Source organism: Saccoglossus kowalevskii, chromosome 12 (genome assembly GCF_978046115.1).
Source record: "Saccoglossus kowalevskii chromosome 12, keSacKowa6.1, whole genome shotgun sequence".
NCBI classification, from domain to species: domain Eukaryota; kingdom Metazoa; phylum Hemichordata; class Enteropneusta; family Harrimaniidae; genus Saccoglossus; species Saccoglossus kowalevskii.
This window is the reverse complement of record NC_140652.1, coordinates 873,950-1,018,128: the sequence shown is the minus strand read 5'-3', so window position 1 is coordinate 1,018,128 and position 144,179 is coordinate 873,950. Positions and strand designations below refer to the sequence as shown.

The window sequence follows — 144,179 nt, the reverse complement described above, 5'->3', positions numbered from 1 at the left end:
GGAAGGTACATATATTGTGTGTGGAAGGTACATATATTTTGTGTGGACGGTACATATAATGTGTGTGGAAGGTACATATATTTTGTGTGGATGGTACATAAATTTTGTATGGGTGGTACATATGTTTTGTGTGGACGGTACATATATTGTGGACGGTACATATAATTTGTGTGGACGGTACATATACTGTGTGTGGATGGTACATATATTTTGTGTGGATGGTACATATATTTTGTGTGGATGGTACATATATTTTGTGTGGATGGTACATATATTGTGTGTGGAAGGTACATATATTTTGTGTGGACGGTACATATATTGTGGATGGTACATATATTTTGTGTGGACGGTACATATATTTTGTATGGGTGGTACATATGTTTTGTGTGGACGGTACATATATTGTGGACGGTACATATAATTTGTGTGGACGGTACATATACTGTGTGTGGATGGTACATATATTTTGTGTGGATGGTACATAAATTTTGTGTGGACAGTACATATATTTTGTGTGGACGGTACATATATTTTGTGTGGACGGTACATATACTTTGTGTGGATGGTACATAAATTTTGTGTGGACAGTACATATATTTTGTGTGAACAGTACATATATTTTGTGTGGATGGTACATATATTTTGTATGGATGGTACATATACTTTGTGTGGACGGTACATATATTTTGTGTGGAAGGTACATATATTTTGTGTGGACGGTACATATATTTTGTGTGGATGGTACATATATTTTGTGTGGAAGGTACATATATTTTGTGTGGATGGTACATATACTTTGTGTGGACGGTACATATATTTTGTGTGGAAGGTACATATATTTTGTGTGGACGGTACATATATTTTGTGTGGACGGTACATATATTTTGTGTGGAAGGTACATATACTTTGTGTGGACGGTACATATATTTTGTGTGGAAGGTACATATATTTTGTGTGTACGGTACATATATTTTGTGTGGACGGTACATATATTTTGTGTGGACGGTACATATATTTTGTGTGGACGGTACATATATTTTGTGTGGATGGTACATATACTTTGTGTGGACGGTACATATAATGTGTGTGGAAGGTACATATATTTTGTGGGGACGGTACATATATTTTGTGTAGACGGTACATATATTTTGTGTGGACGGTACATATACTTTGTGTGGACGGTACATATATTTTGTGTGGACGATACATATATTTTGTGTGGACGGTACATATACTTTGTGTGGACGGTACATATACTTTGTGTGGACGGTACATATACTTTGTGTGGACGGTACATATATTTTGTGTGGACGATGCATATATTTTGTGTGGAAGGTACATATATTTTGTGTGGAAGGTACATATATTTTGTGTGGACGGTACATATATTGTGTGTGGACAGTACATATATTTTGTGTGGACGGTACATATATTGTGGACGGTACATATATTTTGTGTGGATGGTACATATATTTTGTGTGGATGGTACGGTATATATATTTTGTGTGGACAGTACATGTATTGTGTGGACGGTACATATATTTTGTGTGGACGGTACATTTATTTTGTGTGGAAGGTACATATATTGTGTGTGGAAGGTACATATATTTTGTGTGGATGGTACATATATTGTGTGTAGAAGGTACATATATTGTGTGTGGAAGGTACATAAATTTTGTGTGGACAGTACATATATTTTGTGTTGACAGTACATATATTTTGTGTGAACAGTACATATATTTTGTGTGGATGCTACATATATTTTTTGTGGACGGTACATTTATTTTGTGTGGAAGGTACATATATTTTGTGTGGATGATACATATATTGTGTGTGGAAGGTACATATATTATGTGTGGATGGTACATATATTGTGTGTGGAAGGTACATTTATTTTGTGTGGAAGGTACATATATTGTGTGTGGAAGGTACATATATTTTGTGTGGACAGTACATGTATTGTGTATGGATGGTACATATATTTTGTGTTGACAGTACATATATTTTGTGTGGACGGTACATTTATTTTGTGTGGAAGGTACATATATTTTGTGTGGATGGTACATATATTGTGTGTGGAAGGTACATTTATTTTGTGTGGAAGGTACATATATTGTGTGTGGAAGGTACATATATTGTGTGTGGAAGGTACATATATTGTGTGTGGAAGGTATATTTATTTTGTGTGGAAGGTACATATATTGTGTGTGGAAGGTATATTTATTTTGTGTGGATGGTACATATATTTTGTGTGGATGGTACATATATTTTGTGTGGATGGTACATATATTTTGTATGGATGGTACATATACTTTGTGTGGACGGTACATATATTGTGTGTGGAAGGTACATATATTGTGTGTGGAAGGTACATATATTGTGTGTGGAAGGTACATATATTTTGTGTGGATGGTACATATATTGTGTGTGGAAGGTACATTTATTTTGTGTGGAAGGTACATTTATTTTGTGTGGAAGGTACATATATTTTGTGTGGAAGGTACATATATTTTGTGTGGATGGTACATATATTTTGTGTGGATGGTACATATATTGTGTGTGGAAGGTACATATATTTTGTGTGGATGGTACATATAATGTGTGTGGAAGGTACATATATTTTGTGTGGACGGTACATATATTTTGTGTGGATGGTACATATATTTTGTGGGGACGGTACATACATTTTGTGTGGACGGTACATATATTTTGTGTGGACGGTACATATACTTTGTGTGGACAGTACATATATTTTGTGTGGACGATACATATATTTTGTGTGGACGGTACACATATTTTGTGTGGACGGTACATATACTTTGTGTGGACGGTACATATACTTTGTGTGGACGATGCATATATTTTGTGTGGACGGTACATATATTTTGTGTGGACGGTACATATATTTTGTGTGGACGGTACATATATTGTGTGTGGACGGTACATATATTTTGTGTGGACGGTACATATATTGTGGACGGTACATATATTTTGTGTGGATGGTACATATATTTTGTGTGGATGGTACGGTATATATATTTTGTGTGGACAGTACATGTATTGTGTATGGATGGTACATATATTTTGTGTTGACAGTACATATATTTTGTGTGGACGGTACATTTATTTTGTGTGGAAGGTACATATATTTTGTGTGGAAGGTACATATATTTTGTGTGGATGGTACATATATTTTGTGTGGATGGTACATATATTTTGTGTGGAAGGTACATTTATTTTGTGTGGAAGGTACATTTATTTTGTGTGGAAGGTACATATATTTTGTGTGGAAGGTACATATATTTTGTGTGGATGGTACATAAATTTTGTGTGGACAGTACATATATTTTGTGTTGACAGTACATATATTTTGTGTGAACAGTACATATATTTTGTGTGGATGCTACATATATTTTTTGTGGACGGTACATTTATTTTGTGTGGAAGGTACATATATTGTGTGTGGAAGGTACATATATTTTGTGTGGATGGTACATATATTGTGTGTGGAAGGTACATATATTTTGTGTGGATGGTACATATATTGTGTGTGGAAGGTACATTTATTTTGTGTGGAAGGTACATATATTGTGTGTGGAAGGTACATATATTGTTTGTGGAAGGTACATATATTGTGTGTGGAAGGTACATATATTGTGTGTGGAAGATACATATATTGTGTGTGGAAGGTACATATATTTTGTGTGGATGGTACATATATTGTGTGTGGAAGGTACATATATTTTGTGTGGATGGTACATATATTGTGTGTGAATGGTACATATATTGTGTGTGGAAGGTACATATATTTTGTGTGGAAGGTACATTTATTTTGTGTGGAAGGTACATTTATTTTGTGTGGAAGGTACATATATTGTGTGTGGAAGGTACATATATTTTGTGTGGATGGTACATATATTTTGTGTGGATGGTACATATATTGTGTGTGGAAGGTACATATATCTTGTGTGGATGGTACATATATTGTGTGTGGAAGGTACATATATTTTGTGTTGACAGTACATATATTTTGTGTGAACAGTACATATATTTTGTGTGGATGCTACATATATTTTGTGTGGACGGTACATTTATTTTGTGTGGAAGGTACATATATTTTGTGTGGACGGTACATATATTTTGCTTGGACAGTACATATATTGTCTGTGGAAGGTACATATATTTTGTGTGGACAGAAATATTTTGTGTGGACAGTACATATATTTTGTGTGGATGGTACATATATTTTGTGTGGATGCTACATATATTTTGTGTGGACTGTATATGTGTATTTTGTGTGGAAGGTTCATATATTTTGTGTGGATGGTACATATATTTTGTGTGGACTGTATATGTGTATTTTGTGTGGAAGGTACATATATTTTGTGCCAATAATACATATATAATTTGTGTGGACAGTACATATATTTTGTGTTGATGGTATATGTGTATTTTGTGTGGACGGTACATATAGTTTTGTGCCGATAATACATATATATTGTGTGTGGATGGTACATATATTTTGTGTGGAAGGTACATATATTTTGTGTGGATGGTACATATATTTTGTGTGGATGGTACATATATTTTGTGTGGATGGTACATATATTTTGTGCCGATTATACACATATATTGTGTGTGGATGGTACATATATTGTGTGTGGACGGTACATATACTTTGTGTGGACGATGCATATATTTTGTGTGGACGGTACATATATTTTGTGTGGACGGTACATATATTTTGTGTGGACGGTACATATATTGTGTGTGGACGGTACATATATTTTGTGTGGACGGTACATATATTGTGGACGGTACATATATTTTGTGTGGATGGTACATATATTTTGTGTGGATGGTACGGTATATATATTTTGTGTGGACAGTACATGTATTGTGTATGGATGGTACATATATTTTGTGTTGACAGTACATATATTTTGTGTGGACGGTACATTTATTTTGTGTGGAAGGTACATATATTTTGTGTGGATGGTACATATATTGTGTGTGGAAGGTACATATATTTTGTGTGGATGGTACATATATTGTGTGTGGAAGGTACATTTATTTTGTGTGGAAGGTACATTTATTTTGTGTGGAAGGTACATATATTTTGTGTGGAAGGTACATATATTTTGTGTGGATGGTACATAAATTTTGTGTGGACAGTACATATATTTTGTGTTGACAGTACATATATTTTGTGTGAACAGTACATATATTTTGTGTGGATGCTACATATATTTTTTGTGGACGGTACATTTATTTTGTGTGGAAGGTACATATATTGTGTGTGGAAGGTACATATATTTTGTGTGGATGGTACATATATTGTGTGTGGAAGGTACATATATTTTGTGTGGATGGTACATATATTGTGTGTGGAAGGTACATTTATTTTGTGTGGAAGGTACATATATTGTGTGTGGAAGGTACATATATTGTTTGTGGAAGGTACATATATTGTGTGTGGAAGGTACATATATTGTGTGTGGAAGATACATATATTGTGTGTGGAAGGTACATATATTTTGTGTGGATGGTACATATATTGTGTGTGGAAGGTACATATATTTTGTGTGGATGGTACATATATTGTGTGTGAATGGTACATATATTGTGTGTGGAAGGTACATATATTTTGTGTGGAAGGTACATTTATTTTGTGTGGAAGGTACATTTATTTTGTGTGGAAGGTACATATATTGTGTGTGGAAGGTACATATATTTTGTGTGGATGGTACATATATTTTGTGTGGATGGTACATATATTGTGTGTGGAAGGTACATATATCTTGTGTGGATGGTACATATATTGTGTGTGGAAGGTACATATATTTTGTGTTGACAGTACATATATTTTGTGTGAACAGTACATATATTTTGTGTGGATGCTACATATATTTTGTGTGGACGGTACATTTATTTTGTGTGGAAGGTACATATATTTTGTGTGGACGGTACATATATTTTGCTTGGACAGTACATATATTGTCTGTGGAAGGTACATATATTTTGTGTGGACAGAAATATTTTGTGTGGACAGTACATATATTTTGTGTGGATGGTACATATATTTTGTGTGGATGCTACATATATTTTGTGTGGACTGTATATGTGTATTTTGTGTGGAAGGTTCATATATTTTGTGTGGATGGTACATATATTTTGTGTGGACTGTATATGTGTATTTTGTGTGGAAGGTACATATATTTTGTGCCAATAATACATATATAATTTGTGTGGACAGTACATATATTTTGTGTTGATGGTATATGTGTATTTTGTGTGGACGGTACATATAGTTTTGTGCCGATAATACATATATATTGTGTGTGGATGGTACATATATTTTGTGTGGAAGGTACATATATTTTGTGTGGATGGTACATATATTTTGTGTGGATGGTACATATATTTTGTGTGGATGGTACATATATTTTGTGCCGATAATACACATATATTGTGTGTGGATGGTACATATATTGTGTGTGGACGGTACATATATTGTGTGTGGAAGGTACATATATTTTGTGTGGATGGTACATATATTTTGTGTGGATGGTACATACACACATGTATATTGTGTGTGGAATGTACATATATTTTGTGTGGATGGTACATATATTTTGTGTGGATGGTACATATATTGTGTGTGGATGGTACATATATTGTGTGTGGATGGTACATATATTGTGTGTGGAAGGTACATATATTGTGTGTGGAAGGTACATATATTTTGTGTGGAAGGTACATATATTTTGTGTGGATGGTACATATATTTTGTGTGGATGGTACATATATTTTGTGTGGATGGTACATATATTTTGTGTGGATGGTACATATATTTTGTGTGGATGGTACATATATTGTGTGTGGAAGGTACATATATTGTGTGTGGATGGTACATATATTTTGTGTGGATGGTACATATATTGTGTGTGGAAGGTACATATATTGTGTGTGGAAGGTACATATATTTTGTGTGGAAGGTACATATATTGTGTGTGGAAGGTACATATATTGTGTGTGGAAGGTACATATATTGTGTGTGGAAGGTACATATATTGTGTGTGGAAGGTACATATATTGTGTGTGGATGGTACATATATTTTGTGTGGATGGTACATATATTTTGTGCCGATAATACACATATATTGTGTGTGGATGGTACATATATTGTGTGTGGACGGTACATATATTGTGTGTGGAAGGTACATATATTTTGTGTGGATGGTACATATATTTTGTGTGGATGGTACATACACACATGTATATTGTGTGTGGAATGTACATATATTTTGTGTGGATGGTACATATATTGTGTGTGGATGGTACATATATTGTGTGTGGAAGGTACATATATTGTGTGTGGAAGGTACATATATTTTGTGTGGAAGGTACATATATTTTGTGTGGATGGTACATATATTTTGTGTGGATGGTACATATATTTTGTGTGGATGGTACATATATTGTGTGTGGAAGGTACATATATTGTGTGTGGAAGGTACATATATTGTGTGTGGATGGTACATATATTTTGTGTGGATGGTACATATATTGTGTGTGGAAGGTACATATATTGTGTGTGGAAGGTACATATATTTTGTGTGGAAGGTACATATATTGTGTGTGGAAGGTACATATATTGTGTGTGGAAGGTACATATATTGTGTGTGGAAGGTACATATATTGTGTGTGGAAGGTACATATATTGTGTGTGGATGGTACATATATTTTGTGTGGATGGTACATATATTGTGTGTGGATGGTACATATATTGTGTGTGGAAGGTACATATATTGTGTGTGGAAGGTACATATATTGTGTGTGGAAGGTACATATATTGTGTGTGGATGGTACATATATTTTGTGTGGATGGTACATATATTGTGTGTGGAAGGTACATATATTGTGTGTGGATGGTACATATATTGTGTGTGGAAGGTACATATATTGTGTGTGGATGGTACACATATTGTGTGTGGATGGTATATATGTTGTGTGTGGATGGTACATATATTTTGTGTGGATTGTACATATATTTTGTGTGGATGGTATATTGTGTATTTTGTGTGGAAGGTATATGTGTATTTTGTGTGGAAGGTATATGTGTATTTTGTGTGGAAGGTACATATATTTTGTGCCGATAATACATATATATTTTTTGTGGATGGTACATACATTTTTTTTACATTCAACACAGAACCGTTATATCTGATTTAAAATGCCTGACTGCCTGCCATCTTGTTTCAAAGAACATTGTACCATTGAGTCACGTGACATACATTACATTAAGTTCTGATTCATGATGACTTACATGCAGCAAGATGGATGGGTTGCAAAACTAAGAAATTTTCCAGAGTTATAAATATTCTGTCTTGCATTTTTCAATGAATGCATTCAAGTACGTATTATGGGACTGACGCTTGTTTACCAGAATTATTGGGTGTCCTACATTTTAGTGTCATCATGTACAATTGTATAATATCCATTAATAGAGTCGCATGCAAGGGGGCCTGGGATTTGACGTGTATGAGCCATAGGCCATCATTGGGTTTTACTGAAACTATTTGGTACATAGATGATTTGGGACAATCTGCAGCTTTTGTTTGAAATATGTGTTTATTAATTACTTAATTTCCTTCCTAGTTTTTTTTCATCAATGTGAATCCATATGCACATGTCATTTTCTTGTTTTAAACAAACTGCTTTATTTATCATTTTCAGTATATAACCCACATGAGCAGATACAGCCCAAGTTACGTTGAATATCGCCTGACACAAATATTACGAGGTAAAAGTCTTAATAGCTTTTCACAAACTTTTTTTTTGCCTATATCTGTGTGCTACCTTTTTAGTAATTTTAGAATAAATTTTGTGCTTTTGTTGATTCATATTCAGCATCATTGTTAATATCTGCAGTGACATAGATAATACCTGCAGTGATATAGTTAATAAATCTGCCTTGATTTATTGAATGTCAATAACAAATGCAGCAACATTGGCAGCAGAATGGGAACTGGTAGATTACCATTGTTATCAATTATTCAGTACAGAGCAATCAACTACTATCAAAACCTGATTCATAATGCATATGATGCTATAATAGAACTAAAACAAAATTGTTTCAAAAACCCATGGCTACATTATCTAAATATAATCAAAAACAACTACAATGTAGACATTGACAATATTAAAAAAAAATGAAATTCTACAACATATCAAGAGAACAATATACAAAGATCTGGAATGAGACCAACAATAGAAAGAACTATAAACTATGCACATACAAACTTTTAAATAATACAATTAAATGTGCACCCTACTTAAACATTATGAAAAAATATCAAGATATTAAAACACTAGCCAAACTAAGACTAAGCTGCCATAGCCTAGAAATTGAAGTTGGGAGACATACACGTACTAAAACACCAGCTGATGAAAGAATCTGCAAAATATAGGTAATATCTGTAGTGATATAGGTTATATCTGTAGTGATATAGGTAATATCTGCAGTGATATAGGTAATATCTGCAGTGATATAGGTAATATCTGTAGTGATATAGGTAATATCTGTAGTGACATAGGTAATGTCTGCAGTGATATAGTTAATATCTCTGCTGTGACATAGGTAAAATCTGTAGTGATATAAGTTGTATCTCTGCTGTGATATAGTTAATATCTCTGCTGTGACATAGGTAATATCTGTAGTGACATAGGTAATATCTGCTGTGATATAATTAATATCTCTGCTGTGACATAGGTAAAATCTGTAGTCATATAAGTTATATCTCTGCTGTGATATAGGTAATATCTGCAGTGATAAAGTTAATATCTCTGCTGTGACATAGGTAATGTCTGCAGTGATATAGGTAATATCTCTGCTGTGACATAGGTGTAATATCTGCAGTGATATAGGTAATATCTGCAGTGATATAGGTAAAATCTGTAGTGATATAAGTTATATCTCTGCTGTGATATAGTTAATATCTCTGTTGTGATATAGGTGATATCTGTAGTGACATAGGTAATATCTGTAGTGACATAGGTAATATCTGTAGTGACATAGGTAATATCTGTAGTGACATAGGTAATATCTGTAGTGACATAGGTAATATCTGTAGTGATATAGTTAATATATCTCTGCTGTGATATAGTTAATATCTCTGCTGTGACATAGGCAATATCTGTATTGACATAGGTAATATCTGTAGTGACATAGGTAATGTCTGCAGTGACATAGTTAATATCTCTGCTGTGACATAGGTGTAATGTCTGCAGTGATATAGGTAATATCTGTAGTGACATAGGTAATGTCTGCAGTGATATAGGTAATATATCTCTGCTGTGATATAGTTAATATCTCTGCTGTGACAGGCAATATCTGTAGTGACATAGGTAATATCTGTAGTGACATAGGTAATATCTGTAGTGACATAGGTAATATCTGTAGTGACATTGGTAATGTCTGCAGTGATATAGTTAATATCTGTAGTGACAGGTAATATCTGCAGTGACATAGGTAATATCTGTAGTGACATAGGTAATGTCTGCAGTGATATAGTTAATATCTGTAGTGACAGGTAATATCTGCAGTGACATAGGTAATGTCTGCAGTGATATAGGTAATATCTGTAGTGACATAGGTAATATCTGTAGTGACATAGGTAATATCTGTAGTGACATAGGTAATATCTGTAGTGACATAGGTAATGTCTGTAGTGATATAGTTAATATCTCTGTTGTGATATAGGTAATATCTGCAGTGATATAGATAAAATCTGTAGTGATATAGGTAATGTCTGTAGTGATATAGTTAATATCTCTGTTGTGATATAGGTAATATCTGTAGTGACATAGGTAATATCTGTAGTGACATAGGTAATATCTGTAGTGATATAGGTAATATCTGTTGTGATATAGGTGATACCTGTAGTGACATAGGTGATACCTGTAGTGACATAGGTAATATCTGTAGTGACATAGGTAATATCTGTAGTGACATAGGTAATATCTGTAGTGATATAGTTAATATATCTCTGCTGTGATATAGTTAATATCTCTGCTGTGACATAGGCAATATCTGTATTGACATAGGTAATATCTGTAGTGACATAGGTAATGTCTGCAGTGACATAGGTAATATCTGTAGTGACATAGGTAATATCTGTAGTGACATAGGTAATATCTGTAGTGACATAGGTAATATCTGTAGTGACATAGGTAATATCTGTAGTGATATAGTTAATATATCTCTGCTGTGATATAGTTAATATCTCTGCTGTGACATAGGCAATATCTGTATTGACATAGGTAATATCTGTAGTGACATAGGTAATGTCTGCAGTGACATAGTTAATATCTCTGCTGTGACATAGGTGTAATGTCTGCAGTGATATAGGTAATATCTGTAGTGACATAGGTAATGTCTGCAGTGATATAGGTAATATATCTCTGCTGTGATATAGTTAATATCTCTGCTGTGACAGGCAATATCTGTAGTGACATAGGTAATATCTGTAGTGACATAGGTAATATCTGTAGTGACATAGGTAATATCTGTAGTGACATTGGTAATGTCTGCAGTGATATAGTTAATATCTGTAGTGACAGGTAATATCTGCAGTGACATAGGTAATATCTGTAGTGACATAGGTAATGTCTGCAGTGATATAGGTAATGTCTGCAGTGATATAGTTAATATCTGTAGTGACAGGTAATATCTGCAGTGACATAGGTAATGTCTGCAGTGATATAGGTAATATCTGTAGTGACATAGGTAATATCTGTAGTGACATAGGTAATATCTGTAGTGACATAGGTAATATCTGTAGTGACATAGGTAATGTCTGTAGTGATATAGTTAATATCTCTGTTGTGATATAGGTAATATCTGCAGTGATATAGGTAAAATCTGTAGTGATATAGGTAATGTCTGTAGTGATATAGTTAATATCTCTGTTGTGATATAGGTAATATCTGTAGTGACATAGGTAATATCTGTAGTGACATAGGTAATATCTGTAGTGATATAGGTAATATCTGTTGTGATATAGGTGATACCTGTAGTGACATAGGTAATATCTGTAGTGACATAGGTAATATCTGTAGTGACATAGGTAATATCTGTAGTGACATAGGTAATATCTGTAGTGATATAGTTAATATATCTCTGCTGTGATATAGTTAATATCTCTGCTGTGACATAGGCAATATCTGTATTGACATAGGTAATATCTGTAGTGACATAGGTAATGTCTGCAGTGACATAGGTAATATCTGTAGTGACATAGGTAATATCTGTAGTGACATAGGTAATATCTGTAGTGACATAGGTAATATCTGTAGTGACATAGGTAATATCTGTAGTGATATAGTTAATATATCTCTGCTGTGATATAGTTAATATCTCTGCTGTGACATAGGCAATATCTGTATTGACATAGGTAATATCTGTAGTGACATAGGTAATGTCTGCAGTGACATAGTTAATATCTCTGCTGTGACATAGGTGTAATGTCTGCAGTGATATAGGTAATATCTGTAGTGACATAGGTAATGTCTGCAGTGATATAGGTAATATATCTCTGCTGTGATATAGTTAATATCTCTGCTGTGACAGGCAATATCTGTAGTGACATAGGTAATATCTGTAGTGACATAGGTAATATCTGTAGTGACATAGGTAATATCTGTAGTGACATTGGTAATGTCTGTAGTGACATAGGTAATGTCTGCAGTGATATAGTTAATATCTGTAGTGACAGGTAATATCTGCAGTGACATAGGTAATATCTGTAGTGACATAGGTAATGTCTGCAGTGATATAGTTAATATCTGTAGTGACAGGTAATATCTGCAGTGACATAGGTAATGTCTGCAGTGATATAGGTAATATCTGTAGTGACATAGGTAATATCTGTAGTGACATAGGTAATATCTGTAGTGACATAGGTAATATCTGTAGTGACATAGGTAATGTCTGTAGTGACATAGGTAATGTCTGCAGTGATATAGGTAATATCTGCAGTGACATAGGTAAAATCTGTAGTGACATAGGTAATATCTGTAGTGACATAGGTAATGTCTGCAGTGATATAGTTAATATCTCTGCTGTGACATAGGTGTAATGTCTGCAGTGATATAGGTAAAATCTGTAGTGATATAGGTAATATCTGTAGTGACATAGGTAATGTCTGCAGTGATATAGATAATATCTCTGCTGTGACATAGGTGTAATGTCTGCAGTGATATAGGTAATATCTGTAGTGACATAGGTAATATCTGTAGTGATATAGGTAATATCTGTAGTGACATAGGTAATGTCTGCAGTGATATAGGTAATATCTGTAGTGACATAGGTAATGTCTGCAGTGACATAGTTAATATCTCTGCTGTGACATAGGTGTAATGTCTGCTGTGACATAGGTAATATCTGCAGTGACATAGGTAATGTCTGCAGTGACATAGTTAATATCTCTGCTGTGACATAGGTGTAATGTCTGCAGTGATATAGGTAATATCTGTAGTGACATAGGTAATATCTGTAGTGATATAGGTAATATCTGTAGTGACATAGGTAATGTCTGCAGTGATATAGGTAATATCTGTAGTGACATAGGTAATGTCTGCAGTGACATAGTTAATATCTCTGCTGTGACATAGGTGTAATGTCTGCAGTGATATAGGTAATATCTGTAGTGACATAGGTAATGTCTGCAGTGATATAGGTAATATATCTCTGCTGTGATATAGTTAATATCTCTGCTGTGACAGGCAATATCTGTAGTGACATAGGTAATATCTGTAGTGACATAGGTAATATCTGTAGTGACATAGGTAATATCTGTAGTGACATTGGTAATGTCTGCAGTGATATAGTTAATATCTGTAGTGACAGGTAATATCTGCAGTGACATAGGTAATATCTGTAGTGACATAGGTAATGTCTGCAGTGATATAGGTAATGTCTGCAGTGATATAGTTAATATCTGTAGTGACAGGTAATATCTGCAGTGACATAGGTAATGTCTGCAGTGATATAGGTAATATCTGTAGTGACATAGGTAATATCTGTAGTGACATAGGTAATATCTGTAGTGACATAGGTAATATCTGTAGTGACATAGGTAATGTCTGTAGTGATATAGTTAATATCTCTGTTGTGATATAGGTAATATCTGCAGTGATATAGGTAAAATCTGTAGTGATATAGGTAATGTCTGTAGTGATATAGTTAATATCTCTGTTGTGATATAGGTAATATCTGTAGTGACATAGGTAATATCTGTAGTGACATAGGTAATATCTGTAGTGATATAGGTAATATCTGTTGTGATATAGGTGATACCTGTAGTGACATAGGTAATATCTGTAGTGACATAGGTAATATCTGTAGTGACATAGGTAATATCTGTAGTGACATAGGTAATATCTGTAGTGATATAGTTAATATATCTCTGCTGTGATATAGTTAATATCTCTGCTGTGACATAGGCAATATCTGTATTGACATAGGTAATATCTGTAGTGACATAGGTAATGTCTGCAGTGACATAGGTAATATCTGTAGTGACATAGGTAATATCTGTAGTGACATAGGTAATATCTGTAGTGACATAGGTAATATCTGTAGTGACATAGGTAATATCTGTAGTGATATAGTTAATATATCTCTGCTGTGATATAGTTAATATCTCTGCTGTGACATAGGCAATATCTGTATTGACATAGGTAATATCTGTAGTGACATAGGTAATGTCTGCAGTGACATAGTTAATATCTCTGCTGTGACATAGGTGTAATGTCTGCAGTGATATAGGTAATATCTGTAGTGACATAGGTAATGTCTGCAGTGATATAGGTAATATATCTCTGCTGTGATATAGTTAATATCTCTGCTGTGACAGGCAATATCTGTAGTGACATAGGTAATATCTGTAGTGACATAGGTAATATCTGTAGTGACATTGGTAATGTCTGCAGTGATATAGTTAATATCTCTGCTGTGACATAGGTGTAATGTCTGCAGTGATATAGGTAATATCTGCAGTGACATAGGTAATGTCTGCAGTGATATAGTTAATATCTGTAGTGACAGGTAATATCTGCAGTGACATAGGTAATATCTGTAGTGACATAGGTAATGTCTGCAGTGATATAGTTAATATCTGTAGTGACAGGTAATATCTGCAGTGACATAAGTAATGTCTGCAGTGATATAGGTAATATCTGTAGTGACATAGGTAATATCTGTAGTGACATAGGTAATATCTGTAGTGACATAGGTAATATCTGTAGTGACATAGGTAATATCTGTAGTGATATAGTTAATATATCTCTGCTGTGATATAGTTAATATCTCTGCTGTGACATAGGCAATATCTGTATTGACATAGGTAATATCTGTAGTGACATAGGTAATGTCTGCAGTGACATAGTTAATATCTCTGCTGTGACATAGGTGTAATGTCTGCAGTGATATAGGTAATATCTGTAGTGACATAGGTAATGTCTGCAGTGATATAGGTAATATATCTCTGCTGTGATATAGTTAATATCTCTGCTGTGACAGGCAATATCTGTAGTGACATAGGTAATATCTGTAGTGACATAGGTAATATCTGTAGTGACATAGGTAATATCTGTAGTGACATAGGTAATATCTGTAGTGACATAGGTAATGTCTGCAGTGATATAGTTAATATCTGTAGTGACTGGTAATATCTGCAGTGACATAGGTAATATCTGTAGTGACATAGGTAATGTCTGCAGTGATATAGTTAATATCTGTAGTGACAGGTAATATCTGCAGTGACATAGGTAATGTCTGCAGTGATATAGGTAATATCTGTAGTGACATAGGTAATATCTGTAGTGACATAGGTAATATCTGTAGTGACATAGGTAATATCTGTAGTGACATAGGTAATATCTGTAGTGACATAGGTAATGTCTGTAGTGACATAGGTAATGTCTGTAGTGACATAGGTAATGTCTGCAGTGATATAGGTAATATCTGCAGTGATATAGGTAAAATCTGTAGTGACATAGGTAATATCTGTAGTGACATAGGTAATGTCTGCAGTGATATAGTTAATATCTCTGCTGTGACATAGGTGTAATGTCTGCAGTGATATAGGTAAAATCTGTAGTGATATAGGTAATATCTGTAGTGACATAGGTAATGTCTGTAGTGACATAGGTAATGTCTGCAGTGATATAGGTAATATCTGCAGTGACATAGGTAAAATCTGTAGTGACATAGGTAATATCTGTAGTGACATAGGTAATGTCTGCAGTGATATAGTTAATATCTCTGCTGTGACATAGGTGTAATGTCTGCAGTGATATAGGTAAAATCTGTAGTGATATAGGTAATATCTGTAGTGACATAGGTAATGTCTGCAGTGATATAGATAATATCTCTGCTGTGACATAGGTGTAATGTCTGCAGTGATATAGGTAATATCTGTAGTGACATAGGTAATATCTGTAGTGATATAGGTAATATCTGTAGTGACATAGGTAATGTCTGCAGTGATATAGGTAATATCTGTAGTGACATAGGTAATGTCTGCAGTGACATAGTTAATATCTCTGCTGTGACATAGGTGTAATGTCTGCTGTGACATAGGTAATATCTGCAGTGACATAGGTAATGTCTGCAGTGATATAGGTAATATCTGTAGTCACATAGGTAATATCTGTAGTGACATAGGTAATGTCTGCAGTGATATAGTTAATATCTCTGCTGTGACATAGGTGTAATGTCTGCAGTGATATAGGTAATATCTCTGCTGTGACATAGGTGTAATGTCTGCAGTGATATAGTTAATATCTCTGCTGTGACATAGGTGTAATGTCTGCAGTGATATAGTTAATATCTCTGCTGTGACATAGGTGTAATGTCTGCAGTGATATAGTTAATATCTCTGCTGTGACATAGGTGTAATATCTGTAGTGACATAGGTAATGTCTGTAGTGACATAGGTAATGTCTGCAGTGATATAGGTAATATCTGCAGTGACATAGGTAAAATCTGTAGTGACATAGGTAATGTCTGCAGTGACATAGTTAATATCTCTGCTGTGACATAGGTGTAATGTCTGCTGTGACATAGGTAATATCTGTAGTGATATAGGTAATATCTGCAGTGACATAGGTAATGTCTGCAGTGATATAGGTAATATCTGTAGTCACATAGGTAATATCTGTAGTGACATAGGTAATGTCTGCAGTGATATAGTTAATATCTCTGCTGTGACATAGGTGTAATGTCTGCAGTGATATAGATATAATATCTGTAGTGACATAGGTAATGTCTGTAGTGACATAGGTAATGTCTGCAGTGATATAGGTAATATCTGCAGTGACATAGGTAAAATCTGTAGTGACATAGGTAATATCTGTAGTGACATAGGTAAAATCTGTAGTGACATAGGTAATCTCTGCAGTGATATAGTTAATATCTCTGCTGTGACATAGGTGTAATGTCTGCAGTGATGTAGGTAAAATCTGTAGTGATATAGGTAATATCTGTAGTGACATAGGTAATGTCTGCAGTGATATAGGTAATATCTCTGCTGTGACATAGGTGTAATGTCTGCAGTGATATAGGTAATATATGTAGTGACATAGGTAATATCTGTAGTGACATAGGTAATATCTGTAGTGATATAGGTAATATCTGTAGTGACATAGGTAATGTCTGCAGTGATATAGGTAATATCTGTAGTGACATAGGTAATGTCTGCAGTGATATAGTAATATCTCTGCTGTGACATAGGTGTAATGTCTGCAGTGATATAGGTAATGTCTGCAGTGATATAGGTAATATCTGTAGTGACATAGGTAATATCTGTAGTGACATAGGTAATGTCTGTAGTGACATAGGTAATGTCTGCAGTGATATAGTTAATATCTGTAGTGACATAGGTAATTTCTGTAGTGACATAGGTGTAATGTCTGCAGTGATATAGGTAATATCTGTAGTGACATAGGTAATATCTGTAGTGACATAGGTAATGTCTGTAGTGACATAGGTAATGTCTGCAGTGATATAGTTAATATCTGCTGTGACATAGGTAATATCTGTAGTGATATAGGTAATATCTGTAGTGATATAGGTAATATCTGCAGTGATATAGGTAATGTCTGCAGTGATATAGGTGTAATGTCTGCTGTGACATAGGTAATACCTGCAGTGATATAGTTAATATCTCTGTTGTGATATAGGTAATATCTGTAGTGACATAGGTAATATCTGTAATGACATAGGTAATATCTGTAGTGACATAGGTAATGTCTGCAGTGATATAGGTAATATCTGTAGTGACATAGGTAATACCTGCAGTGATATAGTTAATACCTGCAGTGACATAGGTAATGTCTGCAGTGATATAGTTAATATCTGTGGTGACATAGGTAATATCTGTAGTGACATAGGTAATGTCTGCAGTGATATACATTGTAGTTAATATCTCTGCTGTGACATAGGTGTAATGTCTGCAGTGATATAGGTAATATCTGTAGTGACATAGGTAATATCTGTAGTGACATAGGTAATGTCTGCAGTGATATAGGTAATATCTGTCGTGACATCGGTAATGTCTGCAGTGATATAGGTAATATCTGTAGTGACATCGGTAATGTCTGCAGTGATGTAGTTAATATCTCTGCTGTGATATAGGTAATATCTGTAATGACATAGGTAATATCTGTAGTGATATAGTTAATATCTCTGCAGTGATATAGGTAATATCTGCAGTGATATAGTTAATAGTTTGAACTGTAGGCATTAATCTGCGATTCAGCCAATAACGGAGAGAGAAATCTAGGTCAGGGGAAGCCCTGTTCGCGTGTTCAGTTCGGGGGCCTTGTGGGCGTGAGTAGTAGATTGCTAGCATGGACGGGAAGTCCTCCCAATTGTCTTCCGGTACCTCAGGTACTGCGTCAAGGAGTGGGAGGCCCAACAGCGGTGGACCCGAGGACCCCCCCTGATCGGCAAGGCGGTGCCCCTGGAGCTTGTTTCTCTTATGGGGCCTGTTGCAGGTCTTTCTGTGGATTCCCCCTCACAGGGTGCCGGGTTTGCCTCCGAGATTCAGGCTTTGGTTGAGGGCCTGTCAGGACAGATTGCGTCCCTTGCAGGTTGGGTAGACTAACTGCAGGTGAAGCGAGTTGCCTCCACTGCAGTTGTCCCTTGCTCAGTAAGCCGGAAGAAGCACAGCAAGCGATATTCATGTTCAAGGGATGCTTTCTCCCTGGATCTCCTCGATCCCAACCCGAACTCCCCATCATTTTCAGAAGCAGGTGGGGCACAGATTGGTGGTACCGGGTCTCCGCGAAGACCTAGTCAACAGGCAGTCGATAGGGGGGCTGGTGGTCAGGAGTAGATTTCGAAGGGGACGAAGCAGCGCAGGACATTCGTTTTGTACACCTGAGTCCTGTCTTTGTTACGGGTCACTCCCCCTTCGAGAACCTGTAGACGTTCCCAGAGGGGAACAACCCGGCCATCAGAGGTGTCTCGACACGCCCTTACTCACTTTTTAGCTCCGCTGTGAACTTTGACGAGCGGAGCTTATCATATAAGTGATTGTCCGTCGTTGTTCAAGTCAACTTTTTCGACTTCTTCTTGAAAACTACAAGCCTGAATGTTTTGATACTTGGTGTAAATACCTTGATAAAGTGAAAAGGATGGAATAGTTGAATTCCTTGAACTGTGCCATCAAATGTCGGGTTGACGGATCAGTGAATGTACCTTGGGTAGACCTCCCTTAGATTTGTTCATTTCATGATGATATCTTTAATTCTCTAATTTTAATAAATATTTTTGTCTTTTTTGGTAAAAAGTGATATTTTCGACTTCTTGTTAAAAATCGTACATACCCCCACCCTCGATCCTGAAGCAGTCACGCCTGGGATCCAGTCGGCTGGATCCAAAGCAACACCGATTGCATGGCTCCCCTGGTCTGTCCGAGTGCTGTATGTAGCGGTGGACGCACAGTCGGTGTTGATGCGCGGTCGTTTTGGAGGCCTGTGGAAGAGAGGCCTAAGTCCCCAGGGTGGGGCAATCTCATGCCTAACCCTTTCTGCTGGACCTAGCGCTACCCGATCAGTGTGATGTCTGATACCGGAGCCAAATCTCCCGCCCGACCGGATCCCTCGGTTCCTTTCCCCGACCTCAGTACCACGAATTTTGGCTACGTGGGACGGGTAAAGGGGGATGGCCGCGTTCCAATGGAATAATCAGTAGCTTGAGTGCTTTAATTTGTTAATATCGAGTCAATATATAAATTTTGTAATTAGTCCCCGTTCGGACGAAGTCCGAAAACGGGGACTTATAATTCGGTCTCCGTCCATCTGTGCGTCTGTGCGTCCGTGCGTCTGTCCGGAGTCATATCTCAGAATCCTTTGGGCCGATTCTGTTCATTCTTTGCATGTGCCTAGTACTTTATGCGGGACATAAAGCGATTCGATTCAAAATGGCCGACTGGCAGCCATCTTGTTTTTTGAAAATGTTGTATTTTGGACATGCTTTGTCAGTTTTCATTCAAACTTGGTACATAGATTATACATGTTAGGATACATGTCCATAACGCACAGCAAATGTGATATCCCAGAGTTCAATGCGTTTTGTACCATCCGATATACACTTCAAATTGAAAGAAAAACGAGCATACACGCTATCAGCATTCTATGACCTCAATTGACCCACCAGCTTCATTCCCAACTTGATACTGGAATTCTCATTTTTTTAATGTATTTGAAGTTTTTTACCCGGATCGTTTTAACCATTTCAATAAATAGTTATAGATCATAATTGACTATGTGAAATTACTGCATTTTTGGTGGTTTTTGGCCTACTCCTCTCACTGTTATGTTAGAATTACCGCGAAAGTGCCTCCTATAGATTTTCAACATGGCGGCTCACAATGTTACGTTCGGTAAGTCCTTTTTTTTTTTACGTTTTACACGAAAAAAAAGCAATTTTTAGAAAATAACGTTCGATTTCTTCAATTGTTGGCGGTTTTTTTGTTGCAAAAATGCTGGTCGTGAAAATGAAAAACGTAATTTTGTTGGGGATTTTAGAGAGTTTACAACAATATGTAGATCGACCATATACACGTTATGTCTCTCATAGGAGTAGTGAATAAAGTGTCATAATGTATTTTGTCATTAATTTGCATACCATATATACACTATTGAGATAATATATACACTATTGAGATACTATAGGTATAGGGATAAAATGAACATTTTCCATGTATCTGTGTTTGATACCAATGCATTTCATTCGTTTCTCTCAATATTATTTTCTGACATATTATTCATAATAAATTATGTAATATTAAAGTGAGAATATACTAAATATAGTTAATAACAAATGATTTTCAAAAAAAATGTGCCACACCCCCTCCACTTGCCCCATTTCTCCAGTAAACGGTGACACACATTGATGTGTTTGAAGTTGAAGAATTAATACCTAGAAAATAGTGTCATTACAAATTTGACAATTTAGGCTGACTTTAGAATAGTTTTACCAAGTGTAAATAATAATTTATTATTATGACAAATTTTTGATATTAAATATTGAGATTAGTTCAATAACAAATGATTTTCAAAGAAAATGTGCCAGGCCCCCTCCACATGCCCCATTTTTTACAGTCAAAGACTTCATAGAAAATAGTGTCATTACAAATTTGACAATTTAGGCTGACTTTGGAATAGTTTTACCAAGTGTAAATAATAATTTATTATTATGACAGATTTTTGATATTAAATATTGAGATTAGTAATGCATCTTGTGTTTTGTTTCAGATCTTTTGTGCTGAACTTACCATGGACAGTTTGCATGTGACGAGTGATACCCGGCTTGATTTTATATACAACATGGAGATGTGATGCACATAGTCTGCATTTGTATTCCTTGTGTGTGCCAAATAAAATTTCAAAATGTGATTCAGCAGAATCCAACAAATTCACTTCAATGTGTTCAGTGTATTTAATTTCAAATGCTAGTGAAGCTGCTTCAAGTTTTTTATCAAGTTTGTTAAGATCATCCTTTTTGACTCCCATGTGCGAAGCACAAAATGGGAGTCTTTGCAGTTAGTGTGTCTGTATGTGTGTGTGTATGTGTGTATGTGTGTATGTGTGTATGTGTGTATGTGTGTATGTGTGTGTGTGTGTATGTGTGTCCGACTGTTCCACTGCTATCTCAAGAACCATACATCGGTTTTTGATGAAACTTGGTGCATGAATGCTCTGGGCCAATGCGCAGATTTGATTAGGTTTTGGTAAAAATCCATGCTCGTTAATTACCTAATTTGCATGATAATTAGCTAATTTTTAGCTGTTCTATGACTGTTCCACTGATATCTAAAGAACCACTCATTGGATTTTGATGAAACTTGGTACATAGATGCTCTGAACATATGCGCAGATTTGATTAATTTTTGGTAAAAATCCGTGCATATTAATTACCTAATTTGCATGATAATTAGCTATTTTTTAGTGGTTCCATGACTGTTCCACTGATATCTAAACAACCACTCATTGGATTTTGATGAAACTTGGTACATAGATGCTCTGAACTCATGCTAGGTTTTGATTAGTTTTTGGTAATAATCCGTGGATACTAATTACCTAATTTGCATAATGATTAGTCAATTTTCGGTTTTTCCACTGATATCTCAAGTACTAATCATCACATTTCAATGAAACTTGGTACATAGATGTCATACGACACTGCACAGACCTGATAGTTTTTATGGTAATATCAGTACATATTAATTACCTAATTTGCATAATTAATTAATTTTCAGCATTTGATATAAGTAGTTAGCATTACATTTCAATGAAACTTGGTACTTACATACTCAAGGACTATGCAGAGATTGATTGTTTTCGATAAATATTTGTGCATATTAATCACCTAATTTGCATAATTAGTTAATTTTCAGCTTTTCCACGGGTATCTCAAGTACTAATCATCGCATTTCAATGAAACTTGGTACATAGATCCTTTAGGACTATGCAGAGACCTGATTAGTTTTAGGGTAAATAATTGTGCATATTAATTACCTAATTTGCATAATTAATTTTCAGCTTTTCTACTGATATCTAAAGTACTAATCATCACATTTCAATGAATCTAGAATTATGCAGACCCAATTAGTTTCCGGTAAATATTTGTGCATATTAATCACCTAATTTGCATAATTAACCAACTTTCACACTGATATCTCAGGTACTATACATCACATATCAATGAATGTACATGGATGCTGTAGGACAATAGACAGACCTGAATAATTGTGGGTTAAAATCTGTACATATTAATTACCTAATTTGCATAATTAACCAATTTTAAGCTTTCACACTGATATCTAAAGTACCGTAAAAACTCCAAAATTTCGACCGGTTTTAAATAATTGGTGTTTGATATGTGACGTGTTTTTAGAGTCAAAATTAAGGTGCATTTTCGGACGGTCGAATTTTTCAGAATAGAAATCAGCAAATGAAAACATGGGGATGATAGACAGTGTGCTTCATTAGTTTTTAAAAAATGCAATGTCCGTCAATTGACGTAAACTTCCTCATGTTTCACGGTAAAAGCAAAGGTCGTGGCCGAGTTGTAACTCAAAATCTAAACAAAGTCATCAATCAGTGAGTATTATGACAAGCAAAACAAAACATCAAGACGCGGAGAAGAGGTCAGCACAAAACTAATAGGTCAAAAGACAAAGCTGTCTCGCACTACCTAGAAAAACTTGCGAATGTTCGAAGTACAGGTACCCATTGGACAAAAGATGCATGGAAGTTTAGCAAACTATCTCCCCGACCCAGTGCAATGTATCCGGTTAGAATCAAAGCTCACGTGTCCGTTATTTGAGGGACCAAATTCTGCCGTAAATTCGCCCTTGGATTAAAAAATAAAATGGGATTTAAGAAAATAAAATGGGACTTTTAAGGTGTATTTTGGCGTCATTTTTCGGACATTTCAATCAATCCTGCCGGCTAAAATAGTCTAAGTTTTACCGTAGTCATTGACGTTTGTCTATTCAAGAGTACACGTGTATGATTTTTATCGTGACTAGCGTCAGCGGGTAAGCTTCCTTTCGAGAATGAGCTGTTATCACTGTGAACAATGTTAAATTATTCTTCAGATGACCAGTTTATTTTTTAAAAACAACTAATTTTTTTATTTAAAAAAAATCATGCCGTTTTCGCATCAAAATCCAAGCCAAAATATCGTACTACAACATCAATCTATTTAAATAAGCTATGGTACTTTGAACACGTTGGCATCATCCAGCTTTTTGATTGGTTAATTAGCGATTTGACCTATTTGACCTAAGAGAACATGGCGGATATCCTACAGCATCAAACGTTTATACGAGACCGGAATCATTCGCTTACGATGAAACTAAGTTCACTTTTATTTGTATTTCATAACCATTCAACAAATTTATTTTGTGTACATTATTATAATCACTACTGAGTACAGTAATAATCAACAATTCAGAAACGCAGCATGCCGAGATTTTTGTGTTCGTTTTTATTTGAAACTTCGTTTATTTAGAATATATTTTCGTTACCAATAAAATAAAAATCTCTCAGTCAATCAGAAACCCGGATTCATGCCTTCGAGGAAGGTCCCGTTTGAACGCTCACATCGTTTTTTTTTCGTTTGGGGGAAAACTGAAACTGGTCGCAATTTTCGAATAAGAATGAGTCGGCAATTTTGAGTGGAGTCGAAAATTTGGAGGTAAATAAAACACCGAAACCCGGCAAATAAATAGGCGGTCGAATTTTTAGAGGGGTCGAAATTTTGGAGTTTTCACGGTAATAATTATTCCATTTCAATGAAACTTAGTACAAAGATGCTCTAGGACAATGTACAAACCTAATTAGTTTGGGGTAAAAATCTGTTCATATTAATTCCCTAATAAGCATAATAATTCATAATTTTTTGGTTTTTTGGTTCTAATCACATTTCAATTAAACTTGGAGACATAGATTTTCTGTTACATTGCGCAGACCTCATTAGTTTTACACTCAAATCTGGTCATATTAATTTTCTGATTTGCATAATTAGTTTTCAGCTAAGTAATTTCAAATTATATTTAATGTGTCTCCAATACTCTCAGCACATGGGAGTTCTTTCTAAGCTTTCTTTGATTAGTAACTGACTTTGCTGAATGATTTGCTTCATTAATTTCAACCTTGGCATCAAATTGGTCGACCAGTTTTGATTCATATTGCTTCACATCATGTTTTTGATCTTCAGATAACTTTGCAAACTTTTGTATAAATTCCAGTTGTTGGTCGATCTTTTGAGCCTCGTTGAAGAGCTCGTCAATTAGTTTACCCATGTTTCTCAATTTAGCATGAAGGTGATCCATAGTGTATTCATTTATGGGGTCATACTTTATAAGAGGATGATTCCTCTGACCATTACTTTTTTCTTCTGCCCATGAATTCATATCCGCAAGAGTGATAGACATATCCCATTCATGATTTGGATTGTGACATTTATGAACTGTAGCCAAACATAAATTGCAGAAAAAACTGGTACTCTTTCTCTGCAAGACCAAACTTTTATACTTTTCATCTCCTTCCAGTTTTCTACAGTATTTCATCCCCTTTATACAATGTTGGGCAAATTTTTCAGTGCATGCCAGAACAGGAAGAATATCAACTTCTATCAGTGCATCACTCTCTGGGGCAATTATAATGACAAATGGAATGCGGCTTGCATCAGACTGTGGATTTGGATCTCTCCATACTTCATTACCATTATATTTTATCAGACGTATAGCACCACTGATGGCAAATACTTTGAAATTTTGGGACACTCCCTTGGAATCTTGGAAAGTGTCGCCACCCTCACCTACAACTATTTCTAACTTCTGTCTCTCATTTTCATCATCAAGGTCATAATCCAATTTGTTTTCAGTCAATATGTTGAGGACACTTCTCCAAACCAAGCCTTCAATATCATGAACAAACCAGCCCTTTTTATTTTGAGAGGCAGTTTCTGACACCATATTGTGGAACCGTTTCAAATTATTTCTCAAAGTGGTTAATCTGGGAATTCGTGAAACATTTTCTTGTGTTCTCAGAGATTTCTCTAAACCATCATAGTCAGTTTCAGATAGACCGCCCCCTAGATGGATAAATATGTGTTCTGCTTCAGAATCATTCCATAATTTAGTGTCATCTGTAGTCTGATCTAATTTCTAGGAAGATGGTGCTGCTAATAAAGCCAATTTAACAGGAGGCAGAATATCTGATGTAATGGCTTCCTTGAAAAATGATACATATATTACTGATTTAGCAAATGCTTTATCTTTATTTAATCGTAATTGCCAAAGGGCACTCTCATCAAATCTAGACAACTTTTCACCTACTGCCTGGTGCTGATTTAAGATTTTACTGATGTTGGCTCGACTCCCAGTGGCTTTCTTAGAAATTGCTGATCTTTTCGTGCTAAATAGAACTGCAAGAGAGACTTCCAAATATTTCTTTGAATCATCCCATTCGTGACCCTTTAAATTTTCCAGCAAATTTCTCACCACTTGTCTTACTTGAGATGGCCCTTTTTGAATGATCAAATCGGAAAGTTGCCCTATTTCACTAGCAACGAGCGATCTCGCCTTCATCAGCTTAAATCAGTGAAAAGCACGGCTGGCAGTAGAGCTTGTCGTCATTCCCATAACGAACAAATCATTTGACGCGATAGTATAAAATCGCCTACAAACCATTCGAAGTGAGCACATCGTTTTAACTTTTCTCAAACTGTGAACTATCGTCATCACTGTCATTAAAAAAGCAACAAAACCCGAATATTCGAGTCAAAATCTCGGAAGAAAGATCGGAAAGCGAACAATCTTGTGTGCTGACGACAACATCGGCGATTGACTGAGCAGTTGAAGCCGATTTCCCACGTAATTTTGCGGCTAAACTTGCCTACTTGACTCTTTTGGATGCTCTTGGCATGATTGTGTAGGAATACGTCCAGAAAATGTGATATTGGTACAATAAATCGCATGATAAGCACATGGAAGGCGAACCCGGAAACAACTCACAAGCTAAAAACTGTTTTTGCGCAGAACGATGCCAGAATTTTCAGTTCTGCACATAGCAATATGCGTTGGTACAGAATGTGTTGAATTCTGGGTAAAACCTTGTACCGTGTGACGATTTATTTCATAATTGGATCAAAGATGGCCGACTGGCAGACATCTTGTTTTTTGAAAATGTTGTATTTTGGACATGCTTTGTCAGTTTTTTTTTCAAATTTAATACATAGATCATACATGTTAGAATACATGTCCCGTTCGTGAGTTCCTGAGTCTGTCCGTCCGTCCGCCCGTCCGTGTGTCCGTACGTCAGTCTGTCCAGAGTCATATTTCAGAATCCTGTGGACCGATTCCGTTCATTCTTTGCATGTGCCTAGTACCTTATGTGGGACATATGCACATGCAGTGGTTTAGAGATTCGATTCAAAATGGCCGACTGGCAGCCATCTTGTTTTTTGTAAAATGTTGTAATTTGGACATGCTTTGTCAGTTGTCATTCAAACTTGGTACATAGATTATTCATGTTAGGATACATGTCCATGACGATTTATTTTGCAATTGGATCAAAGATTTTATGCGATATCTTGTCAGTTTTCATTCAAATTTGGCACATACATGTACTTTATACATGTTAGGATGCATGTCCATGACAATTTGTTTCAAAATCTAGTAAAGGATGGCCGATTGACAGCCATCTGACTTTTTGGCCTTACTACTATATTTCCACAATTTATGTACCATTTTCATTCACGAAACACGTGTTTTGATGTAAATAAACAATCTGTTGTATACGGCACTTGGAACTCAAGTTTCAAGGACACGCTCGCGACAACCCCTTCGCTTTAATATGACGAGCACAAATTGAACTTTCAAACATTTAACGGGGACTGTGTCATTTTCAATGACTTGTTTTGGGTAATTTTTGGTCTGAAGTGATATTTTGGACTCAGATTGGTTACAAATTTTGTTTTTTTTATTTTTTGGGTTGTTCTTTCTCAGAATTATTCATTTCATGTCAATAATGTTGAAAACATTTTCATAAATATTTGGGTGAATATTGGTCAAAACTGATATTTTTCAACCAGGTCCAACTATCAATGTGTACAATGTATTTCCTATCCTGATTTTATGAATTTGTTTTGTTTAACAGAAAGAGTACTGGAAGAAATGTCATTTCTTCAGATCAGCAATATAGGGTTAATTGAAGACAAGGTTCCAGATGAAGAAGCTATGGAAACTGACAATGATGTAGCTACACCTAACGTGCCTTCACAACGTGATTCTTACTTGGACTCCACTAGTAAACATGATGGCTCTGATGTTTCTATGCAAAACACTTCACCCAATGTTGACAATGCAGAGCCAATTACAGATGAGAATACTCCAAAGCCAAGGTCATCTAACAAAAGTGGTGACATATCACAAACAAGGTCAAGTACATTTGAAGAAAGTGATGACATAACACAGGCAAAGACATCGGTATTACAAGAAAGTGATGAAATATCGCTAGCGCAACCAAGTGCATCTAAAGAAAGTGATGACACATCAGAAGCGAAGTCAATGGTATTAATGGAAAGTGATGAAATATCGCAAGTGAAACCAAGTACATCTAAAGATAGTGATGAAATATCGCAAGTGAAACCAAGTATATCTAAAGATAGTGATGAAATATCGCAAGTGAAACCAAATACATCTAAAGATAGTGATGAAATATCGCAAGTGAAACCAAATACATCTAAAGATAGTGATGAAACATCGCAAGTGAAACCAAATACATCTAAAGATAGTGATGAAATATCGCAAGTAAAACCAAATACATCTAAAGATAGTGATGAAATATCGCAAGTGAAACCAAGTACATCTAAAGATAGTGATGAAATATCGCAAGTGAAACCAAATACATCTAAAGATAGTGATGAAATATTGCAAGTAAAACCAAATACATCTAAAGATAGTGATGAAATATCACAAGTGAAACCAAATACATCTAAAGATAGTGATGAAACATCGCAAGTAAAACCAAATACATCTAAAGATAGTGATGAAATATCGCAAGTGAAACCAAGTACATCTAAAGATAGTGATGAAATATCGCAAGTGAAACCAAATACATCTAAAGATAGTGATGAAATATCGCAAGTAAAACCAAATACATCTAAAGATAGTGATGAAATATCACAAGTGAAACCAAGTACATCAAAAGAAAGTGATGACATATCACAAGAGAAACCAAGTAAATCACACAAAAGTAATAAAGCAAATCAGAAAAGTGTGGATTCTTCCTGTGCTAAGTCAACAAACAGTGATTCAGATAGTGACTCATCTATGATGTCAGACTTTTCACCTAGACCCCCACCTGGAAGATATGACAACACACCTCTCTCTGAAACATTTGACATGAAAACTACAGATGGTGAAAAGGTGAAAAGTCCATATCTTTTTAATGATAAGAAGCATGCATTAAATCTAGTGGAAGGTTTACATGGGTTACAAAAAGAAGGCAAATTAACAGACACCATTGTATCCATAGACGGTAAAGAATTCAGGTGCCATGCTGTAATTCTACTAGCATCAGCTGAGTCATGGAAAATAAGACTCTCTTCTGCATCAGGTAATCCATTTCATTCATAACTTTTGCAAAGTTAAAGTCCTTCACAAAAAATCATGGTAGAATTATTGATGTGTGGCTATTCATATTCAGACTTTTTGCTAAAGTGTCAACTGTCTAGTAAATACCAAAAGTTTATAAAAAGAAAACTCTTCCCTGGATCTGACTAGGTTTTCAAAGAAATCTTGACACATATGTAATAAATCTATTCATGCTTGTAAATTTCCTATAAACAGGGTGGAGTTTTGTTATAATAGCTCAAATATGCAGGTTTTCTGTATCTCAAATCAGAGGTTCTGTACTCTAATTAGAAAGATTATTGTTTATGTATTCACTCCTATCAGTTCCTGACAACTCAATCTGTTGCCATGACTACACTAATTCATGTCCTCTGTATTGTCTCTTTCAGAAGAAAAAGATGGCACTAAAAAAATTGTTTTGGATGAAGACATTGATGCAACAACATTTAATCATGTATTAAACTTTATCTACTCTGGTAAGATAGAAGCCACTGAAAACAGCTTGTATAGATTAAAGGATGCTGCTGATACACTGGAAATTCCTATGCTCTCAGACTACTCAGAAAAGGTGATTAAACAAGAAAAAGACGAACGGGAAATGAAGTCAAAGATCCCAGATAACCTACCAGATGAGATTCGCATTTATATTTTCCATCAGAGGCAGTCAGAAGCACTGAAAGAAGAAAAGGCACGAGTTGCAGCTGTATCCATGGAGATAATGAAGAAGTTACATGAGATGCAACAAGAAAAAACAAACACAGATGTTGAACTGAAAGTAAATAATGAACTGATTGAGGCACACAGAGTGTTACTTGCTGCTTGCAGTCCTTACTTTACTGCTATGTTTACCAGTAATATGAAGGAAAGTTTGGAGCGTGTTGTAGAAGTCAGAAACATAGATGATAGTATTATGGAAAAACTCATCAAATATATGTATACTGGTGAGATAGAGATGGATGAGAATGACTCGCAGTCAATGTTGGAGACATCATGCCTTCTACAAATTCTGCCTATTCTAGAGGCCACTGGACGCTTTCTAGCCAATCATCTTGATCCAATCAATTGTTTTAGTATGAAGCAGTATGGTCAGATTCATTGTTGTCAGTCTTTAGAGACTGCAGCAGATATCTATATACTGGAACATTTTGATGATATAGCCCAACAGAGTGATTTTCTGAAAATTGGCCTGGATGAATTTACTACTTACTTGAAGATGAATGTCTGTGTTGAGAAAGAAGATATTATATATGATTGTCTTATGCGGTATATTCGATATGATTTAGAGAATCGTAAGGACAGTTTGACAGAAATGTTGAAGATGATACGATGGCCATTCATCAGCCAGACTTTCCTGAATGAGAAAGTTAAAAATGATCCACTGATTGTGGACTGTGATGAGTTGTTTGATGAGGCTGCCAAGTACCATAATTCATCTATACAGGAAAGATATGGAATAAGACAAAAACATAGTTGGTCACATCCTAGGAGTTATAGCCAGGTAGTTGCTGTCATATGTGGATTTCGTACACCTCGCAATGTGCGCAATGTACAGAGTTTTGATCCAGATAGTAACAAATGGCAACCAATTGTAGATTTGCCGGATCCAACATTTGATGACATCGTATCTGCTGTGAAGATAGGAACTGATATCATGTTATTCACACTGAAGGGAAATGCATGGCTGTACAACTCCAGTCAGCGTCGGTGGCTCCAAATGAAATGTCCAAAAAATGTTAATCGCTTTTTCTATGGGGCTGCATCATTGAATGATAACGTCTACCTTGTGGGAGGAAAGAACTTGGAAGGGACTGTCTATAAAAGTGTTGAACGTTACAACCCAGTAACCAATGATTGGGACAATATTCCAGAAATGCCAACAGGTGTACACTACCCTGCTGTTACAAGCCATGCTGGGGAACTGTATGTAATTGGTGGACACACTGCAAAGTACCACAGTCCATCTGGTGCTGTTCAGATTTTCAACCCGGATACAAATATTTGGCGAAGAGGTGCTGATATTCCTATATTGACATTTATAGCCAATGCGCTGTCAATTCATGAGTATGTGTATGTTGTAAGTGGGGAGTACGGACGTATGCAGCGTTATTCTCCAAGAAATGATAGATGGGAAGAAGCAGCCACGCTGGATCAACGTCATTATTTAGGCACCATCACTGTGTGTAATAACAAGATCTATGCAATCGGAGGCTATTCAGATTTCTCACATTCTGAAAGGAATATCTCCAACAGTATCGAGTGTTATGATCCTCAGAAGAATACTTGGAAAACTGTATCTGAGATGCCAACACCAGTTCCATGGCATATGAGTGTGGCACTTCCTAGATGTGTAGTTGAATGTCATAACTGTGTGTAACTTTGTAGTGATGTATTGCATTGTGTGTAACTTTTCAGAATAACTTGTCAAGCAAAGGATGTATTGATGCACTGTATTGATGTGTGTAGTGTAGTTATAGACAAACATGATCACAAGTAACATTATATAAGTCATCTTACTCAAGAAAAAAAGTACAAATTACAGTTCATGTATTTTGTTTGTGTGTTAGAACTTTACATATACATCAGAGAAATTTTTATGCCAGCGTGATTTACAATTAAGTATAGTTGTTCTCATTTATTTACAATTACAGTTTGAAAATTCAAAATTATTTTACATTTGGAAAAAGCTTAATGTATGTGTTAATCCAAGCCATACCTGGACTAATTTTGTTGTCTATTTAATCTACATATATAATTTACTGATAATTTTATGATTTGATTCAAAATGGCCTATTGGTGGCCATTTGGGGGTTGTTGCATGTTACCACTCATTTTTCTGATGCACTATGGTCTATTGTTTAACTCTAATTGTACATTGATTTGACCATACAAGTGTTAAATTTATTACAAAGAAAAGATATGGTTTGCATAAAAAGCTTGTTCTTGATTTTGATGAAATGTTATTCATATTTTATTTGTATGTTTCTCTTACTCTTTTTGATCTATTTTGTTTAAATTTGGAACAAAAGCAAAAAAAATAATAGTATACACATCTATTGTCAGTTTGTAATTGGATTTGTATGTATTTTATGATGCAATTTGTGTGTGTTTGAGTGAATACATGTTTAATATAAAACATTTTCACTTGTATTTGTGTATTATATCTCAAGCCATATGTAATGGCTGTTAATGATTTGGGTCACCAAGTGATGTGAAACCATTACAATGAGGTTTGTCAGTTAGAATCACATTGTTTAAAAATGATAGACACTGAAACTGACTGGGACTGTCATTTTTACATTGACTTATATGAAACATTAGACTGATTTCATATGTATAATTTGTAAATTTGGTTTTATCAAGGACATAGGAACAGGCATCTATCTTTTCTTTGATCTAACATTTGGCATGAAGTATTCAAAAATAAATTACATCACGACCAAATTGTCAAATTCTAATCAAATGTCACCACAACATGCGAGTGGTGAAACATAAACAAGAATGTTTTCAAGGAATTTAATACATGTTTATGTATGACATTTATACATCATTTTTTTAGTGACTTGATACAAGGAAATGAAAAACTACCTGGTATATCAAGTCTACACAATAGTATAATTATAATCTTTTGTGATTGAATAATTTTTTTTATAAACGGGTTACTTGGGGACTTGTTTGATGCAACCAGATGTCTAGGTGAAAGAGACACCACAAATCATTGTATTCCCGTTGTTGTTTACCACAGTTACCTGTCCCTGTAACTTTAGTGTTTTTTAGTATAACTTGATGTTTGATTAGACATAGATATAACCATGCTGTATTGTGCAATTAATTGATATCAAATATTTTTATAGTGATATATGACAATATACACTACTAACTGTACCATAATGGATGTGGAAATTACTGAAAAATATTCTGTAGTTTGTCCATTTTTCTCAATAAATGATTTGTGTATTTATAATAAGCCAGAATTAAAGAGATAAATGATTGACCGATTTGACTGAATGATGACTCATTTGTATCACATTGAAGGCAATGTACATCCTTTGTTGATGATATGGGACAGAAACAAAGTAAACAAGAGATGAAAATAATTTTACAAAAGATCACAAGGGCTCGTTGCGTAGGATATATCTAAACATGAAAGTAGGTATTATTATTAGGGCTGTGTATTACCTTAAATATTATAAATGAAGTTCAATGTCTAGATCAATTCTCCAAATACATGTATATGAAACTCTAAAAATAACAAAAATTTTAGTATCCATGCAGAATTCATCAAGAATTGCAGTGTATTGCACTGCAAGTCTAAGACTTGTTAATTTTAATCAAAATTGAGATGTAAAGTTTAGATACTTACAAATTGGGTTGTTCACTGGATTAATTTATTAGCTCTGCTGTCAAAGTTGTCAAGCGGAGCTTATCATTTGAGTGATTGTCCATCGCCCACATCAACTTTTTAGCTCTGCTTGACAAAGATGACAGCAAGTGATTGTCAGTCCCTGTAGTCGTTTGTGAACATTTTTAAGTCTGATTGGTTTGATACTAGGTGTATATGTACCTTGAATATTTTTGGTAAAAAGTGATAGTTTCGAATTCAACAACGGCAAGTCACATTGCATTGATACTATACACATTGTTCATTTTCTAATGATATCTTCAGTTCTTTAATTGAAATGTGCATTGCTAACAGCGGAGCTATCCCAGCCAAGAGGCTGCTTGTTTTTCATAAAACCTTTGACCAAATTTTATAATTGTATTTTCAACGTTTTTGACTCTCCAACTAACTTTTACATCTTTCTGCAAATATCAACTATTTTCTAACCAACACTTTCGGCTATTGAATATTTTCGATCCAACTTTCCAACTGCCATTTTTGATTTACTTCATTATGGCAAGCTGCTCACTCCCACCTACATTCCAGCAAACTATTTGACTTCCTGTCAAACTTTTAGATTTAGATTTTCCAACCAACATTTTTGACAGTGACCTACTTGTTTGTCTTTGTAACATACTTTTTGACTTCTAGATATGACTTCTATCATTGCAACTAATTTTAATGTCTTTCCTGCACACTGTGACATGTACAACTTTTCCGACTTTGTATCCTTATTTTTACAAATTCACAATGCACATTTTCACTTCTTGGCAAACTAAGTTTTCGACTTTCAATCCAACTGTTATTTTTGTAAGTAAATTGAACCTATTCTCAAACAACATTTCCAACCAAATTTAACAACTTTCCAATGGATATACAACTCTTTCACTAAGCAATACATATGCAGACTTATCTTTTTTGTCCAAACTATTGTCAAAAGTTTTGTAATAACTGACCTGTCTTTAAGGGTCAATATGATAACACGGTTATAAAGATGACCCCCAGATTTGAAAACTCATTTGATTATGACATTAATATTGCGGGTGCCACAGAATGTGGTACAGCTATGTTGTGTCAAACATTATTATTATATATAATTTGCTTATAAATTATTTATATTTATGAGAAAAACGAAAAAGTTGAAACAATTAACATCTCATTTATTTATTAAGTATGAATACTACACACTTACTCTATCATATCTTGTTAACAGATTTTGGAATTTGTCGACAATTGTAAAATATGAAATGGAATTTCATACAACTGTCTTTTATTTAACATAAATTCTTTCCCATAATACTTTGTGATTCAGTTTTGGCCTCAAAATTTTAGAATCAATTTCATGAAATTGTTAAATATTTCAGTTTTCATGAATGAAATAATTATTTTCCCAATTACATTGCCTTCTTAAACACCAAACACAACCAGTTTATGTGATTAACAGAATATAAGTGTATGGAACTATAATACCGGTAATAAAGTCATATGCAACAATTAGGACACAGAAAGCCAATGTTTTATGTATTATTTTAATATAAAATCTTACTCATTCGATTTGTGTTTATACAAATACTAAAAAATGTTAAGAAACCACAGGCATTTTTTATAAAATTCTAAAAACAAAAAGCCTTGCAACAAATAGATGAAAAGACAAAGAGCTTGTGTTGGTTTAGTGAGAATCAGAAACAGAAGTTGAAAAGAAACTAGTAATTAGAATTGGTGACACCTGTTTTATATATGTGACAATTCATCTCAAAACATGAAAAAATGAATGACTAAATAAATAATTTTTCAAGTATACAAGTTATAAGTATGTGTAATTATATAAAAATGTCCAATAACATCACTGTTACTTCTATGATTCATCAGGTAAACTTGTTGCATGTGGTAAATCAAATATTATTGGTTCATGACATGGTTTAAAATGCTCATTACAAATTGCTGCATTTATAAATACTGTATTGCCATTTGTAGTAACTCCATATCCTGACAAAAAACAATCAACAAATACAATGTTAGTGTGATATATACAATGACCCCCAGATCAAGAAAAACCTTGCCGCGTTTATTTTTAAACACACTATTTCACCCCAACCTTATTTCTATCTACCAGCCATGCACATGAAGCATATGCACAGGAAATCAAGTTGTGTTCATTTGAGAGGAGAAAGAAAATTGCATGACTGATTAGTTGAAATAATGATCTCGTGAGCAATTGTGCGAAAATGCTTTCCAATAGCATACATGTTAGTACTAAACTTAAAATGCTTTCCAATAGCATACATGTTAGTACTAAACTTAAAATGCTTTCCATTAGCATACATGTTAGTACTAAACTTAAAATGCTTTCCAATAGCATACATGTTAGTACTAAACTTAAAATGCTTTCCAATAGCATACATGTTAGTACTAAACTTAAAATGCTTCCATTAGCATACATGTTAGTACTAAACTTAAAATGCTTTCCAATAGCATACATGTTAGTACTAAACTTAAAATGCTTTCCAATAGCATACATGTTAGTACTAAACTTAAAATGCTTTCCAATAGCATACATGTTAGTACTAAACTTAAAATGCTTTCCAATAGCATACATGTTAGTACTAAACTTAAAATGCTTTCCAATAGTATACATGTTAGTACTAAACTTAAAATGCTTTCCAATAGCATACATGTTAGTACTAAACTTAAAATGCTTTCCAATAGCATACATGTTAGTACTAAACTTAAAATGCTTTCCAATAGCATACATGTTAGTACTAAACTTAAAATGCTTTCCAATAGCATACATGTTAGTACTAAACTTAAAATGCTGGTGACACAATAGCCTTGTGCCCTGAAGTGCAATTTATTGGAAAATGAATAAATTGTGAATATTTGAAATCATGAGTAGGTTGCTACCTTAATGTTTACGATAACCATGCAATCAACAACAAGACAAATTAATGTAATCTATACAAGTAGAGTTCTTACCTTCATGTATATGACCAAAGACATGATACAATGGTTTGACACGTTGCTGTACAGTATTCAATAAATCAACACAACCAGCATGACCATTCAAAGTAGACTCATCACCGTGACCTGATATGATGAAATGTACAAGTATATCAGTGTCATTAATATGTTATGGTTATAGCAATTACATGATAAAATGAGTGTGTATGTATCTGAAGAAATAAAATTTTTTATTATTATTCATTAAAACAAAATGGTTACAAGTTGGCAATTTTTAATTTTAAACAAAATGACATGCACCAAGGTTCAATAGTTTCCAATGTATGTACCAAGTTTGAATAAAATCTATCCATACATGATTGAGATCTGATTCCATATTGGCAGAAATGCTTGATTGATTCATCTTTGGCATTAAAATAGCCACAATTCGGCAATCTTAAATCAGATCAGGAAACAAATGCAGGTGCATATAAGATGCGAGTTTGGATATGATCAGTCAAGATAAGTCTGAGTTACAGGTGCACAACAATTAATGCACACCTGCATACTTACCTAATGGTGGTGTGTGAGTCAATAGAACATCAATATTGGAAGGAATCATGTTCCATTTATCTAATAATGCCTGCCCTCTTGAAAGATTGAAAGCACCTGGGTGATATTGCGGCTGCCTGCATGTGAGTAATAAGCATCATACAATAATCCACTACAATGTAGAGATATTGTAAACATCATGGAATATTATATTTTAAACTCACCATGGTGATCCATAGATTTTAAAACCAAGCACAGTAACTGCACTGTCTTCCAGGTAAATACAATTTTTCAACTGTAATTTAGAATCTGTGAATTTTATCCCAAAATATTTTTTAAGTAATGGCCATCTAGTTTGATCAAACGCTTGGTCATGATTTCCGGCAATCACAATCTTGTGTTTATGGGGCAAACCTTCTGTAAAACAAATCCAATATTTACTGTTAGGTTGTTGAAACAAGCAACTTAATTGCAGAAATAGCTCTGCTGTCTTTGTAGTGATAAATAAAATTAAAACAAATCTACTATAATATTTAATTTATAACTGTATTTAAACCAGAAAAGAACAAGCTACGTACTTAATAAGTAAATGATAAATAAATCAAAAATGTTCAACACAGAGTTAGCTTCAAAAATTCTCACTCATTGTCAATTGAAAAAATTAGATTTATTATAAGCTACCTCCAGAGCAAAAGTTTTGTTAGTCCCCGTTCGGACGCAGTCCGAAAACGGGGACTTATGTTTTGCTCTGTGTGCGTGCGTCCGTCCGTCCGTCCGTCCGTGATCACCTGTATCTCGAACATGCATGGACCAATTAAGTTCAAACTTCACTCATACATCACACATTATATGGGACATATGCACATGCATTTTTTTCATGATCCGATTAACGATAGCCGAATAGCGGCCATTTTAAGACCGAAAATGCATCAAAATCGCACATTTTCACCATTCCGGACCCGGATCTCAGTTATGCATGGACGGATTTTGTTCAAATTTGGTACATACATTAAACATAATAGGACCTTGATGCACGTCATTTTTTTTTTGGGATCGGGTTCGAAATGGCCGACTGGCGGCCATTTTGTTTTAAAGAATTCAGTTCTGGATCCGTATCTGAGACATGCTTGGATTGATCAAGTTCAAACTTCAAATGCATCAAAATCGCACATTTTCACCATTCCGGACCCGGATCTCAGTTATGCATGGACGGATTTTGTTCAAATTTGGTACATACATTAAACATAATAGGACCTTGATGCACGTCATTTTTTTTTTTGGATCGGGTTCGAAATGGCCGACTGGCGGCCATTTTGTTTTAAAGAATTCAGTTCTGGATCCGTATCTGAGACATGCTTGGATTGATTAAGTTCAAACTTCACACACACAAGGTACATCATGTCACAAATATGTATGTGCATTTGTTTCATGATCTCATTAACGATAGCCGAAAATGCATTGAAATCGCACATTTTCACCATTCCGGACCCGGATCTCAGTTATGCATGGATGGATTTTGTTCAAATTTGGTACATACATTAAACATAATAGGACCTTGATGCACGTCATTTTTTTTTTCGGATCAAGTTCGAAATGGTCGACTGGCGGCCATTTTGTTTTAAAGAATTCAGTTATGGATCTGTATCCGAGACATGTCTGGATTGATCAAGTTCAAACTTCACACACACAAGGTACATCATGTCACAAATATGTATGTGCATTTGTTTCATGATCTCATTAACGATAGCCAAATGGGGGCCGCTTTAAGGCCGAAAATGCATTGAAATCGCACATTTTCACCATTCCGGACCCGTATCTCAGTTATGCATGGATGGATTTTGTTCAAATTTGGTACATACATTAAACATAATAGGACCTTGATGCACGTCTGTTTTTTTTTTTTCGGATCGGGTTCGAAATGGCCGACTGGCGGCCATTTTGTTAAAGAATTCAGTTCTGGATCCGTATCCAAGACATGTCTGGATTGATCAAGTTCAAACTTCACACACACATGGTACATCATGTCACAAATAGATATGTGCATTTGTTTCATGATCTGCTTAACAATAGCGAAATGATGGCCATTTTAAGGCCGAAAATGCATCAAAATCGCGTATTTTCACAATTCCAGAACCGGATCTCAGTCATGCATGGATGGATTTTTTTCAGATTTAGCACAATGTGTTGTACATATGCAGGTGCATTTCGGTCATGATCTGCTTTGAATGTATATGTCACTCAAATATGAACGGAACGGGGACGTGTCATTGACAATGACTTGTTCTCAATGTAATGAACAGTCTATTGTGGATGAATTTCATGTTTTACTCGCATGTAAAAATAGTCAGATTATACAAGCTCATATTAAATTTGAAGCTGAATTAGAAAATTATGATAACATGTATAAGTTTTTATATTAAATTTTGTGTCAATCTATCTATCTATAAACACATACCTAACCATTTACTGAATAAATCAATTTCACTGACACCACTGTGCATAGTAAAATCACCAGCATGTAATAAAATGTCACCATCAGGAATGGGAGGCATCATGCGATGATCGGTTTTAGAATGAGTATCAGACACACAGACAAACCTGGTATAGCCTGCAATTAAAAAAAGCAATCAACAATAACCTGGTGACCGAGTTTTACGTTTTTCATAGACTTGAAACAATACAATGTATTTTGATGTATTTTCTGCATGAGGTGTTAATGCATAGTATCATAGACACACTAAATGTGTATCTTGGTTGATTCATGGAGCTCCATGGTTGATTCGTCCTATTTATTAGCCTGATACTAACTCATCCAATATGCACAACATAATCCTAACAACAAATTGCATATAATCATGGTCATCATGCATACAAGAGCACCCCAGTCATTTATTGTATCACATATCACAATACGTTAATCCATCAATTGTCAAATCAAGTTATTCATATTTCAAGATAATAGTGTAATTAATTAATGTTCTAAAAAATGATAATCATGGTAAAAGTTGTTTATTTCTGAATATCTATAGACACAGTAAATATATGTCTTGTTCACCATGCACAAGATTGTAAAGCTAACCAAAGACAATGTGAATTGAAGAGAATAGAATCTTTATTGCTATCACATCCCATATTTGAGGTTTTGATGAAAAGTACAATAAAGTAATACAATCGTGAAACATATAAAAAATAACTAACACTAACATACAGGGAAAAATATCAAAATGCTCAAATTTCTAAACATTAGTTTCTAAAAAAAATTGTTTTTTTGAAGCTGGTTTAAGCATTTCACTTTTAATTGAATTTTCTCATACATGTAAAAAAAAAAAACACAAATTTACATTTACTTACGTTATATTACAATTATTCATTTATCTCTTATTTTGGAATATGTATTTTTATTTCATTCATTTACAGTATTTTTAGTATTTCCTTTTATTTAGTATTTTCTTTTTTTTATTATTACATGTATTTGACTTTATTGTATTTTATGTCAAGATCTCAAATTTGGATACGATAGCAATAAAGATTTACTTACTGACATTAAAACAGTTATAGATGTGTTTCACCACATCATTTATAATGTTTTCATCTTTACTGTTTAAAATATTATAATTAATAACTGTTCATTGTTTTTGTTATCATGAATAATGTTGTGTTTTTTGAACAAAATTTCTCTTTCTTTAGCGTATAACTGACATAACAGCAAAAAGTGTTGCACATTTTTAATTTGTTTAATTTCACAAACTGAACGTTTTCTATCAGAGATTGGTACGTTATTGTACCTTCCCATTTCAATCTGTAAGCGATGAGTACTTATTCTCAGTTTGTTTATTGCAGAGTGATATACAAAACTGTTTTTTATTACTTGCAAGTATTTTACTAGTGAAAAATATGTTTTCCATTTTTTGTACGTTCTCAGTTTATTTTTATGGTTTGAGCCGTTGTCGTCATTGTGCATTCCCTTTTTCTCGACTGTGCTTCAAGTTTTTAACAAACGGCTTTTACCGGTATTAAAGCTTCACTGTGTTTTAGCTCATTGTTTTTCCAGATAATGGGTTTTAATTCATCTAATATTTGAATCACACTAGTTACCCAATTTCATGTACCCAAGTTGTGTTTTTTTAAGCCAAGCTTCGCTCATTAGTGTATTTTCTGGCATATCCCTTATCCTCATCCAATATTTCATCATTTGCCTCGTACTGTCTATGGCAAGAGGATTTCTCCCTAGCTCAAGTAAACAAGCTAGATTGGGAGCCCTGCTATTTACTTTCAGCAAATTCTGAATGTGACGAAAGTGTATTGGGACAAATTGAATGTGAATCTACTAAACTATCCATGAAATGCTACAATTGATATGTAGCATACTGATAACATCACAAGTTATACAATTATATGAAATCCTGGTATTTTAAGTCGCATTGCACGTCTTTCATAAGATTATGTTTGCTGTTGTGGAGATGTTCTGAGAATTACCCAGACAGCCAGTTGGCAAGATGGCTTATAACTTTTCAAAACACCTTTTTTGTAAAACCTATGAGACTTAATTCTTAATACACTGCCATTCTGTTATACTAGACGGGCGGAATATGTAGTTTTTCATAGTAAAAAATATATTTGTTTCATTAGAGTCCATAAAAATAATATTACATTGAGAGAAGTGTGAATTCATAGGAATCATTGCATGAAACTCCTTTTCTAATAATAGTTAACAATACATGTATGTATCAGATTAAAATTTCATGCAGTGGTGGAGAAGTTCATAATGTTGCAGCTTATTTCTGCCTTCCAAATTTCTTGCATGGATGAATAAAATGTGTAACATAATAATGATTAATAGCGATTTGAACAGTTGACCTGGGAAGTCACTCCATTTTGACATTTTTATTTAGTCTGAATAAAGCACATTGTGAAAACGGCTATAATCAATGATTTAAGACAATATATTATTAGATACCCCGGTACTCAATTTTCTGCAGTCACAACACCCAGTTGTAATTTACAGAATATTATTTGAGTAATCACAGGTAGGTTTGCAATGCTCACCTACTACATCTAGATAGTAATGACTTTGTGATTTTTTGTGTGCTTAAAAGCTGACATTGTCAGTCATTTTGCAATAAAAAAACATACCAATAGAGATCATAATACACAAGTTAGCTACATAAATTCACAAGTGAACAGAAATGATAATGATATAAAACAGATTCAAATTTTACATACCTTCTTTTCTCAATTCGGATGTTGCCAATGGTTTCACTTTCTTGTATTTACACATCATGCGTTTCCAGGCTTTATCAGGGTTTGTAGAGTCGGGATCTACAGTTATGAGATCATTACAACCATGTCCAGCCATCAAGTAATTACATCGACTCACTCAACTGACAATGAACAGTTCATCAAATATTTAAATGAGAGGTTTCATTGGTGTGAACAAGAGGGCATTTCAAACGTGAAAAAGTTTCAAAAGTGCTAAACATGCATTTCAAAAATGTTACAGCAAGTCTGTAGCAAATATATAGTTTTAATGAGTGGCAGCCAATTTGCAAATTCCCTAGTGAACTGTCTAACTGATTGGGTTTTGACTAAACAGTTGGTTTTCAAATCTTGCTGGGACAGACTTGTGGCCGCATCCACTCTGAGTCTATACTTCAGTAAGGGACGTTGAATGCGTTTACGTAGCTCAGTACACTGTTAAAGACATGTCCAAATGTAGATTTTTGGGACAATTAATGGCTGTCAGTTGAAGGTCAACAAAATATAACAAAGCATGTATGGTGACTTGTGATATACCAACTTTGAAAAAAAAAGAGGTCCAGACATGCACTAGAAATGACGGACAGAAGGATGCATGTGGCATTCAAAAGTCAGCAATTTTTATCAACTTGCAAAACTGATTTGCTTTCATTTGCACTTCAGGTCACATTACAACAGTCAAATGAGCAGAACACTCGGAAAAAACAAAATGGCCACTAGTTCGCCATTTTGAATTGAATCACAAAAAAAAAAATTACGTGCATCAGTAACCCACCATGACTGATGTCAATGCCAAATTTGAATGAAATCGGGCAAGGCATGTCAGAGAAACAGTTGATGACATGTTTGAATTTTGTGATTCTATTCGTTTTAGATGAAAATAGCCACCATTTGGCTAAATTACAATGAAAATGAAAAATAACTGAAACAGTTGATGACATGTCCAAATGTTGACATGTGCATGTGCATGTTTCCCATTTTGACTTGTCTTTGTACCAGCTTTGAAGAAAATCTGTCCAGATGTCTCTGATAAATGAACACATGGATGGACGGAACACAAAATATAAGTCCTCGTTTTTAACTATATATACGTCCGACAGGGACTAAAAGAAAAATCTGAGAACCCTATGCATTCATAACAAATAATAGGGTGTTCTGTCATAATTTTCCCATGCCTTTCCCTGGTCAGAACCACAGTCTGCTTGCGTACATGTGATAATATGATAAATGTGATATTTACTATAGGGGTTGCCATCTTGAACATAGCTTGAAACTAAATAAAGAGACGTGTTGAGAAAAAGGGGTTCTCAGTTTCCTACAAGTCAGGGAGAAAATAACAAACTTTCACAGCCAAACGATTCCACTAATAAAATTTACTACTCATATATTCATCATTTTTGCGTTGAGAATACCTTGCAAACGAATAGAACATTTCCCTGGTATATTTGAAACCGAAATCGCCATCCAAATGTAAGGCCCTTGATTAGCCCCTATTGTAATATAGAATTGACCAGTGTGGGTGTGGCCACAAGACAGCATCAGTGATATTCATAAAAGCCAACCAAAGTCAAGAAGATGTAATTCGCTAGTGAGTTTGCAGATTGGCTGCCATAACACTTCTGAGACTTGTTGTACAGTTAACAACATTTTAAAGTTTTAAAGATGTCATCAGTGTTCCCTCTAAGGTTTAGGGCTTGGTCAGTTACTTCGACCTAGGGGGGGTCGGTGGATCAGTAGGGGGGGGGGGTTACCCTGTTTTTGATTGTGCGAATAGGGGGGTCACCCTATTTTTGATATCATGTTTTCCAGAATTCACACGCGCTCATGCATATATTTTTAAAAATTTTATTTCAGAACAAACGATAAAAAAGTTAATCGTACAAATGTGTTCCTAATAATAACTATGTTGATGCAAAAAATGTTATAGGCTAAATATTTTGAGGTTAAAGTTGCCAAATAACTAACAGATTATGCAATGCGGCTAGAACCCCAATTATACAGTTAAGTTTTAAACACATCCCAAGTCCATGTGCTGCTGATATCAGATTATTTTATTTAAAGTCTGAAGTCACCATTGTATAAGATATTTACTGGATTTATCCAATTATAACATGAGACGGAAAGACAACACAGCAATTAGTACAAAGAGCAGTGACAGTTTTTGTTCAGCAAGTCAAAAAAGTTAAATTTGTGAAAATGCTGATATATAAAATAAAATAAATAATGAAAAAATAAATAAATAGTTTTTTGTTTTTTTAACTTTTAAATATGCATAAATTGCTCTGTAAAATACCAAAATCCAACACAAATTTAAGCAAAAATTAAAGTTTCCTTTGTTTTCATAAGCACAGACTGTGCTTTGGGTGTAAAGCTTTCCTGGTCTATAAGATATGAAAGATATTTTAAATTCAACTTAGTTTTCTAAGAGTTCAAACCACCTAGATTCAAATCCTCTTTTCCTATCTTATAAGGGCGTATATCGAGTGAGTACTCCACAGCTTTGCTTTTATTTACTATCTTCAGCAGCATAGATTTCCTTCCTTCCTGCAGCCTTTTCTGTAGTCATTTTTTTTGCTTCATGCTTCCCCTCCCCTTCTAAGGTCTATTAAATGCAAACACTAAAAATTATGTCAAAATTATGGCAAACCATGATATTTTCAATGCACATATTTCTTTGTTTTTTGATACTATAATTAATCTGTGTTCATGTTTATTAATTTAACTTATTATTCAGAGCCCAAAAAAGATTGTAATTTCTTTACGGTGATAATAAAGTATTATTGTATTGTATTGTATTGTATAATACATTTTGTAATCATGTCAGAGCCAAAACTGTTAATGTTTCTTTGTTTGTTTTTTAGGGGGGTCAGCATGTTTTAAGTTTTAAAATATAATGTTTTTGGGGGTCACTCATTTTTTTTTTTATAGGGGGTGGGTCAACTGAGATTAACAGCTGGCAAAATGGAATCTGCCGACCCCGCCCACCCCCAGGCCGACCAATCCCTTATTTTCACTCAATTTTCTCAGATTCAGTTGTAGTTTCTCAGTGAAATTTTGTCTTTTGAGAAACTTTCCATGCATTTTGTATGCAGAAAAAACATTTCAAGGGAAAAATTGGAAAATTTTCACAGTATTTTCAAGATTCAAACAAATTAAAGGAAACAGTGGATGTCATTATGTGTTTTAATAGTTTTGGTAATCGCAAAAGCCCACAAGGTGATAGTTAATAATACAACATAATAATACTAATAATCGCACTACAAAAACAAAAATACGAATTTCTGAAACTGGTACCACCTTGTAGTACAGGGGCCGGCAGATTGGTTTTCTTTCAGTTACAAGTGACTGTTTACTCACCGATGACTTAGTTACCAATAATATGAAGGGACGTATTCGATGTTTTCATAAGACATTAAAACTGACTTACCTGGTTTCAATGTAGACGTAGAAACTCACATATTTCTCCAAATCACGGCAATGAACACCGAAAATGGCTCATTTTTCAGAAATGCACAGCAACAACACAGCACTAGACGCTTTCAAGACTACTTCCGGGAGTCCACCTAGCTTGCTTTACAAAATTATGCTGTCATTTGAATTTACGATATCTTAGGGTTTCTTCTGTCACTCCCAAACTCGTTGTGCCCAGCCTCAGGTAGATAAAGTAGGTTTTGTTGCTCTTGCAAAAAAACTCTTTAAAAACTTATACAAACAATATACAACCATAATTCACTAAATGATAGTTTGAATGCTTTATTTGGAACATACTGTACATCACAACAGTTTCTGGACATCCAAAGACACCTCAAAAGTTGAACAACAAAGAAGAAAGAAAGAAACAAACAAAGTGGATAGTTTTGTTTCTAATAATTATTATTAATGATCCATGTTAATCCATTCACATGAGCATTAAATAATCGTTATTTTCTATTCATATTATGCAGGATTCTCCATTGCCGATTTTGAACCAGCGCATTCAGCCAGGTACGATTTTATATAATCACACTTGTCTGTTGTAAACTGTATAGCAATTGCAAAGAAATAAACGTATCAAAAGACCAGATTCAAAAATGAGAACATATTCTTTATTAAAAGATGACATTAGCACATCACCTTATTTATACCTGTTGAATAAGAGAGAGGAAATTAAGCTTATGTCTAAACTGAGACTTAGCAACCACAGATTAGAAATAGAGCTAGGACGTTACAAGAGACCAAAAATACCAGTTGACAACAGAGTTTGCAGGATGTGTAACATAATTGAAGATAAAATACATTTCATTACATCCTATAAACTCTATAATACAGATCGATCAGAAATAAAACTCATTAAACATGTTATTACCTATCTTAAATCATCTTATACTTTACATGCTAACTTCCAAGCACAATGACAATTTTCTTCTCTAATAAAAGTTATTATTATTATTATGATAACGTGATGTATTAAATCACACAGTGACGGATCCAGCAAAATGTATTGGGGGAGGGGGGAGCTTCACTTTACATTACGGAGCGAAAATCGCAGAGAAGCTATGCGTAATCCAGATGATATGAATCGTCATGTGTTTAGGGGGGCATCCCCCCCCCCCCCCCCCCGGATCCGCCACTGTAATCACACTTGAACTGAATTAATTTGGTGGGCCCCAATAATTTATAAAAACTGTGCACATATAACTCAATTCTTGATTGTTTTGTTAAATTTGCCCGAACATAGGATGTGACGACAAAGGTAAGATATTATATGACTATTCAATAATACATAATTAAAACTTGCATAATAGTAGTACATGTATAACTGGTATGATTATCATGTGAAATAGCCTCACTCATTTACCTGATTTTAAAATGGATTACATAATCTTTGGACATGTTTTTTGTTAATCTATAGTCAAAATAATTAAAATAAATTAAACCATAGAATGATTGAAAAAATGAACAACAATGAACACTGTAAAAGTATCACAATGGGTGGCTAACCTCACAGGGCATCTGTACCACCTAATAAAGTAGGTTTCTATTTCTATTGCTCTTGCAAAAACTCTTTAAAAAACCTATATAAACAATATACAACTATAATGATAGTTTGCTTTATTTGGAACATACAATACAACACAACAGCTTAGAAACAGTTGTAATAATAATCAACTATATATAAAACTATAACTATCATTTAAAGATTCAGATTATGCTATATACTCGGGCAAGGCAGTGCAAGCCTCCATGCAAGTCTTGAAACATATCACATTTTTTATTGACAGGACATCGAACCGGGAAGTATCGACATCATCATTCGAAGAGCGGCTGACCCAATTTTCCGTATCAACGACCGAAGAAAAAGAAGAAGAAGGTGTAAGTATAGTAGTAATGTCATTGTAAATTGTTCAGCTCACAGTTACTAGAAGAATGGTTAGGAAACTCTATTGTTAGATATACTAATTATCCATTGACTTCACTTTGATGCATTTGTCATCGTATCAGTAGAGCGCTCGTAAGTCTGCGTCTGCTGACATGGTGAACAAATTTTGAAATTAGAATGTACAAAATAGTACATTGAATTAGAATCTGTGAGTCTTTCATGAGCAAACTATGTTAGTTTCATTTTCTGTTTTAATAGTGCAGTTTAATTTGAATATTTTTTTATTTCATACCAAATCCTGACAATGTTGTATAAATTGGGAGAATTTGTTAGAAAAAAACAACATAACAGACATCCGAATATGGAATTTTTTGCAAATTATGATTGCCGCAATGTCAGCAGTATGCTAAATCTTCTTTGTTTACCGAGACACACATTCTAACAAAAGAATCAAGAGTTTCCTAACCGTTCTTCTAGTAACTGTGGTTGGCTGTACAAAATGATTTATTTTAAACGTTTGAAAATTTTCATTGATTTGGTACATTTTCAATTTTTTCTGGCATGTATGTTAATTTTTGACAGTGCATGTAAGAATTATTTAAAATGTAATTTATTGACATGTATAATTTACATTATTACTGTGAGGAACTACCATTATCAATGACAATTATGATTGGCATAATTCAATTTTCATAGAGCAATTCAGATGCACTTTTGGCATGCCGTATAATGGTTTAATTATTTTTCAGTGATTTGGTGCATTTACAAATACTTTACAAATACTGGAGTATTTAATTTTTACACTCTTTAAACAAACTGCCTGCTTGTTCCCAATTGAATAATGGTAGACATGCAGAATGTTATAAACTATAACTGTGCAAGATAAAATTAATGAATATTTCATGATTGTAATTGATATATATATAGTATACTCCTTGTTAGTCACTGGCATATATAATTTGTATACTTCTTGCTAGACACTGGGATAATCTGCAACAGTTTTTTCTTCCACACACTACCTTGTAATGTAATGTTATTATTGTTTTGTTAATAAGTGTTCAGGAAATGTCCCAGGCATGACATTAAAAGGCCTCCCATTGATGTGGTATTTTCATTGCATGGGCGCGAAAAGTTTCTGGAACAACTAAAAAGTTTTATTCAATATCCATAGTATATGCACAATTAAACAATTGTAGGTCAATGGTTATGACATGTAAATGAATCTCTGACCGACTCGCTTCGTGGGCTCTGGGTATTTTAACAGTAAAATAGCGAAGGTTCCGCAAATTTGAACGTGAACTCGGCAACCTGAAGTGCTTGTGGTAAACTTGGACAAAGTGCATGAATAATTATGCCTCCGAAAACGTCAAAATCGAAGATATCTAAAACGACATCGAACCAACCGAATTCGCTGCAGGGGTTCGTCACTCGGGCTGCACGTGATACGAAGGTCCCATATGAGAACGAGCATAAATCTAGCGGGAGTGAAAGTGAACACAAAAAGGGTATGCATAACGACGACGATTTCAAGACCTTTCTGAAAACTAGTCTCTGTAGATTGGAGAAGAAAATGGACACGAGCAGCGCTCTATAACCGAAACGTTTGAAATAATGGAAAAAAAATAGGAAGATTTTGAACTTCAATCGAGGTGTCCGAACTGAAAAACACTGAAAAATAACCACATGGTCGTTAATGGTCAATTGGAGCAAGCCGAAAAACAAATTGGGGAACTGGAATCTAAACTGAAAGAAAGCGAAGAGGAAGCACTGAGGATAACACGATATTCAAGGTCTTTCAACCTATGATTTGGTGGTATTGAGACGAGCACAGGAGAGAACTGCATTTAAACACTCATCAATCTGCTGAAAGACAAGCTTGGTTTCGAAGACCCTGCCGCAATGATAGAAAACGCGCACCGAATCTATACAGGAAACCGACCTGCATCTAGAGTATCCAAATCTCCTCCCCATATTATTGTTAAGTTTCTGAGAAGAACAGAAAGGATCGCCGTGTTGCGTAGGGCTAAAACTATACTGAAGAACGAGGGAGCCTTTGTGACGGAAGACTACAAACTTATGTATTTTAATAAATTATTAAATAATAAATTGTTATATAACTTTTCTTTTACCCCTCCTGGTCTTTTACCCCCCCCCCTTTGTTTATACCACTCTTTCCTTTATCACAACTTAGTTACGCGCTATGATATTTGCAAATTTTAACGTGCGATGTAGACACGCCCTATTATAGTAAAATATTATTGAGGACCAGGCTCAAATATGTGAGGACTTATCACCTTGGAGGAAGCAAAATGTATTATTAAAACCCTGCCTGTGAATAAAACACCAGGAAATGATGGTTTGCCAGCAGAGTTTTATAGCAAATTCTGGCCATTGGTGTCGAAATATGTAGTTAACTCCCTAAACACCGCCTATAAAGAGGGTCAATTATCCCCATCTCAGCGACAGGCAGTCTTCACATTGTTGGAACAAAAAGATAGGGATAGTAGGTTTCTTAAAATTTGGCACCCCATCCTCGCTCCTCAACACTGATTATAAAATTGGAACAAAGTGTTTGGCCAAAAGGCTAGAAAAAACTCTCCCAGATATAATTCATAATACTCAATCGGCCTTTGTCAAAAATAGACAAATAGGAGATGTGGTCAGTCTTGTAGAAAACATCTTTGACTATATGGATGAGGAAACTAAGCCAGGGATATTGTTAACAATAGACCTGGAAAAGGCTTTTGACACAGTAGAATGGTCCTTTTTGTTCAAAATTCTTGAAACATTTAATTTCGGACCCAGCTTTATTAGGTGGACAAAAACTCTTTACTCAAACATTGTTAGCTGTGTTATGAATAGGGGTACTAGTACTGGATATTTCGCTCTAGGACGAGGGGTCAGACAGGGAGATCCAATATCCCCAATGTTGTTCATTCTTACTATAGAAATATGTTTATGCTCAACACGGTCAGATCAAGAAATTAAGGGAATCCCAGTACCGGGTTGTGGAACCATTAAAAGCGCTTCTTTTGCAGATGACCTCACATGTTTCTTGAATGACCTTCCCTACTGTAGGAGACTTTTCCAAATATTGAAAGATTTTGAACAAAATTTTGGGTCATGAAAAAATAGCTGAATATTATTAGCTCCCGTGAAATGGAGCTTATGTGGTACCGGTGTCCGTGACTCTGTGACTCTGTGACTAAAATTTGTTCCACTGATAACTCAAGATCTACAATTTCAATTCAAATGAAATTTGGCACACAACTAATATATGATGAGTAGATGTGCTGATTAGATTTTGGTGCAATTTCATGCATATTAATTAGTCAATTATTGCATTAATTAATTTATAACTTAGAGTCTTTAAAGTTTCTTAACAAATATTTGACTAGGGTCAGTAGCCTAATTTGCATATTGCAATAACTTATTCTGTTGCAAAAAAAAACTGGTAATATTTCAATTGGAAGGTCTGCAAATTTGCGAGTTTTAGTATATAATGATTTATTATATCATGATGGATGTTATTTGAGCAAATTAGCGACTAAAAATCAAATGTATGCGAGTATGGGGAGTACGCATGCGCAGTTACAAGAGTGACGTGGACATTTTTTCAGTTTGACGAAAAAGCACTTTGTGCGTCATATTCATCAATAGACATAATCAAAGACAGATGCCGTACAACTTTCTGCCAACCTTGATTCGTTAATGTGCTGGTTACATGTACAGTGTTCCCCTCAGGCCGCGTAACTTTCGTTTCGCCAGCGATTCTGCAGTGTTCTCATCAGGTCTTTTGAGGGTATCGGGTCCGATACTGTTCTTTCTTTCCACGATACTGTTTCCCTCAAGCTGGGCCGTTTCCAGGCCATTGTTTTGCAATGATGAATCAGAACAGAACAATCCATGTGAACTGATCGATCCTAACTTATTATCTGAAAACTCGTATTCACCTGCGGGTCTGCGGATACTTCGGCCTACTTTCAAGCATGAATATAGAAGGAAATCAAGATTTTTTTTCAGTATCGTTCCAGACTTTGCAAGAAATTTATATAATAATCACAGTTCAAAAATTATTTATGATCATTCAAAGTATAGTGGCCATGGCTGTCGGTTCAACCCAGTACTGACCTTCACCGCTATTGCGACGCCATGAGCAGAGAAAATCCATGTACAAGGCAGACACCCGACGGCAACAGCAAGGAAGTTTGTCAGTTTTATTCAAGATATAAATTTTCTACTTTACGCATTGGAGCTACACAACGTGACTGGAAGCACTTCCAATGTGATCTAATTTGTAAACAATCTCTTTGCACACGACTCCCAGTGTCTCCTCCTCGAGCAGACAGTAATGTTTCACATTTGTTTTCGCATGGTTTCCATCTTACTCAAATAAAACAAAGCAGTTGATTCCTATTTTACTTAGTGTTTATGGCACGGATCTAGAAGCCGTACCTACACACGAATTGGTGACGTCACAAAATACATGACCTTCAATCGGGGTCGTTTCCTCGGTATATACGAATTGGTATATACAAATTACAATAAAGATACTTAAGACATTACACATAAGGTAAAACAAATCATGTGACAATATAATGATAATAACGGTAATAAATCCTAGCTTAACAGTTGAACAGAACGATCATATAGTCAGTCGGGTCACGCCGAGGGTCACGCACTTGTTGCAAAATGGCCGTGTGACGGTGTGGTTGAAACTGGGTCATGGCGTGACGGGCGAGGAAGACATCATTAAACACTCTCAAAATCACAATAAAACGGGGAAGTGGATGCATATTACGGCCTAGCCAACATGGGAAATAAAAAAACGCTCAATACAAACGACATGGGTTCGAATCACACGAGATACACACTCACCAGAACCGAAGCAATCAGAAACGAGCAATCGTTTTGGCTTTTCCGTTTAACTCATCGGAACCCTGGAGTAGTTAGAAAAATGAACACCACTTAACGACCAACGTCGTGGCGTGGTACACAAGCGTGCCATAAAATAAAAACAAAATTAGCTTGAAAAGACAGTGGGTTCGAGTCCCGCTCAGAGCTACCGTAAAAATGTAAATCAAATAAACTGAAATCTCTCAAACCGTAAACAAGTAAGTAAAGAACGTCGCGAAAAAATAATAAACCTCACAAAACTCCACCATACAAAACTGAATGAATAAATAATAAAATAACTTACGTCTTAATTAATAAACTGGACGACGAGCAATTTGTTCAACAGTTTCCAGTCACAAGAGATAAACAAGACCCAAGTCAAGGTAAGTTTTGTTAAAGTGTCGATGACGTTCCCTATATTACGAAAACAATTCAGGCAACAATATATCTTCTGTGGTGTTGTGGAATTTATACTGTGTCTGCGGAATTGTTGATTGAGGGTTCGAAGCCAGCTGTTAACATTTTGTTAGAAAGTTTCACAATTAAATCAAATATCCAATGATACCAGTATATTTATTTCATTATTTTAACAACTTGCAATGGTGGAAGTTGGTCAAATACGAGTTCTTACACCTAAATAAGTATCAAATATTTATCCACACATTTATTCTCTCAATTTAACAACCTTGTAGAGGTGGAAATTAATTAAACAACAGGTATTTACTCACAAATATAATGGTCAATATTTGTCCATACATATATTCTCTCAATTTAACAACTTGTAATGGTGTAAAATAATTAAACGAGAGCTGTCTACACCAAAATAAGTCTAAATATTTGTCCGCACATTTATTCTCTCAATTTAACTTGTAATGGTGTAAAATAATTAAACGAGAGCTGTCTACACCAAAATAAGTCTCAAATATTTGTCCGCACATTTATTCTCTCAATTTAACAACTTGTAATGGTGTAAAATAATTAAACGAGAGCTGTCTACACCAAAATAAGTCTAAAATATTTGTCCGCACATTTATTCTCTCAATTTAACAACTTGTAATGGTGTAAAATAATTAAACGAGAGCTGTCTACACCAAAATAAGTCTAAAATATTTGTCCGCACATTTATTCTCTCAATTTAACAACTTGTAATGGTGTAAAATAATTAAACAAGAGCTGTCTACACCAAAATAAGTCTAAAATATTTGTTCGCACACTTATTCTCTCAATTTAACAACTTGTAATTGTGGGAATTAATCAAACAAGAGCTGTCTACACCAAAATAAGTATTAAATATTTGTCCACACATTTATTCTTTTAATTTAACAGCCTGTAATTGTGGGAATTAATCAAACGTGAGTTGTTTACACCAAACTAAGTATTAAATATTTGTTGAGAAATTTATTCTCTCAACAACTTGTAATGGTGTAAAATAATTAAACGAGTTGTCTACACCAAAATTAGTCTCAAATATTTGTCCACACATTTATTGTCACAATTTAACCACTTATTAATAGTGGAAATTACTTAAACGCGACTTGTTTAATCAGTTGACATCAATGCAACTTACCCGCAGACAGTGCACAACAGGGTATCATTATTGAGCAAATATAAACAGGAACGTGTCTTGGCATTAGGGTTAGGGTCGGGTCAGGTATGGGCAACGCAAATGGCAAACACCCAATTGGCAAAATGTACACTAACGGGTTATGCCATGTATATAGTTTACACAAGTAAAAACACAAAATTGCCAATTTTTTGGACAATTGTAACTCAATAATAGAAATATGTTGTATTTCTATATATATACACACTATATAGTCTTATCAAATGCAAACACATCCAGTCAATCCATTGTGGTCTTGTGAGTCAGTTCTCTACATAGTGATCAGGAGGACCCGGGTTCAATTCCCTTGCCTGTCCATCTTTTTCTCGCAAACACTATTTGGCAATAAAGCTAAATATGACAACAAATTATTCAATTTGCATGACTACCCACATAGCTCAGTTGATTTGTACTATGTCAGAAATGTGAGCGATCGCTGGTTCGAATCCAGTATGTTTAGTTAGATTTTTGAATGCTAGTGAAGACAGTGCTCCTATGAATAGGACTTAAATCCTATCTCTTGTGTGAAGACACTCGTGGTACAGTGGACAAGACAGTGCGCTGGGAACTCAAAGATCGCAAGTTCGAATCACGGATTGGACACTCCTACAAAAGACATGAAAGACGTTAAAAACATAAACAGCGAATTCAAAAACTCAAGTCTGAAAAACAGAACACAAGAATACTACCTCACATGGAAGCTAGTCGAAGTCGACGAAGAACGAACACAGTTGACAGCTGTAGGTGACGTGCAACAACAGACACGAGGAGCATGGCTGCTCTCCAAATGGGTCCCTTCTTTTGTATTGACCCCCTAATGATTACTGATCCCCTTTTCTAACTCTTCCCCCAAAAATAATATATCGCCCCTTTTAAAATGTATTGACCCACAAATTAATGAATATTCATGAGCACAGAAACTGCTACGTCATGAATAAATTAGCATAATTTAAAAAAAATTGCATAAAGTGTAGGTACGTCTTCTGGAGTCCTGCTGTGTTTATTCTTGTTTGATATTTTTTAACAAAAATGTACTCATTAAACAAATAGTAAATATGCGAGTTTTTTGTTTTTGCCGAACGAGGACAAGGAAGACAAAATGGCGGTAGTTTTGTGTAGGGTCGATCACGATCTTCGGTCAAAAGCACGTCTCACAAATGAAATTTTTTTTTTCGAGCGATAATTTGATAGCAATTAAACAAATTTCAATCGTTGGCGTATGTAAGGGCTGGATCACTTACTTTCAAGGGCTCAAAGTGCGGACGAACATTAAACTACGATGTTTTTATTCATCTGTTCTAGGTATGTTGTACAGACTTTTTAGTTGTACTATTTTTATGATTTAATTTCAAGAATCTGTCAAGGAAACAATCTGTTGTTACGTTACATGTTCACGTAGGTTTAATTTAGCAGATTTTACTTGTCAGCAAAAATAGCGAAATTTGCCCATTGCTGCAGGAAGATCTATCCAGATTTGCTGCACTGAGGTTAATTGCGTTTTTTCCGGGTAAGGCTAATTGAAGAATCAACAAATCAACGAATCTGCGAATCACGAATTGTGCAATGACTATTTTTTACTGCCATTTTATTTGCAAGAAATAGTGTTTTTTGTTTTTCAAAAATTAAGAATTGGAATATCCAAGAAATGTCATTCATGCATGCTAGTCTCAGCTCTCACACATAATGATTTACGTTGGTTTAATTTGAATCTAAAACTGTCAATCACAAAATGTTTTCCTTCACGGAATGATCATAGCAGAGCAAGGGCGGTAGACAAAAGTGTTGGATCAGAGATACATTCTGCTTTGAAAGATTTAAGAAATAATATTCGTAGTAAATGTACAGAAGGCAAGACGTGACGCGCACAGTCAGCTGGCATCGGTGTTGCTGAGTGTGTATATGATAGAGGGAAGTTGTGCAACCAAATTTGCTGAGTTTGCAGTTTTTCGTCGAGAAAAAAATAACATTTCTACTAATTCTTGTGTTTTTTCGACGTTTTTGAAAAACCTGTGATTAGACAGTGAAAGTAGAACATTCCGGAGGGGTGAAACGGAAGAGCCAAATACAATGCGTATTTTGACCTCTCTGTGGCCAACCAATCCCTGGACACTATACGTTCTATTGAAAATATTTCAGATGACTAAAATTAAATGACCATTTTAAATTGATGCTTTTTTTGGTATTGTTAGGTAATCAAGATTAGTTTGTGACACATGTATATAAGCATACTACATGTATTTTGTAGGAATTAATAATTGGTGTGTGTCAGCACTGAAGTACCTAAACATTGTAACTGCTACATGCTTAGTTCAGTGAGCAAAGACAAACAAATTTGATACAGGATAGAACAGAATATTCTTAAATTGTGCTTTGTTGATGCAATCAAGGTTGGAGGTCATTGGAAACAGGTGGGACAAAACAATTTCAAATCAAATTTGATGAATGTAGATTATGGAAGTATACTACTATAGTTTTTAAATTATGAAAAAAATATTTTCATCTTCACATATTAAGCACCAAATTAAATTGTTGTCACCAATGGGAAATTATTTTTATTTGATATAAAACAAAAAAATTACTGAAAATTGCATAAAAAGTGCAAAATGTTGTACAATAATTATGGTGAGAAAATGCCAGCATTCAAAAGATGGATCACATGAAGTATATTAAGTAAAGTATACCGTAAATGTATTTTTCAGGAAAATATAAATTTTTTAAAACAATGAGAAATTCCAGCGCTCAAATGACCACCAAATTTTGTCTACCAACCTCTCTTAATATTAACAAATAAGCATGTATACATTGCAGGTGCTAACAGTTACTATGCAACAAGCAACACGGTGTACAGGCATGTGTATAGAATTAATAGAAATGTGTGACTATGTTGTATCATAACATGTAATATCCCACAGCATACAAAGATTAAAACGCTGTGATAATAATTTAAAATCGATTTAAAATACAGCAGACATCCCACCACGCTTCTTTAACATTTCATAAATAAAATTCACCAATTTGCATGATCCAATGACTGCCACGCTTCACAGTGGGTGTCAAAATAAACTGATCATGAAAGCCTCTCTATCAATTTCTCATAAAAATTGCAACATTTCTTGGAAGATTCTCAGCAGTGTTTGTTATGACTTTGCATTCAATCGTTAGAAATTATGTATCAAAAAAATAACTATATTTCATGTGGGTGTTTGAATTTGAAATTAAATTTCACGCTAGTTTCAATACAATTCAAATTGTTCAAACGTAGAACTCTATGATGCAAATACACATGTAACAGTATTTTATTACCACTTCACACAACTTCTTTGCTCAAAATCTGATTGGAATATTCCAAGGGAAATTGACAGGCAGTTTTCAAGATCAGTTTATTTCGGTGCCCACAGTAAAGGTATCGAATCAAAAACCTCAAAAGTCCATCCACCAAAATTTATTTTCAGATTACAACCTAATAATACCCAAAGATGAAAATCATTAAATCGCCTCCTAATAATTGTATTGTCGGCAAAATTTAGTTAGTGTTTAAAATGGGAAGCAATATGAGTAATATAATAAATGCGACCAGTATAAGCATGATATACATATACACATGTAATTGAATTTTTCAGTATCTTAGAATTTCATTTCACCACCAGAATTTTGCTGCACTTTTTTCAATATTCTTCAATATTTCTGGAAAAGAAACCCAATTTTGGAGCCAACAGACAAAGTTTGAGTCAATTTTCAGTTTTTATTCTGCTGGCGATTCGATTCCATGAGCTTCATTGAGGGTTAGTTCCTGGTGACAGACAGAGGGGGACAATGTACATATGCTTTCTCATGTATCAGTCCACATTTCTCCTGAATTTAAATTATTGTGTGAAAATACCCCTTTATTCTGTTGACCTTATCGACACTGCCTCTGACTATTCTCTTACAAACAATTAGCCTTTTAAACAGTTTTAATCAGGCAACTAACAAATCACACACACTATTGCACCCACGAGATTGTTTCACATACTAGCGTCATGAAGGACGGTTTTAAAAATAACATTTTCATTCAATAAACCGTCTTAAACCAAAAAAATCTGCTGGTTATGATGGTATATGTCCTGAATTATTGAAGCATGGCTCAAATTATTTAACTAAATCACTAACAAAATTATTCAATTTAATACTAGATGCAGGTATATTTCCAGACATGTGGAATACAAGCATCATAACACACCTATATAAGAAAGGTGACAGTCATGATCCAAATAATTACAGGGGAATTTCTGTCTCCAGCAGTATCGGCAAAGCGTTATGCTCCATCATAAACTCAAGGCTTACACAATACTTAGAGGACAACAAAATTATCAACAATAATCAAGCAGGATTCAGAAAAAATCATCGCACAACAGACAAAGTATTTGTACTTAAAACAATAATTGAAATATATCTTAAAAAGAATAAAAAATTCTATTGTTGCTTTGTAGATTTTCAAAAAGCTTTTGATAATGTATGGAGAAATGGACTATTTTATAAACTTTTAAAGGCTGGTATTAATGGTAAACTATATTTAGTTATAAAAAACATGTATCTCCAGACATACGCAACCATAAAATTAGGGCACAAAATGACTCGTATGTTCGAAATTAAAAAAGGAGTAAAACAGGGCTGTGTGATGAGTCCAACGCTTTTCAATCTTTTCATAAATGATTTAAGTACATCATTCAATTCCAGTCATGAACAACTCAATCCAGCCATACTGAATGATAAAACTGTATCATTATTATATGCAGATGATTTAGTTCTTATGTCTCAAACAGCACCCGGTTTGCAAAATTTAATAAATATTTTGGAGACGTATTGTTCTGAATGGAACCTAGAAATAAATTTATCTAAAACAAAAATCTTAATTTTTAGGAATAAATCATTAAAAACATCTGAATACTTCTATTACAAAAATATGATTATTAGCTGTGTGACTAGTTATACTTATCTTGGGATAATAATCTCATCATCTGGAAATTTTATAGAAGCAAAGAAAACACAAGCCATGCATGGCACAGTCCCCGTTAGTTATCAAATTTAAGATATATAGCTGGAATATAACCATGACAGGAATATGATTTTTTAACATTAAAATGATTGACAGTTGTATCTGATTGTCAAACAAGTACATGTCCATATTGAGAGATATTGCTCTGAGACAGCTTTCAAAATCAGCCATTTTGAATACATGTATATATATAACATGATGTATAACGAATATATAAAATTTAAATATAATAAGTCAAAGCATTTAAGAGATATGGCTCTAGAAGCCCAATCATTAAAACAAAATGGCCGCCAGTCAGCCATTTTAAATCCAATCTGAAAAATAAAATGACGAGCATCAGGAACCCGTAATGTCTAATGTATGTACCAAGTTTGAACGAAATCCATCCATAAATGCCAGAAATGCTTGATATTTGATGATTGTTTAGCACAAAAAAGGCCACCATTTGGCCATTTTGAATAGGATCGTCAAACCAGTATATCTGTCTATCTATGACATGATGTATAATGAATATTTAAAATTTGAACATAATCAGTGAAAGCAAGTCAGAGATATGGCACAAGAACCACATTCATTATTACAAAATGGCCGTCAGTCGGCCATTTTGAATCTTATCTGAAAAACAAAATTATTTGCATCAAGGTCCCATAATGTCTAGTGTATATACCAAGTTTGAACAAAATCCATACATAAACAGCCGAGAAATGCTTAATTTTGATGATTTTTAGCACAAAAATGGCCGACTGACGGCCATCTTGAATCAGATCGTGAAACAAATTGACGTGCATATGTATAATATCATGTATGATGTATGTGTGAAGTTTGATTGTGATTGGTCCAGGCATAACGAAGATACAGGTTCGGACACACGCACAGACGCACGTACACACACAGTGCAACATGAATGTGATTGAGGATGAATTGCACTTTCTCATGATCTGTCCAAAATATGGAAACTTGCGCCAACAACTTATATCTGAATTTAATTTTCTATCACATGATGCACACAATACATTCATTCGATTGCTCAGTGCAGATGAATGTGAAGTTATAAAAAAGGTTTCACAGTTTATTTACAAAGCCTTTCAAGAAAGAATAGTTGATAGCTTTGAATTTTATTATTATTAGTCTTAGTTTTATTATTATTAAACTTATTAGTATTAGTAAAAAATTTAACACATTACATTTTACTTTTATACTTAACATTATAATATTTTCTCTTTCTTTATTATTTCATTATTATTATACTTTTATTGCTACTGCACTGATAGAAATACTGTATTTCTAAAGATGCAATAAATATTATTATTATATTATTATTATTTAATTGTCTTGGTTAAATACTAAATGTCAGAAAACCCAACGCTTAATACAATTTAGTTTCCCAATTTTGGCCCATATTCATTATCATGACAACACATATTTAAGTAGCGTACATTTGTTTTCATTCATATGCATAGGGCCCAATAGCCAACACTCTGTGTGTCGATATTGCTTTCTTGATTTGTGCTCGTGCTGTAAATATACAGCTGTAACTATTTGAAAACACTGTACTTAAATTACGCTCACAATCGGACCACTTCAAACAAGATGACACAGCCCCCACTTGTCACATGTGATTATAGTTGGCTATGAATTATAAAGTTTGAATGTATATGTATAAAATCGGATAGGAAGATTAAGTTGAAAATTAAAAGTATGTACACAAAGTTAACAGCTAGGACATCTCTATTAAATTTGGTAAAATTTGTATCAATTTCAACAAAAATTCACAATCAATTGAATATGGAAATTCAATGGAGTCAATATTAAATAGCAAATAAATGAACTATTAGTTCACAAGATATCAAAACAAATTCAAAATTAATTAAGTATTCAAATTAGCTCGTTAATAAAATTGAAACTCAATATTGCATATTGACAAATTAAGTCTCTACCAAGTTTGGTCTGATTAGGACTATTAGTTCACAAGATGTTAACAAGAATTCAAATTAATAATTAAATATGAGAAATGATTATGGACACACCCAAAAAACTATTTTACAGGATTTTGACATTCAAAATGGCTGCCAGGCAGCCATATTTGATCACATCAGGAAATAAATCCATGTGAATATGTATACCTCCTGTGTCTTTGTACCTAGTATCATTGAAATCAGTCAAGGCATCTCTGAGAAATATCAATGGACAGATAAAAGCCATTATTAACAATGAAAATGGCTGCCAGTCTGCCATATTTGATCATTTCAAAAAAGTAAAACAACGTGGTGGGTGGTCCCTTTTTTTTGTAACAAGTCTCAACAAAATCGGTCAAGCCATTTCAGAGAAATTTCACTGACCGAATTTCACTGAAAATTGGCATTAAAATGGCCACCAGTCAGCCATATTTTATCGAATCAGAAAATAAACTGACCTGCACATGTATAGTTGACCACTATGTCTTTGTACTAAATCAGTCCAGCCAACTCCAGGAAATCACACCGGACGGACTGACAAAGGCGAAACTACAAGCCCCCTCTCGAACTTTGTCCGGGTGGGGGATAATAACATTAATTCAATTAATCATTAATTCATCATATGCGATACAATAATCGATAACCAAATTATAACTTGGGATATTAGTCATAGTTAGAATTTCATCAGCAGATTATTTACTGTCATCGCGAGATAATCTGCTGGGCAATGTTCAATTTAGAACGCTGCTTTGCCAACAATGTGACTTTACAAGACAGTACTGCTTATCAATTAAACAAGCTAAAACAAAATATTGCAACAATGTTTCATTATCATAGACTAAGCGGTGCCTCGTATTACACCGTGACTAAATATGCCCAAATCACTCCAAGTGAATCAACAGTGCACTCGACTTCTTGAACTGTAGAAACACTACACAGACGTGTTATACACCAGACAAATCTCCAAAAATATGATCAATAATGTTACCCCGGAAATACAGAGCTTAGATTACCTGTGTAAACTAATAATAACAATAACTTTATTGGAACTTTAGAAATACACATTTACCTATCAGTATATAGCAATAAAAAAAACAATGAATTCAAATTAAAAAATCATTTCTAGATAAGATTACATAGAATTTTTTCATTTCTAACTAACAAGGCATTGTGTATAAATTCTCCTACAGATTTTCTAATATATTTCATAATATTGAATGAATTTTTGGAAATTGGTTTGTATTTCAATGGGAAATCTTTGACAAATATTTTCGAAGTGATAGATATTCGGGACATTCCAGAAAAAATGTAGTTCATTAAGTGTGCATTGACTACACTGACTTCTATTTTCTAAAGCTGATTCCCAGATTGTAATTTGGACAGAGACTGTTTCAGAAATGCTTGTTTTGTATTCTTATTTAGTGCTAGATCTTATGGTATTTTTATAATGATTATAAAATTATTATACGAGGAAATTCACCCAATTCAGCTCTTAATGCAGCGTCTTTTTTGTATATATATTTACGATAAGTATTTGTTTCATGAATTTTAGATAATTTTTTTTTTCTTTTGCTGTGTCCCATTTACATGTATATTTTGCAGCCTGTCTCATTGGGCAATGATTCTGTGAATTTACCATTTGTCCAAAATACTATCCATATGTACTTACAACCAATGGTCTGATTCTTGTAATGACATTTTTCTATCTTTATGTTCATATAATTTATCTAAGGATTCCTGCTGACCAATATTTCAATATTTGTTTTTGAAGTCAACAACAGGTCACCTGCATATAATGCATGAGGTTATTACGAGGATACCTCGAAGTATGCACAAAGACAGTACAGCGCAAGTATCGACCAAGGCACAGCGGAGGTCGATGTGACGGCATACTGTCTGAGTGTATACTTTGAGGTATCCTCGCAATAACCTTATTATCATACATCTTTTCCTTCCAATGGTACATCATGGGAATGCCGAAATCCAAAAAATTTAGAACAGAATCAGCGAACTTCTTTGTGTGGAGAAAGCTTACGCACGTAATCATTCCGTATTTGGAATTCGCATTTCCGTATATGGTAGAATGAAAATACCCCGTAAAATACCGCAAAATTATGGCACGCTGTAACTTGCGGCGTTACGGCGACAGATTTATAATAATAATAAATTAACTTTACCAGTATTACCGGAAATTGTACCTTGATTTTGTCTGCCAATTTTGATTTTGATACAGTGATTGCAATTTTTTATTTTTTCTGTGTTTACAGTCAATTTCCAGTTATTGGTGTATACTGATAGTTTATCAAGACACATCTGTAAGCCTTCTTTTGTTTCAGAAAGCATCACAACATCGTCAGCATAGGCGAAGACAACTAACATGCACTTTGATACCTGGAAAATTAATACAAATATTGAATAGTGTTGCGTTTAGATTACATCTTTGCTTCACCCTGGAGTTAGATAAAAATGATGTTGTAAGCTCCCCATTGGTTTTGATTTTATATGTCGCTATACATGTTTTTAGTGATTTCACTGGTCACACCATACTCCGGTAATTTTAGATTTGATTTGATTTCTGATCAGCAGTATCTGATAATCTATCGAGTATAAACAAGTCATTTGGGTATTTTCAGTTAATTTTGCTTTTGAACTCACGTATCAAGTAAATGAACCAGTTGAGTGTCCTATTTAGTCTGTATAGAATAATCATATTACTCATTACGTAAAGATCAATCAAATGTCGACAGAATTTGTTAATACATGAATTGGAAATCAAGTCAGTATTGTTTCTGATTTTTAAATTGTCATTTATGTAATTTGATGAAATTGGGAGATGTTTTTATTACTGTCATCAACAGTATCAATTAGATTTCCTATTCTGCAATTAAACTCTCCTAATACAATTTTTACGTGCAATACAAAGTTGTAACAAGCAGCTTGTCGGCTGAGATAGCTCCGCTGTTAGCAATGCACATTTCAATTAAAGAACTGAAGATATCATTAGAAAATGAACAATATGTTGCGGTTTTTAACAAGAAGTCAAAAATATCACTTTTTACCAAAAATGACAAAAATATTCACCAAAATTAGAGAATTGAAGATATCATCATGAAATGAACAAATCTAAGAGAGGTCTACCCAAGTATCAAAGCATTCAGACTTGTAGTTTTCAAGTAAAACATTGAGACGAACGACGACGGACAATCACTCGTATGATAAGCTTCGCTCGACAAAGTCAACAGCTTGTAGTAAGCAAAATTGGCCATGATTTGAATTCAATTCAGCTAACAGCCAAACAATTGATTGACCAATCACAAAAGCTATTTTTTTAATACAACAGTACAACTATTATTTAAAACTTTATTATACAACAATGACATATATTGAGGTATGTATAAGAAATAAAAATAATTCACATCTCAAAAGTAATACCATAAGCTGGCAGTCAGCTGAGCTATAAACACTATAACATGATTAGTCTGAATCTGAGCAATCTGATTGGCTGAAGCAAGGTCTTTATATATCTGGCACTAGAAAACCTGTGACCCCCAAGAAACTGAATCAAGATCACATGACTGTGAGCACTTTTCATAGTGAATGATCAACTGATCAAAACTGGGAAACCTGGTACAAGTACTAATACAAAATTATTAATAACATAACTGGGAACATTGGGAATGAAATTTACAAATACCAATGCAATATAAACAGTAATTTTGTAGCATATGGTATTTAGTAAAAAAAATATAAGACCTATCTTGGTAAAATTAGCATATTTGGGAAAGATACACTTGATTATTATCTTCTACCAAATATGCTAATTTTAACCAGAGAGGTCTTATATCTGCCACCACATTTAATATAATGCAATACTTGAGTCATAAGGGTGGGTCTGTACCATCAACAATGTTATATAATCTAACTCTGAAAGCCACCTCCAATGAGCTATCTCCATAATAACAAACAAAAACAGAGTAACTTTTACAAGCTTGCCATTATTAATCCTAAGACTACATTAAATAACAAATGGATACAAACTCACAATGCATAGTATGACTTGTTTTTGCATAGCAAAATCAAAAAGACTTGAAACAATGAAATTTTATATCTAAACATTTTGCATGGAAAATACCAGGTAAGAACAATTCTGCTATAAAATAGACAAGAACAATAAAGTCATCATAATAATTTCAGTGTCACTCATAGAATAATATAACATGAATTGTAAACAAGCAGCCTCTCGGCTGAGATAGCTCCGCTGTTAGCAAGGCACATTTCAATTAAAGAACTGAAGATATCATTAGAAAATGAACAATATGTGTAGTATGTATAGCAATCGGAGTTGCTGTTTTCAACAAGAATTCAAAAATATCGCTTTTTACCAAAAATGACATAAATATTCATCAAAATTAGATAATTGAAGATATCATCACGAAATGAACAAATCTGAGAGAGGTCCAAATGTAGTATATATATGTAATATCAAAGTGATTGGACTTTTGGTTTTTAACAAGAAGTCGAAAATATCACTTTTTACCAAAAATTACAAATTGAGAATTGAAGATATCATTATGAAATGAACAAATCTAAGAGAGATCTACCCCAGGTACATACACACCAAGTATCAAAGCATTCAGGCTTGTAGTTTTCAAGAAGAAGTCGAAAAAGTAAAACATTGACATGGACGATGGACGCCGACGGACAATCACTCATATGATAAGCTCCGCTCGACAAAGTTGACAGCTGAGCTAAAAAGATCAAAAATAGAATATAAAAAATTACAGCAACATGTCTAAGCAAAATTTGGCTAGGAAAAATACCAACATGTTCCTAAATTAACATTATGTAATGCATTATTTACATTGCCCTTCATAACATTTTCAAAACATATGCTTGACAGTATTTTGTTTTATACTAGCATATTACTATATGTATAAATGTATTCATTGTGTCAACTCATTTTGATGTCTAAAACATTTTACCCTCCTTTGAAAATTGCACTTGCTAGTTACACAAAATTGAACTTGGTTGACATTTCATGGTTATTAATAAGTGACCAAAATTGGAAGATGATCAAGTCAGTTACTACGACAACAACAACAGACATCTTCCTTCATCTTCAATAATACAGAGAAGGTACTAAAATGTTGACAATATGAAGACATGAGATTACTGGTGTATACATCACAATAACAAAGTAACAGAAATCAAACTAGAGATTGATATTTATTATATTAAGAGTACGTACATAGTCATCTAAGGAAACCAATTGCTGCACGTTCAAGTAGGATTTACATTCAAAACAGCAACCACACAGATACAATTTAAGTGCATATTGTTTTTGTACCAAGTCTAATTGAAATCAGTCAAGGCATGTACAACAAGAGTCTCATGTCAAATGAACATAACCCAATTTAATAGTTAACAGACTTCTTTTGCAAATAAAATAAACTTGCTTAACCTTCAACACTGGAGGCACATCATAGAGAATTATTTTCTTTTGCGGCCTCTTGCCCTCCACCCCCTTGAACATGATATTACTGGTTCTCTACCAAGTGTCTCAGTCTCTTGCTGTTGGTTTTGTTGTCTTCTTGAAGATCTTTGTACCACTTGAACCTTCTCAGCTAGTTCTATAACTGAACTTTCATTTGATGTTTGTCTCTGTCCTCTAATGTCAGGTTGCTCATCGACATTCTTCTGAGCTGAACATGGTAGCTTTTCCTCTGTTCTTTCTAAAACTCCAAAAATTGTTATTTTATCATCTGTTCTCTCTAGTTTTACATCGCTTTGTCTTACAGAGGTAATTGATGAAATGTCTTTTTCTAATTCATCATTTGATAGTTTTTCATTTGTCTTTTCTATGTCTACCTCAGTAGATATTTTATCATCTGTTCTCTCTAGTTTTACATCGCTTTGTCTTACAGAGGTAATTGATGAAATGTCTTTTTCTAATTCATCATTTGATAGTTTTTCATTTGTCTTTTCTATGTCTACCTCAGTAGGTATTTTATCATCTGTTCTCTCTAGTTTTACATCGCTTTGTCTTACAGAGGTAATTGATGAAATGTCTTTTTCTAATTCATCATTTGATAGTTTTTCATTTGTCTTTTCTATGTCTACCTCAGTAGGTATTTTATCATCTGTTCTCTCTAGTTTTACATCGCTTTGTCTTACAGAGGTAATTGATGAAATGTCTTTTTCTAATTCATCATTTGATAGTTTTTCATTTGTCTTTTCTATGTCTACCTCAGTAGGTATCTTTTCATCTGTCCTCTCTAGTTTTAAATCACTTTGTATTACAGATGTAACTGATGAAATGTCTTTTTCTAATTCCTCAACAATTTTACCTTCTTGTACTTGCACACTTCCAGACCTCACTTCCTCTAGAGCCTGAAAATCAAACAACAAACATAATAATTATAAACATACTCTATAGTACATAGATCTGTAGAAACTATAGAAGACAACAAGTCATTGAAAATGACACAGTCCCCGTTAAATTTTTGAAAGTTCTATTTGTGCTCGTCATATTAAAGGGGTTGTCACGAGTGTGTCCTTGAAACTTGAGTTCCAAGTGGCGTATACAACAGATTGTTTATTTACATCAAAACACGTGTTCCGTGTAGTAGTAATATGGCCAAAAATAAAAACAGCCGTTATTCGGCCATCTTTGATCTGATTATGAAACACACTGATATGTATGATGTATGTGCCAAATACGAATGAAAATGGTACATAAATTGTGGAAATATAGTAGTAGGGCCAAAAAGTCAGATGGCTGTCAATCGGCCATCCTTGACCAGATTTTGAAACCAATTGTCATGGACATGGACATGCATCCTAACATTGAATGAAAACTGACAGAGCACGTCCAAGATACCGCATAAAAAAAACAACAAGATGCCTGCATATGTCCCACATAAAGTACTAACACATGCAAAGAATGAACGGAATCGGTCCAAGGGATTCTGAGATATGACTCCGGACAGACACACAGACGCACGGAGACTGAATTATAAGTCCCTGTTTTCGGACTTCGTCCGAACAGGGACTAATAATGCTTACAACAGATTCTATAGTATACAGACGTCCTTAATATATCAATACTATAGAAGACAGTAATTATTACAACTGATTCTATAGCAGACAGTGTTAATGAAGGAAATATTGAAAAACAATACTTTTCTTTTCTAACCTGAAAAACAAGCCATGCATTGCACAGTCCCTGTTAGTTATCAAACTTAAGATATATAATTTTGTTCATAGTAATATAGTTCAAACATAAACATGTCAGAGATATGATGATGCTTGATTACAGTGATTTTGAAATGAATGACATTCAGTCATCTTGTATCAGATCGTCAAACGAGTACTTGCCCATATTGAGAGATACTGCTGTGGAACAGCATTAATTAAAACAAAATCGGCCATTTGAATACAACTACGGTATATATCTATAACATGATGTAAAACAAATATATAAAATTTGACGTTGGCAGCCAGCTTACATAGACCTTTCGTCTGTGCGAGTCTACTGAGAGCCTCTATGTGCGTAAGTGATACCCACTGGGCTTGCGGGTCTGGTAAGCCTGGAAGCATGACTAGCATTTCCAACAGAAGGGGAAACTAGACCTTGGTTGGCCAATTAGGTGCGACCAATGACAATATGCGGGTGTGCACCTGTCGAAGTTTTCTCTGGTGCCCGGCGAACTAGCGGGAAGGGGGGAAAGGCGTACACGGGGTTAGCAAAGCGACCCTGGCCCAGGCTCCTGGAGTCAGCAGGAGTGTTATGTACATTGGGAGCTTGGGGTTCCAGGGTGTGGCAAACCGGTTTATCTTTGGACAGTCCCACAGCCGGAACAGCCTGGAGGCTACCCACTGGGGTATCAGCCACTCTGTGTTCTGGAGACAGAGCCGCCCTGAAAGGGCGTCTGCCAGACTGTTCCTCAACCCTGGAAGGTGGTGTGCGGTTAGCTCCACATTGTATTCCAGGCACCGAAGGAGAATTTTGTTCCGCTGGGACTGACAACGATGGGAACGTGTCCCCCCCTCCTTCTTGAAGGAGACCACCGCTGTGTTGCCTGTGCGGAGCAGGACTGCTTTCACTTCGAGTTGTTTGATATGGTGGTCCCAAAACTAATGCGGGGGCCATATCCTTGGGCTTGATTGAGGTGCGCTCCCCAACCTTGGAGGGAGGCATATGTTACCACGAATTTTACCTGCGGCGAGTGGGTCCAAGGGGGCCCCCTGTCCGAGGTTGGCCAGTGACGACCACCAGGGCAGGGCTTCCTTCACATGGTCCTTCACATCAAAACCCGCTCTGTGTTGTAACAACATCATTTCGATGATCCGCATTAGTTCTCAGAGGGGCACTGAGGGAACGCTGATTAGGCGTTCGACTAGGCTGCCTAGTGCTAAGCAACACGCTAGAAATAGCTATACCAAGTCTATCTCTGTGTCAAACTTAATATGCCCAGGAACACCAACTGTGCGTTGGGTCGAGATGGGACTTGTCGATTTACTAAAGAGCCCAACTGGTGAAGTAAATCCTGTGTTAGCCTGATGTGTTTGGCCAATAACCCCTTGTCCGGGTTGTGTAGTAACCAGTTGTCTAGGTACGGATTGAGGAGTACCGACATTTGGTGAAACAGCAGCGCTACCTGTTTCATCACTCTGGTGAACATTAGAGCGCTGTGCATAATCCGAACGGGGGGCACCCAAAATTCGAATACTTGGCTAAGCTGGGCGATTTGAATGAGATAGCCAGCCAGTCAAAACGGTAGATGGAGAGTAGAACACTGATGGCGTCTCCATGCAGAACCGATCGAGGAGCACATACTAATTTAGTCTGCCTAGGTCCAGAGCTAGACGCCGGCTTCCTGTAGACTTGGTACTACGAACACGTTTGGGTAGAAGCCTGGACTTAATACCGGCTGATCTACCCTGTGTATGGTGTCCTATTCCAGCAAACTACTACTTCCTGTCTGATTGCTTCCGCTTTGCAGGAGTCCCCTTGCAGTGCCCAATAAGGGAGACACTGACGGGGGAGATGGAGATTTCAGCGGTATCCCGTAACCTAATGTCACCACCTGGAAAGATCCAGGGATCAGTCACCCACTGTCTCCCAACCGGACTACACCAGCGCAATCTGTGTACGACAGGGATATGTGGCCATGGGTTCGGCAGTTGCGAGAGGCGGGGTGCTCTCTTCTCACATGAGGTGAGTTTCCCCAAGGTCTGCGGTAGTCACTAAGTTGTGACCTGGCCAGTCGCTGAACACATGCCTGTCCCCCCCGGTCGCGGAGGTAAGCGTCAAACATGCTTACCTCGCTGCCAGGGTGGACGACTGCCCGAAGAGGGTGGGGAGCCACCACCTGGTCCCTTCTTCTCTGGGTGTGCGCCACTACTCTTCCCTCCTGTGGAAGTGTATGAGTGCTTGCCTCCTGGCTGACTCTGGCTAGCGGACGACGCCCTAGGGCATTGTGTTTTCTGTGCTTGGGGTGCCTTCCACTTACCCTTGGCAGGGCCAACTGGCTAGCGGATTCGATCTGAACCCTCTGGTTCATTGCACTCTGAAGCTCCAAGACTATACCCACCATTCACCGAACAAAGAGGGTAGAAAATGTCCAGTCTGCGTCACTGAGGTGGGAACGTACCCCCTGACTCAGTTTGCCGGCGAAAACACATGCGTCTAAGGTCGTGTCTCATTGCACAGTAGTGGCCCCGGCTAAGAGCCAGGTGACACCAGTAAATGTGTTGCCTGGTCTAGGAGGCTGGTGCGTTCTGCCTCTGAGGTCCCGGGCGCGCACAATAATGCGCTCAAGCAACTGTGCCCTTAGGGCATGATGGATCATCTTAGATTGAGCTGGCGAGAACGCCCATGGAACATGGCTGTCCCCCTTTACCCGGTTTGACAAACGGAAATTCATAGTACCGGGGTCTGGGAAAGGAGTTTTTGGTCTCATCCCACACTTTGGGTTCTGATCCCAAAACCACACCGGCAGGTTAGCGTTTAGTCCAGCAGAAAGTGAAAGTGTTGCCTAAAGTTTTTCCCCACCTGGGGCTCTTAAGTGTTACCTCCTCCGCGGCTGACCAACGTCCGCCCATCAACACCGTTTGCACCCCATGCGCCCCACTTTGCACTCGGACGGACTGGGAGAGATGTGCCAACGGGGTTGCTTTGGATCCTGACGCCTATGATCCCATAAGCGTTGAAGCAACCTTAGGTGGTCGCCTTAGGATCAAGGGTGGGGGTATTTACATTGTATCACAAGGATCAATGATACTCTGCATCACCTCAAAGGCGTGGCTCACCGAGCCGTTACGGATGGAAGACTCTGAGGGGCCGCCCGAGGTACCGGCTGTACCCGACGCGAGCGAACTGTTCCATTTCAACTTAAATATGGGAGAGAGAGGGTGTTCGACTGTGTGTCTCATGACAGGGTTGGTTCCCTCTGGGGACGCCCGTGGGTCGGTAAGAAGGGAGTCAAAACCCATGGCGGAGACCGGACACAAGGGTAAATTCATTACCATTGTACCATTTCTGCGCAACGAACCCTGGGTGGCTGAAGGTAGGGGGAGGTGCAACGTGTGCTCTGACCCAAAAGCCCTGCCCCGAAATCGGAGGCTTGGCTGCCAGCATCCCCATTGGCATTCAGTGCCCGAGACCCCAGAGGACACCCGGTGTAACTAGCCTGAGCCTAGGCCTCACCCAAATCAGCAGGAGAGCCGCGGTTGTGAACAGGGGGGTTCCCCGGAAGAGACGTGTTTGAATGCAAATGATGCCTTTATGTCTCTTCCTGCTTGCTCACCAGGGGGCCACAGTGGAGACAGCTCGCTCCGACTGCGTCTGATCTACCCAGCCTGCCAGGGACGCAGTTGCCCAGACAGTCCTTCGACCAAAACCCTCAACTCAGAGGCAAACCCGGCACCGTGCAAGGAAGGGTCCACAAAAGGACCCGCAACAGGCCCCATAGGAGGAAAGCCTCAAGGGGCATGGCATCGCTGCAGACTAAAATCAGATAAACCATCGCTAAAAAAACAGACTGTGAGGATGCCCTCCGTTCAGCGGGGGGAGACCGAGAAAAAATATCGGTACCTCTACCATCGAGCCTCCTACGTGACGTCTCGATACACAAAGCCCCGGTAGCTGAGCGTGTGGACTTTCCACTCATGCCAAACACGCAACTCACTTTAACCGACTTTTTCTACTGGACGCGCGACCAACCGGACTTTGCACTTTGCACTCGGACAGACTGGGAGAGATGTGCCAACAGGGTTGCTTTGGATCCTGACGCCTGTGATCCCATAAGCGTTGAAGCAACCTTAGGTGGTCGCCTTAGGATCAAGGGTGGGGGTATTTACATTGTATCACTAGGATCAATGATACTCTGCATCACCTCAAAGGCGTGGCTCACCGAGCCGTTACGGATGGAAGACTCTGAGGGGCCGCCCGAGGTACCGGCTGTACCCGACGCGAGCGAACTGTTCCATTTCAACTTAAATATGGGAGAGAGAGGGTGTTCGACTGTGCGTCTCATGACAGGGTTGGTTCCCTCTGGGGACGCCCGTGGGTCGGTAAGAAGGGAGTCAAAACCCATGGCGGAGACCGGACACAAGGGTAAATTCATTACCATTGTACCATTTCTGCGCAACGAACCCTGGGTGGCTGAAGGTAGGGGGAGGTGCAACGTGTGCTCTGACCCAAAAGCCCTGCCCCGAAATCGGAGGCTTGGCTGCCAGCATCCCCGTTGGCATTCAGTGCCCGAGGCCCCAGAGGACACCCGGTGTAACTAGCCTGAGCCTAGGCCTCACCCAAATCAGCAGGAGAGCCGCGGTTGTGAACAGGGGGGTTCCCCGGAAGAGACGTGTTTGAATGCAAATGATGCCTTTATGTCTCTTCCTGCTTGCTCACCAGGGGGCCACAGTGGAGACAGCTCGCTCCGACTGCATCTGATCTACCCGGCCTGCCAGGGACGCAGTTGCCCAGACAGTCCTTCGACCAAAACCCTCAACTCAGAGGCAAACCCGGCACCGTGCAAGGAAGGGTCCACAAAAGGACCCGCAACAGGCCCCATAGGAGGAAAGCCTCAAGGGGCATGGCCTCGCTGCAGACTAAAATCAGATAAACCATCGCTAAAAAAACAGACTGTGAGGATGCCCTCTGATCAGCGGGGGGAGACCGAGAAAAAATATCGGTACCTCTACCATCGAGCCTCCTACGTGACGTCTCGATACACAAAGCACCGGTAGCTGAGCGTGTGGACTTTCCACTCATGCCAAACACGCAACTCACTTTAACCGACTTTTTCTACTGGACGCGCGACCTTGCTGTGAAAATATGAGCGACGCGGCCAGTCTCAGCGATTTTGGTGGCTCTGAAAAAAAATCTCATGCCTCAGAACTCCAGTGAAAAACACGCCTTCAAGGCAAAAACCCTGAACCCCACACGCAGCTACGGCAAAAAGCATTACGGATGCAGGTTCTATGATGGTAAATTCTGAATATAACCACTGCACAGTCGACTCGAAAAATGAGGAGACCAAAAAAACGGCAAGCGAGCCCTGGTGCTGTCATTTCTCATTTCTAAATACATAGATCAAGCATAAAATGAAGACAACATGCATGAGGGAAGCGAATTACAGTAGGAAAAAAGAGACGTAAAGTGATTAAGCTACGGCGCCCGAGTTTATTTCTTTGTTGTGAAAAATGCTACACACAAATGGGAAAACGACATGAGGGTTAAAATGACAAGGAAAACTTATCTCACCAGCTACAATGTCGGACTCAAGCAGGAGAATTGAATTTCAAAACATTAAAACTACTTTTCTTTAACAAAAAAATTATGTCTTAACTGAAAACATAATTACTACATATCTCATTAATTATGTGAGTAAAGTGCTTGAACTTGGTTATTCTTACACCTTTGTTTATAACATAACTAACTTTGAAACCGGTCGTGTAAAAATAACTTGAGTTATCACACCCACAAGTCATGACAAAAACAACAACAACGTTTACACTACGGGCAAGGCAAAAATGGACCAAGGAAAACTGAATAAAGATATCAGCATGCACACTGGTTTAAAATTCGTGAGCGTTTCTTTATTTATGCTTTTGTTTCCCAATACACACATCAAAAGTGTCCAATAGATTGTCAGTAACATGACAATGGTCACACATCAAAAGTGTCCAATGGATTGTCAGTAACATGACAATGGTCACACATCAAGGGTCCAATGGATTGTCAGTAACATGACAATGGTCACACATCAAGGGTCCAATGGATTGTCAGTAACATGACAATGGTCACAGATCAAGGGTCCAATGGATTGTCAGTAACATGACAATGGTCACACATCAAAAGTGTCCAATGGATTGTCAGTAACATGACAATGGTCACACATCAAAAGTGTCCAATGGATTGTCAGTAACATGACAATGGTCACACATCAAAAGTGTCCAATGAATTGTCAGTAACATGACAATGGTCACACATCAAAAGTGTCCAATGGACTGTCAGTAACATGACAATGGTCACACATCAAGTGTCCAATGTATTGTCAGTAACATGACAATGGCCACACATCAAAAGTGTCCAATGAATTGTCAGTAACATGACAATGGTCACACATCAAAAGTGTCCAATGGACTGTCAGTAACATGACAATGGTCACACATCAAGTGTCCAATGTATTGTCAGTAACATGACAATGGTCACAAATCAAAAGTGTCCAATGGATTGTCAGTAACATAATAGTCACACATCAAAAGTGTCCAATGGATTGTCAGTAACATGACAATGGTCACACATCAAGTGTCCAATGTATTGTCAGTAACATGACAATGGTCACACATCAAAAGTGTCCAATGAATTTTCAGTAACATGACAATGGCCACACATCAAAAGTGTCCAATGAATTGTCAAGTAACATGACAATGGTCACACATCAAAAGTGTCCAATGGACTGTCAGTAACATGACAATGGTCACACATCAAGTGTCCAATGTATTGTCAGTAACATGACAATGGTCACACATCAAGTGTCCAATGGATTGTCAGTAACATGACAATGGTCACAAATCAAAAGTGTCCAATGAATTGTCAGTAACATGACAATGGTCACACATCAAGGGTCCAATGGATTGTCAGTAACATGACAATGGTCACACGAAAATGGTCCAATGAATTGTCAGTAACATGACAATAGTCACACATCAAAAGTATTCAATGAATATGGATTATCAGTAACATCACAATGGTAACACATCAAAAGTGTCCAATGGATTGTCAGTAACATGACAATAGTCACACAACAAAAGTGTCCAATGTATTGTCAGTAACATGACAATGGCCACACATCAAAATTGTCCAATGGATTGTCAGAAACATGACAATGGTCACACATCAAGGGTCTAATGGATTGTCAGTAACATGACAATGGTCACACTTCAAAAGTGTCCAATGGATTGTCAGTAACATGACAATCGTCAAACATCAAAAGTGACAATGGATTGTCAGTAACATGACAATGGTCAAACATCAAAAGTGTCCAATATATTGTCAGTAACATGACAATGGTCACACATCAAAAGTGACAATGGATTGTCAGTAACATGACAATGGTCACACATCAAGGGTCCAATGGATTGTCAGTAACATGACAATGGTCACACATCAAGGGTCCAATGGATTGTCAGTAACATGACAATGGTCACACGACAATGGTCCAATGGATTGTCAGTAACATGACAATGGTCACACATCAAAAGTGTCCAATGGACTGTCAGTAACATGACAATGGTCACACATCAAGTGTCCGATGGATTGTCAGTAACATGACAATGGTCACAAATCAAAAGTGACAATGGATTGTCAGTAACATGACAATGGTCACACATCAAGGGTCCAATGGATTGTCAGTAACATGACAATGGTCACACATCAAAAGTATTCAATGAATATGGATTATCAGTAACATGTCAATGGTCACACATCAACAGTTTTCAATGAATTGTCAGTAACATGACAATAGTCACACATCAAAAGTATTCAATGAATATGGATTGTCAGTAACATGACAATAGTCACACAACAAAAGTGTCCAATGTATTGTCAGTAACATGACAATGGTCACACATCAAGTGTCCAATGTATTGTCAGTAACATGACAATGGTCACACATCAAGTGTCCAATGGATTGTCAGTAACATGACAATGGTCACAAATCAAAAGTGTCCAATGAATTGTCAGTAACATGACAATGGTCACACATCAAGGGTCCAATGGATTGTCAGTAACATGACAATGGTCACACGAAAATGGTCCAATGAATTGTCAGTAACATGACAATAGTCACACATCAAAAGTATTCAATGAATATGGATTATCAGTAACATCACAATGGTAACACATCAAAAGTGTCCAATGGATTGTCAGTAACATGACAATAGTCACACAACAAAAGTGTCCAATGTATTGTCAGTAACATGACAATGGCCACACATCAAAATTGTCCAATGGATTGTCAGAAACATGACAATGGTCACACATCAAGGGTCTAATGGATTGTCAGTAACATGACAATGGTCACACTTCAAAAGTGTCCAATGGATTGTCAGTAACATGACAATCGTCAAACATCAAAAGTGACAATGGATTGTCAGTAACATGACAATGGTCAAACATCAAAAGTGTCCAATATATTGTCAGTAACATGACAATGGTCACACATCAAAAGTGACAATGGATTGTCAGTAACATGACAATGGTCACACATCAAGGGTCCAATGGATTGTCAGTAACATGACAATGGTCACACATCAAGGGTCCAATGGATTGTCAGTAACATGACAATGGTCACACGACAATGGTCCAATGGATTGTCAGTAACATGACAATGGTCACACATCAAAAGTGTCCAATGGACTGTCAGTAACATGACAATGGTCACACATCAAGTGTCCGATGGATTGTCAGTAACATGACAATGGTCACAAATCAAAAGTGACAATGGATTGTCAGTAACATGACAATGGTCACACATCAAGGGTCCAATGGATTGTCAGTAACATGACAATGGTCACACATCAAAAGTATTCAATGAATATGGATTATCAGTAACATGTCAATGGTCACACATCAACAGTTTTCAATGAATTGTCAGTAACATGACAATAGTCACACATCAAAAGTATTCAATGAATATGGATTGTCAGTAACATGACAATAGTCACACAACAAAAGTGTCCAATGTATTGTCAGTAACATGACAATGGCCATACATCAAAATTGTCCAATGGATTGTCAGAAACATGACAATGGTCACACATCAAGGGTCTAATGGATTGTCAGTAACATGACAATGGTCACACTTCAAAAGTGTCCAATGGATTGTCAGTAACATGACAATCGTCAAACATCAAAAGTGACAATGGATTGTCAGTAACATCACAATGGTCAAACATCAAAAGTGTCCAATATATTGTCAGTAACATGACAATGGTCACACATCAAAAGTGACAATGGATTGTCAGTAACATGACAATGGTCACACATCAAGGGTCCAATGGATTGTCAGTAACATGACAATGGTCAAACATCAAAAGTGTCCAATGGATTGTCAGTAACATGACAATGGTCACACAACAAAAGTGTCCAATGTATTGTCAGTAACATGACAATGGTCACACATCAAAAGTGTCCAATGAATTTTCAGTAACATGACAATGGCCACACATCAAAAGTGTCCAATGAATTGTCAAGTAACATGACAATGGTCACACATCAAAAGTGTCCAATGGACTGTCAGTAACATGACAATGGTCACACATCAAGTGTCCAATGTATTGTCAGTAACATGACAATGGTCACACATCAAGTGTCCAATGGATTGTCAGTAACATGACAATGGTCACAAATCAAAAGTGTCCAATGAATTGTCAGTAACATGACAATGGTCACACATCAAGGGTCCAATGGATTGTCAGTAACATGACAATGGTCACACGAAAATGGTCCAATGGATTGTCAGTAACATGTCAATGGTCACACATCAAAAGTGTCCAATGGATTGTCAGTAACATGACAATAGTCACACAACAAAAGTGTCCAATGTATTGTCAGTAACATGACAATGGCCACACATCAAAATTGTCCAATGGATTGTCAGAAACATGACAATGGTCACACATCAAGGGTCTAATGGATTGTCAGTAACATGACAATGGTTACACTTCAAAAGTGTCCAATGGATTGTCAGTAACATGACAATAGTCACACAACAAAAGTGTCCAATGTATTGTCAGTAACATGACAATGGCCACACATCAAAATTGTCCAATGGATTGTCAGAAACATGACAATGGTCACACATCAAGGGTCTAATGGATTGTCAGTAACATGACAATGGTTACACTTCAAAAGTGTCCAATGGATTGTCAGTAACATGACAATCGTCAAACATCAAAAGTGACAATGGATTGTCAGTAACATGACAATGGTCAAACATCAAAAGTGTCCAATATATTGTCAGTAACATGACAATGGTCACACATCAAAAGTGACAATGGATTGTCAGTAACATGACAATGGTCACACATCAAGGGTCCAATGGATTGTCAGTAACATGACAATGGTCAAACATCAAAAGTGTCCAATGGATTGTCAGTAACATGACAATGGTCACACATCAAGGGTCCAATGGATTGTCAGTAACATGACAATGGTCACACATCAAAAGTGACAATGGATTGTCAGTAACATGACAATGGTCACACGACAATGGTCCAATGGATTGTCAGTAACATGACAATGGTCATACATCAAAAGTGTCCAATGGATTGTCAGTAACATGACAATGGTCAAACATCAAAAGTGTCCAATGGATTGTCAGTAACATGACAATAGTCACACAACAAAAGTGTCCAATGTATTGTCAGTAACATGACAATGGCCACACATCAAAATTATCCAATGGATTGTCAGAAACATGACAATGGTCACACATCAAGGGTCTAATGGATTGTCAGTAACATGACAATGGTTACACTTCAAAAGTGTCCAATGGATTGTCAGTAACATGACAATCGTCAAACATCAAAAGTGACAATGGATTGTCAGTAACATGACAATGGTCAAACATCAAAAGTGTCCAATATATTGTCAGTAACATGACAATGGTCACACATCAAAAGTGACAATGGATTGTCAGTAACATGACAATGGTCACACATCAAGGGTCCAATGGATTGTCAGTAACATGACAATGGTCAAACATCAAAAGTGTCCAATGGATTGTCAGTAACATGACAATGGTCACACATCAAGGGTCCAATGGATTGTCAGTAACATGACAATGGTCACACGACAATGGTCCAATGGATTGTCAGTAACATGACAATGGTCACACATCAAAAGTGTCCAATGAACTGTCAGTAACACGACAATGGTCACACATCAAGTGTCCAATGTATTGTCAGTAACATGACAATGGTCACACATCAAGTGTCCGATGGATTGTCAGTAACATGACAATGGTCACAAACCAAAAGTGACAATGGATTGTCAGTAACATGACAATGGTCACACATCAAGGGTCCAATGGATTGTCAGTAACATGACAATGGTCACACATCAAGGGTCCAATGGATTGTCAGTAACATGACAATGGTCACACATCAAAAGTGACAATGGATTGTCAGTAACATGACAATGGTCACACATCATGAAGGGTCCAGTGTATTGCCAGTAACATGACAATGGTCAAACATCAAAAGTGTTCAATATATTGTCAATAACATGACAATGGTCACACATCAAAAGTGACAATGGATTGTCAGTAACATGACAATGGTCACACATCAAGGGTGCAATGGATTGTCAGTAACATGACAATGGTCACAGATCAAGTGTCCAATGGATTGTCAGTAACATGACAATGGTCACACATCAAAAGTGTCCAATGGATTTTCAGTAACATAACAATGGTCACACATCAAGGGTCCAATGGATTGTCAGTAACATGACAATGGTCAAACATCAAAAGTGTCCAATATATTGTCAGTAACATGACAATGGTCACACATCAAGGGTCCAATAGATTGCCAGTAACATGACAATGGTCAAACATCAATAGTGTCCAATGGATTGTCAGTAACATGACAATCATCACACATCAAAACTGTTCAATGGATTGTCAGTAACATGACAATGGTCTAACATCAAAAGTGTCCAATATATTGTCAGTAACATGACAATGGTCACACATCAAAAGTGACAATGGATTGTCAGTAACATGACAATGGTCACACATCAAGGGTCCAATGGATTGTCAGTAACATGACAATGGTCATACATCAAAAGTGACAATGGATTGTCAGTAACATGACAATGGTCACACATCATGAAGGGTCCAATGTATTGCCAATAACATGACAATGGTCAAACATCAAAAGTGTCCAATATATTGTCAGTAACATGACAATGGTCACACATCAAAAGTGACAATGGATTGTCAGTAACATGACAATGGTCACACATCAAGGGTCCAATGGATTGTCAGTAACATGACAATGGTCACACATCAAGGGTCCAATGGATTGTCAGTAACATGACAATGGTCACACATCAAGTGTCCAATGGATTGTCAGTAACATGACTGGTCAAACATCAAAAGTGACAATGGATTGTCAGTAACATGACAATGGTCACACATCAAAAGTGACAATGGATTGTCAGTAACATGACAATGGTCACACATCAAGGGTCCAATGTATTGCCAGTAACATGACAATGGTCAAACATCAAAAGTGTCCAATATATTGTCAGTAACATGACAATGGTCACACATCAAAAGTGACAATGGATTGTCAGTAACATGAAAATGGTCACACAGCAAGGGTCCAATGGATTGTCAGTAACATGACAATGGTCACACATCAAGTGTCCAATGGATTGTCAGTAACATGACAATAGTCACACATCAAGTGTCCAATGGATTGTCAGTAACATGACAATGGCCACACATCAAAAGTGCCCAATGTATTGTCAGTAACATGACAATGGTCAAACATCAAAAGTGTTCAATATATTGTCAGTAACATGACAATGGTCACACATCAAAAGTATCCAATATATTGTCAGTAACATGACAATAGTCACACATCAAGTGTCCAATGGATTGTCAGTAACATGACAATGGCCACACATCAAAAGTGCCCAATGTATTGTCAGTAACATGACAATGGTCAAACATCAAAAGTGTCCAATGGACTGTCAGTAACATGACAATGGTCACACATCAAGTGTCCAATGGATTGTCAGTAACATGACAATGGTCACACATCAAGGGTCCAATAGATTGTCAGTAACATGACAATGGTCACACATCAAAAGTGTCCAATGGATTGTCAGTAACATGACAATGGTCACACATCAAGTGTCCAATGGATTGTCAGTAACATCAAGGGTCCAATAGGTTGTCAGTAACATGACAATGGTCATACATCAAAAGTGTCCAATGGATTGTCAGTAACATGACAATGGTCACACATCAAAAGTGCCCAATGGATTGTCAGTAACATGACAATGGTCACACATCAAGGGTCCAATAGATTGTAGGTAACATGACAATGGTCACACATCAAAAGTATCCAATGGATTGTCAGTAACATGACAATGGTCACACATCAAGGGTCCAATAGATTGTCAGTAACATGACAATGGTCACACATCAAGGGTCCAATGTATTGCCAGTAACATGACAATGGTCACACATCAAAAGTGTCCAATATATTGTCAGTAACATGACAATGGTCACACATCAAAAGTGACAATGGATTGTCAGTAACATGAAAATGGTCACACAGCAAGGGTCCAATGGTCAAACATCAAAAGTGTCCAATATATTGTCAGTAACATGACAATAGTCACACATCAAAAGTGACAATGAATTGTCAGTAACATGAAAATGGTCACACAGCAAGGGTCCAATGGATTGTCAGTAACATGACAATGGTCAAACATCAAAAGTGTCCAATATATTGTCAGTAACATGACAATGGTCACACATCAAGGGTCCAATAGATTGTCAGTAACATGACAATGGTCAAACATCAATAGTGTCCAATGGATTGTCAGTAACATGACAATCATCACACATCAAAAGTGTTCAATGGATTGTCAGTAACATGACAATGGTCAAACATCAAAAGTGTCCAATATATTGTCAGTAACATGACAATGGCCACACATCAAAAGTGCCCAATGTATTGTCAGTAACATGACAATGGTCAAACATCAAAAGTGTTCAATATATTGTCAGTAACATGACAATGGTCACACATCAAAAGTATCCAATATATTGTCAGTAACATGACAATAGTCACACATCAAGTGTCCAATGGATTGTCAGTAACATGACAATGGCCACACATCAAAAGTGCCCAATGTATTGTCAGTAACATGACAATGGTCAAACATCAAAAGTGTCCAATGGACTGTCAGTAACATGACAATGGTCACACATCAAGTGTCCAATGGATTGTCAGTAACATGACAATAGTCACACATCAAGTGTCCAATGGATTGTCAGTAACATGACAATGGCCACACATCAAAAGTGCCCAATGTATTGTCAGTAACATGACAATGGTCAAACATCAAAAGTGTCCAATGGATTGTCAGTAACATGACAATGGTCACACATCAAGGGTCCAATAGATTGTCAGTAACATGACAATGGTCACACATCAAAAGTGTCCAATGGATTGTCAGTAACATGACAATGGTCACACATCAAGTGTCCAATGGATTGTCAGTAACATCAAGGGTCCAATAGGTTGTCAGTAACATGACAATGGTCATACATCAAAAGTGTCCAATGGATTGTCAGTAACATGACAATGGTCACACATCAAAAGTGCCCAATGGATTGTCAGTAACATGACAATGGTCACACATCAAGGGTCCAATAGATTGTAGGTAACATGACAATGGTCACACATCAAAAGTATCCAATGGATTGTCAGTAACATGACAATGGTCACACATCAAGGGTCCAATAGATTGTCAGTAACATGACAATGGTCACACATCAAGGGTCCAATGTATTGCCAGTAACATGACAATGGTCAAACATCAAAAGTGTCCAATATATTGTCAGTAACATGACAATGGTCACACATCAAAAGTGACAATGGATTGTCAGTAACATGAAAATGGTCACACAGCAAGGGTCCAATGGTCAAACATCAAAAGTGTCCAATATATTGTCAGTAACATGACAATAGTCACACATCAAAAGTGACAATGAATTGTCAGTAACATGAAAATGGTCACACAGCAAGGGTCCAATGGATTGTCAGTAACATGACAATGGTCAAACATCAAAAGTGTCCAATATATTGTCAGTAACATGACAATGGTCACACATCAAGGGTCCAATAGATTGTCAGTAACATGACAATGGTCAAACATCAATAGTGTCCAATGGATTGTCAGTAACATGACAATCATCACACATCAAAAGTGTTCAATGGATTGTCAGTAACATGACAATGGTCAAACATCAAAAGTGTCCAATATATTGTCAGTAACATGACAATGGTCACAACATCAAAAGTGACAATGGATTGTCAGTAACATGACAATGGTCAAACATCAAGGGTCCAATGGATTGTCAGTAACATGACAATGGTCACACATCAAAAGTGACAATGGATTGTCAGTAACATGACAATGGTCACACATCATGAAGGGTCCAATGTATTGCCAATAACATGACAATGGTCAAACATCAAAAGTGTCCAATATATTGTCAGTAACATGACAATGGTCACACATCAAAAGTGACAATGGATTGTCAGTAACATGACAATGGTCACACATCAAGGGTCCAATGGATTGTCAGTAACATGACAATAGTCACACATCAAAAGTGTTCAATGGATTGTCAGTAACATGACAATGGTCAAACATCAAAAGTGTCCAATATATTGTCAGTAACATGACAATGGTTACACATCAAAAGTGACAATGGATTGTCAGTAACATGACAATGGTCACACATCAAGGGTCCAATGGATTGTCAGTAACATGACAATGGTCAAACATCAAAAGTGTCCAATGGATTGTCAGTAACATGACAATGGTCACACATCAAGGGTCCAATGGATTGTCAGTAACATGACAATGGTCACACGACAATGGTCCAATGGATTGTCAGTAACATGACAATGGTCACACATCAAAAGTGTCCAATGAACTGTCAGTAACATGACAATGGTCACACATCAAGTGTCCAATGTATTGTCAGTAACATGACAATGGTCACACATCAAGTGTCCGATGGATTGTCAGTAACATGACAATGGTCACAAATCAAAAGTGACAATGGATTGTCAGTAACATGACAATGGTCACACATCAAGGGTCCAATGGATTGTCAGTAACATGACAATGGTCACACATCAAGGGTCCAATGGATTGTCAGTAACATGACAATGGTCACACATCAAAAGTGACAATGGATTGTCAGTAACATGACAATGGTCACACATCATGAAGGGTCCAATGGATTGTCAGTAACATGACAATGGCCACACATCAAAAGTGCCCAATGTATTGTCAGTAACATGACAATGGTCAAACATCAAAAGTGACAATGGATTGTCAGTAACATGACAATGGTCACACATCAAGGGTGCAATGGATTGTCAGTAACATGACAATGGTCACAGATCAAGTGTCCAATGGATTGTCAGTAACATGACAATGGTCACACATCAAAAGTGTCCAATGGATTTTCAGTAACATAACAATGGTCACACATCAAGGGTCCAATGGATTGTCAGTAACATGACAATGGTCAAACATCAAAAGTGTCCAATATATTGTCAGTAACATGACAATGGTCACACATCAAGGGTCCAATAGATTGTCAGTAACATGACAATGGTCAAACATCAATAGTGTCCAATGGATTGTCAGTAACATGACAATCATCACACATCAAAAGTGTTCAATGGATTGTCAGTAACATGACAATGGTCTAACATCAAGTGTCCAATATATTGTCAGTAACATGACAATGGTCACACATCAAAAGTGACAATGGATTGTCAGTAACATGACAATGGTCACACATCAAGGGTCCAATGGATTGTCAGTAACATGACAATGGTCACACATCAAAAGTGACAATGGATTGTCAGTAACATGACAATGGTCACACATCATGAAGGGTCCAATGTATTGCCAATAACATGACAATGGTCAAACATCAAAAGTGTCCAATATATTGTCAGTAACATGACAATGGTCACACATCAAAAGTGACAATGGATTGTCAGTAACATGACAATGGTCACACATCAAGGGTCCAATGGATTGTCTGTAACATGACAATGGTCACACATCAAGGGTCCAAAGGATTGTCAGTAACATGACAATGGTCACACATCAAGTGTCCAATGGATTGTCAGTAACATGACTGGTCAAACATCAAAAGTGACAATGGATTGTCAGTAACATGACAATGGTCACACATCAAAAGTGACAATGGATTGTCAGTAACATGACAATGGTCACACATCAAGGGTCCAATGTATTGCCAGTAACATGACAATGGTCAAACATCAAAAGTGTCCAATATATTGTCAGTAACATGACAATGGTCACACATCAAAAGTGACAATGGATTGTCAGTAACATGATAATGGTCACACAGCAAGGGTCCAATGGATTGTCAGTAACATGACAATGGTCACACATCAAGTGTCCAATGGATTGTCAGTAACATGACAATAGTCACACATCAAGTGTCCAATGGATTGTCAGTAACATGACAATGGCCACACATCAAAAGTGCCCAATGTATTGTCAGTAACATGACAATGGTCAAACATCAAAAGTGTTCAATATATTGTCAGTAACATGACAATGGTCACACATCAAGGGTCCAATGTATTGTCAGTAACATGACAATGGTCACACATCAAAAGTGACAATGGATTGTCAGTAACATGAAAATGGTCACACAGCAAGGGTCCAATGGTCAAACATCAAAAGTGTCCAATATATTGTCAGTAACATGACAATAGTCACACATCAAAAGTGACAATGAATTGTCAGTAACATGAAAATGGTCACACAGCAAGGGTCCAATGGATTGTCAGTAACATGACAATGGTCACAAATCAAAAGTGTCCAATGGATTTTCAGTAACATAACAATGGTCACACATCAAGGGTCCAATGGATTGTCAGTAACATGACAATGGTCAAACATCAAAAGTGTCCAATATATTGTCAGTAACATGACAATGGTCACACATCAAGGGTCCAATAGATTGTCAGTAACATGACAATGGTCAAACATCAATAGTGTCCAATGGATTGTCAGTAACATGACAATCATCACACATCAAAAGTGTTCAATGGATTGTCAGTAACATGACAATGGTCAAACATCAAAAGTGTCCAATATATTGTCAGTAACATGACAATGGTCACACATCAAAAGTGACAATGGATTGTCAGTAACATGACAATGGTCAAACATCAAGGGTCCAATGGATTGTCAGTAACATGACAATGGTCACACATCAAAAGTGACAATGGATTGTCAGTAACATGACAATGGTCACACATCATGAAGGGTCCAATGTATTGCCAATAACATGACAATGGTCAAACATCAAAAGTGTCCAATATATTGTCAGTAACATGACAATGGTCACACATCAAAAGTGACAATGGATTGTCAGTAACATGACAATGGTCACACATCAAGGGTCCAATGGATTGTCAGTAACATGACAATGGTCACACATCAAGGGTCCAATGGATTGTAGGTAACATGACAATGGTCACACATCAAAAGTATCCAATGGATTGTCAGTAACATGACAATGGTCACACATCAAAAGTGTCCAATGGATTGTCAGTAACATGACAATGGTCACACATCAAGTGTCCAATGGATTGTAGGTAACATGACAATGGTCACACATCAAAAGTGCCCAATGTATTGTCAGTAACATGACAATGGTCACACATCAAAAGTGCCCAATGTATTGTCAGTAACATGACAATGGTCACACATCAAAAGTGCCCAATGTATTGTCAGTAACATGACAATGGTCACACATCAAAAGTGTCCAATATATTGTCAGTAACATGACAATGGTCACACATCAAGTGTCCAATGGATTGTCAGTAACATGACAATAGTCACACAAATGATGGAAAAACTAATTATTAGATCCTATTATACAAATCAGGAACTTAATATGCACAGATTTCATCCCAGATCTGTGCATTGTCCGAGGGCATCAATGTTTCTAGGTTTCAATGTAATGTAGCCATAGTGTCCAATAACAGTTTGAACAAAATCCATATATACACAACTGAGATATGGTTCTGAGATGGCAGAAATGCTTGATTCTGAAGATTTTTCTGCACAAAAATTTAATAAACTTGAATCAGATTTTAAGATGTATGATGTATGTGTGAAGTGTGAATATGATGATCCCTGGCATATCATAGATACAGGTTTCAAGGATGTAAATCACCAGTGGATACTAGAAGTATTTTATGCAAATAACAAAATGATTGTGTAGACTTTAGTTTACCTTGTTTATTTTTTCATCACTGTCCTTAGTATTACTTGTACCTTCATGTTCACTCAGCATACCTCCAATCTTAGCAGAATTACTTCTTAATTCTTCCTGATTGATGTGTTTGGCTTCATCATCTGTTGAGTCTTTTTTCAATACAAGTTTTATCATTGGCTTTCTGAGTGGCATCCTTTTTTTCACAGTTCCTGTTTTCATGGATGATTTATCAGTTGTGAGTGGTATTTCATTGTTCATAGCTCCTGTTTGTGATTTATTCGGATGAACTGTGTTATCATTCTCACCTAAATTGCACAATTTAACATCAATGGTTTGTTCAGTAACATTCTCATGACTGTTGGTTCCTTCAGCTTCTGCTAACCAATCTATTGTGTTTAAAGTAAAGACAGATGAGTCACTTGGTCCTAAGATATCAGCATCTTCCTGCTGACACTCACTCTTAAAAGATTTTATCTCTGCGACTTTTTTCCCTTCCTTAGAGATATCTGAATTGTTAATGGCCAAGTAGCATTCATTCATTCTGGTTTTCATGGAGACTGCAGATTTATTTTCAAGTGTGACAACTGTAGATTGTTGGCTAGTAGATTTTTCTTGAACCTCAGAAATATCAGACTTGTTTACACCATCTTCTTGTATTGGTGATGGTTTTTTCATAATTGTGGATATAATATCAGAATCAGAATAGTCACTGTCACTTGTATCTATTTCATGCAATCTGTTTATCTCTTGTCCATCATGAAATGCATTTCTTGAGATAATACTGGCTTCTCTCACTCGTTTCAGATATTTTTCAGATTTGAAAATTTGCAGAGTTTTGACAAGTTCTTCCAAGATAAATTTATTAATCCTGTGTTTTATAGACTCGTGTATATGCTTAATAAATGCCTAGGAAAAAAAATGAGAAAATTTTGGTTATGCCCAGAAGACGTAGCTGTAAGATATCATCTGCTTGCCTGACAAGAAATTGAGAGTTGTGATTTGATAAACAAACACCCACAAAACGAACACACAAATGTCTTATTGGTTGAAGTGATGCATGCATATCTAACCCTAGAATTCAGGCAATGTGGGGACATAGTAAGGTAACGTCTGTGGCATGCATATCTAACCCTAGAATTCAGGCAATGTTGGGACATAGTAAGGTAACGTCTGTGGCATGCATATCTAACCCTAGAATTCAGGCAATGTTGGAACATAGTAAGGTAATGTCTGTGGCATGCATATCTAACCCTAGAATTCAGGCAATGTTGGGACATAGTAAGGTAACGTCTGTGGCATGCATATCTAACCCTAGAATTCAGGCAATGTGGGGACATAGTAAGGTAACGTCTGTGGCATGCATATCTAACCCTAGAATTCAGGCAATGTGGGGACATAGTAAGGTAACGTCTGTGGCATGCATATCTAACCCTAGAATTCAGGCAATGTGGGGACATAGTAAGGTAACGTCTGTGGCATGCATATCTAACCCTAGAATTCAGGCAATGTGGAGGTATGTAAGGTAACGTCTGCGGCATGCATATCTAACCCTAGAATTCAGGCAATGTGGGGACATAGTAAGGTAACGTCTGTGGCATGCATATCTAACCCTAGAATTCAGGCAATGTTGGGACATAGTAAGGTAACGTCTGTGGCATGCATACCTAACCCTAGAATTCAGGCAATGTTGGGACATAGTAAGGTAACGTCTGTGGCATGCATATCTAACCCTAGAATTCAGGCAATGTTGGGACATAGTAAGGTAACGTCTGTGGCATGCATATCTAACCCTAGAATTCAGGCAATGTTGGGACATAGTAAGGTAACGTCTGTGGCATGCATATCTAACCCTAGAATTCAGGCAATGTGGGGACATAGTAAGGTAACGTCTGTGGCATGCATATCTAACCCTAGAATTCAGGCAATGTTGGGACATAGTAAGGTAACGTCTGTGGCATGCATATCTAACCCTAGAATTCAGGCAATGTTGGGACATAGTAAGGTAACGTCTGTGGCATGCATATCTAACCCTAGAATTCAGGCAATGTGGGGACATAGTAAGGTAACGTCTGTGGCATGCATATCTAACCCTAGAATTCAGGCAATGTTGGGACATAGTAAAGTAATGTCTGTGGCATGCATATCTAACCCTAGAATTCAGGCAATGTTGGGACATAGTAAGGTAACGTCTGTGGCATGCATATCTAACCCTAGAATTCAGGCAATGTGGGGACATAGTAAGGTAATGTCAGTGGCATGCATATCTAACCCTAGAATTCAGGCAATGTTGGGACATAGTAAGGTAACGTCTGTGGCATGCATATCTAACCATAGAATTCAGGCAATGTGGGGACATAGTAAGGTAACGTCTGTGGCATGCATATCTAACCCTAGAATTCAGGCAATGTTGGGACATAGTAAGGTAACGTCTGTGGCATGCATATCTAACCCTAGAATTCAGGCAATGTGGGGACATAGTAAGGTAACGTCTGTGGCATGCATATCTAACCCTAGAATTCAGGCAATGTTGGGACATAGTAAGGTAACGTCTGTGGCATGCATATCTAACCCTAGAATTCAGGCAATGTGGGGACATAGTAAGGTAAACGTCTGTGGCATGCATATCTAACCCTAGAATTCAGGCAATGTGGGGACATAGTAAGGTAACGTCTGTGGCATGCATATCTAACCCTAGAATTCAGGCAATGTGGGGACGTAGTAAGGTAACGTCTGTGGCATGCATATCTAACCCTAGAATTCAGGCAATGTTGGGACATAGTAAGGTAACGTCTGTGGCATGCATATCTAACCCTAGAATTCAGGCAATGTGGGGACATAGTATGGTAACGTCTGTGGCATGCATATCTAACCCTAGAATTCAGGCAATGTGGGGACATAGTATGGTAACGTCTGTGGCATGCATATCTAACCCTAGAATTCAGGCAATGTTGGGACATAGTAAGGTAACGTCTGTGACATGCATATCTAACCCTAGAATTCAGGCAATGTGGGGACATAGTAAGGTAACGTCTGTGGCATGCATATCTAACCTTAGAATTCAGGCAATGTGGGGACATAGTAAGGTAACGTCTGTGGCATGCATATCTAACCCTAGAATTCAGGCAATGTGGGGACATAGTAAGGTAATGTCAGTGGCATGCATATCTAACCCTAGAATTCAGGCAATGTTGGGACATAGTAAAGCAACGTCTGTGGCATGCATATCTAACCCTAGAATTCAGGCAATGTTGGGACATAGTAAGGTAACGTCTGTGGCATGCATATCTAACCCTAGAATTCAGGCAATGTTGGGACATAACCCTGAAAGGTTCAGGCAATATACAACCTTTATGGAGAACTGATTGATATGAGTGATGCCATGAGCGAGTATTTTTTGCAGAACTGAAGGTGATTGAATGATACAGTCCATGACGCCACAGGTAATGAACTCCTAACCCCCTAACTCAATGTCTATTGTTCACTTGATTTAGAAGGCCCACTTAAATCACTATTCTTGAGCAGTTAATTTCTCCTTATCACTCTCAACATCAGATGGTGTATATATATTGACTTATAAATAAATATAGAGACTTTTAAAGAAGAAATACAGCTTTAAACCACAAGTTAATACTTACAGAAAACACCTTCTCATTACATACAGAACAATCCCAGACATTAGAGGATGTCATATTTAAAATCAATTGATTCTCTTTATCCTGTCAATGTATAAATTAATATTACAAGAAAATTAGCAAATACAAAGTGCCATATCTGATTAAAATAGTGCCACAGAGCCATAACTAGTGACATATCTGATGCCATAGAGCCATACAATGTAGCTAGTGTGACATATCTGATGCCACAGAGCCATAACTAGTGACATATCTGATGCCACAGAGCCATATATACAGTGTGACATATATGCCATAGAGATATGGCTAGTGTGACATCAGATGTCATAGAGCCATAGCTAGTGTGATATATCTGATGCCATAGAGCCATAGCTAGTGTGACATATCTGATGCCATAGTGCCATAGCTAGTGTGACATATCTGATGCCATAGAGCCATAGCTAGTGTGACATATCTGATGCCATAGTGCCATAGCTAGTGTGACATATCTGATGCCATAGAGCCATAGCTAGTGTGACATATCTGATGCCATAGAGCCATAGCTACAGTGTGACATATCTGATGCCATAGAGCCATAGCTACAGTGTGACATATCTGATGCCATAGAGCCATAGCTACAGTGTGACATATCTGATGCCATAGAGCCATAGCTACAGTGTGACATATCTGATGCCATAGAGCCATAGCTACAGTGTGACATATCTGATGCCATAGAGCCATAGCTACAGTGTGACATCTGATGCCATAGAGCCATAGCTACAGTGTGATATATCTGATGCCATAGAGCCATAGCTACAGTGTGACATATCTGATGCCATAGTGCCATAGCTAGTGTGACATACTGATGCCATAGAGCCATAGCTAGTGTGACATATATGATGCCATAGAGCCATAGCTACAGTGTGACATATCTGATGCCATAGAGCCATAGCTACAGTGTGACATATCTGATGCCAGAGCCATAGCAACAGTGTGACATATCTGATGCCATAGAGCCATAGCTAGTGTGACATATCTGATGCCATAGAGCCATAGCTACAGTGTGACATATCTGATGCCAGAGCCATAGCTACAGTGTGACATATTTGATGCCATAGAGCCATAGCTACAGTACAGTTCTTGCAAAAGCTTTGGCTTTTGTGGCTTCATTGTCGCCTACGCATGGCTTCATTGTAGCATCAGCTTTGCGTCATTGAAAATTGAAGCTGTGTTTGCCTCGCTTATTTTGTGGCATCATTGTGGCCTCAGGTTCGCAGTCTCATGGCATCAACATGGCATCAGCTTCAAAGTATTGTGACATGAGTATGACCACATAATTTTCACACGGAAAGGCAGTAGAGAAAAACACATGTACAGAAGTTCGATATGTAATCGATTTGAAATTCAAGGCGGTAAGGGGAATAAAATAATATGATCAAGAGTGAAATGACATTTAAAAAAAAATATCTTGTTTAATTATTTAATGTTGCGAGTATTGGGTACCAAAAACTTTGTGAAGTACATTGCAATCTGCAAGGTGACGAGTGTCATATTGACTGCAAAGAAAATCGTGATAAATTTAAATCACAGGATGCTATAGAGCCATAGCTACAGTGTAACATATCTGATGCCATAGAGCCATAGCTACAGTGTGACATATCTGATGCCATAGAGCCATAGCTACAGTGTAACATATCTGATGCCATAGAGCCATAGCTACAGTGTAACATATCTGATGCTATAGAGCAATAGCTACAGTGTGACATATCTGATGCCATAGATCCATAGCTAGTGTGACATATCTGATGCCATAGAGCCATAGCTACAGTGTGATATATCTGATGCCATATAGCCATAGCTAGTGTGACATATCTGATGCCATAGAACCATAGTTAGTGTGACATATCTGATGCCATAGCCATAGCTAGTGTGACATATCTGATGCCATAGAGCCATAGCTACAGTGTAACATATCTGATGCCATAGAGCCATAGCTACAGTGTAACATATCTGATGCTATAGAGCAATAGCTACAGTGTGACATATCTGATGCCATAGATCCATAGCTACAGTGTGACATATCTGATGCCATAGATCCATAGCTACAGTGTGACATATTTGATGCCATAGATCCATAGCTACAGTGTGACATATCTGATGCCATATAGCCATGGCTACAGTGCGACATATCTGATGCCATAGAGCCATAGCTACAGTGTGACATATCTGATGCCATAGCCATAGCTAGTGTGACATATCTGATGCCATAGAATCATAGTTACAGTGTAACATATCTGATGCCATAGAGCCATAGCTACAGTGTAACATATCTGATGCCATAGAGCCATAGCTACAGTGTAACATATCTGATGCTATAGAGCAATAGCTACAGTGTGACATATCTGATGCCATAGATCCATAGCTACAGTGTGACATATCTGATGCCATAGAGCCATAGCTACAGTGTGATATATCTGATGCCATATAGCCATAGCTAGTGTGACATATCTGATGCCATAGAATCATAGTTAGTGTAACATAACTGATGCCATAGATCCATAGCTACAGTGTGACATATTTGATGCCATAGCTACAGTGTGACATATCTGATGCCATAGAGCCATAGCTACAGTGTGACATATCTTATGCCATAGATCCATAGCTACAGTGTGACATATCTGATGCCATATAGCCATGGCTACAGTGCGACATATCTGATGCCATAGAGCCATAGCTATAGTGTGACATATCTGATGCCATAGCCATAGCTAGTGTGACATATCTGATGCCATAGAATCATAGTTACAGTGTAACATATCTGATGCTATAGAGCAATAGCTACAGTGTGACATATCTGATGCCATAGAGCCATAGCTAGTGTGACATATCTGATGCCATAGAGCCATAGCTAGTGTGTGACATATCTGATGCCATATAGCCATAGCTAGTGTGACATATCTGATGCCATAGAATCATAGTTAGTGTAACATAACTGATGCCATAGATCCATAGCTACAGTGTGACATATTTGATGCCATAGCTACAGTGTGACATATCTGATGCCATAGAGCCATAGCTACAGTGTGACATATCTTATGCCATAGATCCATAGCTACAGTGTGACATATCTGATGCCATATAGCCATGGCTACAGTGCGACATATCTGATGCCATAGAGCCATAGCTATAGTGTGACATATCTGATGCCATAGCCATAGCTAGTGTGACATATCTGATGCCATAGAATCATAGTTACAGTGTAACATATCTGATGCTATAGAGCAATAGCTACAGTGTGACATATCTGATGCCATAGAGCCATAGCTAGTGTGACATATCTGATGCCATAGTGCCATAGCTAGTGTGACATATCTGATGCCATAGAGCCATAGCTAGTGTGACATATCTGATGCCATAGAGCCATAGCTACAGTGTGACATATCTGATGCCATAGAGCCATAGCTACAGTGTGACATATCTGATGCCATAGATCCATAGCTACAGTGTGACATATCTGATGCCATAGAGCCATAGCTACAGTGTGATATATCTGATGCCATAGAGCCATAGCTATAGTGTGAAATATCTGATGCCATAGAGCCATAGCTACAGTGTGACATATCTGATGCCATAGCTAGTGTGACATATCTGATGCCATAGAGCCATAGCTACAGTGTGACATACCTGATGCCATAGAGCCATAGCTACAGTGTGACATACTTGATGCCATAGCTAGTGTGACATATCTGATGCCATATAGCCATAGCTAGTGTGACATATCTGATGCCAGAGCCATAGCTACAGTGTGACATATCTGATGCCATAGAACCATAGCTACAGTGTGATATATCTGACATAGACAATTTTTGAAAAAGTAAACTGAATATGCAATGTAGTATTTACCACCTTTCATGGGTGTTAACAAGTCATTGTCGAAGCATAGTTTAAGCATTGTTACTATGGTTACCGTAATTGCAATTTTATATAAATTTTATACCAGTATTCTGAAAAGTCAAACAATGCTCAAAGACCAGCTTTTATGGCTAGAAAGTCAAATTGAGAGGATTATGAAGGGATGGGCGCTTAGCAAACATGAACCTCAAAATAGAAATTACCCAAAAGTGGGAGTTAAAGCTTAGTCGAGTATGGGCGGAGAAGTATATTTGATAGGAATATAGCTACAATGTAACATAAACAGTGTGGTTACCTGTATTATTTGTTTTACTTGTTTTGTATTCTTCTCTTGAATTGCTTGCAGTAAATCCACACATGTTTCTGCATAAACAATGGTTCCTTTGTGTTCTATGGTTTCATAGTGTTCAGAAAAAAGCTACAATACAAAATAAAAAAAATAATATGAACATTATTTTACCATTATCTTCATTTTTTTAATATCATGATAAATTCAAAACTATAGAGCTTCCATGAAAAGTGATTGTTAATGTGGCTACAGATATCATAGCAATTGGTGGGCATTTAAAGAAAGGAGATGTTATGACATTATTATCCCCAGGCACATTGGATAACATTGCAATTTATTATACCACAACTTTCTGATTTACAAGCTGAAGAATTCTGGTTCTATATATTGATAATTGATAATATTGGAGAAGGAATGTGTGGTGTAGGGTAAAGTCTGTAAGTATTGATTCCTATTTCTTTACATAAACATCACATGGTACAAATCATAACATATTGACATCACTTGTTACAAAGCATAACATCATTCAGTGCAAAGCAAATATTAATTAATGTACACATACCTCATGGTTGGTCAAATCCGTAACTCCACACCAAAGACAGTGTATTGTATTTTTTGCATTTAACCTATCTTTAATACTTTCCTGAAAAAAAATTGCAGAGCATGATTGGATTCAGTTCAATCAAGAGTGTTTGTGTTTCTGAGAAAAAAAACAAACACAGTATGACAGATGACACATTTTTTTATTTATAACTACCAATAAGAGCATTTAAGGACATTGATAAGATCATTATACCATATTACCCCGGGCACGCGCCCCTCCCTGGGCAAGCGCCCACCCCCTGTTTTCACAAAAGTTACATGTTGGGGACATCCTCGGTTAAATGCCCAGGGTGATTTTTAGCCAAGAACTGGATCAACAATAAAGTTTTATTTGTCAAAAACGAACGCGTTCGATTTATTTAAATAGTGTGTTTGTTACGGTAGTTCTCTTGTTGGAGTGTGTGGTGGCCCTGAAAAGGGCCGCTTTGTTTGTGTTTTTACGTAAAAACTCATTGGAACTTAACGACGTAAGATGAACCACGCAGCATGTGGCGCACATGTTCTGCTTTCTCTTCATTCACGATGAATCCAATATTGCAACGATCCATACCTTGGTGAGTGGTTTGAAGCACTTTGCTTTGGTTTCAAAACGTAGCATTTTGCTGACTGTGAATCCATAACGGGAGCTAGCACTTTTGAGACATCACGTCGTAAACTTGCTACTTTCTTTCCATCCTTCATCACAGCATGTGGATTATTTTTCTGTCGTTGAAGAAAAAACATTTTGCCGACCTCAAGTCCATTACGATAACCATAACGAGGCATGCCGACGATGGGAACTTGTTGCATCATCGTTATTTTTGTAATTTTGTCACGTGTGTGGGTGCGTGAATAAATCATGTTAATGAGGTCGACCGGAGTTTATATTCAGTCTGTTTTTTATGTATCGCCATTTGGATATGTTTATGTATTCACAATAGTTTGTAAACATTTCACATCAGTAATAAAAGGTTTATTTGTTTCATAAACCCTGTCTGCTATTCTTCAGTAATTACGATGCGAATTATGCTAATGAGGTCATCGCCATCTTGGATAACAAGGGTAGTTTTTCCCGGCCGTTTCGACTTGCACTGATCACGGTTACTAAAAAGTAACCGTGCATTGATTATAATACTTACCATACTTTGTAGCCAATTTCAGTGAGTAATACAACTTCATTCGCTGACATAAAACAAATTTTATTCTTGAAATTCGACCCTGTGTCTTAGTGTTCCCACAGTTCTTGACCGAGTGCTCACGTTTATTGACACTTCACATAAATCAAGAAATAAGTTCGTGTACAAAGTGTACGAAAGCATTCCTTTATTTTACCTTATCATACGATCACAAAAACAACTTTTTAAAATCTTTTTTGGGGTGGTCCTTGGGTAAGCGCCCACCCCTGATTTTTCCCGATTTTGTATGTTCAGGCCCCTGGGCACGTGCCTGGGGTAATACGGTATCAACAAATATCACATTATATGACAACTGTGATAGACATATCAGACACAATAAATCATTTTGTTAAATCTAAATACACATTTGATATGTTTTTATAGCTTCAATTCAATGATTATATTTCTCATCATTTCCAATTCCTAACATCAGTTTGTGAGTGTATGTACAGCAGTAACCTATGCTTAACACAAATATTGTGATCATCTGCAGTACGGACACACAGCTGTCAGGCATACATGATATCACACATGCAGTCAGCAGTGAGTCTACAGTGCAGTCAGCAGTGAGTCTACAGTGCAGTCAGCAGTGAGTCTACAGTGCAGTCAGCAGTGAGTCTACAGTGCAGTCACCAGTGAGTCTACAGTGCAGTCACCAGTGAGTCTACAGTGCAGTCACCAGTGAGTCTACAGTGCAGTCACCAGTGAGTCGACAGTGCAGTCAGCAGTGAGTCTACAGTGCAGTCAGCAGTGAGTCTACAGTGCAGTCAGCAGTGAGTCTACAGTGCAGTCACCAGTGAGTCTACAGCGCAGTCACCATTGAGTCTACAGTGCAGTAACCAGTGAGTCCACAGTAGTCAGCAGTGAGTCTATAGTGCAGTCACCAGTGAGTCTACAGTGCAGTCACCAGTGAGTCTAGTGCAGTCAGCAGTGAGTCTACAGTGCAGTCACCAGTGAGTCTACAGTGCAGTCACCAGTGAGTCTACAGTGCAGTCACCAGTGAGTCTACAGTGCAGTCACCAGTGAGTCTACAGTGCAGTCACCAGTGAGTCTACAGTGCAGTCACCAGTGAGTCTACAGCGCAGTCACCATTGAGTCTACAGCGCAGTCACCATTGAGTCTACAGTGCAGTCACCAGTGAGTCTACAGTGCAGTCTACAGTGCAGTCAGCAGTGAGTCTACAGTGCAGTCACTAGTGAGTCAACAGTGCAGTCACCAGTGAGTCAACAGTGCAGTCACCAGTGAGTCTACAGTGCAGTCACCAGTGAGTCTACAGCGCAGTCACCAGTGCAGTCACCATTGAGTCACCAGTGCAGTCCCCAGTGAGTCTACAGTGCAGTCAGCAGTGAGTCTACAGTGCAGTCAGCAGTGAGTCTACAGTGCAGTCAGCAGTGAGTCTACAGTGCAGTCACCAGTGAGTCTACAGTGCAGTCACCAGTGAGTCTACAGTGCAGTCACCAGTGAGTCTACAGTGCAGTCACCAGTGAGTCTACAGTGCAGTCACCAGTGAGTCTACAGTGCAGTCACCAGTGAGTCTACAGTGCAGTCACCAGTGAGTCTACAGTGCAGTCACCAGTGAGTCTACAGTGCAGTCACCAGTGAGTCTACAGTGCAGTCACCAGTGAGTCTACAGTGCTGTCAGCAGTGAGTCTACAGTGCTGTCAGCAGTGAGTCTACAGCGCAGTCACCAGTGAGTCTACAGCGCAGTCACCAGTGAGTCTACAGTGCAGTCACCAGTGAGTCAACAGTACAGACACCAGTGAGTCTACAGTGCAGACACCAGTGAGTCTACAGTGCAGACACCAGTGAGTCTACAGTGCAGACACCAGTGAGTCTACAGTGCAGACACCAGTGAGTCTACAGTGCAGTCACCATTGGGTCTACAGTGCAGTCACCATTGGGTCTACAGTGCAGTCACCATTGAGTCTACAGTGCAGTCAGCAGTGAGTCTACAGTGCAGTCAGCAGTGAGTCTACAGTGCAGTCAGCAGTGAGTCTACAGTGCAGTCAGCAGTGAGTCTACAGTGCAGTCAGCAGTGAGTCTACAGTGCAGTCAGCAGTGAGTCTACAGTGCAGTCAGCAGTGAGTCTACAGTGCAGTCAGCAGTGAGTCTACAGTACAGTCACCAGTGAGTCTACAGTGCAGTCACCAGTGAGTCTACAGTAGTCTACAGTAGTCACCAGTGAGTCTACAGTGCAGTCACCAGTAAGTCTACAGTGCAGTCACCAGTGAGTCTACAGTGCAGTCACCAGTGAGTCTACAATGCAGTCACCAGTGAGTCTACAGTGCAGTCACCAGTGAGTCTACAGTGCAGTCACCAGTGAGTCTACAGTGCAGTCACCAGTGAGTCTACAGTGCAGTCACCAGTGAGTCTACAGTGCAGTCACCAGTGAGTCTACAGTGCAGTCACCAGTGAGTCTACAGTGCAGTCACCAGTGAGTCTACAGTGCAGTCACCAGTGAGTCTACAGTGCAGACACCAGTGAGTCTACAGTGCAGTCACCATTGGGTCTACAGTGCAGTCACCATTGGGTCTACAGTGCAGTCACCATTGAGTCTACAGTGCAGTCAGCAGTGAGTCTACAGTGCAGTCAGCAGTGAGTCTACAGTGCAGTCAGCAGTGAGTCTACAGTGCAGTCAGCAGTGAGTCTACAGTGCAGTCAGCAGTGAGTCTACAGTGCAGTCAGCAGTGAGTCTACAGTGCAGTCAGCAGTGAGTCTACAGTGCAGTCAGCAGTGAGTCTACAGTACAGTCACCAGTGAGTCTACAGTGCAGTCACCAGTGAGTCTACAGTAGTCTACAGTAGTCACCAGTGAGTCTACAGTGCAGTCACCAGTAAGTCTACAGTGCAGTCACCAGTGAGTCTACAGTGCAGTCACCAGTGAGTCTACAATGCAGTCACCAGTGAGTCTACAGTGCAGTCACCAGTGAGTCTACAGTGCAGTCACCAGTGAGTCTACAGTGCAGTCACCAGTGAGTCTACAGTGCAGTCACCAGTGAGTCTACAGTGCAGTCACCAGTGAGTCTACAGTGCAGTCACCAGTGAGTCTACAGTGCAGTCACCAGTGAGTCTACAGTGCAGTCACCAGTGAGTCTACAGTGCAGTCACCAGTGAGTCTACAGTGCAGTCACCAGTGAGTCTACAGTGCTGTCAGCAGTGAGTCTACAGCGCAGTCACCAGTGAGTCTACAGCGCAGTCACCAGTGAGTCTACAGTGCAGTCACCAGTGAGTCTACAGTGCAGTCACCAGTGAGTCAACAGTACAGACACCAGTGAGTCTACAGTGCAGACACCAGTGAGTCTACAGTGCAGACACCAGTGAGTCTACAGTGCAGACACCAGTGAGTCTACAGTGCAGACACCAGTGAGTCTACAGTGCAGTCACCATTGGGTCTACAGTGCAGTCACCATTGGGTCTACAGTGCAGTCACCATTGAGTCTACAGTGCAGTCAGCAGTGAGTCTACAGTGCAGTCAGCAGTGAGTCTACAGTGCAGTCAGCAGTGAGTCTACAGTGCAGTCAGCAGTGAGTCTACAGTGCAGTCAGCAGTGAGTCTACAGTGCAGTCAGCAGTGAGTCTACAGTGCAGTCAGCAGTGAGTCTACAGTGCAGTCACCAGTGAGTCTACAGTGCAGTCAGCAGTGAGTCTACAGTACAGACACCAGTGAGTCTACAGTGCAGACACCAGTGAGTCTACAGTGCAGACACCAGTGAGTCTACAGTGCAGTCAGCAGTGAGTCTACAGTGCAGTCAGCAGTGAGTCTACAGTGCAGTCAGCAGTGAGTCTACAGTGCAGTCAGCAGTGAGTCTACAGTGCAGTCACCAGTGAGTCTACAGTGCAGTCAGCAGTGAGTCTACAGTACAGACACCAGTGAGTCTACAGTGCAGACACAAGTGAGTCTACAGTGCAGACACCAGTGAGTCTACAGTGCAGTCACCATTGGGTCTACAGTGCAGTCACCAGTGAGTCTACAGTGCAGTCACCAGTGAGTCTACAATGCAGTCACCAGTGAGTCTACAGTGCAGTCACCAGTGAGTCTACAGTGCAGTCACCAGTGAGTCTACAGTGCAGTCACCAGTGAGTCTACAGTGCAGTCACCAGTGAGTCTACAGTGCAGTCACCAGTGAGTCTACAGTGCAGTCACCAGTGAGTCTACAGTGCAGTCAGCAGTGAGTCTACAGTACAGTCAGCAGTGAGTCTACAGTGCAGTCACCAGTGAGTCTACAGTAGTCTACAGTAGTCACCAGTGAGTCTACAGCGCAGTCACCAGTGAGTCTACAGTGCAGTCACCAGTGAGTCAACAGTACAGACACCAGTGAGTCTACAGTGCAGACACCAGTGAGTCTACAGTGCAGACACCAGTGAGTCTACAGTGCAGACACCAGTGAGTCTACAGTGCAGACACCAGTGAGTCTACAGTGCAGTCACCATTGGGTCTACAGTGCAGTCACCATTGGGTCTACAGTGCAGTCACCATTGAGTCTACAGTGCAGTCAGCAGTGAGTCTACAGTGCAGTCAGCAGTGAGTCTACAGTGCAGTCAGCAGTGAGTCTACAGTGCAGTCAGCAGTGAGTCTACAGTGCAGTCAGCAGTGAGTCTACAGTGCAGTCAGCAGTGAGTCTACAGTGCAGTCAGCAGTGAGTCTACAGTGCAGTCACCAGTGAGTCACCAGTGAGTCTACAGTGCAGTCACCAGTGAGTCTACAGTAGTCTACAGTAGTCACCAGTGAGTCTACAGTGCAGTCACCAGTAAGTCTACAGTGCAGTCACCAGTGAGTCTACAGTGCAGTCACCAGTGAGTCTACAATGCAGTCACCAGTGAGTCTACAGTGCAGTCACCAGTGAGACTACAGTGCAGTCACCAGTGAGACTACAGTGCAGTCACCAGTGAGTCTACAGTGCAGTCAGCAGTGAGTCTACAGTGCAGTCAGCAGTGAGTCTACAGTGCAGTCACCAGTGAGTCTACAGTGCAGTCACCAGTGAGTCTACAGTGCAGTCAGCAGTGAGTCTACAGTGCAGTCACCAGTGAGTCAGCAGTGAGTCTACAGTGCAGTCACCAGTGAGTCTACAGTGCAGTCAGCAGTGAGTCTACAGTGCAGTCAGCAGTGAGTCTACAGTGCAGTCAGCAGTGAGTCTACAGTGCAGTCAGCAGTGAGTCTACAGTGCAGTCACCAGTGAGTCTACAGTGCAGTCACCAGTGAGTCTACAGTGCAGTCAGCAGTGAGTCTACAGTGCAGTCACCAGTGAGTCAGCAGTGAGTCTACAGTGCAGTCACCAGTGAGTCTACAGTGCAGTCAGCAGTGAGTCTACAGTGCAGTCAGCAGTGAGTCTACAGTGCAGTCAGCAGTGAGTCTACAGTGCAGTCACCAGTGAGTCTACAGTGCAGTCACCAGTGAGTCTACAGTGCAGTCAGCAGTGAGTCTACAGTGCAGTCACCAGTGAGTCAGCAGTGAGTCTACAGTGCAGTCAGCAGTGAGTCTACAGTGCAGTCAGCAGTGAGTCTACAGTGCAGTCAGCAGTGAGTCTACAGTGCAGTCAGCAGTGAGTCTACAGTGCAGTCAGCAGTGAGTCTACAGTGCAGTCACCAGTGAGTCTACAGTGCAGTCACCAGTGAGTCTACAGTGCAGTCAGCAGTGAGTCTACAGTGCAGTCACCAGTGAGTCAGCAGTGAGTCTACAGTGCAGTCACCAGTGAGTCTACAGTGCAGTCAGCAGTGAGTCTACAGTGCAGTCAGCAGTGAGTCTACAGTGCAGTCAGCAGTGAGTCTACAGTGCAGTCACCAGTGAGTCTACAGTGCAGTCACCAGTGAGTCTACAGTGCAGTCACCAGTGAGACTACAGTGCAGTCACCAGTGAGACTACAGTGCAGTCACCAGTGAGTCTACAGTGCAGTCACCAGTGAGTCTACAGTGCAGTCAGCAGTGAGTCTACAGTGCAGTCACCAGTGAGTCTACAGTGCAGTCACCAGTGAGTCTACAGTGCAGTCACCAGTGAGTCTACAGTGCAGTCAGCAGTGAGTCTACAGTGCAGTCACCAGTGAGTCTACAGTGCAGTCAGCAGTGAGTCTACAGTGCAGTCAGCAGTGAGTCTACAGTGCAGTCAGCAGTGAGTCTACAGTGCAGTCAGTAGTGAGTCTACAGTGCAGTCACCAGTGAGTCTACAGTGCAGTCACCAGTGAGTCTACAGTGCAGTCACCAGTGAGTCTACAGTGCAGTCACCAGTGAGTCTACAGTGCTGTCAGCAGTGAGTCTACAGTGCTGTCAGCAGTGAGTCTACAGTGCAGTCACCAGTGAGTCTACAGTGCAGTCAGCAGTGAGTCTACAGTGCAGTCAGCAGTGAGTCTACAGTGCAGTCAGCAGTGAGTCTGTCACCAGTGAGTCTACAGCGCAGTCACCAGTGAGTCTACAGTGCAGTCAGCAGTGAGTCTACAGTGCAGTCAGCAGTGAGTCTACAGTGCAGTCACCAGTGAGTCTACAGTGCAGTCACCAGTGAGACTACAGTGCAGTCACCAGTGAGACTACAGTGCAGTCACCAGTGAGTCTACAGTGCAGTCAGCAGTGAGTCTACAGTGCAGTCAGCAGTGAGTCTACAGTGCAGTCACCAGTGAGTCTACAGTGCAGTCAGCAGTGAGTCTACAGTGCAGTCAGCAGTGAGTCTACAGTGCAGTCACCAGTGAGTCTACAGTGCAGTCAGCAGTGAGTCTACAGTGCAGTCAGCAGTGAGTCTACAGTGCAGTCAGCAGTGAGTCTACAGTGCAGTCAGCAGTGAGTCTACAGTGCAGTCACCAGTGAGTCTACAGTGCAGTCACCAGTGAGTCTACAGTGCAGTCACCAGTGAGTCTACAGTGCAGTCACCAGTGAGTCTACAGTGCAGTCACCAGTGAGTCTACAGTGCAGTCACCAGTGAGTCTACAGTGCAGTCACCAGTGAGTCTACAGTGCAGTCACCAGTGAGTCTACAGTGCAGTCACCAGTGAGTCTACAGTGCAGTCACCAGTGAGTCTACAGTGCAGTCACCAGTGAGTCTACAGTAGTCACCAGTGAGTCTACAGTGCAGTCAGCAGTGAGTCAACAGTGCAGTCACCAGTGAGTCTACAGTGCAGACACCAGTGAGTCTACAGTGCAGACACCAGTGAGTCTACAGTGCAGACACCAGTGAGTCTACAGTGCAGACACCAGTGAGTCTACAGTGCAGTCACCATTGGGTCTACAGTGCAGTCACCATTGGGTCTACAGTGCAGTCACCATTGAGTCTACAGTGCAGTCAGCAGTGAGTCTACAGTGCAGTCAGCAGTGAGTCTACAGTGCAGTCAGCAGTGAGTCTAAAGAGCAGTCACCAGTGAGTCTAAAGAGCAGTCACCAGTGAGTCTACAGTGCAGTCACCAGTGTGTCTACAGTGCAGTCACCAGTGAGTCTACAGTGCAGTCACCAGTGAGTCTACAGTGCAGTCACCAGTGAGTCTACAGTGCAGTCACCAGTGAGTCTACAGTGCAGTCAGCAGTGAGTCTACAGTGCAGTCAGCAGTGAGTCTACAGTGCAGTCAGCAGTGAGTCTACAGTGCAGTCAGCAGTGAGTCTACAGTACAGTCACCAGTGAGTCTACAGTGCAGTCACCAGTGAGTCTACAGTAGTCTACAGTAGTCACCAGTGAGTCTACAGTGCAGTCACCAGTAAGTCTACAGTGCAGTCACCAGTGAGTCTACAGTGCAGTCACCAGTGAGTCTACAATGCAGTCACCAGTGAGTCTACAGTGCAGTCACCAGTGAGTCTACAGTGCAGTCACCAGTGAGTCTACAGTGCAGTCACCAGTGAGTCTACAGTGCAGTCACCAGTGAGTCTACAGTGCAGTCACCAGTGAGTCTACAGTGCAGTCACCAGTGAGTCTACAGTGCAGTCACCAGTGAGTCTACAGTGCAGTCACCAGTGAGTCTACAGTGCTGTCAGCAGTGAGTCTACAGTGCTGTCAGCAGTGAGTCTACAGCGCAGTCACCAGTGAGTCTACAGCGCAGTCACCAGTGAGTCTACAGTGCAGTCACCAGTGAGTCAACAGTACAGACACCAGTGAGTCTACAGTGCAGACACCAGTGAGTCTACAGTGCAGACACCAGTGAGTCTACAGTGCAGACACCAGTGAGTCTACAGTGCAGACACCAGTGAGTCTACAGTGCAGACACCAGTGAGTCTACAGTGCAGTCACCATTGGGTCTACAGTGCAGTCACCATTGAGTCTACAGTGCAGTCAGTAGTGAGTCTACAGTGCAGTCAGCAGTGAGTCTACAGTGCAGTCAGCAGTGAGTCTACAGTGCAGTCAGCAGTGAGTCTACAGTGCAGTCAGCAGTGAGTCTACAGTGCAGTCAGCAGTGAGTCTACAGTGCAGTCAGCAGTGAGTCTACAGTGCAGTCACCAGTGAGTCTACAGTGCAGTCATCAGTGAGTCTACAGTAGTCTACAGTAGTCACCAGTGAGTCTACAGTGCAGTCACCAGTAAGTCTACAGTGCAGTCACCAGTGAGTCTACAGTGCAGTCACCAGTGAGTCTACAATGCAGTCACCAGTGAGTCTACAGTGCAGTCACCAGTGAGACTACAGTGCAGTCACCAGTGAGACTACAGTGCAGTCACCAGTGAGTCTACAGTGCAGTCAGCAGTGAGTCTACAGTGCAGTCAGCAGTGAGTCTACAGTGCAGTCACCAGTGAGTCTACAGTGCAGTCACCAGTGAGTCTACAGTGCAGTCAGCAGTGAGTCTACAGTGCAGTCACCAGTGAGTCTACAGTGCAGTCAGCAGTGAGTCTACAGTGCAGTCAGCAGTGAGTCTACAGTGCAGTCAGCAGTGAGTCTACAATGCAGTCACCAGTGAGTCTACAGTGCAGTCACCAGTGAGACTACAGTGCAGTCACCAGTGAGACTACAGTGCAGTCACCAGTGAGTCTACAGTGCAGTCAGCAGTGAGTCTACAGTGCAGTCAGCAGTGAGTCTACAGTGCAGTCACCAGTGAGTCTACAGTGCAGTCACCAGTGAGTCTACAGTGCAGTCAGCAGTGAGTCTACAGTGCAGTCACCAGTGAGTCTACAGTGCAGTCAGCAGTGAGTCTACAGTGCAGTCAGCAGTGAGTCTACAGTGCAGTCAGCAGTGAGTCTACAGTGCAGTCAGTAGTGAGTCTACAGTGCAGTCACCAGTGAGTCTACAGTGCAGTCACCAGTGAGTCTACAGTGCAGTCACCAGTGAGTCTACAGTGCAGTCACCAGTGAGTCTACAGTGCTGTCAGCAGTGAGTCTACAGTGCTGTCAGCAGTGAGTCTACAGTGCAGTCACCAGTGAGTCTACAGTGCAGTCAGCAGTGAGTCTACAGTGCAGTCAGCAGTGAGTCTACAGTGCAGTCAGCAGTGAGTCTGTCACCAGTGAGTCTACAGCGCAGTCACCAGTGAGTCTACAGTGCAGTCAGCAGTGAGTCTACAGTGCAGTCAGCAGTGAGTCTACAATGCAGTCACCAGTGAGTCTACAGTGCAGTCACCAGTGAGACTACAGTGCAGTCACCAGTGAGACTACAGTGCAGTCACCAGTGAGTCTACAGTGCAGTCAGCAGTGAGTCTACAGTGCAGTCAGCAGTGAGTCTACAGTGCAGTCACCAGTGAGTCTACAGTGCAGTCAGCAGTGAGTCTACAGTGCAGTCACCAGTGAGTCTACAGTGCAGTCAGCAGTGAGTCTACAGTGCAGTCACCAGTGAGTCTACAGTGCAGTCACCAGTGAGTCTACAGTGCAGTCACCAGTGAGTCTACAGTGCAGTCACCAGTGAGTCTACAGTGCAGTCACCAGTGAGTCTACAGTGCAGTCACCAGTGAGTCTACAGTGCAGTCACCAGTGAGTCTACAGTGCAGTCACCAGTGAGTCTACAGTTCAGTCACCAGTGAGTCTACAGTGCAGTCACCAGTGAGTCTACAGTGCAGTCACCAGTGAGTCTACAGTGCTGTCAGCAGTGAGTCTACAGTGCAGTCACCAGTGAGTCTACAGTGCAGTCAGCAGTGAGTCTACAGTGCAGTCAGCAGTGAGTCTACAGTGCAGTCAGCAGTGAGTCTGTCACCAGTGAGTCTACAGCGCAGTCACCAGTGAGTCTACAGTGCAGTCAGCAGTGAGTCTACAGTGCAGTCAGCAGTGAGTCTACAATGCAGTCACCAGTGAGTCTACAGTGCAGTCACCAGTGAGACTACAGTGCAGTCACCAGTGAGACTACAGTGCAGTCACCAGTGAGTCTACAGTGCAGTCAGCAGTGAGTCTACAGTGCAGTCAGCAGTGAGTCTACAGTGCAGTCACCAGTGAGTCTACAGTGCAGTCAGCAGTGAGTCTACAGTGCAGTCACCAGTGAGTCTACAGTGCAGTCACCAGTGAGTCTACAGTGCAGTCACCAGTGAGTCTACAGTGCAGTCACCAGTGAGTCTACAGTAGTCACCAGTGAGTCTACAGTGCAGTCTACAGTGCAGTCAGCAGTGAGTCAACAGTGCAGTCACCAGTGAGTCTACAGTGCAGACACCAGTGAGTCTACAGTGCAGACACCAGTGAGTCTACAGTGCAGACACCAGTGAGTCTACAGTGCAGACACCAGTGAGTCTACAGTGCATACACCAGTGAGTCTACAGTGCAGTCACCATTGGGTCTACAGTGCAGTCACCATTGAGTCTACAGTGCAGTCAGCAGTGAGTCTACAGTGCAGTCAGCAGTGAGTCTAAAGAGCAGTCAGCAGTGAGTCTAAAGAGCAGTCACCAGTGAGTCTACAGTGCAGTCACCAGTGTGTCTACAGTGCAGTCACCAGTGAGTCTACAGTGCAGTCACCAGTGTGTCTACAGTGCAGTCACCAGTGAGTCTACAGTGCAGTCACCAGTGAGTCTACAGTGCAGTCAGCAGTGAGTCTACAGTGCAGTCACCAGTGAGTCTACAGTGCAGTCACCAATGAGTCTACAGTGCAGTCACCAGTGAGTCTACAGTGCAGTCAGCAGTGAGTCTACAGTGCAGTCAGCAGTGAGTCTACAGTGCAGTCAGCAGTGAGTCTACAGTGCAGTCAGCAGTGAGTCTACAGTGCAGTCAGCAGTGAGTCTGTCACCAGTGAGTCTACAGCGCAGTCACCAGTGAGTCTACAGTGCAGTCAGCAGTGAGTCAACAGTGCAGTCACCAGTGAGTCTACAGTGCAGACACCAGTGAGTCTACAGTGCAGACACCAGTGAGTCTACAGTGCAGACACCAGTGAGTCTACAGTGCAGACACCAGTGAGTCTACAGTGCAGACACCAGTGAGTCTACAGTGCAGACACCAGTGAGTCTACAGTGCAGACACCAGTGAGTCTACAGTGCAGACACCAGTGAGTCTACAGTGCAGTCACCATTGGGTCTACAGTGCAGTCACCATTGGGTCTACAGTGCAGTCACCATTGAGTCTACAGTACAGTCAGCAGTGAGTCTAAAGTGCAGTCAGCAGTGAGTCTACAGTGCAGTCAGCAGTGAGTCTACAGTGCAGTCAGCAGTGAGTCTACAGTGCAGTCACCGGTGAGTCTACAGTGCAGTCACCAGTGATTCTACAGTGCAGTCACCAGTGAGTCTACAGTGCAGTCAGCAGTGAGTCTACAGTGCAGTCAGCAGTGAGTCTACAGTGCAGTCACCAGTGAGTCTACAGTGCAGTCACCAGTGAGTCTACAGTGCAGTCAGCAGTGAGTCTACAGTGCAGTCAGCAGTGAGTCTACAGTGCAGTCAGCAGTGAGTCTACAGTGCAGTCACCAGTGAGTCTACAGTGCAGTCACCAGTGAGTCTACAGTGCAGTCAGCAGTGAGTCTGCAGTGCAGTCAGCAGTGAGTCTACAGTGCAGTCACCAGTGAGTCTACAGTGCAGTCAGCAGTGAGTCAACAGTGCAGTCAGCAGTGAGTCTACAGTGCAATCACCAGTGAGTCTACAATGCAGTCACCAGTGAGTCTACAGTGCAGTCACCAGTGAGTCTACAGTGCAGTCACCAGTGAGTCTACAGTGCAGTCACCAGTGAGTCTACAGTGCTGTCAGCAGTGAGTCTACAGCGCAGTCATCAGTGAGTCTACAGCGCAGTCAGCAGTGAGTCTGCAGTGCAGTCAGCAGTGAGTCTACAGTGCAGTCACCAGTGAGTCTACAGTGCAGTCAGCAGTGAGTCAACAGTGCAGTCAGCAGTGAGTCTACAGTGCAATCACCAGTGAGTCTACAATGCAGTCACCAGTGAGTCTACAATGCAGTCACCAGTGAGTCTACAATGCAGTCACCAGTGAGTCTACAGTGCAGTCACCAGTGAGTCTACAGTGCTGTCAGCAGTGAGTCTACAGCGCAGTCATCAGTGAGTCTACAGCGCAGTCAGCAGTGAGTCTACAGTGCAGTCAGTAGTGAGTCTACAGTGCAGTCACCAGTGAGTCTACAGTGCAGTCACCAGTGAGTCTACAGTGCAGACACCAGTGAGTCTACAGTGCAGACACCAGTGAGTCTACAGTGCAGTCACCATTGGGTCTACAGTGCAGTCACCAGTGAGTCTACAATGCAGTCACCAGTGAGTCTACAGTGCAGTCACCAGTGAGTCTACAGTGCAGTCACCAGTGAGTCTACAGTGCAGTCACCAGTGAGTCTACAGTGCAGTCACCAGTGAGTCTACAGTGCAGTCACCAGTGAGTCTACAGTGCAGTCACCAGTGAGTCTACAGTGCAGTCACCAGTGAGTCTACAGTGCAGTCACCAGTGAGTCTACAGTGCAGTCACCAGTGAGTCTACAGTGCAGTCACCAGTGAGTCTACAGTGCTGTCAGCAGTGAGTCTACAGCGCAGTCACCAGTGAGTCTACAGCGCAGTCACCAGTGAGTCTACAGTGCAGTCACCAGTGAGTCTACAGTGCAGTCACCAGTGAGTCAACAGTACAGACACCAGTGAGTCTACAGTGCAGACACCAGTGAGTCTACAGTGCAGACACCAGTGAGTCTACAGTGCAGACACCAGTGAGTCTACAGTGCAGACACCAGTGAGTCTACAGTGCAGTCACCATTGGGTCTACAGTGCAGTCACCATTGGGTCTACAGTGCAGTCACCATTGAGTCTACAGTGCAGTCAGCAGTGAGTCTACAGTGCAGTCAGCAGTGAGTCTACAGTGCAGTCAGCAGTGAGTCTACAGTGCAGTCAGCAGTGAGTCTACAGTGCAGTCAGCAGTGAGTCTACAGTGCAGTCAGCAGTGAGTCTACAGTGCAGTCAGCAGTGAGTCTACAGTGCAGTCACCAGTGAGTCTACAGTGCAGTCAGCAGTGAGTCTACAGTACAGACACCAGTGAGTCTACAGTGCAGACACCAGTGAGTCTACAGTGCAGACACCAGTGAGTCTACAGTGCAGTCAGCAGTGAGTCTACAGTGCAGTCAGCAGTGAGTCTACAGTGCAGTCAGCAGTGAGTCTACAGTGCAGTCACCAGTGAGTCTACAGTGCAGTCAGCAGTGAGTCTACAGTACAGACACCAGTGAGTCTACAGTGCAGACACAAGTGAGTCTACAGTGCAGACACCAGTGAGTCTACAGTGCAGTCACCATTGGGTCTACAGTGCAGTCACCAGTGAGTCTACAGTGCAGTCACCAGTGAGTCTACAATGCAGTCACCAGTGAGTCTACAGTGCAGTCACCAGTGAGTCTACAGTGCAGTCACCAGTGAGTCTACAGTGCAGTCACCAGTGAGTCTACAGTGCAGTCACCAGTGAGTCTACAGTGCAGTCACCAGTGAGTCTACAGTGCAGTCACCAGTGAGTCTACAGTGCAGTCAGCAGTGAGTCTACAGTACAGTCAGCAGTGAGTCTACAGTGCAGTCACCAGTGAGTCTACAGTAGTCTACAGTAGTCACCAGTGAGTCTACAGCGCAGTCACCAGTGAGTCTACAGTGCAGTCACCAGTGAGTCAACAGTACAGACACCAGTGAGTCTACAGTGCAGACACCAGTGAGTCTACAGTGCAGACACCAGTGAGTCTACAGTGCAGACACCAGTGAGTCTACAGTGCAGACACCAGTGAGTCTACAGTGCAGTCACCATTGGGTCTACAGTGCAGTCACCATTGGGTCTACAGTGCAGTCACCATTGAGTCTACAGTGCAGTCAGCAGTGAGTCTACAGTGCAGTCAGCAGTGAGTCTACAGTGCAGTCAGCAGTGAGTCTACAGTGCAGTCAGCAGTGAGTCTACAGTGCAGTCAGCAGTGAGTCTACAGTGCAGTCAGCAGTGAGTCTACAGTGCAGTCAGCAGTGAGTCTACAGTGCAGTCACCAGTGAGTCACCAGTGAGTCTACAGTGCAGTCACCAGTGAGTCTACAGTAGTCTACAGTAGTCACCAGTGAGTCTACAGTGCAGTCACCAGTAAGTCTACAGTGCAGTCACCAGTGAGTCTACAGTGCAGTCACCAGTGAGTCTACAATGCAGTCACCAGTGAGTCTACAGTGCAGTCACCAGTGAGACTACAGTGCAGTCACCAGTGAGACTACAGTGCAGTCACCAGTGAGTCTACAGTGCAGTCAGCAGTGAGTCTACAGTGCAGTCAGCAGTGAGTCTACAGTGCAGTCACCAGTGAGTCTACAGTGCAGTCACCAGTGAGTCTACAGTGCAGTCAGCAGTGAGTCTACAGTGCAGTCACCAGTGAGTCAGCAGTGAGTCTACAGTGCAGTCACCAGTGAGTCTACAGTGCAGTCAGCAGTGAGTCTACAGTGCAGTCAGCAGTGAGTCTACAGTGCAGTCAGCAGTGAGTCTACAGTGCAGTCAGCAGTGAGTCTACAGTGCAGTCACCAGTGAGTCTACAGTGCAGTCACCAGTGAGTCTACAGTGCAGTCAGCAGTGAGTCTACAGTGCAGTCACCAGTGAGTCAGCAGTGAGTCTACAGTGCAGTCACCAGTGAGTCTACAGTGCAGTCAGCAGTGAGTCTACAGTGCAGTCAGCAGTGAGTCTACAGTGCAGTCAGCAGTGAGTCTACAGTGCAGTCACCAGTGAGTCTACAGTGCAGTCACCAGTGAGTCTACAGTGCAGTCAGCAGTGAGTCTACAGTGCAGTCACCAGTGAGTCAGCAGTGAGTCTACAGTGCAGTCAGCAGTGAGTCTACAGTGCAGTCAGCAGTGAGTCTACAGTGCAGTCAGCAGTGAGTCTACAGTGCAGTCAGCAGTGAGTCTACAGTGCAGTCAGCAGTGAGTCTACAGTGCAGTCACCAGTGAGTCTACAGTGCAGTCACCAGTGAGTCTACAGTGCAGTCAGCAGTGAGTCTACAGTGCAGTCACCAGTGAGTCAGCAGTGAGTCTACAGTGCAGTCACCAGTGAGTCTACAGTGCAGTCAGCAGTGAGTCTACAGTGCAGTCAGCAGTGAGTCTACAGTGCAGTCAGCAGTGAGTCTACAGTGCAGTCACCAGTGAGTCTACAGTGCAGTCACCAGTGAGTCTACAGTGCAGTCACCAGTGAGACTACAGTGCAGTCACCAGTGAGACTACAGTGCAGTCACCAGTGAGTCTACAGTGCAGTCACCAGTGAGTCTACAGTGCAGTCAGCAGTGAGTCTACAGTGCAGTCACCAGTGAGTCTACAGTGCAGTCACCAGTGAGTCTACAGTGCAGTCACCAGTGAGTCTACAGTGCAGTCAGCAGTGAGTCTACAGTGCAGTCACCAGTGAGTCTACAGTGCAGTCAGCAGTGAGTCTACAGTGCAGTCAGCAGTGAGTCTACAGTGCAGTCAGCAGTGAGTCTACAGTGCAGTCACCAGTGAGTCTACAGTGCAGTCACCAGTGAGTCTACAGTGCAGTCACCAGTGAGTCTACAGTGCAGTCACCAGTGAGTCTACAGTGCTGTCAGCAGTGAGTCTACAGTGCTGTCAGCAGTGAGTCTACAGTGCAGTCACCAGTGAGTCTACAGTGCAGTCAGCAGTGAGTCTACAGTGCAGTCAGCAGTGAGTCTACAGTGCAGTCAGCAGTGAGTCTGTCACCAGTGAGTCTACAGCGCAGTCACCAGTGAGTCTACAGTGCAGTCAGCAGTGAGTCTACAGTGCAGTCAGCAGTGAGTCTACAGTGCAGTCACCAGTGAGTCTACAGTGCAGTCACCAGTGAGACTACAGTGCAGTCACCAGTGAGACTACAGTGCAGTCACCAGTGAGTCTACAGTGCAGTCAGCAGTGAGTCTACAGTGCAGTCAGCAGTGAGTCTACAGTGCAGTCACCAGTGAGTCTACAGTGCAGTCAGCAGTGAGTCTACAGTGCAGTCAGCAGTGAGTCTACAGTGCAGTCACCAGTGAGTCTACAGTGCAGTCAGCAGTGAGTCTACAGTGCAGTCAGCAGTGAGTCTACAGTGCAGTCAGCAGTGAGTCTACAGTGCAGTCAGCAGTGAGTCTACAGTGCAGTCACCAGTGAGTCTACAGTGCAGTCACCAGTGAGTCTACAGTGCAGTCACCAGTGAGTCTACAGTGCAGTCACCAGTGAGTCTACAGTGCAGTCACCAGTGAGTCTACAGTGCAGTCACCAGTGAGTCTACAGTGCAGTCACCAGTGAGTCTACAGTGCAGTCACCAGTGAGTCTACAGTGCAGTCACCAGTGAGTCTACAGTGCAGTCACCAGTGAGTCTACAGTAGTCACCAGTGAGTCTACAGTGCAGTCAGCAGTGAGTCAACAGTGCAGTCACCAGTGAGTCTACAGTGCAGACACCAGTGAGTCTACAGTGCAGACACCAGTGAGTCTACAGTGCAGACACCAGTGAGTCTACAGTGCAGACACCAGTGAGTCTACAGTGCATACACCAGTGAGTCTACAGTGCAGTCACCATTGGGTCTACAGTGCAGTCACCATTGGGTCTACAGTGCAGTCACCATTGAGTCTACAGTGCAGTCAGCAGTGAGTCTACAGTGCAGTCAGCAGTGAGTCTACAGTGCAGTCAGCAGTGAGTCTAAAGAGCAGTCACCAGTGAGTCTAAAGAGCAGTCACCAGTGAGTCTACAGTGCAGTCACCAGTGTGTCTACAGTGCAGTCACCAGTGAGTCTACAGTGCAGTCACCAGTGAGTCTACAGTGCAGTCACCAGTGAGTCTACAGTGCAGTCACCAGTGAGTCTACAGTGCAGTCAGCAGTGAGTCTACAGTGCAGTCAGCAGTGAGTCTACAGTGCAGTCAGCAGTGAGTCTACAGTGCAGTCAGCAGTGAGTCTACAGTACAGTCACCAGTGAGTCTACAGTGCAGTCACCAGTGAGTCTACAGTAGTCTACAGTAGTCACCAGTGAGTCTACAGTGCAGTCACCAGTAAGTCTACAGTGCAGTCACCAGTGAGTCTACAGTGCAGTCACCAGTGAGTCTACAATGCAGTCACCAGTGAGTCTACAGTGCAGTCACCAGTGAGTCTACAGTGCAGTCACCAGTGAGTCTACAGTGCAGTCACCAGTGAGTCTACAGTGCAGTCACCAGTGAGTCTACAGTGCAGTCACCAGTGAGTCTACAGTGCAGTCACCAGTGAGTCTACAGTGCAGTCACCAGTGAGTCTACAGTGCAGTCACCAGTGAGTCTACAGTGCTGTCAGCAGTGAGTCTACAGTGCTGTCAGCAGTGAGTCTACAGCGCAGTCACCAGTGAGTCTACAGCGCAGTCACCAGTGAGTCTACAGTGCAGTCACCAGTGAGTCAACAGTACAGACACCAGTGAGTCTACAGTGCAGACACCAGTGAGTCTACAGTGCAGACACCAGTGAGTCTACAGTGCAGACACCAGTGAGTCTACAGTGCAGACACCAGTGAGTCTACAGTGCAGACACCAGTGAGTCTACAGTGCAGACACCAGTGAGTCTACAGTGCAGTCACCATTGGGTCTACAGTGCAGTCACCATTGAGTCTACAGTGCAGTCAGTAGTGAGTCTACAGTGCAGTCAGCAGTGAGTCTACAGTGCAGTCAGCAGTGAGTCTACAGTGCAGTCAGCAGTGAGTCTACAGTGCAGTCAGCAGTGAGTCTACAGTGCAGTCAGCAGTGAGTCTACAGTGCAGTCAGCAGTGAGTCTACAGTGCAGTCACCAGTGAGTCTACAGTGCAGTCATCAGTGAGTCTACAGTAGTCTACAGTAGTCACCAGTGAGTCTACAGTGCAGTCACCAGTAAGTCTACAGTGCAGTCACCAGTGAGTCTACAGTGCAGTCACCAGTGAGTCTACAATGCAGTCACCAGTGAGTCTACAGTGCAGTCACCAGTGAGACTACAGTGCAGTCACCAGTGAGACTACAGTGCAGTCACCAGTGAGTCTACAGTGCAGTCAGCAGTGAGTCTACAGTGCAGTCAGCAGTGAGTCTACAGTGCAGTCACCAGTGAGTCTACAGTGCAGTCACCAGTGAGTCTACAGTGCAGTCAGCAGTGAGTCTACAGTGCAGTCACCAGTGAGTCTACAGTGCAGTCAGCAGTGAGTCTACAGTGCAGTCAGCAGTGAGTCTACAGTGCAGTCAGCAGTGAGTCTACAATGCAGTCACCAGTGAGTCTACAGTGCAGTCACCAGTGAGACTACAGTGCAGTCACCAGTGAGACTACAGTGCAGTCACCAGTGAGTCTACAGTGCAGTCAGCAGTGAGTCTACAGTGCAGTCAGCAGTGAGTCTACAGTGCAGTCACCAGTGAGTCTACAGTGCAGTCACCAGTGAGTCTACAGTGCAGTCAGCAGTGAGTCTACAGTGCAGTCACCAGTGAGTCTACAGTGCAGTCAGCAGTGAGTCTACAGTGCAGTCAGCAGTGAGTCTACAGTGCAGTCAGCAGTGAGTCTACAGTGCAGTCAGTAGTGAGTCTACAGTGCAGTCACCAGTGAGTCTACAGTGCAGTCACCAGTGAGTCTACAGTGCAGTCACCAGTGAGTCTACAGTGCTGTCAGCAGTGAGTCTACAGTGCTGTCAGCAGTGAGTCTACAGTGCAGTCACCAGTGAGTCTACAGTGCAGTCAGCAGTGAGTCTACAGTGCAGTCAGCAGTGAGTCTACAGTGCAGTCAGCAGTGAGTCTGTCACCAGTGAGTCTACAGCGCAGTCACCAGTGAGTCTACAGTGCAGTCAGCAGTGAGTCTACAGTGCAGTCAGCAGTGAGTCTACAATGCAGTCACCAGTGAGTCTACAGTGCAGTCACCAGTGAGACTACAGTGCAGTCACCAGTGAGACTACAGTGCAGTCACCAGTGAGTCTACAGTGCAGTCAGCAGTGAGTCTACAGTGCAGTCAGCAGTGAGTCTACAGTGCAGTCACCAGTGAGTCTACAGTGCAGTCAGCAGTGAGTCTACAGTGCAGTCACCAGTGAGTCTACAGTGCAGTCAGCAGTGAGTCTACAGTGCAGTCACCAGTGAGTCTACAGTGCAGTCACCAGTGAGTCTACAGTGCAGTCACCAGTGAGTCTACAGTGCAGTCACCAGTGAGTCTACAGTGCAGTCACCAGTGAGTCTACAGTGCAGTCACCAGTGAGTCTACAGTGCAGTCACCAGTGAGTCTACAGTGCAGTCACCAGTGAGTCTACAGTTCAGTCACCAGTGAGTCTACAGTGCAGTCACCAGTGAGTCTACAGTGCAGTCACCAGTGAGTCTACAGTGCTGTCAGCAGTGAGTCTACAGTGCAGTCACCAGTGAGTCTACAGTGCAGTCAGCAGTGAGTCTACAGTGCAGTCAGCAGTGAGTCTACAGTGCAGTCAGCAGTGAGTCTGTCACCAGTGAGTCTACAGCGCAGTCACCAGTGAGTCTACAGTGCAGTCAGCAGTGAGTCTACAGTGCAGTCAGCAGTGAGTCTACAATGCAGTCACCAGTGAGTCTACAGTGCAGTCACCAGTGAGACTACAGTGCAGTCACCAGTGAGACTACAGTGCAGTCACCAGTGAGTCTACAGTGCAGTCAGCAGTGAGTCTACAGTGCAGTCAGCAGTGAGTCTACAGTGCAGTCACCAGTGAGTCTACAGTGCAGTCAGCAGTGAGTCTACAGTGCAGTCACCAGTGAGTCTACAGTGCAGTCACCAGTGAGTCTACAGTGCAGTCACCAGTGAGTCTACAGTGCAGTCACCAGTGAGTCTACAGTAGTCACCAGTGAGTCTACAGTGCAGTCTACAGTGCAGTCAGCAGTGAGTCAACAGTGCAGTCACCAGTGAGTCTACAGTGCAGACACCAGTGAGTCTACAGTGCAGACACCAGTGAGTCTACAGTGCAGACACCAGTGAGTCTACAGTGCAGACACCAGTGAGTCTACAGTGCATACACCAGTGAGTCTACAGTGCAGTCACCATTGGGTCTACAGTGCAGTCACCATTGAGTCTACAGTGCAGTCAGCAGTGAGTCTACAGTGCAGTCAGCAGTGAGTCTAAAGAGCAGTCAGCAGTGAGTCTAAAGAGCAGTCACCAGTGAGTCTACAGTGCAGTCACCAGTGTGTCTACAGTGCAGTCACCAGTGAGTCTACAGTGCAGTCACCAGTGTGTCTACAGTGCAGTCACCAGTGAGTCTACAGTGCAGTCACCAGTGAGTCTACAGTGCAGTCAGCTGTGAGTCTACAGTGCAGTCACCAGTGAGTCTACAGTGCAGTCACCAATGAGTCTACAGTGCAGTCACCAGTGAGTCTACAGTGCAGTCAGCAGTGAGTCTACAGTGCAGTCAGCAGTGAGTCTACAGTGCAGTCAGCAGTGAGTCTACAGTGCAGTCAGCAGTGAGTCTACAGTGCAGTCAGCAGTGAGTCTGTCACCAGTGAGTCTACAGCGCAGTCACCAGTGAGTCTACAGTGCAGTCAGCAGTGAGTCAACAGTGCAGTCACCAGTGAGTCTACAGTGCAGACACCAGTGAGTCTACAGTGCAGACACCAGTGAGTCTACAGTGCAGACACCAGTGAGTCTACAGTGCAGACACCAGTGAGTCTACAGTGCAGACACCAGTGAGTCTACAGTGCAGACACCAGTGAGTCTACAGTGCAGACACCAGTGAGTCTACAGTGCAGACACCAGTGAGTCTACAGTGCAGTCACCATTGGGTCTACAGTGCAGTCACCATTGGGTCTACAGTGCAGTCACCATTGAGTCTACAGTACAGTCAGCAGTGAGTCTAAAGTGCAGTCAGCAGTGAGTCTACAGTGCAGTCAGCAGTGAGTCTACAGTGCAGTCAGCAGTGAGTCTACAGTGCAGTCACCGGTGAGTCTACAGTGCAGTCACCAGTGATTCTACAGTGCAGTCACCAGTGAGTCTACAGTGCAGTCAGCAGTGAGTCTACAGTGCAGTCAGCAGTGAGTCTACAGTGCAGTCACCAGTGAGTCTACAGTGCAGTCACCAGTGAGTCTACAGTGCAGTCAGCAGTGAGTCTACAGTGCAGTCAGCAGTGAGTCTACAGTGCAGTCAGCAGTGAGTCTACAGTGCAGTCACCAGTGAGTCTACAGTGCAGTCACCAGTGAGTCTACAGTGCAGTCAGCAGTGAGTCTGCAGTGCAGTCAGCAGTGAGTCTACAGTGCAGTCACCAGTGAGTCTACAGTGCAGTCAGCAGTGAGTCAACAGTGCAGTCAGCAGTGAGTCTACAGTGCAATCACCAGTGAGTCTACAATGCAGTCACCAGTGAGTCTACAGTGCAGTCACCAGTGAGTCTACAGTGCAGTCACCAGTGAGTCTACAGTGCAGTCACCAGTGAGTCTACAGTGCTGTCAGCAGTGAGTCTACAGCGCAGTCATCAGTGAGTCTACAGCGCAGTCAGCAGTGAGTCTGCAGTGCAGTCAGCAGTGAGTCTACAGTGCAGTCACCAGTGAGTCTACAGTGCAGTCAGCAGTGAGTCAACAGTGCAGTCAGCAGTGAGTCTACAGTGCAATCACCAGTGAGTCTACAATGCAGTCACCAGTGAGTCTACAATGCAGTCACCAGTGAGTCTACAATGCAGTCACCAGTGAGTCTACAGTGCAGTCACCAGTGAGTCTACAGTGCTGTCAGCAGTGAGTCTACAGCGCAGTCATCAGTGAGTCTACAGCGCAGTCAGCAGTGAGTCTACAGTGCAGTCAGTAGTGAGTCTACAGTGCAGTCACCAGTGAGTCTACAGTGCAGTCACCAGTGAGTCTACAGTGCAGTCACCAGTGAGTCTACAGTGCTGTCACCAGTGAGTCTACAATGCAGTCACCAGTGAGTCTACAGTGCAGTCACCAGTGAGTCTACAGTGCTGTCAGCAGTGAGTCTACAGCGCAGTCATCAGTGAGTCTACAGCGCAGTCAGCAGTGAGTCTACAGTGCAGTCAGTAGTGAGTCTACAGTGCAGTCACCAGTGAGTCTACAGTGCAGTCACCAGTGAGTCTACAGTGCAGTCACCAGTGAGTCTACAGTGCAGTCACCAGTGAGTCTACAGTGCTGTCAGCAGTGAGTCTACAGTGCTGTCAGCAGTGAGTCTACAGTGCAGTCACCAGTGAGTCTACAGTGCAGTCAGCAGTGAGTCTACAGTGCAGTCAGCAGTGAGTCTACAGTGCAGTCAGCAGTGAGTCTGTCACCAGTGAGTCTACAGCGCAGTCACCAGTGAGTCTACAGTGCAGTCAGCAGTGAGTCTACAGTGCAGTCAGCAGTGAGTCTACAGTGCAGTCAGCAGTGAGTCAACAGTGCAGTCAGCAGTGAGTCTACAGTGCAGTCACCAGTGAGTCTACAGTGCAGTCACCAGTGAGTCTACAGTGCAGTCACCAGTGAGTCTACAGTGCAGTCACCAGTGAGTCTACAGTGCAGTCACCAGTGAGTCTACAGTGCTGTCACCAGTGAGTCTACAGTGCTGTCACCAGTGAGTCTACAGTGCTGTCAGCAGTGAGTCTACAGCGCAGTCATCAGTGAGTCTACAGCGCAGTCAGCAGTCAGTCTACAGTGCAGTCAGTAGTGAGTCAACAGTGCAGTCACCAGTGAGTCTACAGTGCAGTCAGCAGTGAGTCTACAGTGCAGTCAGCAGTGAGTCTACAGTGCAGTCAGCAGTGAGTCTACAGTGCAGTCAGCAGTGAGTCTACAGTGCAGTCAGCAGTGAGTCTACAGTGCAGTCAGCAGTGAGTCTACAGTGCAGTCAGCAGTGAGTCTACAGTGCAGTCAGCAGTGAGTCTACAGTGCAGTCAGCAGTGAGTCTACAGTGCAGTCAGCAGTGAGTCTACAGTGCCGTCCCCAGTGAGTCTACAGTGCAGTCACCAGTGAGTCTACAGTGCAGTCAGCAGTGAGTCTACAGTGCAGTCAGCAGTGAGTCTACAGTGCAGTCAGCAGTGAGTCTACAGTGCAGTCAGCAGTGAGTCTACAGTGCAGTCAGCAGTGAGTCTACAGTGCAGTCACCAGTGAGTCTACAGTGCAGTCACCAGTGAGTCTGCAGTGCAGTCACCAGTGAATCTGCAGTGTAGTCACCAGTGAGTCTACAGTGCAGACACCAGTGTGAATGTGGCCGCTCAACAAAAACAAAAAATTAGGTTACCCATACCTCAAAGTTCTGTTAATTGAACATAGAGTTACAACTTGAGTGTGGTTTCGAAAAAGCTGGCACAACTCGATAAGTTCAGCATCTCAGAAAATACATTTGATTTTACATCTGTGGTGTTTAGTCTAATTTATTCCAAAGCACCTGTAACCCAAGTTTAGTTTAAATTAGATTTTTTTGAGATGTGTGCAAACCACTGGTCACTGTGTGCAAACCACTGGTCACTGTATGCAAACCACTGGTAACTGTGTGCAAACCACTGGTCACTGTGTGCAAAACACTGGTCACTGTACGCAAACCACTGGTCACTGTGCACAAACCACTGGTCACTGTGCACAAACCACTTGTCACTGTGCACAAACCACTTGTCACTGTACGCAAACCACTGGTCACTGAATGCAAACCACTGGTCACTGTGTGCAAACCACTGGTCACTGTGCGCAAACCACTGGTCACTGTACGCAAACCACTGGTCACTGTGTGCAAACCACTGGTCACTGTGTGCAAACCACTGGTCACTGTGTGCAAACCACTGGTCACTGTGTGCAAACCACTGGTCAATGTGTGCAAACCACTGGTCACTGTGTGCAAACCACTGGTCACTGTGTGCAAACCACTGGTCACTGTGTGCAAACCACTGGTCACTGCACGCAAACCACTGGTCAATGTGTGCAAACCACTGGTCACTGTGTGCAAACCACTGGTCAATGTGTGCAAACCACTGGTCACTGTGTGCAAACCACTGGTCACTGTGTGCAAACCACTGGTCACTGTGTGCAAACCACTGGTCACTGCACGCAAACCACTGGTCAGTGTGCAAACCACTGGTCACTGTGTGCAAACCACTGGTCACTGTGTGCAAACCACAAGTCAATGTGTGCAAACCACAAGTCACTGTGTGCAAACCGCAAGTCACTGTGTGCAAACCGCAAGTCAATGTGTGCAAATCACTGGTCACTGTGTGCAAACCACTGGTCACTGTGTGCAAACCACTGGTCAATGTATGCAAACCACTGGTCACTGTGTGCAAACCACTGGTCACTGTGTGCAAACCACAAGTCAATGTGTGCAAACCACTGGTCACTGTGTGCAAACCACTGGTCAATGTGTGCAAACCACTGGTCAATGTGTGCAAACCACTTGTCACTGTGTGCAAACCACTGGTCAATGTGTGCAAACCACTGGTCAATGTGTGCAAACCACTGGTCAATGTGTGCAAACCACTGGTCACTGTGTGCAAACCACTGGGTACTATGTGAACACTCACATAATCTAATTTTATTATGAAAAATGAATCACTTACAATTTTAGTACATGTATCAATACTACACTTATCACCAAGGTCATCCAACATTGATATATACTTTGTTAACCGCCACAGAAACTTTTCAAAACGTTGATGTAATTTCAAATTTTCATGATGATTCTGGAATAAACAAGATATGTTCTTTGTTTTTATAATTATCACAAAAAATACAACACAAAATGATGTACATTTGGTGTTGTAGTACAAATAGACATACTAGAGTATTACATGTAGGGTTGTAGTACAAATAGACATAATAGGTATTACATGTAGGGTTGTAGTAATAGGTATTACATGTAGGGTTGTAGTACAAATAGACATAATAGGTATTGCATGTAGGGTTGTAGTACAAATAGACATAATAGGGTATTACATGTAGGGTTGTAGTACAAATAGACATAATAGGGTATTACATGTAGGGTTGTAGTACAAATAGACATAATAGGGTATTACATGTAGGGTTGTAGTACAAATAGACATAATAGGGTATTACATGTAGGGTTGTATTACAAATAGACATAATAGGGTATTACATGCAGGGTTGTTGTACAAATAGACATAATAGAGTATTACATGTAGGGTTGTAGTACAAATAGACATAATAGGGTATTACATGTAGGGTTGTAGTACAAATAGACATAATAGGGTATTACATGTAGGGTTGTTGTACAAATAGACATAATAGGGTATTACATGTAGGGTTGTAGTACAAATAGACATACTAGAGTATTACATGTAGGGTTGTAGTACAAATAGACATACTAGAGTATTACATGTAGGGTTGTAGTACAAATAGACATAATAGGGTATTACATGCAGGGTTGTAGTACAAATAGACATAATAGGGTATTACATGCAGGGTTGTAGTACAAATAGACATAATAGGGTATTACATGTAGGGTTGTAGTACAAATAGACATAATAGGGTATTACATGTAGGGTTGTAGTACAAATAGACATAATAGGTATTACATGTAGGGTTGTAGTAATAGGTATTACATGTAGGGTTGTAGTACAAATAGACATAATAGGTATTGCATGTAGGGTTGTAGTACAAATAGACATAATAGGGTATTACATGTAGGGTTGTAGTACAAATAGACATAATAGGGTATTACATGTAGGGTTGTAGTACAAATTGACATAATAGGTATTACATGTAGGGTTGTAGTACAAATAGACATAATAGGGTATTACATGTAGGGTTGTATTACAAATAGACATAATAGGGTATTACATGCAGGGTTGTTGTACAAATAGACATAATAGAGTATTACATGTAGGGTTGTAGTACAAATAGACATAATAGGGTATTACATGTAGGGTTGTAGTACAAATAGACATAATAGGGTATTACATGTAGGGTTGTCGTACAAATAGACATAATAGGGTATTACATGTAGGGTTGTAGTACAAATAGACATACTAGAGTATTACATGTAGGGTTGTAGTACAAATAGACATAATAGGTATTACATGTAGGGTTGTAGTACAACTAGACATAATAGGGTATTACATGCAGGGTTGTAGTACAAATAGACATAATAGGGTATTACATGCAGGGTTGTAGTACAAATAGACATAATAGGGTATTACATGCAGGGTTGTAGTACAAATAGACATAATAGGGTATTACATGTAGGGTTGTAGTACAAATAGACATAATAGGGTATTACATGTAGGGTTGTAGTACAAATAGACATCATAGGTATTACATGTAGGGTTGTAGTACAAATAGACATCATAGGTATTACATGTAGGGTTGTAGTACAAATAGACATAATAGGGTATTACATGTAGGGTTGTAGTACAAATAGACATAATAGGTATTACATGTAGGGTTGTAGTACCAATAGACATCATAGGTATTACATGTAGGGTTGAAGTACAAATAGACATAATAGGTATTACATGTAGGGTTGTAGTACCAATAGACATCATAGGTATTACATGTAGGGTTGAAGTACAAATAGACATAATATGTATTACATGTAGGGTTGTAGTACAAATAGACATAATAGGTATTACATGTAGGGTTGTAGTACAAATAGACATAAAAGGGTATTACATGTAGGGTTGTAGTACAAATAGACATAAAAGGGTATTACATGTAGGGTTGTAGTACAAATAGACGTAATAGGTATTACATGTAGGGTTGTAGTACAAATAGACATAATAGGTATTACATGTAGGGTTGTAGTACAAATAGACATAAAAGGTATTACATGTAGGGTTGTAGTACAAATAGACATAAAAGGGTATTACATGTAGGGTTGTAGTACAAATAGACATAATAGGGTATTTATTACATGTAGGGTTCTAGTACAAATAGACATAATAGGGTATTTATTACATGTAGGGTTGTAGTACAAATAGAAATAAAAGGTATTACATGTAGGGTTGTAGTACAAATAGACATAAAAGGGTATTCCATGTAGGGTTGTAATACTAATAGACATAATTGGTATTATATGTATGGTTTTAGTACAAATAGACATAATAGGGTATTACATGTAGGGTTGTAGTTCAAATAGACATAATAGGGTAATACATGTAGGGTTGTAGCACAAATAGACATAATAGGGTATGACATGTAGGGTTTTAGTACAAATAGACATAATAGGGTATTACATGTAGGGTTGTAGTACAAATAGACATAATAGGTATTACATGTAGGGTTGCAGTACAAATAGACATACTAGAGTATTACATGTTGGGTTGTAGTACAAATAGACGTGTAAGAATAGTTACCTTATCTTTAATTGATGGTGTGTTACACACAAGACAGAAGTATGTTTCTTCATCATCCAGTGCTGTGTACTTCAATGAAAGTCTCTGAGGTATCGAGTAATCCTGGATAGAATAGAAAGTAGTAATCAGAAACATTGGTGTCAACAAACAGAGATACTGTTGACTGCCTGAGACACTACCAATGAACAGAAACACAGTCAATAAATAGAAACTGTCAATGGAAAGATCAGAATCAACAGTTAGCCACTGTAAAAACACACACACAGTCACCAGTATACTGATGCCTCCAATTATCAATGTCATGTGTCATATAATAGGCCAATCATGACACAACAATAGTGAGATGTGATAAAGCATGTGTGTACCGGTACATCTGAAACAATTTCAGGATTTTATGGGATATTTTTATCAGTCTTTCCAAAGGTTTTCCAGGAACATTTCATTGTTTTTTTGTCAATGTGAGAATTACCATGGACAATAATGAGATACTGGGTTTTTGCACTGATCGGACGAACACTCCATTTTCTTACCTTTAATGGCGATTTGAAATTACTTTGATGCTAATTGTTCATTACCTAAAAATTTGAAACCACCTCTTAAAATTCAAGACTCTCCAGTATATTCATGACTGGATGAACTCTATAAAGTTATTTATAACTAAGAAATACAGTACAAACTGACCTGAATAATATTAAGATTAGAAGTCAGGTATATAAAATACACAATGGCATTTAGGATATTTTTGTTGTAAATCAACAAAATAACAAGTTTAATTTTAAATATGACGCAAAAACTGCTACTGAACAAGTTGGTCTAAACAAAACTTACTGTTTGTAATGTCTTTTCCACCTCATCAACTGGAGTTGTTATGGTATCCTTTTTTTGTGATGTCATCATCACATGTGTTGCACTGTTTGCATGAATTTTCAATTTCTATGTGAACAAAAACAATAAAATTAAAATGTATGAACCTGATAAATTCCCCAGTAACCTAGCATACCCAAGTCATTCAATAACCCACCATACCCAAGTCAATCAGTAACCCAGCATACCCAAGTCATTCAGCAACCCAGCATACCCAAGTCATTCAGTATCCAAATCATTCAGTAACCCAGTACATCCAAGTTATTCAGTGTCCCAGTCATTCAGTAACCCAGTATATCCAAGTCATTCAGTAACCCAGCATACACAAGTCATTCAGTAACCCAGCATACCCAAGTGAATCAATAACCCACCATACCCAAGTCATTCAGTAACCCAGCATACCCAAGTCATTCAGTAACCCAGCATACCCAAGTCATTCAGTAACCCAGCATACCCAAGTCATTCAGTGACCCAGTATACCCAAGTCATTCATTAACCCAGCATAACCAAGTCATTCAGTAACCCAGCATAACCAAGTCATTCAGTAACCCAGTATACACAAGTCATTCAGTAACCCAGCATACACAAGTCATTCAGTAACCCATCATACCCAAGTGAATCAATAACCCAACATACCCAAGTCATTCAGTAACCCACCATACCCAAGTCATTCAGTAACCCAGCATACCCAAGTCATTCAGTAATCCAGCATACCCAAGTCATTCAGTAACCCAGTATACCCAAGTCATTCTGTAACCAGTATACCCAAGTGAATCAATAACCCAGCATACCCAAGTCATTCAGTAACCCACCATACCCAAGTCATTCAGTAACCCAGCATACCCAAGTCATTCAGTAATCCAGCATACCCAAGTCATTCAGTAACCCAGCATACCCAAGTCATTCAGTAACCCAGCATACCCAAGTTATTCAGTGCCCCAGTATACCCAAGTTATTCAGTAACCTAGTATACCCAAGTTATTCAGTACCCCAGTATACCCAAGTCATTCAGTATCCCAGTATACCCAAGTTAGACAGTGCCCCAGTATACCCAAGTTATTCAGTAACCTAGTATACCCAAGTTATTCAGTAACCCACCATACCCAAGTCATTCAGTAACCCAGCATACACAAGTCATTCAGTAACCCAGCATACCCAAGTGGATCAATAACCCACCATACCCAAGTCATTCAGAAACCCAGCATACCCAAGTCATTCAGTAACCCAGCATACCCAAGTCATTCAGTAACCCAGCATACCCAAGTCATTCAGTAATCCAGTACACCTAAGTTATTCACTGCCCCAGTATACCCAAGTCATTTAGTACCCAGTATACCCAAGTCATTTAGTACCCAGTATAACCAAAACATTCAGTAACCCAGTATACCCAAGTCATTCAGTAACCCACCATACCCAAGTCATTCAGTAACCCACCATACCCAAGTCATTCAGTAACCCAGTATACCCAAGTCATTCAGTAACCCAGCATACCTGTCATTCAGTAACCCAGCATACCTGTCATTCAGTAACACAGCATACCCAAGTCATTCAGTTATCCAGCATACCCAAGTCATTCAGTAACCCAGCATACCCAAGTCATTCAGTATACCGGTATACCCAAGTCATTCCGTAACCCAGTATACCCAAGTTATTCAGTGCCCCAGTAATTCAGTAACCCAGTACACCTAAGTTATTCACTGCCCCAGTATACCCAAGTCAGTTAGTACCCAGTATACCCAAGGCATTTAGTACCCAGTATAACCAAATCATTCAGTAACCCAGTATACCCAAGTTATTCAGCACCCCAGTATACCCAAGTTATTCAGCACCCCAGTATACCAAAGTCATTCAGTAACCTAGTACACCAAAGTTATTCAGTACCCCAGTATACCCAAGTTATGCAGTGCCCCAGTATACCCAAGTTATTCAGTAACCTAGTATACCCAAGTTATTCAGTACCCCAGTATACCCAAGTCATTCAGTATCCCAGTATACCCATGTCATTCAGTGCACCAGTATACCCAAGTTATTCAGTAACCTAGTATATCCAAGTTATTCAGTATCCCAGTATACTCAAGTTATTCAGTAACCCAGTATACCCAAGTCATTCAGTATCCCAGTATACCCAAGTTATTCAGTCCCCAGTATACCCAAGTTATTCAGTAACCTAGTATACCTAAGTTATTCAGTAACCCAGCATACCCAAGTTATTCAGTGCCCCAGTATACCCAAGTTATTCAGTAACCCAGCATACCCAAGTTATTCAGTGCCCCAGTATACCCAAGTTATTCAGTAACCCTGTATACCCAAGTCATTCAGTATCCCAGTATACCCAAGTTATTCAGTGCCCCAGTATACCCAAGTTATTCAGTAACCTAGTATACCCAAGTTATTCAGTAACCCAATATACCCAAGTCATTCAGTATCCCAGTATACCCAAGTTATTCAGTAACCCAGTATACCCAAGTCATTCAGTAACCTAGTATACCCAAGTTATTCAGTAACCCTGTATACCCAAGTCATTCAGTATCCCAGTATACCCAAGTTATTCAGTGCCCCAGTATACCCAAGTTATTCAGTAACCTAGTATACCCAAGTTATTCAGTAACCCAGTATACCCAAGTCATTCAGTATCCCAGTATACCCAAGTTATTCAGTAACCCAGTATACCCAAGTCAATCAGTAACCCAGCATACCCAAGTCATTCAGCAACCCAGCATACCCAAGTCATTCAGTATCCAAATCATTCAGTAACCCAGTACATCCAAGTTATTCAGTGTCCCAGTCATTCAGTAACCCAGTATACCCAAGTCATTCAGTAACCCAGCATACACAAGTCATACAGTAACCCACCATACCCAAGTGAATCAATAACCCAGCATACCCAAGTCATTCAGTAACCCAGCATACCCAAGTCATTCAGTAACCCAGCATACCCAAGTCATTCAGTAACCCAGCATACCCAAGTCATTCAGTGACCCAGCATACCCAAGTCATTCATTAACCCAGCATAACCAAGTCATTCAGTAACCCAGCATAACCAAGTCATTCAGTAACCCAGTATACCCAAGTCATTCAGTAACCCAGCATACACAAGTCATTCAGTAACCCAGCATACACAAGTCATTCAGTAACCCAGCATACCCAAGTGAATCAATAACCCAGCATACCCAAGTGAATCAATAACCCAACATACCCAAGTCATTCAGTAACCCACCATACCCAAGTCATTCAGTAACCCAGCATACCCAAGTCATTCAGTAATCCAGCATACCCAAGTCATTCAGTAACCCAGTATACCCAAGTCATTCTGTAACCAGTATACCCAAGTCATTTAATAACCCAGCATACCCAAGTCATTCAGTATCCCAGCATACACAAGTCATTCAGTAACCCAGCATACCCAAGTGAATCAATAACCCACCATACCCAAGTCATTCAGTAAAATATGACGCAAAAACTGCTACTGAACAAGTTGGTCTAAACAAAACTTACTGTTTGTAATGTCTTTTCCACCTCATCAACTGGAGTTGTTATGGTATCCTTTTTTTGTGATGACATCATCACATGTGTTGCACTGTTTGCATGAATTTTCAATTTCTATGTGAACAAAAACAATATAATTAAAATGTATGAACCTGATAAATTCCCCAGTAACCTAGCATACCCAAGTCATTCAATAACCCACCATACCCAAGTCAATCAGTAACCCAGCATACCCAAGTCATTCAGCAACCCAGCATACCCAAGTCATTCAGTATCCAAATCATTCAGTAACCCAGTACATCCAAGTTATTCAGTGTCCCAGTCATTCAGTAACCCAGTATACCCAAGTCATTCAGTAACCCAGCATACACAAGTCATTCAGTAACCCAGCATACCCAAGTGAATCAATAACCCACCATACCCAAGTCATTCAGTAACCCAGCATACCCAAGTCATTCAGTAACCCAGCATACAGTAACCCAGCATACCCAAGTCATTCAGTGACCCAGCATACCCAAGTCATTCATTAACCCAGTATACCCAAGTCATTCAGTAACCCAGCATACCCAAGTCATTCAGTGACCCAGCATACCCAAGTCATTCATTAACCCAGCATAACCAAATCATTCAGTAACCCAGCATACCCAAGTCATTCAGTAACCCAGCATACCCAAGTCATTCAGTAACCCAGCATACCCAAGTCATTCAGTAACCCAGCATACCCAAGTCATTCAGTGACCCAGCATACCCAAGTCATTCATTAACCCAGCATAACCAAATCATTCAGTAACCCAGCATACCCAAGTCATTCAGTAACCCAGCATACCCAAGTCATTCAGTGACCCAGCATACCCAAGTCATTCATTAACCCAGCATAACCAAATCATTCAGTGACCCAGCATACCCAAGTCATTCATTAACCCAGCATAACCAAATCATTCAGTAACCCATCATACCCAAGTGAATCAATAACCCAACATACCCAAGTCATTCAGTAACCCACCATACCCAAGTCATTCAGTAACCCAGCATACCCAAGTCATTCAGTAATCCAGCATACCCAAGTCATTCAGTAACCCAGTATACCCAAGTCATTCTGTAACCAGTATACCCAAGTGAATCAATAACCCAGCATACCCAAGTCATTCAGTAACCCACCATACCCAAGTCATTCAGTAACCCAGCATACCCAAGTCATTCAGTAATCCAGCATACCCAAGTCATTCAGTAACCCAGCATACCCAAGTCATTCAGTAACCCAGCATACCCAAGTTATTCAGTGCCCCAGTATACCCAAGTTATTCAGTAACCTAGTATACCCAAGTTATTCAGTACCCCAGTATACCCAAGTCATTCAGTATCCCAGTATACCCAAGTTAGACAGTGCCCCAGTATACCCAAGTTATTCAGTAACCTAGTATACCCAAGTTATTCAGTAACCCACCATACCCAAGTCATTCAGTAACCCAGCATACACAAGTCATTCAGTAACCCAGCATACCCAAGTGGATCAATAACCCACCATACCCAAGTCATTCAGAAACCCAGCATACCCAAGTCATTCAGTAACCCAGCATACCCAAGTCATTCAGTAACCCAGCATACCCAAGTCATTCAGTAATCCAGTACACCTAAGTTATTCACTGCCCCAGTATACCCAAGTCATTTAGTACCCAGTATACCCAAGTCATTTAGTACCCAGTATAACCAAAACATTCAGTAACCCAGTATACCCAAGTCATTCAGTAACCCACCATACCCAAGTCATTCAGTAACCCACCATACCCAAGTCATTCAGTAACCCAGTATACCCAAGTCATTCAGTAACCCAGCATACCTGTCATTCAGTAACCCAGCATACCTGTCATTCAGTAACACAGCATACCCAAGTCATTCAGTTATCCAGCATACCCAAGTCATTCAGTAACCCAGCATACCCAAGTCATTCAGTATACCGGTATACCCAAGTCATTCCGTAACCCAGTATACCCAAGTTATTCAGTGCCCCAGTAATTCAGTAACCCAGTACACCTAAGTTATTCACTGCCCCAGTATACCCAAGTCAGTTAGTACCCAGTATACCCAAGGCATTTAGTACCCAGTATAACCAAATCATTCAGTAACCCAGTATACCCAAGTTATTCAGCACCCCAGTATACCCAAGTTATTCAGCACCCCAGTATACCAAAGTCATTCAGTAACCTAGTACACCAAAGTTATTCAGTACCCCAGTATACCCAAGTTATGCAGTGCCCCAGTATACCCAAGTTATTCAGTAACCTAGTATACCCAAGTTATTCAGTACCCCAGTATACCCAAGTCATTCAGTATCCCAGTATACCCATGTCATTCAGTGCACCAGTATACCCAAGTTATTCAGTAACCTAGTATATCCAAGTTATTCAGTATCCCAGTATACTCAAGTTATTCAGTAACCCAGTATACCCAAGTCATTCAGTATCCCAGTATACCCAAGTTATTCAGTCCCCAGTATACCCAAGTTATTCAGTAACCTAGTATACCTAAGTTATTCAGTAACCCAGCATACCCAAGTTATTCAGTGCCCCAGTATACCCAAGTTATTCAGTAACCCAGCATACCCAAGTTATTCAGTGCCCCAGTATACCCAAGTTATTCAGTAACCCTGTATACCCAAGTCATTCAGTATCCCAGTATACCCAAGTTATTCAGTGCCCCAGTATACCCAAGTTATTCAGTAACCTAGTATACCCAAGTTATTCAGTAACCCAGTATACCCAAGTCATTCAGTATCCCAGTATACCCAAGTTATTCAGTAACCCAGTATACCCAAGTCATTCAGTAACCTAGTATACCCAAGTCATTCAGTAACCCTGTATACCCAAGTCATTCAGTATCCCAGTATACCCAAGTTATTCAGTGCCCCAGTATACCCAAGTTATTCAGTAACCTAGTATACCCAAGTTATTCAGTAACCCAGTATACCCAAGTCATTCAGTATCCCAGTATACCCAAGTTATTCAGTAACCCAGTATACCCAAGTCAATCAGTAACCCAGCATACCCAAGTCATTCAGCAACCCAGCATACCCAAGTCATTCAGTATCCAAATCATTCAGTAACCCAGTACATCCAAGTTATTCAGTGTCCCAGTCATTCAGTAACCCAGTATACCCAAGTCATTCAGTAACCCAGCATACACAAGTCATACAGTAACCCACCATACCCAAGTGAATCAATAACCCAGCATACCCAAGTCATTCAGTAACCCAGCATACCCAAGTCATTCAGTAACCCAGCATACCCAAGTCATTCAGTAACCCAGCATACCCAAGTCATTCAGTGACCCAGCATACCCAAGTCATTCATTAACCCAGCATAACCAAGTCATTCAGTAACCCAGCATAACCAAGTCATTCAGTAACCCAGTATACCCAAGTCATTCAGTAACCCAGCATACACAAGTCATTCAGTAACCCAGCATACACAAGTCATTCAGTAACCCAGCATACCCAAGTGAATCAATAACCCAACATACCCAAGTCATTCAGTAACCCACCATACCCAAGTCATTCAGTAACCCAGCATACCCAAGTCATTCAGTAATCCAGCATACCCAAGTCATTCAGTAACCCAGTATACCCAAGTCATTCTGTAACCAGTATACCCAAGTCATTTAATAACCCAGCATACCCAAGTCATTCAGTATCCCAGCATACACAAGTCATTCAGTAACCCAGCATACCCAAGTGAATCAATAACCCACCATACCCAAGTCATTCAGTAAAATATGACGCAAAAACTGCTACTGAACAAGTTGGTCTAAACAAAACTTACTGTTTGTAATGTCTTTTCCACCTCATCAACTGGAGTTGTTATGGTATCCTTTTTTTGTGATGACATCATCACATGTGTTGCACTGTTTGCATGAATTTTCAATTTCTATGTGAACAAAAACAATATAATTAAAATGTATGAACCTGATAAATTCCCCAGTAACCTAGCATACCCAAGTCATTCAATAACCCACCATACCCAAGTCAATCAGTAACCCAGCATACCCAAGTCATTCAGCAACCCAGCATACCCAAGTCATTCAGTATCCAAATCATTCAGTAACCCAGTACATCCAAGTTATTCAGTGTCCCAGTCATTCAGTAACCCAGTATACCCAAGTCATTCAGTAACCCAGCATACACAAGTCATTCAGTAACCCAGCATACCCAAGTGAATCAATAACCCACCATACCCAAGTCATTCAGTAACCCAGCATACCCAAGTCATTCAGTAACCCAGCATACAGTAACCCAGCATACCCAAGTCATTCAGTGACCCAGCATACCCAAGTCATTCATTAACCCAGTATACCCAAGTCATTCAGTAACCCAGCATACCCAAGTCATTCAGTGACCCAGCATACCCAAGTCATTCATTAACCCAGCATAACCAAATCATTCAGTAACCCAGCATACCCAAGTCATTCAGTAACCCAGCATACCCAAGTCATTCAGTAACCCAGCATACCCAAGTCATTCAGTAACCCAGCATACCCAAGTCATTCAGTGACCCAGCATACCCAAGTCATTCATTAACCCAGCATAACCAAATCATTCAGTAACCCAGCATAACCAAGTCATTCAGTAACTCAGTATACACAAGTCATTCAGTAACCCAGCATACACAAGTCATTCAGTAACCCATCATACCCAAGTGAATCAATAACCCAACATACCCAAGTCATTCAGTAACCCACCATACCCAAGTCATTCAGTAACCCACCATACCCAAGTCATTCAGTAATCCAGCATACCCAAGTCATTCAGTAACCCAGTATACCCAAGTCATTCTGTAACCAGTATACCCAAGTCATTTAATAACCCAGCATACCCAAGTCATTTAATAACCCAGCATACACAAGTCATTCAGTAACCCAGCATACCCAAGTCATTCAGTAACCCAGCATACCCAAGTCATTCAGTAACCCAGCATACCCAAGTTATTCAGTGCCCCAGTATACCCAAGTTATTCAGTAACCTAGTATACCCAAGTTATTCAGTACCCCAGTATACCCAAGTCATTCAGTATCCCAGTATACCCAAGTTAGACAGTGCCCCAGTATACCCAAGTTATTCAGTAACCTAGTATACCCAAGTTATTCAGCAACCCACCATACCCAAGTCATTCAGTAACCCATCATACCCAAGTGAATCAATAACCCAACATACCCAAGTCATTCAGTAACCCAGCATACCCAAGTCATTCAGTAACCCACCATACCCAAGTCATTCAGTAATCCAGCATACCCAAGTCATTCAGTAACCCAGTATACCCAAGTCATTCTGTAACCAGTATACCCAAGTCATTTAATAACCCAGCATACCCAAGTCATTTAATAACCCAGCATACACAAGTCATTCAGTAACCCAGCATACCCAAGTCATTCAGTAACCCAGCATACCCAAGTCATTCAGTAACCCAGCATACCCAAGTTATTCAGTGCCCCAGTATACCCAAGTTATTCAGTAACCTAGTATACCCAAGTTATTCAGTACCCCAGTATACCCAAGTCATTCAGTATCCCAGTATACCCAAGTTAGACAGTGCCCCAGTATACCCAAGTTATTCAGTAACCTAGTATACCCAAGTTATTCAGCAACCCACCATACCCAAGTCATTCAGTAACCCAGCATACACAAGTCATTCAGTAACCCAGCATACCCAAGTGGATCAATAACCCACCATACCCAAGTCATTCAGTAACCCAGCATACCCAAGTCATTCAGTAACCCAGCATACCCAAGTCATTCAGTAACCCAGCATACCCAAGTCATTCAGTAATCCAGTACACCTAAGTTATTCACTGCCCCAGTATACCCAAGTCATTTAGTACCCAGTATACCCAAGTCATTTAGTACCCAGTATAACCAAAACATTCAGTAACCCAGTATACCCAAGTCATTCAGTAACCCACCATATCCAAGTCATTCAGTAACCCACCATACCCAAGTCATTCAGTAACCCAGTATACCCAAGTCATTCAGTAACCCAGCATACCTGTCATTCAGTAACCCAGCATACCTGTCATTCAGTAACACAGCATACCCAAGTCATTCAGTTATCCAGCATACCCAAGTCATTCAGTAACCCAGCATACCCAAGTCATTCAGTATACCGGTATACCCAAGTCATTCCATAACCCAGTATACCCAAGTTATTCAGTGCCCCAGTAATTCAGTAACCCAGTACACCTAAGTTATTCACTGCCCCAGTATACCCAAGTCAGTTAGTACCCAGTATACCCAAGGCATTTAGTACCCAGTATAACCAAATCATTCAGTAACCCAGTATACCAAAGTTATTCAGCACCCCAGTATACCCAAGTTATTCAGCACCCCAGTATACCCAAGTTATTCAGCACCCCAGTATACCAAAGTCATTCAGTAACCTAGTATACCAAAGTTATTCAGTACCCCAGTATACCCAAGTTATGCAGTGCCCCAGTATACCCAAGTTATTCAGTAACCTAGTATACCCAAGTTATTCAGTACCCCAGTATACCCAAGTCATTCAGTATCCCAGTATACCCATGTCATTCAGTGCACCAGTATACCCAAGTTATTCAGTAACCTAGTATATCCAAGTTATTCAGTATCCCAGTATACTCAAGTTATTCAGTAACCCAGTATACCCAAGTCATTCAGTATCCCAGTATACCCAAGTTATTCAGTCCCCAGTATACCTAAGTTATTCAGTAACCCAGCATACCCAAGTTATTCAGTGCCCCAGTATACCCAAGTTATTCAGTAACCCTGTATACCCAAGTCATTCAGTATCCCAGTATACCCAAGTTATTCAGTGCCCCAGTATACCCAAGTTATTCAGTAACCTAGTATACCCAAGTTATTCAGTAACCCAGTATCCCAAGTCATTCAGTATCCCAGTATACCCAAGTTATTCAGTAACCCAGTATACCCAAGTCATTCAGTAACCTGGTATACCCAAGTTATTCAGTAACCCTGTATACCCAAGTCATTCAGTATCCCAGTATAGCCAAGTTATTCAGTGCCCCAGTATACCCAAGTTATTCAGTAACCTAGTATACCCAAGTTATTCAGTAACCCAGTATACCCAAGTCATTCAGTATCCCAGTATACCCAAGTTATTCAGTAACCCAGTATACCCAAGTTATTCAGTGCCCCAGTATACCCAAGTTATTCAGTGCCCCAGTATACCCAAGTTATTCAGTGCCCCAGTATACCCAAGTTATTCAGCACCCCAGTATACCCAAGTTATTCAGCACCCCAGTATACCAAAGTCATTCAGTAACCTAGTTATTGGACTGTCGAATTCAGGCAACACCTGTGGGTATTTGAAAACAGAGTATCATGACTATGTTCATTCATGTGAGCTTTCATTCATTTTCAACTCTTTTTTTCACAGACAGCAAACCCATGTCCCATATAACCCAACACTCCCACAGCAAAAGTAACAACTTGTGCCAAAATACACAATGGCAGAAATTTCTTGATTTCCTTTGTAATGCATCACTTGATTGCTGAGTATTAATCTCTGGATTTGTTAGACCATCTATTTTGTCATTTTTGCAATTCATTCTAGAATCAGACACTGAGTATCTAGCATCTGTTTTTTCATCATTCACTACTCTATGCGATGTTTGTGGATCTGATTTACTTTTCCCAAAATTCATTTGCTTGAGTTTCTTAGATTTTTTACCAGGTGTCAAGAGATTCAAATTTACTTCTTTTAGTTCTCAAATATACAGATGATTCCTAAACAAAAACACAGTGTACTTTCAAATGAGTAAACTTACAATGTAAGATAGAAATATCTCCACTGTAGTTAAGATGATGTTGTATATGATGAAAAATTAGTCAAACGTGGCAGTTACAACACATCACCACCATAGCTGTTTATAGGGATGTTGCTATGGGTACTGTGTCACTAGTTTGTTTATGTATTATTATTATGATTATTATGATATGTATAATGTTTCATACATAAAACATTGTAAACATTGTTATTGTTCTTATATACCCAAATATACTTACACTTCCAGCAACAGGCTCCTGAATCTTTGAGCCTTTTTCAGAATCAGTCACTATATTTCTAACATCTAAGGCTCTTTGTGGTGTTTTTGAGACAAGTCTGTTCTGCCTGATTAACTGATAATCATTTTCATATATCCCATCAGTCTGTTGCCATCCCAAATATCCAGCTTTTCGTCTATCATTATTCTCATAGTACTTTCTCCAGGCTTCTCTCCAAATCCTCTCTTCTTCATCATCTTGAGACTTCCATTCTTCATATTTTCTCCATGCCTCTCGCCTATGTCATTCTTTCCACTCTGCCAGGTAGGCTCTGTATCTAATATCATCTCTATCTTCTTCACATAATGCTCTCCATTCCTCGTCTGTACCATGCCAATCTGGGATATCAACCCTTTGTCCATAGTTTTGTTTTTCGTGCCATTTACGCCAATCCTCCCTGTCCATTTTTTCATAGTACATTTTCCAAGCTTTCTGCCTATCAGCCTCTTTCGCTGCCCAGTAAGATTCCCATGCTTGCTTTCTTTTTTCTTCTGGTGTATCCCAATATCCTTCATCTCGCCCTCGTTGGAATGAATTTCTTATTCGTTGTCTCTCCAAGTGTCTTGGGTGAAAACCTAGAGGTTCATCTCGATATCTGCCATCCCATTTTCTTGGGAGAAAACCAGGAGGTTCATTTTGATGTCTGTCATGCCATTCTCTTGGGGGAGGGCCAAGAGAATTATCCGGATATCTGGCATCCCATTCTCTTGGCTGTGGACCAGGAGGTTCATCTTTATGTCTGGCATCCCATTCCCCTGGGTGAGAACCAGGAGGATCATCTCGATTTCTGACAACCCATTCCCTTGGGTGAGGACCAGGAGGTTCATCATGATGTCTGCTATCCCATTCCCTTGGGTGAGGACCAGGAGGTTCATCTTGACGCATGTCATCCCATTCCCTTGGGTAAGGACCAGGAGGCTCATTTCGATTTCTGACATCCCATTCCCTTGGGTGAGGACCAGGAGGCTCATCTCTTTTTTTGACATCCCATTCCCTTGGGTGAGGACCAGAAGGTTTGTCTTGACGCATGTCATCCCATTCCCTTGGGTGAGAACCAGGAGGCTCATCTCGATTTCTGACATCCCATTCCCTTAGGTGAGAACCAAGAGGTTTGTCTTGATGCATGTCATCCCATTTCCTTGGGTGAGGACCAGGAGGTTCATCTTGATGTCTGCTATCCCATTCCCTTGGGTGAGAGCCAGGAGGTTCATCTTGACGCATGTCATCCCATTCCCTTAGGTGAGGACCAGGAGGCTCATCTCTTTTTCTGGCATCCCATTGCCTTGGGTGAGGACCAGGAGGTTTGTCTTGACGCATGTCATCCCATTCCCTTGGGTGAGAACCAGGAGGCTCATCTCGATTTCTGACATCCCATTCCCTTAGGTGAGGACCAAGAGGTTTGTCTTGACGCATGTCATCCCATTTCCTTGGGTGAGGACCAGGAGACTTATCTCGATTTCTGACAACCCATTCCCTTGGGTGAGGACCAGGAGGTTTGTCTTGATGCATATCATTCCATTCTCTTGGGTGAGTTCCAGGTGGTCTATCGTGATGTCTGTCATCCCATTCTTTTAAGCGCGGACCAGGAGGTTCATCTTGATATCTGCCATCCCATTCCCTTATGTGAGGACCAGGACGTTCATCGTGATGTCTGATATCCCATTCCCTTGGGTGAGGACCAAGAGGTTCATCTTGATGTCTGGCAACCCATTCCTTTGGGGGAGGACCAGGAGGTTCATCTCGATGTATGGCATCCCATTCCCTTGGAGGAGGACCAGGAGGTTCATCTCGATGTCTGCCATCCCATTCCCTTGGGTGAAGACTATGAGGTACATTTTGATGCCTGTCATCCCATTCTCTTGGGTGAGGTCCAGGTGGTCTATTGTGATGTCTATCATTCCATGCTCTTGGTCGAGGACCAGGAGGTTCATCTCGATGTATGGCATTCCATTCCCTTGGGCGAGGACCAGGAGGTTCATCTTCATGTCTGGCATCCCATTCCCTTGGAGGAGGACCAGGAGGTTCATCTCCATGTCTGGCATGCCATCCCTTTGGGTGAGGACCAGGAGGTTCATCTAGATGTCTGGCATCCCATTCCCTTGGATGAAGACCAGGAGGCTCATCTAGATGTCTAGCATCCCATTTCTTTGGGGGAGGACCAGGAGGTTCATCTCGATGTCTGGCATGCCATCCCTTTGGGTGAGGACCAGGAGGTTCATCTAGATGTCTGGCATCCCATTCCCTTGGGTGAGGACCAGGAGGTTCATCTCCATGTCTGGCATCCCATTCCCTTGGAGGAGGACCAGGAGGTTCATCTCCATGTCTGGCATGCCATCCCTTTGGGTGAGGACCAGGAGGTTCATCTAGATGTCTATCATCCCATTCCCTTGGATGAAGACCAGGAGGTTCATCTAGATGTCTGGCATCCCATTCCCTTGGGGGAGGACCAGGAGGTTCATTCGATTCTCTGAGCTGTAGATGTTTCTCTTGAAGTCTCACATTCACTTCTCTTGGGCAAGGACCAGGACCAGGACCAGGACCAGGAGGATCTATGTGATTATAACATTCCTGACTTTGCCCAAATGTGGGAATAGGATTCACACCTTGAAGAACTGGCTTTATCTTCTTAGCATTTTCATCAGGAGAAATATTGCCAGATTCCAAAATACTTCTTTTTGTTCTCTGATATAAGGATGACCCCTAAAAAAACACAAAGTAAATTACATTTTAATAAACAATAACATTCAATAGATTATAAAGCATTCTGAACAAAGTAACTGAGAGATCATGTGTCAAATAGACGGAGCACTAATGGTACAATGAAGTAGGTCTGATGGATCTATTGAATGGATGCAGAGAGGACAAAGATTAAAAGAAGATGCAAAAAAACCAACATCACTCAATACAATGTGAAACAAGTAATTGTCAATGACATTTTCTCCGTCCAGTTTTTAGTTACTGTGTCAAATAAAAACAATGACAGATGTAGGTTATAATTAAATGTTGTAGGAGTATTCCGCATGTTAATATGTTACTCATCCAGCACTTTCTTGAGCAAAGTATTAAAATAAAACATAACTGTGATATTTTGTATATCCTACTGTTATGTATTATCCTTGTTGCGGAACGAGGTTCACGCATGCGCATTGAAAATAAAGTTATTTACGTTCATGACAGCTCAGAACTAGTCTTGTTGTTTGTGTTTCTCTGGCGAACTTTTGTGCAATATATCAATAACTAGTCAGCATTTTGAATTAAATTACAATGCAGACGTGCATCAAAGCCATCATCTATAATATTCATAAGTTTGAATAAAATCCACAATGCGCAAAACATAATTGACAGCTCAAGCATGTTCAAGGGACACATGAAAATAAAACCATTACTCTACCAATTATTTGTAATCCTGATTTCAGTACAATATGCAAGCAAGTCATAAAGGGCATACACAAACCTTGTCACTAAAATGTTGGAATGGTTCCTTCTGAATTAAAATTGTACAATAACAATGTTAGTGTAATGACTTAAATCAGCAAAATTTGTTCAAATCACACAAAACATAACATGCACCTGTAACTCAACATGTATGATCATCACACCAACTTTGATCACAATCATCCTAGTCATGTCCAAGAAACAACTGCTGACATGCAACAATGATGTTTTAGCTCTTTTCATCAAAATTGAATGTTGGTTGGCTGAATTAGATTGCATCACACACAAAAAATTGATGCTGACGTATGTTCATTTATACTATCTATCTGTATGTACTAAGCAGTCTGCCATTTTTGTTTCGATCTTCAAACAAATAAAAAGGCATCTGTAAAACATGATGTAGTGTCTGTGTGTAAAGCTTGAATGAGATCGGGTAATGCATGACTGACTGAGATATGATTCCAGACAGACGGACGGACCTCAAATTAATAGTCCCATGTTCTGTACAAGTCACATGTATATGTATACAAAAAGGCCTCATGCATCATCAGTATGTTAATTTCAGTACAGTATTACTGACAAAATGTAATAATATAATACCACAGTCTTTGTGGAGGGACTGTGATAATACATAGAAACAGATATACAGAGAAACATGCATAGATACCGGTACCATAAAAACAAAATAAATTATCATTGGATTATTTTTGCTATAATGACATGACAGAATTCCCCTTAGAAATGAGTCAGAACATGAAACAAATGATGCGATGTTTAATGTAGTTGTAGTCAATGGATGGCTCTAAAACAACATTTGTATTCATCAACTTGCTCTTGTAACCCAATATGCATGATCATGGTACAAGGATTTAGAGGAAATTACCCTGTTAATTTCTGAGAACATTTTCAAACATATTTACAGAAAGCGATTTCAGAAAAATTCACCAAATTTGATGAATTAAGTCAAAATAAGATAATAATTCTATGGTACATCTCAGAGAAATGGTTCTGGACACTTATAATTTTAGCAAATTTGATTAATATGCATATATGCATATGCTTGCACCAACAATATGTAAATATGTTTATATAAACTATCTGTGTCATTTTTGTTCATCAGATGAAGAGTGTTCACTAGAAGAGTATGTTTTGATGTAATATTTGTAAGTGCTTTTTTGTCTCGCCTGTTGGTCATTTTATTGTTACATATTTTCAATGTTAAGCGCACAGACTAAACATACTTAATGTTTTCACACTGAGCAATTAAGTTCCAATTAAAACAGTGACAATACAGAATGTGACAGATGACTTAGATAAGTTATATTGTACTCTGTTCAACCCTTGACTCTTTGACTGATTTAATAAAAACACAAACAAAATAACGTATAGCATATGTGACGAAGCATACAATGTACAAGAACTTAAATTCCTGTATTTTGTTAATACAAAATGTAACAATATTTTTGAATATAATTTTTTTTAAAGACGCTGAAAATGAATGCTACAATATCACTCTCGCTTTCAGAACTAGTTTTCCACCAGGCACAGTCAGTGATGTATCCAAAATAAGCATATTTGAACGCCCGACATGCGAACATGTAACTGATGCAAATTCTGAGTACTTGTTACTTTGGACCATTAAAAAAGCCATACTCGCTCTCTTATGCTTTGATAACATTACAAATATCTTCAGAAGTAATAACATGTAGTAACAACCAGAAAGAAGTGATCAACTGTAAGGATCAGCAGCCAGGATACTGCTGCCCTGATGGAACTCGTTGATAACCACTATCAGAATTTACTTGTATATAAATCAGTCAAATTTTACTACAGCATGATTAAGTTCTCATTGTCAGGAATTAATATGAAATAATATTCCAACAAAAAAATGATACCATGTAATCACATGATCACTGTGCAAATAGAGAGGTGTAATTTTCGAAGAAACCGAAATAAGGCCACAGAAATAATGTTCGTGATACTATAAAAGGTTTGAATTCAATTTCCCAGTTAGTCTACTGTTGCGTGACCTGGATTTTTACTTCATAACATAACTTTTTAAAATCATTGTCAACGTTGTTTTGAAATATGGTACCCTGTTTCAGAGTTCACATACGGGAGAGTTGTGTTGTATTTTCTAAAGTCAAAGTGGTAGACAAACTATCTTTGCCAGATTTCATTAGCAGCTATCAGAGAATACCTATTCCAAAAATCACCATCGTGGAGCAGCTAGGAGTCTAGATCAACTCTCTAGACTAACCCCCAAATACCGATGTTTACTTAAGCATGAAAAAATCACAGAAACATAAAACACACTGTATTTCTTAACCCATCACTACAATTGTTTTTTCTAGTTGAATGCATGCTGAACAAATCTGAGAGAGGTCCACATGTAGTACCTATATATGTAATATCAAAGCAATTGCACTTGCGGTTTTTAACAAGAAGTCGAAAATATCACTTTTTACCAAAAATGTCAAAAATATTCACCAAAATTAGAGAATTAAAGATATCATTACAAAATGAACAAATCTGAGAGAGGTCCACATGTAGTACCTATATATGTAATATCAAAGCAATTGCACTTGCGGTTTTTAACAAGAAGTCGAAAATATCACTTTTTACCAAAAATGACAAAAATATTCACCAAAATTAGAGAATTGAAGATATCAACATGAAATGAACAAACCTAAGAGAGGTCTACCCAAGGTACATATACACCAAGTATCAAAGCATTCAGGCTTGTAGTTTTCAAGAAGAAGTCGAAAAAGTAAAACATTGACACGAACGACGACGACGACGACTGACAATCACTCATATGATAAGCTCCGCTCGACAAAGTCGACAGCGGAGCTAAAAAGAGGGACCAAGATGATCCAAGTAATTACATAGGGATAGCAGTTTCCAGTTGTGTAGGTAAAATGTAGCATAATTTATAACAGAATATATCAATTTACAGAAACAAATAATATAATAAATAATAATCAAGCAGGTTT

The 144,179-nt window shown here is 39.4% G+C and overlaps 3 protein-coding genes across 5 annotated transcripts in view; 1 reads left to right on the top strand and 2 right to left on the bottom strand.

The window, feature by feature from the left end:
* The window catches only part of LOC100367471 (uncharacterized), a 49,363-nt gene extending 15,642 nt beyond the window's left edge, over window positions 1-33,721 (top strand). The window contains exons 2-4 of one of the 2 annotated variants that reach the window (XM_085506326.1): window positions 8,740-8,806; window positions 28,249-29,709; window positions 30,119-33,721. In XM_085506326.1, coding sequence (XP_085362452.1) covers window positions 8,752-8,806; window positions 28,249-29,709; window positions 30,119-32,100 — 3,498 coding nt within the window. In that variant the 5' untranslated portion in view covers window positions 8,740-8,751 and the 3' untranslated portion in view covers window positions 32,101-33,721. Of the gene's footprint in view, window positions 1-8,739; window positions 8,807-28,248; window positions 29,710-30,115 lie in introns of both variants that reach the window. The other variant, XM_085506325.1, reaches the window with a different exon arrangement.
* Window positions 33,722-35,615: 1,894 nt separating this feature from the next.
* Window positions 35,616-47,429, bottom strand: LOC100367171 (metallophosphoesterase domain-containing protein 1-like). Of its 2 annotated transcripts, XM_006819237.3 has the most exons (7): window positions 46,277-47,429; window positions 42,817-42,974; window positions 40,049-40,201; window positions 37,818-38,010; window positions 37,615-37,730; window positions 37,078-37,188; window positions 35,616-36,090 (listed from the first exon to the last, which is right to left on the bottom strand). In XM_006819237.3, the coding sequence occupies exons 2-7, from the start codon at window positions 42,947-42,949 to the stop codon at window positions 35,960-35,962; spliced, it is 837 nt and encodes a 278-aa protein (XP_006819300.2). In that variant the 5' UTR covers window positions 42,950-42,974; window positions 46,277-47,429; the 3' UTR covers window positions 35,616-35,959. The 2 variants fall into 2 exon arrangements, with proteins under 2 accessions (XP_006819300.2, XP_085362453.1); XM_085506327.1 differs by lacking the exon at window positions 46,277-47,429 and having other exon boundaries at window positions 42,817-43,551.
* Window positions 47,430-66,906: 19,477 nt separating this feature from the next.
* Window positions 66,907-137,991, bottom strand: LOC102802354 (uncharacterized). The gene is made up of 10 exons (XM_085506275.1): window positions 137,710-137,991; window positions 133,478-133,582; window positions 129,672-129,776; window positions 126,141-126,245; window positions 125,313-125,414; window positions 122,559-122,681; window positions 96,687-96,767; window positions 96,131-96,253; window positions 88,331-89,218; window positions 66,907-68,087 (listed from the first exon to the last, which is right to left on the bottom strand). Exons 2-10 carry the CDS (start codon window positions 133,544-133,546, stop codon window positions 67,188-67,190), a joined length of 2,496 nt encoding a protein of 831 aa, XP_085362401.1. The 5' UTR covers window positions 133,547-133,582; window positions 137,710-137,991; the 3' UTR covers window positions 66,907-67,187.
* Window positions 137,992-144,179: the final 6,188 nt, after the last annotated feature.

Excerpts from the sequence above, each read along its gene's own strand:
- LOC100367171 (XM_006819237.3), bottom strand. The coding sequence starts at position 42,949 with ATGGCTGGACATGGTTGTAATGATCTCATAACTGTAGATCCCGACTCT. Across the intron at positions 40,202-42,816 it reads ATCCGAATTGAGAAAAGAAG|GCTATACCAGGTTTGTCTGT; the intron begins GTATGTAAAATT and ends TTTTAATTGCAG. Across the intron at positions 38,011-40,048 it reads TTTATTCAGTAAATGGTTAG|AAGGTTTGCCCCATAAACAC; the intron begins GTATGTGTTTAT and ends TTTGTTTTACAG.
- LOC102802354 (XM_085506275.1), bottom strand. The coding sequence starts at position 133,546 with ATGATGTCATCACAAAAAAAGGATACCATAACAACTCCAGTTGATGAG. Across the intron at positions 122,682-125,312 it reads CACCATCAATTAAAGATAAG|AATCATCATGAAAATTTGAA; the intron begins GTAACTATTCTT and ends TGTTTATTCCAG. Across the intron at positions 68,088-88,330 it reads GTGATGAAAAAATAAACAAG|GCTCTAGAGGAAGTGAGGTC; the intron begins GTAAACTAAAGT and ends TTTGATTTTCAG.